The 143,535-nt window shown below is 39.8% G+C and overlaps 8 protein-coding genes across 12 annotated transcripts; 2 read left to right on the top strand and 6 right to left on the bottom strand.

Annotated features, from left to right (window-relative positions):
* The first annotated feature begins 29,516 nt into the window (after positions 1-29,516).
* gzf1 (GDNF-inducible zinc finger protein 1) lies at positions 29,517-37,554 on the top strand. 2 transcript variants are annotated; one of them, XM_059357074.1, is made up of 8 exons: positions 29,517-29,764; positions 30,370-31,373; positions 32,412-32,595; positions 32,770-32,939; positions 33,296-33,390; positions 33,866-34,033; positions 34,163-34,320; positions 35,070-37,554. In XM_059357074.1, the coding sequence occupies exons 2-8, from the start codon at positions 30,385-30,387 to the stop codon at positions 35,832-35,834; spliced, it is 2,529 nt and encodes an 842-aa protein (XP_059213057.1). In that variant the 5' UTR covers positions 29,517-29,764; positions 30,370-30,384; the 3' UTR covers positions 35,835-37,554. The 2 variants fall into 2 exon arrangements, with proteins under 2 accessions (XP_059213057.1, XP_059213058.1); XM_059357075.1 differs by having other exon boundaries at positions 29,755-31,373.
* A 209-nt stretch (positions 37,555-37,763) lies between these two features.
* Positions 37,764-46,293, bottom strand: napbb (N-ethylmaleimide-sensitive factor attachment protein, beta b). 2 transcript variants are annotated; one of them, XM_059357053.1, is made up of 11 exons: positions 46,072-46,293; positions 43,932-44,011; positions 43,581-43,697; positions 42,413-42,459; positions 41,860-41,937; positions 41,717-41,772; positions 40,944-41,028; positions 40,730-40,834; positions 40,579-40,647; positions 40,426-40,476; positions 37,764-39,027 (listed from the first exon to the last, which is right to left on the bottom strand). In XM_059357053.1, exons 1-11 carry the CDS (start codon positions 46,170-46,172, stop codon positions 38,926-38,928), a joined length of 891 nt encoding a protein of 296 aa, XP_059213036.1. In that variant the 5' UTR covers positions 46,173-46,293; the 3' UTR covers positions 37,764-38,925. The 2 variants fall into 2 exon arrangements, with proteins under 2 accessions (XP_059213036.1, XP_059213037.1); XM_059357054.1 differs by lacking the exons at positions 42,413-42,459; positions 46,072-46,293 and having other exon boundaries at positions 43,932-44,006.
* Positions 46,294-49,029: 2,736 nt separating this feature from the next.
* Positions 49,030-66,399, bottom strand: gpcpd1 (glycerophosphocholine phosphodiesterase 1). 3 transcript variants are annotated; one of them, XM_059356226.1, is made up of 20 exons: positions 65,994-66,399; positions 63,469-63,556; positions 62,465-62,555; positions 62,219-62,303; positions 60,866-60,941; positions 59,298-59,339; positions 58,174-58,297; positions 57,650-57,890; positions 57,302-57,464; positions 57,014-57,143; positions 56,808-56,862; positions 56,629-56,721; positions 56,294-56,371; positions 55,756-55,789; positions 55,446-55,504; positions 55,111-55,176; positions 54,855-54,991; positions 54,618-54,753; positions 53,450-53,610; positions 49,030-50,505 (listed from the first exon to the last, which is right to left on the bottom strand). In XM_059356226.1, exons 1-20 carry the CDS (start codon positions 66,123-66,125, stop codon positions 50,310-50,312), a joined length of 2,187 nt encoding a protein of 728 aa, XP_059212209.1. In that variant the 5' UTR covers positions 66,126-66,399; the 3' UTR covers positions 49,030-50,309. The 3 variants fall into 3 exon arrangements, with proteins under 3 accessions (XP_059212209.1, XP_059212211.1, XP_059212210.1); XM_059356228.1 differs by lacking the exon at positions 65,994-66,399 and adding an exon at positions 64,585-64,937; XM_059356227.1 differs by lacking the exon at positions 49,030-50,505 and adding an exon at positions 51,415-53,257.
* Positions 66,400-70,038: 3,639 nt separating this feature from the next.
* LOC131991458 (solute carrier family 23 member 1-like) lies at positions 70,039-75,344 on the bottom strand. The gene is made up of 12 exons (XM_059356914.1): positions 75,297-75,344; positions 74,653-74,799; positions 74,245-74,402; positions 73,610-73,769; positions 73,218-73,399; positions 72,854-72,974; positions 72,604-72,760; positions 72,214-72,467; positions 71,064-71,228; positions 70,867-70,975; positions 70,632-70,727; positions 70,039-70,525 (listed from the first exon to the last, which is right to left on the bottom strand). Exons 1-12 carry the CDS (start codon positions 75,342-75,344, stop codon positions 70,275-70,277), a joined length of 1,848 nt encoding a protein of 615 aa, XP_059212897.1. The 3' UTR covers positions 70,039-70,274.
* Positions 75,345-87,243: 11,899 nt separating this feature from the next.
* chgb (chromogranin B) lies at positions 87,244-92,966 on the top strand. Its single transcript, XM_059355691.1, has 7 exons — positions 87,244-87,867; positions 88,015-88,061; positions 88,164-88,254; positions 88,619-90,320; positions 90,524-90,623; positions 91,571-91,681; positions 92,659-92,966. The coding sequence occupies exons 1-7, from the start codon at positions 87,822-87,824 to the stop codon at positions 92,737-92,739; spliced, it is 2,178 nt and encodes a 725-aa protein (XP_059211674.1). The 5' UTR covers positions 87,244-87,821; the 3' UTR covers positions 92,740-92,966.
* Positions 92,967-93,120: 154 nt separating this feature from the next.
* trmt6 (tRNA methyltransferase 6 non-catalytic subunit) lies at positions 93,121-99,966 on the bottom strand. Its single transcript, XM_059355693.1, has 12 exons — positions 99,663-99,966; positions 99,291-99,421; positions 98,996-99,105; positions 98,363-98,454; positions 98,175-98,258; positions 97,959-98,083; positions 97,642-97,812; positions 96,922-97,061; positions 96,195-96,280; positions 95,389-95,491; positions 94,985-95,071; positions 93,121-93,784 (listed from the first exon to the last, which is right to left on the bottom strand). The coding sequence occupies exons 1-12, from the start codon at positions 99,767-99,769 to the stop codon at positions 93,623-93,625; spliced, it is 1,398 nt and encodes a 465-aa protein (XP_059211676.1). The 5' UTR covers positions 99,770-99,966; the 3' UTR covers positions 93,121-93,622.
* Positions 99,967-101,639: 1,673 nt separating this feature from the next.
* On the bottom strand, positions 101,640-110,655 carry fermt1 (FERM domain containing kindlin 1). Its single transcript, XM_059355692.1, has 15 exons — positions 110,402-110,655; positions 109,682-109,779; positions 108,963-109,098; positions 108,654-108,791; positions 107,360-107,543; positions 107,142-107,244; positions 106,946-107,053; positions 105,668-105,799; positions 105,424-105,473; positions 104,787-104,911; positions 103,641-103,747; positions 103,278-103,502; positions 103,045-103,169; positions 102,299-102,440; positions 101,640-102,205 (listed from the first exon to the last, which is right to left on the bottom strand). Exons 1-15 carry the CDS (start codon positions 110,550-110,552, stop codon positions 102,032-102,034), a joined length of 1,998 nt encoding a protein of 665 aa, XP_059211675.1. The 5' UTR covers positions 110,553-110,655; the 3' UTR covers positions 101,640-102,031.
* A 25,759-nt stretch (positions 110,656-136,414) lies between these two features.
* bmp2b (bone morphogenetic protein 2b) lies at positions 136,415-142,826 on the bottom strand. Its single transcript, XM_059355695.1, has 3 exons — positions 142,442-142,826; positions 141,189-141,556; positions 136,415-138,057 (listed from the first exon to the last, which is right to left on the bottom strand). The coding sequence occupies exons 2-3, from the start codon at positions 141,541-141,543 to the stop codon at positions 137,144-137,146; spliced, it is 1,269 nt and encodes a 422-aa protein (XP_059211678.1). The 5' UTR covers positions 141,544-141,556; positions 142,442-142,826; the 3' UTR covers positions 136,415-137,143.
* Between the last annotated feature and the right edge of the window lie 709 nt (positions 142,827-143,535).

The raw sequence follows: 143,535 nt of genomic DNA, 5'->3' as shown, positions 1-143,535 counted from the left end.
AGAGGATTTTCCTTACTGCGTAATACCTGGAGAAAGTATCCCAAAATCAAGCCTTTGATATGCCTGTGAGAGCCAAATATGGCCAGCCATTACAGCGTGTCACTCACACTGAGAACAGGCATGTCTACCAATCACATGAGACTTTCAGATGCAAATATGAGAATTTCATGCGAGCTGCATCTTTACTTTGTTGCTGATCAGGCTCGATATAATAATGTATAGCACAAAATAATGTTAGAATATCATGAAAATGATAAAATGCAATAAAGTTAGCATTTGACCTGATCTAAAACGTAATTAAACCTAACAATGTAATAACTTTAACACTCATGCAATGAAATGTTTTGACTGATAATTATTGTGATGAAACTCTCACATATTTAGCAACCACTTTTCACACATGCTCACACATATTTTCTTGCTGCCATTGTCTGGGGCTGTCAATCACATTGTCAGCTGACCACATATCCAATAGCTCAGTGACACACCTACTTTGTCAGCCTATCATCTTGTTGCTTTTTAAATAGGATTCTTCCTCTGCTTTAGCAGTTCATGCTGCTGTTATGCGTGCTCCTCATCCTCCCCATCACCACTGAGTCTTTGCATATTCATCAGCTCATCTGATTTGCAGGATCTTCAGCAGCGCCACCACCAGTGTCTGCACTCCACGGGGGAAGTAATCTTGCTGCTGGCCAGAGCAGATTCCCCTTAGTAAAAAAAAATCTCCCTGAGTCTAAGCGCCAAAAACATTCTCTTCTCAAGACCCAATTATCTCATAACATCTGTTAAAATGGTCAAATATCACTTGTTTCAATCACATCATCTGTTTTAATAATCCAGTATTCATTTATAAACATCCCACTGTATCTGTTAAATCACATCATATATCATAATAAAATATTATATATATTTACTATACTCTCTATACTCTCCTGATTGAAATTACATTATCAATATGAATATAACAAGACTGCTCTTAAAGATGGGTCATTTTTTGTATTTCAAAACTAATGATGACAGATAATTAAAAAATGAAAATAATGTGTTTTCAACAGTGTAGGTGTCATGTTAGCCTGTTGAAAACACTAACATTAGACACAATTCAGTATCATGCAAAGATGCATTAAAGTAAAATGCCAATCAATAGGAAATGAACCTGCTCATACCAGTACTGATTGGTCGTCATGCAAATATCATTCATTAGACCAAAGTGGTTTTGACACCATCAGTAGATGACAAAGATGGCTAACGTTAACAAGTGAGACATGAATAAAGTTTTTTCTTTGCCTTGCCTTAGCCAATGAAATTTCTGCATTGAAAAAGAGTTCCAAATTGAATCTGAAATGCAGAAAATTGTTTGGTTAATTACTTAAGTACATTTAAATGTCGACATGTACTCAGTTGCACTCCAGCTGATGACATTTATTCACATTATCGGTGACGGTATCACATAATTAGGTTTTATTACATGTTTGATCAGTTTAAGTTTGAATTTAATTATATTTTCATTATATTATTACATTATTAGGTGCTTCATGATGCTGACCTGAACTGCACCGCAGCGAAAATGAGCTGAATCTAAACTCTGCAGTGCATTACAAGTATGTATTTATAATGCACTAAAGATATGGACTTTATAGAAAGTGTTACTAAACTCAAATTATGTGTTTAAAGCATTACGTTCCGTACATTGTATGAAGTCGCTCTCCTGTAAGTCTGCAGCCATTCCTTGGTCTGGTGGTCTGGATTGCTGTGTCACATGGTTTCCTACCGGCCAGGTCACGCGGTATGGTGGATCTTTACTGGAAGACAGGAAGCCCTGGTCTGTGGTGTCTCACATGCCTCACGTCTCTCTGAGAGATGCTAGTGGGCTCATTTATAATGCATTAATGGACAGGGCCACAGGAAAGCCTGTCTCCTGATGGGGGAGTACCAGAGCACTTCCATTCATCACGGCTGGATACAGACTGACAGCAGACAGACCTATGATGCGGCTGCTTGGTTCAAGCTATAACAACAGTGGTGATCAATAATTTGTAGGCCATTAGGAACAAATACAAATGTAGATACAAAGCAAAACACAAAATGTTTGCCCCCCACACATTCTGTCTGGAACCTTTCAGTAATTTTGGACACACCTAGTCTTCTGATGCAAAGTTTTGCAGTTTTTGCCTCAGCCCGGAGCAGTGCAACCCGCTGTCTTTCCAATGTTATGTCTCTTGTTGTGGCTATGATCAGGACATGATGCAAGGCACTGCGGTGAGTGAGAAACATGTGGCTGGTGGCTCGGCTTTGCCTGGGGAGAGGGACCTCACCTTGATTGTTACTGATGAGGGCTGACTCCACTTCAGGCTCTCAGACACCAAGCTGCGCTCCAGCCCAGAAAAGGCACATGACGAGATTTGCTTGAACTGATGCGGCAGCGAAGATGTCCCATGATTTCAGAGAAAAAAAGTATGTACAGTATGTGCAACCTCCAGCAACCAGTTACTATCACAATGACACAAAGCTTCACGCTAATCTTCAAACTGCGTTAGCCTGACAGCGTTAAGATGAAGTGGTCGCTAACAGACACGCTAATTATCACCTTCTTTGTTATTATTCATCTGTCCCGGTTCCTCACTGGAATTCAAACGCATCATTTTAAGGATGGCTTTAACGCTTGGATGGGAATTGATTCTTTTCTTGGAAGTCATGCCGTATTCATTCCTCTAACACAGACAGGCAGAGGCAGATATGAACTGCTGCTCAGAGGTTAAACTCATTCTTTTCTGTTAATTTAATACCATAGAAGATGGAAATAAGTGCGTGCATGAGCTCATGCAAGTGGGCTTATGTATTTGTATGTGACGAGGGCGTGAGAATGGGTGTGGAGTGTGGTTAGTGGGTGCGAAATTAACATCTTCCGGTTTGTTGTTTGTGTTTTTCCCCCAGCAGTGCACACACTGTGTCTCCTTTTTTCACATGGGCAATTATCATCACAGCCACAGCGTTTCCTGCCATCAGGCCATGGTTCCAATCTGTGGAGGTCATCCTCCGGTTCATTCTGATATGAAAAGTGGTGAAGAAAAAGCAGCAACATTTATTTTTCACTTTCTCTTGGTCAGTCAAACCCTCGGAAACTCAGCCACTCTGAAGGGAAACATTACCATTGCGCCTGAGTCATTAGAAATATAGTTTGTGAGTTGAACTTAATGCATCACCCCTAAGGGTTAATGCTCGGCAACAGCAAATTATCTCGGGAGCACATGATGTGTGCCTTCATTATGACATGATGAGTACTCATTGACACGAACACCAGGAGTCGGCATACATGTATGTACACGTGCATGTGCAAGCACCTACACATTCATGCAGACGTGCTGCTCATAAACACACAGACACACAAACAGTAGGCAGGGCCTGAGGCGTCTTTGTGTGTGTGTGTGTGTGTGTGTGTGTGTGTGTGTGTGTGTGTGTGTGTGTGTGTGTGTGACTCAGCAGGCCTAGTTTAATAAATGGATGTGGGTGTTAGAGAGAGAGACTTGCAGACATTAGACCTTTTGCAGCACAGATAGCGGAGGTTAAATAAGTTCAGAGAGCACAGCCACTGCCGTACTTACATATCGTCACCAGCATGATAAAAATAAGAACCTGCTCATGTTTGACCTTTCCATTCCCAAGTTTTATAATCCACCCTTTCACTGGGGGAGTGTAATTGTATTGAAAATTGTGACTTTTATATAAATTCATTGTTTCAAGGTCAGCTTTGAGGCTCAGCAATTAAACATGAGTGAGCTCATAAATGTATTGCACTGGGGGGAGGAGACACCTCAATAAAAACCTAATTTGTTGTGAATATGAAACTTATTAAATTCCAACTTTTGATCTGCTTTGCATATTTTGTGCTAATTACAGCACGGGAGGAAATGCCTCCTTTGCATATTTGAGGGCATACGAATAAGAGAGCAAGAGAGTGAAACAGGGAGACAAAGAGGGAAGAAAAAAGGAGAGAAGATTACATGCTGTTGGCCTCTATAATGAGATTGTCGTCAAATATTCCAACCAACCTTAATACCTCTCTGCAGTGTTTGAAGATTGTGTTTCCATTTGGGCTGGTCTGGATGGACTGATTAATCACTTTTTAATCAGGATGCCTCAGTGAATAATTCACCCCTCGAACGTCTTTTTGAAGCACTGAGGCGACACAGTTTTAAATTTATTTTGTCTGAGTTTCTCTGCTTCCAATATTTATCACAGGGACAGAAAACTAAATGTTTGATTCCTGTACACTGTTGCAGTGCTGATGTACTGCATTGCAGTAAAGGATGGCCAATAGCCAACAAGTGACAGTATTGTACAAACTGCTCATCCTTTCAAAGAAAAATAGCCACTAAACATTTAATATATTACATCACTACTTGGGCCTCAGCCACTTTGTTTCAATCTAATCGTTTCTTTCCAAACACGAAGCGGCAAAACCCAAAAGTTCACTGATAAACTACCTCTGGTATGCTCTGATTTTCCCCGTCGTCACACACACTTTGGAGTGACAAATGACGTGTTAACCAGGTGGCTCATGTGCATCACTCCAGGATGGTTTGCGTACGCTTTACATAGATTTACATCATTTGACATTGAGAAATGTTCCGCTGGCACAGCATGATGGCAAAGTCATTGGGTGTAAGTCACACAGTGTTGCAGAAGGTACAACATGTGGAGTATGAAGTTTTATTAAAATTGAGCTTTTTTTTTGCATATGTGCTGACTGTAGTGTAGTGGGTGAAGTAAGAGGTGAGAGGTACCAGAATATGTTGACGATATGCATGTTTGTTATGCATGTATATATGTGTTTATTTATGCTTTCAAACACCTAAATTAACATTACTTTTACTTTTTAAGTGAAAAGGATTACTATAATGACAAACCCACAGAGAATTGTCATCCAACTCTACAGTTTCACTCAGTTTTATGGAATTCAGCAATTTTCAGCTAATTGTTTTCTGGCCGCCACCACTGTTGGATTCACAATCACGCTTCTGATTAGCATAGTTTTTGTTTGGCTGCAACAGACAGATGTTTGAGTAAAGATCATCTAAATACCCATTACCCACAACCTGCACAATACCAAACAACAGACAAATAATGTAAGCAACTTAGGGGAGCCAAAAACCTAAGGGCTTAAAGGAGAATGAATTGGACTTACATTCACCAAATAACCAAAAAAAAAAAAGAAAGAAAACAAATGAATGAATGCTAATGTTGCCAGCATGTTTGTGAGCCATATCAACATAAAAGGCGACAATATGCAACATATGTTCACGAATGGTTCATATGAAATATCACAAAATATTATTGTTGTATTTTAATTTGTGAAATGGTTGCACAGCCATTTGCCATTTTAAACATGTGACGGTAGTTGAAAACCTACTAGGTTAGAATCAGGCCCCAAAACCTGTTGACTACGGTTGGAAAAAGGTCAGGGTTTAGGTTAAAATAATGCTGACAAAGTGAAGTAGAATGTGACATAATATTCCAGTGTTGTGCTTCTGCTGCCAAAAAGTCAGCCATTGCCGGTTTGATATTATGTATGAACATCTATTTTGCAGATGTAAGTATTTATAGAACAACTATCTCCATTGTGTAAAGCTGGGAACTTGTGTAACCGTACGTTCAAAGTAGCTCCTGCATGTATTGTATGTTGTTTTATCACAGGACAGATGTTCCAAAACTGCTGGGATCATCCGTGGGTTATTCGCCTACCAAAATTACCTTGACAATATTCCGTTGCCTGGCTGAACGCCTTCCCTTGGTTGCTATGAGAGCTGTTCCCCACCATCGCCTCACCTCAGCTCACACGCCACATCACAGCACTCCTGGAGGAGAAGGGGCTTCTTTTTTCCTCCCCCATTCTCTTATTCTGTCTGCATTTCTCTCGTCTCGGATTATTCATTCAAGAGCTAAAAGTCAAAGTTTATCTCTGTCTTTCTCAGTGTGCCTCTATGGCTCTGTCAATCTACCCCCACCTCCCTCTTTTACTCTCCCCTTTTATCATCTCCCCTTTCTCCCCGCATGAGTTGGGGAGGGGAAAAATTCATGATACTTGTGATGTTTCGTGGAAAATCGGGGAACAGAGTGGCACAGAACAGTCAGTCAGCCTATCAGTGTGCATGAGTCATGCGGCTGCCACACTTAGGCTGAAATACAGAGAGAAAAATGCAATAGAGTCAGTGAGAGAGGACAGAAAAAGAGCATAATTCAAGGAGTAGAATATAATAAGAGACAGCAAGAGAAATAATTTTTCTTGCACCTGGTCATCTTGAGGAAAAGACAAGGAGGACAACATCTGCAACAGCTTACAGATAACTATCTCTGCGTTTGATTTATGAAAGAGTTACGAAATTGAAATTAGAATCCTCAGTATCAACCTCCAGCCATCAGCGAGCTCTCCTTCATCACTGCCATCTTATCAGCTTTGTCTTCCCCAGAGTTGAGTGACTGTGTTTTGCATACGGCCAGCAGGTTTTGCATGTGGGCCACATTATTGTCACCTTGCTGAATTGCATTATAGAAAGTGAGCGGAGGAGACTCCAGAGAGTGGAAAAAAAGCAGTCAGAGAGACAATCTTCTCCAGGCAAGGGGTGAATTCAATCTGTACTCACTGAGGGGGGGGGGGTTCTGTCCTGCCCTCCTGTGAATTAGCCTTCAGACTTCAGCGAGCCTGTGTCTTACAGCACAGTTCAGCGTTTGCAGAATGCTGTGCCCTTTTGTTTCAATTTTTTACACCGCACAGATTAATCATAGCTCAATCTGATTCTCTGCTAATCAAGCCTTAGGGCGGAAGTGCACTATTTCTTGAACTAATTAAGAACAGAACTTGCTGTTCTAGACACATTTTAAAAGATTGTAATGCTCTATGAAACCTTGCTGAGAAAAACTACAATGTGTGTGTGTGAGTGTGTGTGTGTGTGTGTGTGTGTGTGTGTGTGTGGTTTTTCCTCCAAGCCTCTGAAGTCACGTGGGGTGCTGGCCCAGTTTTGGCAAAAATCGAGTCAGCATATCAATTTGTGGATGCAAGCACAGACTTTTATTAGGACATCGTCTCATTTTGAACTGTTAGGTGTCACTTAGGCAATGACAGCTAAATTACCTTAATGCCTTGTGTGCTGAGAGTTAGAAAGGAAAAATTACCAAAAGTATGTATATTTTCTTACATGTCTCCAGCATTAGCTGGCCATGCCGATAGGAAAGCTTTTGTTTGACCAGGAATAGAGGTAAAAGTCTCTGAGATTGCTGCCTTTATCCCAATACAAACAAGGTAAATGCAATTTTGTTTGTGGTGCTCAAAGCATTAAAAATGACATTTGAAAATGTCAGCAGTATTACACATTTCCAGAAACAGTGCTCCTATTTAGAGTGACCTTGGCAACACATATCTGTGATTACGCTTTTTAAACTCAGTGTTCACTTTCGGTGGAAACAAGAAGCGTATGATGAGTGTCCCACCCTGACCTTATCCCAAAACAGACACCGATAACTCAACACAGACCAGCAGAAGTGGTGGAACTCCCAACATTGCTTCACCGCAAATCTTTCAGACCTTCTCTGCTCTGTCTAAGGGTAGAAATCCACCTGGTAGCACATATGCAGCTAATTTGTTTTTAGAAAAGATTGTTTTTGCACTTCTGCTTTTTTATGGATTAAACAAATAAGACAAATGTGTTAATTAGTGAAGTAGAGGTGGAGATCAGATTCAGGCTTGGCTTTAGCTTAGTCAAGGGGTTCCCAAGCTTTTCCATCCCAATGCCCAAATGTAGCATTAGCATCTGACGGGGCCTGTTGCAAATTAAAAAATTAAAAAATAAATAAATAAATAAATAATAATAATAATATATATTTATATTTATATTATAGATATAGATATATAGATATAAATATAAAAAATCAAACTTACTGCTTCTTAATATATTTCCTTATCTTTTTAATGCATAATTAATAATCTGTCCTTCTTCTATTATAAACATTCCTTGTCATTTCTGTCTTAATATTCAACAGTAATATTTACAGTAAACATATTTTAGTTTTTCTCTTTTGTTATGCTTTATTCATTACACTCTGTGTCTGTTATAAAAGACATATATTAAAAAACATATATCAAAGTTTCCGCGACCCCCCTAACAACCCCTGGGGGTCAGAACCCCCAGTTTGAAAAACAGTGGCTTAGTCCACACATACACAGGTATATTAAAAACATAGTTTTTTCTATGCATTTTGGCCAATTTTCCTCAATGCACAGTGTTTTCAAAAATACCCTTGCATGTGTGAGCTTGGCCTTATTATGGACTAGCACTAGCTACTGATGGTATCTTCATATTCAGCAAGTTACGAGGAAGGTATCAATCTTCAAATAGAACAGAAATGAGTAGGTGATATGTTGAGGAATTAAGAAAAAGTCAGATGATTAAAAGCCAGAATATTGTTATGATCATGTATACAGGGATATGAATAACCACAAAGATATTTCAAAAGCTGGACAAATAAAATAAAAACTATCTGAATGGTTGGATGCTGTAAGGGAGAAATAATGCCTTTTTAGTAATTTGGGTTATTAAGGTGCAGAATAACATGTGCTAGAATTCGACTTCCGGATCCCCTTTTTTAGCAGTTGGTTTTATTCTGACTGTGTGTGAAAATATCTGACTTAATATTACTCAGAATGTGAGCCTAAAAGGGCAGCATTGCATATCTACTTACACTATGAATGGTGCTTGGATGGCAGTCTTCCTATATAGCACTGAACTGTATCACACATAATCAATAAGGCTGGCTAAAATCACCGTGATCAGAGCATGAAAGCTGTGACTGGCAGAGAGCAGGGAGCAGCAGACATATGTGACAGCCTGCCAGCTCCGGAGATGCTCTGAGAGAAATGGCAGCATCAGCAGCGGCATACAGAAATGCACTGTAGCCATCTATCCACATGGCTGAAAAGCAGCTTCAAACAGACTGTGAAATCCATCTCGGAGAGGGGGGAGAGGGACGGGGTTTGACTTATAGACAAGGAGAAAGACAGACAGGACGGGAGGGACAGACGGGATGTGAGACTCATAAAGTGAGAGACAGAGAGAGAGACAGTCATCGGTCTCAGCTCGAGTTATTGATGTTCAATTGACTTTGGAACATCTGTGAGCCCATTTGGTCTTGTTAATTATACAGCACTAATTTAACTCACACGCTCAGTGGCAAAGACAAGGGAGGAGGTGCTTGGTGAACTGTGGAGCACTGTGTCCTGACTTCTACTTTATCTCCTGCTCAACCTGCCTGTCGTTGACGCTCTCAGCTACTGTACGTCTCCATGGTAATTATGCTGCTTTTTGCGTGGTTAACTGCTCTAATGCCTGGAAATATATAAATCTACCTACTGAGGTAGAATATGCAGAGGATTTTTGTAGTACAGTGCACGGACTGTGACATGTTTTTTTAATTTAACCCCCAAATACATTAACTATTGGCTCATTTAGCTCCAATATTACCTCAATACTGGTGCTGCAATATGTGAATTTGTATTAAACATGAGTTATTCCATTTAAATGCATCTAATATTACCAAAATATAATTTTAATAGAATACCAAAACTCTAATCTTACATATTTTAATCAAGTTTTACACTACCACAGTAATAAGGACAAGCTCAGCAAGATGAATGCAAGTGTACTGCTCAGAGACAAACACATCACCAAAAATCTCAACTATACAAACAGCCCCGAAACTGTGTGTCGAATTGAATGATGAAATCTGAACCCAAACGATACCGCATCCATAGAGAAAAACGTGTCGGGCATTCTGATTGGTTATATAAGAAGAGTGTACAGGGAGAGCAAGTGCACACACACACACTCATACAGACCCCAGAGGCCTGTGTTTGCCTTTCCTGTAATCTGAGCTTCCGTTCTCTGAAGAATGATGTAACTGAATGCCAGCCCTAAACCAAGTAGGAGAGCCAGCCAGCCAGCCAGCCAGCCAGCCAGACAGACACAGTGAAATGTGCGTGTGTCTGCGTGTGTGTTCATACTCTATATCTCTTTACATCACTTGTATCACTATTTACTACTAATTGCACAAGGTTGTCAGACAGAGGAGTTTCTTTCTGTTTGCGTTTTTGCCTCCACAGATTTTGCTGCAGTAAACATGATCTTTTATTGCATCACGTTGCCCTGCAGATACTTTTACAAGGTCACCAAGATGTGGCAGTGGACCAAGGCACACATAGCTCCTGTAACACTAAATCTTTGACTGGTTTGTGGACTATAAATGCAAGTCTTTTGGAGCCAAGGCCGCGCACTCTCGGCCTCTGAACTGGTCAAAAGGGCATATTACCAGAAATTTGAATGAATGTCAAAGAATGATCTGCAATGACCCCTTTTTCTCTTCTCTTCTCTTCTCTTCTCTTCTCTTCTCTTCTCTTCTCTTCTCTTCTCTTCTCTTCTCTTCTCTTCTCTTCTCTTCTCTTCTCTTCTCTTCTCTTCTCTTCCCTTCCCTTCTCTTCTCTTCTCTTCTCTTCTCCCTAATCCCCTCTCCTTTCCCCACCTCTCCTCACTTCCTGTGCTTTTGTCTGCAGTGAGTATTCCCTGCTAACCAGATATGAGTCACCGTGCAGGGCTCTCCTCGAGCAGGAGGCAATTGCAGCGAGGCCGGCGCCTCCCTAACCCTCTTCCTGCCTTCTGCTTCAGCATCACCAGCAGGAAGGTGAGGATGCCTCACAGAGGCAAATGTGAATTTAAGAAATGCTCCTCCAGACACTTTTCTCTGCATCTGCCTTCCAAATGGCTTTTCCATCTTCCAAACCGTCAGCCATCTCACGTATCAATAATAAATGACCTAAAAGTAATGTTTAAAAGGAACTGAAATAAACAGTCCTCTGTAAACCTTCAGAAAGTCTTGCAGCAACTAAGTGAAACATATGGCCCATGGCTTACACTTTAACAGTATAGCATGTTGCAACATACGCATGTTGTGCAAAAGAAAGGGGCTCATTCTTTTGGCTGGTGGTGAAATAGGTCAGGGGTTTCTTTACTTTGTAACACTGCACTTGATGCTAAGGGGGTTGCCACACAAGTTTTAAGTATGTGTGTCTCTGTATGTGTGTATGTGGATCTCTGCTTGTTTTCCTCTCCATGTGACCCATTTGCTGATCGACCACAGTGTTCCCCGCTCTGCCGGGGTTTCCATGCCAACGCAGCCAGTGGCAAGACAAAAGATGAGGACTCACTTGGTCTTGATCAAAGAGACCACAGCTTCAGTCTGTTGCTCTTGCTATCTAGAGTGTTCAGAAAGTGTTAATGTATACACAGAAATATGCAAAGAGAAAATATTGTACAGCAGTGGTTCCACTCTTTTTCTGTCAGATGTACCACCATAGCCCTGTAGGAAGTAACCCTTCATCAACATCACGCGCCATGTTGAGAATATGCTATCAATGGGTAATGGGTTTTAGGCTATTTAAGATTAATTATATAACAATTGAGATTTTTTTTACACTCTTTTTGAATTCTATTGAATTCTAAATGTCCCAAGGTCACTTTGATCAAATTTGCATTCATACTTCTACCATTGCCTGCAACATATTTGTGTGTTTGTCAAAAGCACTGAGCTAACTATTTTAATATTTATTCAATACATTTGAATAAATAGTAAGCTGTCAAAAAAGTTAACTTTTTTGACAGCTTGCTCATTACTTTTAGCTCATGTTCATTTATTAAGCTGTTTACTCATTGGCCTACTTTTAACTAACTATTTAAATAGCCTGTCTTATACATCAAGCTATCTATTTGAATATTTACTCATTATCACTTTGAACTATTTCTGCTTACAATAGGCCTATATTTCACTAACTATGAATCGTTCATCCATAAGCCTACTTTAGCTAACCATTTCAATGTTTATCACTTTAAGCTAACCATTAAACTGTTTACTCATTATGTTTAGCTAACTAGGCATATTTCAATATGCAATACAATAAGCTAACTATTTTAATTTTACTTTTAGCTATTTTAGCTGTTTAGCTAACTATATCAACCATTCATCCACTTGCCTACTTTTTGCTAACTATTTCAACGTTTATTTATCACTTTTACCTCACTATTTCTGCTCTTTATCCAATAAATCTAGCTAACTATATCAGCCATTCATCATTGAGCCTATTTTTAGCAAACGATTTAATTTCTTACTAACTAGTGCTTAGGCACTGCCAATTGCAACATGTGGTACCAAAGCACTGAGGTAGATGGGCAGCTTATGGTTAATGTAAATTCATTAAAAGCAGCACCACACATCTACAATAGCTTTTCCCCCCTTCTTAATACAAATATTTGGATATAAATTAGTCTATCAAATCAAAGTTAATTGTTTTTCCTTGAGTTAGACAAGTTTAATTACTCAAGCTTTCCATTAACCCCCGGGTAACTGCAGAAATACTAGTATGAGTAGTAGCCTGATTAAGGTTTAACTAAAGTAGCTCCAGTGTAGATTTTGAGGTGTATGAAGTGATTAATTAGAGATCTAACTGGAAAACGTGTCAAAAATGATAATTTTGCTAACTAAAAATAAGTAGCTGAATATTAACACCTGTAAATGTAGAGAACAAAGAATGGGTTCTACACCAGTATTGTGAAGAGACAATCAATATAATGCACCACGTCCAGATCTCATGCAGAATACTAAATGCTGTATTGACAGGAGCAGGATGTAAACATGAGCTGCTAATCAGAATGCCAAAACCAACATCCATAAGCTGTGTTTACATGCTAATTTCTCAGTGCGTAATTAATAGTCATTGTCATTCATAGAGGAAGGGTTTTTATTGATGCACTATTTATTTACACACCTGATTGTTCACACATCCGGTTCTCCATTTTAATATAGATTCATTCTGATGTCAGTTACAAAATCAGTGTGAGTTTCCACTGACATTGTTGCCTGCAGGAAATTAATAGTCTCAGCTACTTTGGTGACACAGCAATATCATTCTTTCTAAATGAAAGCACTTCCCCAAGTTTGTGCATGTCAGCCGAGCAAACAAGCTCATTCACTGCGACGATAAGTAAAGCTGAAGTAATGCATTCACATAAACAGCGACGGGAGAATAACAGTTGAAAAGCAGAGCTGTATTTAACCACTTTCTGAATGAATGAGTAAAGAAATGCCACAGCAGCTGCGTATAGTGATACTGCGGGAGAACTTTCCACTCCATTCATCAGCAGTGAAAGAGGAAGAGGGGAGTGAGTGAGCGAAGGGAAAAGCAGACAAAGATAAAATGAGAATGAGATATAGATTTGATGAATGAGAAGGGCAAGCAAAGGGGAATTAGTAAGAAAAGGAGAAAACATGAGAGAGTGCTGCGAAAACAGAAAAAGGGAGGGCAGGGGGGCTGCAGGAAGAGAACAAAAGAGGAAAAGCATGATGTTTGGAAAGACAGTTGGGAGAGTGAGTCGAGTTCAGACTTTCAAAGAGATGCAGCGCCTGACTAATTTGCCAGCGCTGAGACCTCAACCAACCAAAGCCAATTTGTGGAGCTCAAGGTGACCCTTGGGAGAGCAAATCAGTGTGTGTATGTGTCTGTGTGTGAGAAAGAGAGACCCTGAGAGACAGTGTTCCCTTTTTTTGATAAATCCTCATCAGTGCCACTGTGAACAAACAAGTGGTGCTTTCACCTATCAAAAAGCCACACATAGGCATCCTGTCACGCACACTCACACACCCCTGCATCCTCATCACAGGGGAAGATTAATGATCTTGCTGTTGTCTCTTCTAGATAACAGGCTCATCATCAGCCAAGCATCCCGCCCTGCTGATCAATCATCTTAATGTAAAGAGATAGAGTCGGACTGCTTTAACCACAGCCGCATTCAGCTGACGATCGCTCATTACGACTCCTGTGAGCTCCTCCTGTGAACGCTGTAGTGTGCACAGTATATCTATAACGCAGCTGAAGGCCTTTATTGACCTTAAACGATTCTTAGTGAATGGTGGTTGTGAAATCAAAGCATGAAGCTGTTGCAATTTGTCATGATGCTTTATGTGAGCCTTTTTATATTTCTTTGTGTGTCTTTTTTTTGTAATGTGTTATAAAAACCTCTAAGTTTATTGAGAACTCTTCATCGGAAGAAGCTTCATGAAAGTTGCAAAGTTGGATGATCAAAATGAATGTCTTCACAATGACATTCTGTCAGAAAAATCTAGGCTTTTCCTCACCAGACACAAAATACTTCTGAATAATACAAAAAGATGCAGATTTAGAGCCACCACTCTCTGATATATTTGATTAAGTCCTCTCTGCCGCTGCAGAGTGTTGCACTCTCCTTTCTTGTCAGGTATAGACATATCTGACAAGGAAATAATGAGATCACTTCAATCGCATCCGAGCATAAATGCAGATGCTTGCATCCATGTTGCATTATGCCATTCATATTGTTTCAGGGGGCTGATAAAAGTGTGAGTTTGGGGGCTTGTGGTGTGGAATGAGGAACGCTCTCCTGCGTATTGGATTAATGGAGTCAACAATTCCCTGTGGCGTTTCTCTGATTATGCACATACCGACTCGCCCCACTCTGCAGGAAGATAAACAAAAACAGCTCAAAGCAAGCTGTCTACCCATAGGACACGTATATATGCACACTTGTGCACGCTCACACACACAATTTTAATGATAGCATATGTTTGCATACACCCTCATTAGTACTTGCACATACATATGGATATACACATATTAAATGATTGAAAGTGTATGCATATATACTGTATGCACTGGCAAGAACAGACACACACACGCTTTTTTTATGCAGGGTGAATCACCAACTTGCCAGCCTTCCTCGGGGTCTCCATCCGGATGACTCATCCCTCATCAAAGTGTGGCCCTGTGGGGAAAATCAACACACTCCCATTCACACATCCACTCACATTGCCAATAATATAAACACTATCAAACATAGACGCACATGCCCGTGCATGCACACAAACACAAAGGGCTTCCCTTTTCTGTATGCTTGTCAGGGATTTCTTAACGCACTGTTGGGGAGGGAAGCCCCTTGCAGATAAATGTGACTGTATGTGAGTGTGTGTGTGTGTGTGTGGGTGTGCATTAAGAGAACGATCACATGCTCCATGTGATGAGTCATACACAGGGTGGTTTGCCAGGGAGCGGCTGGCTGGCTGGCTGGCTGGCTGGCTGGCTGGTTGGAAGCAGTTAGGCAGGAAACTCATCAGCTATGCACCGCTGAGCTCGAGACTCCGGTGAGATTCATGGAAGACTCTCTGACTTTTCTTGTTAAGTGATGTTTGATTTGCAGTTGGCTGCAAAATAGCTGCCTTTACATGTTACATGCTGTTCTGTTATGGAGGCAGCCCCACACTTTGCAATCAGTGACTTTAACAGCCAGTTTCACACCTCATTAGTTCATTTAATGCATTGGAAGATGGATGCAGATGGTTTTGGAGTAAGGCAGTCACAGGATGGCAAAATTCTGCTTGCGTGCCAGCACTCCAGCCCTTCTTCATTAGGTCAATGTCATGGAGCCACTTTTATTCTAGGGTCCTATTATATTTTGTTTCACGACTCTATAAACAGTTGCAAAGATATGTTGCCTTGAAGATGGAGTTGATATAATCCCAGAGGAGTTACTGTATGGAAATATAATGATTAACATTAAGCTTTGAACACACACTAACAACAGCAAGCTAAATAAATAAACAGAACAAAGTCAGAATTTTCAAGGTCAGAATGACAGGTGCATGCTGGAAATATACACACGGAGAAGCCAGGTGGTGCTGAAGCCTGACAATTAAAGGTGTTATGCTGAGATATCCGCATGACTAAACACTTTGAATTTTGATTTAATAGAACTGAATGTTCACCTTGATAAAATAAGATGATTTCTCAGAAGAATTGGGTCAGATTTGGAATGAAATCTGTTCTCTCTGTACAGCTAATGCATGAAAAATGTCTTGAAATGGCAGATAGTGGACCAAATAAAAGGCAGCTTGAAAATCACAGCTAACATGTTTATCCTTCAGCATGAAACCATGAAGCAAAGCCAGGGAGGCAAACCAGCAACATATATCTCATAACAGGAACCAGGATTTAATGGAAATGTGGTTTTACTTTTGAATTTTGGATGCTTATGATGCTGCTGCATGGGTGGATTATGAGACAATGGAGACCTCGGCACAGACGTGCAAAAGACCCCACCGTCTCTCCAACATGGGAGCAAGACACACAGACTTTATAGTTGTTTGGCTTCTTTTTTGCTTTGTTTTGTATCTTTAAAGTCATTTACAATGCTACAATGTCATTTAGCAGATGCTTTTATCCAAAGCAAAGTCCATTTAAGAGTTAATACAACACTAGCAAAGATAAAGTCAAGAAACAACACAAGAGTAAGTGGGTTAAGTTTGAGTCCATTGGGATGTTAGTATTTTTCAGTAGTGCTAGCGTTTTTTTTTATTAATAGTAATCAACTGTGTAAATTATGTGTGAAGGTGTTCAGTTACTAAGAGTTCATTTATTTGTCATTTAGTTGTTTTGTGTCTCTTTGTAATAATTTTGGTCTTTCTGTAGTTTTTTTTGTCTGAGGTTGTTTTGCCCCTTTTGTAGCCATTTGGATCTCTTCATTGTTGTTTTTTGGCTCTATGTGATCATTTTGTGTCTCTTGGTAGTTGCTTTGTGTCTCTTTGGGGTCATTGGTTATTTCTTTTATGTTGTTTTCATAGCTTGTGGGTGTTTTTGTGGTCTCTGCAGCAGTTTTGCATCTCTTTGTAGATGGTTTGTGTCTCTTTGCAGTCATTTTGTTTCTCTGTATAGTTGCTTTGTGTCTCTTTTTGGACACAAAAATTTCGCTTCTCATTGGGTGTTCCTTTTTGGTTGTTTTGCCCCTTTTCATAGCCACTGTGAGAGTTTTTGTGGTGTCTTCGCAGCTATTTGGCATCTCTTTGTAGTTGTTTTGTGCCTCTTTGTAGTCTTTATTGTGTTTCTCTGCAGTCATTTTGTTTCTTTGTGGTCATTTTAAGTTTCCTCCTGGTTGGCCCATGTCAAGTAACACTATGCAAGACCAGAGAGGCCCCTGACACTTTAGGCCCCTGGCCCTTTGCCTGTGCTGGTAGTCCATAAAATTATTGTATAAGTCAATTCTACAATGCTATCTTAATTGGCTGCTTCATATAATACAATATTACACCTGGTATTTATAAAGAAGATTAATGCTGCACATACATTAACCATCGCATATAGAGTCTTTGAGAATCGTTAACATTAAAAGATCTATAAGCGACGAGGAGGAAGAACGGGGGAAGATGCTGCAGTAGAGGGATTGTAATGATTAAAGGCTTTCTCTCTGACACAGAATCCACATCAAATGTCTTAAGCATGTTTTTATCCTCCGTCCATAGATCCATATGTGGAATGTAGAATGTAGTTAAGCCATATGTAGTTAATGCCCATTTAAAGAGGGGGGAGAGCGAGGAAGAAAGGCGGGAGTGTGTGTGTGTGTGTGTGTGTGTGTGTGCGTGTGTGTGTGTGTGTGCGTGTGTGTGTGTGTGTGTGTGTGTGTATGTGTGTCCATCCAAGTTAGGAAAAGATTGAAGAGATAAGCGGCCAGATCAAGCTGGCAGGAAAGATAAATTGCTAAGAGACAAGCATGTGTGTGTACATGCGTGTGTGTGTACATGCATGTGTGTGCATCAGGCAGGCACATGAAGAGGTGCCAGAATAGAGGCTTTGATTTAACAGCTGTAGGCAATGGCAGGAGAACGATGAGACACTGGGTCACTCATCACTTTGTTCCACCTGCACCTCAGGGTGTGTGTATGTGATTGTGTGTCCTACTCTGGCCTGAGTAGCTGGGCTCCCTATCTTCAACTCAAATAGAAATCACCCGGTGTACCTGAAACATCTTTGGCAAACACTCGCGTCCTGTCTTTCTCACAAACCCCTCCGCAGATTCTCTCCCCCTTACAAAGTTTGGCACTCTCCTCCACATCAGTCATCTCCTCTCGCCGCCTGGTGCTGAGGATGCTGTTCTGACTTTCTACAAGGCCCCAGATTTTGACATCTGGTGGCCTAGATAAGCAGGAAACACACTGAGCACATCAGCCGATCTGCGAGACTAACGGGCGATTAAAGCACATAATCTACCTGATATATAATGAGGGGGAAACAGCCAGGATCACAAAGGCGGACAAACACAAAGATAACCACTCAGAATTGAGGACTACATGGTGTGGGCCACATCTGTCATGTTATGAAAAAGGCAAAAAGGCAAAACCTTTGTATCCTGGAAGTCCATGTTGTTATGTAGGCTCTCTATTACATATAAAGATTAATTTCTGATTGCATATACTCATGTTGAGTATATGTATGTGTGCATACAGCAGTGTAGTGCTACCAGGCCAGAAAAACTGATCAGTGTCATGTTATCACATTAACAGATGTTGTTATTGTAACAAAATGGTTTTAATAAGAGATTTTCATGTTAGTAAGACATTCAAACGTATCATGTTGTAACAAGAACCCCTTTTTGTTTTAACAATATTCTATTTATCTTGTTAAAAACTTAAATGACTTGATAACTTTATGTAACACACAACATTTTCTATTTTAATGGGATAACTTATAGTTATAACATAAAACATTTCATGTTACAATGTGATACTTTTTTTGTTTTAAAATAAAATGTTCCATGTTATGACGAGATAATTTATTGTTTTAAAATAAAATGTTTCATGCTATAATAATAACTTGTTGTTATAACATAAAAATGTTTATGCTTAAACATGAAAGCATGCTGAAACTTTCACACTGTACGAAGATATAACATCATAAGTTGTTATTATAAAATAAATAATTTCATGTTATAATGTTGTAATGTAAAACTGCTTATTATAGCAATAACCTTTTCACATTATAACATGATACTGACCTGTTTTTCTATTTCTGGCGTTTTAGTAATGACATCCTGTATAAATATATGTGTTCATGTGCAGCAAAGTGTGACTATCTAATGTTTGTGTCTGTGCATGTGGATGGTTTTGTTCCAACCCCTTTTTTGTTCCACTCGCCAAAAAAAAGATGTGTATGAGTCATAGCCTCGTGGTGTAGAATATCAGTGATCTGAGTGTCCCCGATGAAGAGCAAATGTGGAGAGACAGACGAGAACCCCACGGAAACAGTCTGCGACAATGCTGCTTGGTTTCCATGGCAACCCGGCTCTGCTAGGATTGCTGGGAACACAACGTTTTTCTCTAATGAGGCAAAGTGGATCATTTTGTCCATCTACCTGTGTACCTAGTAGTCTTTCTCCTGTCCTCGTGCCTTTTATCACTCGTGCACACAGAGGAAGACAGACAGGGGAGGCGGGGGGAGGGAGAGAGGAGGCGAGGTTATGACTGCAGCTTGTGTATTTACTTTGTGCAATGCTGAGAGGGTAAATTGCTTCTCTGTGCTCTGATGTGAGACCCACTAGACAAATGTGAAAAAGATTGCCCTCTCTAACTTACTGATTTGCACTGCAGTGGCAAAGTCAAGGTGACCCCCAACACTACATTCGCTACTAAACACACACACATACTCACAATGTCACAGTGGCACAGCATCCAACTAATGAAGTGTAATCAAAACTGACATCTGACTTCAATAGTCTCCAACTATAATGATCTTTTTGTTTGTTGTAATAAGAGAAATGATGCCAGACATAATAGCAAAGTGAGCAGAGGACAGGCATACCCAACATTGTTCTCATCTCAGTGTCAGTCTGTGATGCTCTGAGATTATTGGTATCTGTGTTGGTACGTTAGGGACAGTCTGTACTGTGCTGTAGTCACATGCAGTACACTGACGCCTTCTCAAGGGAAGTTATGCACCTTCTTTTATCTCGTGTATCACAAAGAACCTTCGTCTCTGCATCATTCTCTATCATGGTGTTTAAGGGTATCATCAGTTTCCAAACCATCTGCTATCACTGTTTATGCTATTTCTTTGTCAGTGTTTTTTTTGTTATTATCCAAAAAAAAAAAAAAAATCTGAGCACAGAATTGCCTGCTATCACTCTTAAGATGATTGACAAGTCGTTAAACATAGAGAGTAACTCCAGGCAACTAATTAATCTAAGTTAATTAATATTTTCTGGTGCTGTTAAAAGTTTATTTACATCACAGGCGTGCATTTCAGATTATCAAGGCAGAGACTTCACTTGTATATGGGATTTTTTTAAAATTGTGGTTAAAAGATAAATAAGAATTGGGCCTTTAAAGTATAAATATCATCTGTCAGTGGAGCCTTACCGCTTAAATGCAAGCTATAGTATAGTACACTTCGGCAGTTGTATATGGATATCAGTTGACTAGTCTACCACTGTAAAGTCTGAAATAATAACCCTGGACAAGCACTCAGGACACTGCTGTTCGTGTCCCCTGAAAGTCAGTTTTCGTGACATAATTTAACTTGTATGTTAACTTTCATAGATAATTAGGTCATGTTCTATGTCACATTTGTAACCACTCAAACCATCTTTTTTAAAAGGGCATCTGATTGGGTAGAAAATTGCAGCTGCGTGACTAGATGAATCATTTGGGGACATCCTTAATTTGACAGTTAACTCTAATATACCATGAGATTTAAAAACCAAGCTGTTGGAAAATCCAAACAATAAGTCAGTTTTCTTAAAGTTTCATGCTAACTCTCAAATCTCCTGAATGCAATGTCACATAAAGACACGTACACTCACCAGCCACTTTATCAGCTAGCAAGGTGTACCTAATAAAGTGGCGGCTTCTGCTGCTTTAGCCCATTTGCTTCAAGGTTGGATGTGTTATGGGTTCAGAGATGTTCTTCTGCAGACCTTGGTTGTAACGAGCGGTTATTTGAGTTACTGTTGAATCAGTCTGACTGTTCTCCTCTGACCTCTGGCATCAACAAGGCATTCTGTCCAAGAGAACTGCTGCTCATTAGATATTTTCTCTTTTTCTGACCATTCTCTGAAATACTCAGACCTGTCCGTCTGGCACCAACAGCCTTGCCACATTCAAAGTCACTTAAATCCATTTTTTCCCCATTCTGATGTTTAAACTTAAGCATCTTGACCTTGTTTACATGCCTATATGCATTGAGTTGCTGCCCTGTGGTTGGCTGATTAGATATTTAGATTAACAAGCAGCTAAATGGGTTTACTTGTTAAATGTTAAGTGTGATTGATTATTGTTTCAAGTTGCTGTTAAATGACTTTCACACTGTGGTGCAAACCTTAGAAACCTGTGGCTTCTTCAAGAATGGGATACCACTATAACACTATGGTCTGCTTTAGAAAACAGTCAGCAGTAAAGTGAAGAATGTGCAAGTTGTAGTTAATGAGCTAACACATGGAAAAGCACTGGTATGGTCCTTTAAATGTCTGTGCACAATGCTGCTGTCCTGTAGTCCGGCTCCGAGGCCTAATGGTGGGAGATGATCTCACCATCATGCCCACGATGAATGCTGGATCATTCAATTATAGAGCTGCACAATGAATCATTCTCCTCTTCTCTGACAATCTCCTCCACACTCCACTCATCTGACACCGCCAAACCACAGAAGATGGCCCCGTTATCTTCATAATATGGATAAACACTGACAGTTGTCTGGACGGAAGGCCATTTCGATGGCAGCAGATCAAATGAGAGCTCATTATGGAAAGAGTGACACATTAGTGTCTGCAGTGAGGCTTACAGTCAGGGTATAAAGAGACGGCAGTCCTGCAGAGATGCCTGTGCCCCTGCAAAATTCCTCGCCAGCCAGGATGAAATGAAATTAGTGAACTAGAGCTTCAGTCCCGTGACTTCACTCAGCTGACAGAAAGACACACTCTTGGCTAACATTTGTGTGTGTGTGAGAGAGAGAGAGAGACAGGCATTATTCCTATCTCGTCCTCTCACTCCGTGTCTATCTCCCTCACACACTCACATAGATGTCTTGTTCCACAGTAAATGTGTCAGTCATGGGTCTCATTGCTGGAGCAGCTTGTCAGATCCCCCCTACCCCCCCATGCTCTTTCTCCTCTCTCCTCTCCATTTTTGGACATTTTCAAAAGGATGTTGAAGGAGAGCGGGGTTCATATAACAAAAAGAAAATGGTGGCTCTTAAAGCAGAGCTGTGTTCCTTGGGATTATTGTGATTTTCTTGCGAACCACAGACAGTCAAAAGGGAATAGGTCAGCATTCAAGTTCTTACTTCAAGGACACTGCAGCAAATACCTCCCTCGTTTTCTCACCCAGTACGAGATAGAATGTTATTTTCTGAAGCAAGTAATGGTGGGTCTATAATCAAACAAGGCAATGTATACAAAGAATTAAGCTATGATGAGAACAATTTAAAAAAAGAAAACAATCAATCCAACCAACCATCTTACTGTATATCTACAGGCTGGCTTTATTACATGGGTTGATCCAGCTGGCCGCACGATTGGGCTTCATTTCACATAGATATTTTCCTGTCTGTGGTCTCCTTCACTTCTGGGAGACTACCCAAAGAAAATTGACAAATGCAATATGGAGAACACCGACCTTTGTGAGGCGACCCCGAAGTTCATTTAACACTGTATATTTGACGACCGGTTGCATATTTGAAAAACAATCTGTCTTGAGCCGTTGTGTCAACAAGTTGAAACCGAGCAGCAGGGTGCAACGTTTCCCGAGAACTATTTGTGGTTTATTTTACTGGGAGAGTCTTTTCTTCTTTCTTGTTAAAGTGTCAATTCCAAACAGCGCCATGGCAATCCCTGTCAAAACTGCTTTCCCCGTAAGTGATTGACTCAGCTCAAGGCCAGATATGTCAGCAGTGTTTGGCTTGCCAGGAGGCCTGTGAATGGGCAAAGTGTTAATAAAACAATAATTAGGAAAGTCCCAAATAGTTGCAAAAGGCAGTGTATCTCCACAGAAAACAAAACATCTATTCTTTAAAGGCAGCATTTTTCAGCCATGAAAACATTTTTTTCCATTAATTCTCATTTTGCAACATGGTAATCAAATATAGACTTGATTTAATGATATATTCCAATATTGATCCCTCTTACTACAAGTGCTACTATGACAAATGGCTCATGCAGTCACAATCCTATGCTAACGACCAGATTCGGCACATAACATTAGCTAAAGTAACTGTTTAGGTAAGCCACTCATCTAAAGTTAGCAAGTTAGCTAGCACACCATGTGGTCCCTCTGCCTTACTCCCCGCCACAGTCTGGAGACGGACCTTCCATTTCCGAATGTAGCAACTGGAATTCAGCCTGTGCAAACCCCGGCTCAGCCCCAGGATTCAGACAGAGCCCTGGGGCTGGGAACAGACCCCCTGTGCTGGGGTTTCTGCTGGCTGAATTTGAGTTAGCAACAGCAGCTACCTGAAGGACTGTGTCTTTCCTGTCAGCTAATACCAACAATAGAATCTAATTCTTTGGTAAACACTGCAGCATGGAATTACATAACATTAATAACACTGGAAAATGTGATGTGAAAAAAAAAAAAACTTCAACATACATGAACATTTCAGAAAAATGAGAGCTGGTTCATGAAATCACTATGCCCACTATATCACTAGGCCCTGCAAAGAGCACATGTCTGAAAGAGACATATTACACAGATCCAAGGTCAGTTTTTAGCTCTCAGTGTTATGCACATGGAGATCCTAAATAACCTTTTTATGGGTATAAAAGGAATAAATTTGCCTTATGACCAGTTTCAAAGTATATTTTCTAGTATACAAACTTAACTCAACATCTGTATGGCCATGACTGATGCTCACACTTTAGAGACTCAGGATCAAGGCTTTAATTGGGCAAGACTTTGTTTTCCTCCATTAACCCGCGGATATGAAGACATGACTGGTTGAACTGGCGTTCTTTCAGCCAGCCATGGCCCCTGTTATTACACAAGTGCTGGACCTCTGCCATGTTACACAACTCGGAGAATAGGTGAACCCAGAGGAACAGGGTTAACCTGGGTACGGTCTGTGCAGTCCCCTCACTGCGAGTCAACTCACTGTGACTCCATGGAAAGAAGTTCACGATCCGTCTCTTTTATTTACTGTCACTGAACCATTGGAGTTAAGATGGTTGATGTCTTCAGTGATGACAGCTTCAGCTCAGATGATTTTTTTCTTTTTGAATGTTACATTTTCAGATAGATTGTTGACCCCTGGTGGGAGGGAGCGTGTGTGTGTGTGATTGTGTGTGTGTGTGTGTGTGTGCAGTTGCAAGACACACAGACCCGCCTATGCTGATCCCAGCATGTGTTTCCTGTATGGGAATGCTTAGTGCAGTATGCTTACAGTAAGTGTGTGTGTGTGTGTGTGTGTGTGTGTGTGTGTGTGTGTATGAGCACGAGCGAGACAGAAAGGAAGGGAGAGACAGAACGAGGGAGAGAGAGAAGGCATATCCAAAGGGGATCAAACCTAAACCACAGGATATTTCTGACCTTGAGGGCGAGCGGGTAAAGCAGGGAGGGGGGATAGGAAAGAGAGGAGGAAAGGAAAAAGAGAGGAAAGCTGAAAGGAAGGAACAAAGAGATGGAGGGAGAGAAAGAGAGGAGCGGAGTCTTTGGAGGGCAGCTGGAAAGCCTCCAGAATCCTCTGCTCAAACCAACCATAAAATTCCAACTGAAGCCACAAAACCAGTACGAGGACTGACAAGGGTGCCTTCTGCCCACAATGGGTGTATGTGTGTCTGCATTTGTGTGTTTCTGTGGTGTGCACACATTTACTTTGTGTGTGTGTGTGTGTGTGTGTGTGTGTGTGTGCCATATGTGATTAAAGGGTCCGAGCAGGAGAGGCCAGGAGGCAGACGAGTGATGCAATCCACGGAAGCGAAGGAGAGGACACGAGGGCGGCAGGAAGGAAGGGAGGGAAGAGAGGAAGGAGGGATTGTTGCTTCTGGGGATCCAGCTCTCCAGGAATGTGCTGACGGCCATGTCCCACACAGTCTGGGAGAGTATTGCATTCTGGGAAGCTCTGCGGAGGTGAGACCACCTGTTTTTGTGTGCTACAGATTGCAAACGGATGATAAAAATCACACATTATAAAGGGATAGACTTTGTGAGTCACTATTGTTAATTTTCAAAGGCACAACAATCCTTTTCCCCGTGCAAAGTGGTCTCTCTCACTGCAGGCTGGAGGCCCAAATCCACCCTCACGCAGCAGCACTGGAGATCTATTTTGGTGCAAGCTACACAATGTCCACAAGCACCCACACGGGCTCGGTGGGTAAGGTGATTGGTAAGCCTGGACAAATAGTCTATTTATGAGCATCACAAGAGTGGGCGGTTGTCCTTGAGCTGGTTTGTCTGCCGTCTGAAGTGCTAAGTGCTGTATACAGTTACAATAGATAGAACATGCACAAGGACGAGTGAAGGTGGAGAGTGGGTGAGGGAGGGGGGTGAGTGTGAGAGAGCACTGGGAATAGAGATGGTGAGTCAGAGGCCATTTGGAAAGTAATTTCATCTCTGAATGCCGTATATCTTTTCATCAATGAAAGGAAAGTATTTTCCGAACCAGAAGAAAAACATCTCTGTTTGGTGAAATGGAGCCTATTCGAGGGGGAGAGGACAGATAACATTCTCAGGTTATTTTCACACTCTATTTATTTCATGTAGGTGAAGTTGTTTGTTGCAATACACTGCAGTGAAGTGAAGTTTAGAACAAGTCTACAGCCACACTACTCTGTGAGGCTGTACAATACACTGTACAAAAGGAGTGGATGTAGTCATCGCAACACCACCATTTGGTTTGTGCACAACAATTCTGAAGCCTTAATTGATGCATTTTTCTCATCGCCATCTTGGTTTTTTGGAACCAGAAGTAACCACATTTGGACGAGAGATTTGAGCTCGGAGGAGGATGCAAAGTTATTAGCTAACTAGCTAGCTAGCTTGGTTAGTAAGGTGCATCCATAGTTGAAAATAAACAGCTGACTATATAGAAACAAAAACAGTAGTGACCTGTCAATCACAAGATAGCCTTGCCCTAAAGAGTACCCGACTCTATTGTATATTTTACTTAAAATGGGATCATAATTTTAGAAAAATTGATGCTGTATAGTAGATGACTTGAAACTAGTAATTGAGGCTGTAAACTCATTAGGAAAATGTTCACTGTGATAATAAATCAAGTGAGAACTAATTTTCTCATAGGCTTTAGCCATTAGGGAAAAAAATGCATATTCAAAGCACTTCCACGTTGGCTTTAAGTAAGCAAGTATAATGTTTACTATTGTCACCATTATGTTCAGCATGTTAGTGTGCCAACAGTTGCTGATTTGTTTTGAAATTTATGGTAATAAACCAAAGTTTGGATGAACTGGAATTTAAGACAATCAACACTGACAGACAGCCAGTGGCTAAAAAATGTTTCAATCTTTTTTTTTGCCCGCTTATGATTACGTTTGGTTATTTGTGAGGCTGTGTCCTTATGCCAAAATTGTAATTCCTCATCAGTGAGAGAGAAGCAGATTTCCACATTATAAGTCTTCTGTGATTGTTGTGAATCATTGGTTTTTTAATGTCCTGATGTTACATTGGGGTTTGCGGGGTTTCAGTAATATTCTGGACTAGCTGAATGTGGTGTGGCATTCAGCCAGTAAAAAAACAGAGAGGGGGAAAGGGGAAAGACATTAGGTTGATGTGTTAGGAGAGACTAGCAGTGATGAGTCTGGACTGCTGTGTGTATTCTGGCAAAGTAACCTTGGTCTTGACAGGACTACACAAACATGTACAATGTTTGACTCCTGCCCAATCTCTACCTTACATAAACATGGGTGGAGATCCGTGTCCATTTCCAAAAACATGTAAAACCACTCGAAATCTGCATAAAATCAATGACCCTTGAGTCAAACTAGGAACATGCCACTGATTAAAATAAAAGTATTGATGTCTGTGTTGAATGTCTAAGAGCATGAAAAACTAAATTTATGAAAGATGTTTTCTGTTAACCAAGTTCACTGACTGGAGGGGAAGAGAAAGACACCACAGAACACTGAGTTGGACTGGTTGTTGATTGGTTTGGCATTACTTGTGTGGTTCTATGGGCAAGCACAAAGAGAATGCTGCGGTTATTCTTGGACCACCACTGTCTGCACTTCCATGTACTGTAATGTTCTTGTGTTTACCATCACTGGTTCAGTTCATCTGCTGGGATTATGAGTCAGACCCGTTAAGAAGCTGTAGAAAGGTCCTGCAAGGACACTGCCTGACTGACCTACCCTCACTGCATCCAAATTAAAGTGTTTGTACGACTCCAGCACACCAAACCGAGCCCTGGACTCAACCATCACCACCAAACTCCTGAATTCTACTGTTTTCTTTACTCTGTGTGTGTGTTTGTGTGTGTGTGCGTGTGCTCTGTAGCCTCAAATTAAAATCGGCCTTGGCTTCGAGTATTACTTTTTCTCTCACACAGTGCACATTTTGTCATGTTGTTTGTGCGCTGTGGAACGTCAGCACGGATATTTTCGGGTCTGTGGAGGAGTCTACCCATAGCAGAGCAAACACGACCCAGCGCGGCAGAATGTTTTGTTTGCTGAGCCAATCACCTTTCAGCAGGCATTTGCACCTCATCTTCTTCACTGACAACATGATGATGTATCTGCGGGAATTTAATTTGTATACTAGATGGCCTGGTAACGCAGCTGGCTATCAAGCATTCCATGTACTGGCAACATCTGAACTCTTGACTGTGGTTGACATCCACTTTTTCTCTCCACAGCTGAACTGTGCACTTCCGAAAAACACAAAATGCCCCAGAGCCATTTGAAAAGTCAACCAGTATCACTGCTGAAAGTAGATTAAAAGGGCATGTTTCTGAAATGACTGTTTGACCTTTTGTTTATTTCAGTGATGCTGAATATGTTCATCCCCTTGATTACACATGTCAACCAGTGATGACATGTAGAAACCACAAGCCTGTTTCTCTGGCATATCTTCATTCTGACAAGCATCCTGTGACAACATCATAAACCACAACTTGGGTTTAATATTTACCATCATTACTAAGAACCCGATCCTGCTGAACATTTGATATATGCCATATTACACGATACAGCACAAGAAAAATGAAAATGTGACCCAGATGGTCATAACAGTAGTAATTATCATTTTATTAAAGCAAATTCAATGAACAGCCAACTTTTCCATGAATATAGATTCCTTCTTTCCGACAATAAGTTAAAGGAAAAAGGCTTTTGCACTATAACGCTTACAGTGAAAAATGTTTTCCTTCTTCTAATCTCACTCATGTCAAAAGTTGTACTAATGGCAGTACACTGAGAATTAATTTGTATGACTTGTCTCATTAATTTGTGCATAGTAATTCCATTAAACTCTCGGCTCATTTTCATGGTAATACTTTATGCCATAATAATATCTATGCAAATACTTTTGATTCCCATGAGCTTACAGCTACAGATCATCACATCTGCAGATGTTGTGTGTCTTTAATATAAAAGTGTACTAGGAAGAACCAGTTGTATAAAAAGTGTCATCTCTAAAATATGGTATTGTGTGTGGCAGAGAAGTAATATAATAAAAGCCAGGCGAACACAGTGTTCCAGGTCAGAGCTGAAGTCTGCACAGCTCCGGTCCAGAGAGCAGAATGAGTCACCGGAACAGAGCAGATTGCTAGCTTGCAGAATTCATTAAGACAAATGTAAGGTATATGGATTTCCTCTGGAAGAAAAAAAAACCTTGGCAGCTGCAGAACAGCACCCCAGTGAATCCTCAAGTAGCTTTCCATACACCTTTGGAATGACAGCATGCTTTTTGCAACTCTGTAGATGATTTATGCTGGTCTGGATGTAAATGAATTATCTTAAATCCTTCTGAGTGTTGACCTATTTTGTGTTGTATTTGGAACCATTCTCATACAACTACAACAGGCTATAATACTGAACAGCTACTTTTTAGACAGCTACTCCAACACATAATGAGGTCTGCCTAGTGAAACTATTGGCTAGAATTTTAACAGTATGTGTGGCAACTGATAATGCTGAGGAAAATGCAAATGTGTCCGTTAAAGATGCAGGGTAATCTGTTTTTTTAATTCAACACTAGCGGCGATCATGTCACGTCCCTCTGTGCAATGGCGCCCCGGTGCGGCAACGAGGCAGTAATGCACTAATGTACACAGTTCAGCTATCAGTGTTGGAGTTACGGTAACGTCATTACTAGTAAATCATTGTTTAAAATTCAGCTGTATCATGCTAAAGTTGACATACCCCTGTATCCAGTTAAATATTATCTCAAGATAGTGGCTTACGTTTATTTTAGTGGTGACGTCAAAGCAGAGTTCCTAATTACAGCAATAACAGTAACTATAGAAGTGCAACACGTTATTGCTCAACGGCTATTAAACATATATAGTGAAACGGTCAGTGTTGTGGAGGTAACGTTACTTAAGCCAACACATTACAAAATATTATCTCACTAAACTAGTTTGACAGAAATGCTTGTAAATCCTCAAATGTAACGTTTAAACAAATCTCACGGGCACTACATTTGACGTTTATAGTCGATAAAGCTGCTAAAATGATCCAGGAGCAGCAGTTGGAAGTCGGAAATACAAACTTTAAACATGACCATAAATGGAGGGCTGATCCCAAATCAGCCAGCACTGCACCGGATGTCGGTTATTTAAAAGACAAGTCCCGTTTTCGGGTGCGATTTCTACAGGAAATACCTTCCGCCGTAGAGAACATTTGTGAAGGGCTGCCATTTTACCGACCTTACGGTAAGAAAACTTGCTTCGTGTTGTTGTGTAGTTAGCTGGCTGCTACACGTCCACTCATTCACCGTTCACTGTGCTGCACATTGAACCTGTAGTAGCGCAATTCAAACCTGTTTATTTTACAGCTAATGTTAGCAACCCTAGCTTGTTTACCATTGTGTCTGTGGTGCTAATGTTAGCAGTTTCTTACGCTAGCACTGAACATAATGAAGGCAAAAACACAATATATCACAAAGCAAGGCTGGCTGTTGCCATGGCAGTTAACGTTAGCTTTAAATACAGAGGTGTGATATTGTTCACCTTGTGTCAGAGCGGTTAGTTATTTTTACAAATTGACGAAGCATACGGTTTAATATTAGCTGCCCTCTTTTACCTTTGAGCAAGACATGACCTCCCAGCTGATTTTGATCTAGCTAGCATGCAACGTTTACTGCTCTAATAGTAGCCCTAGTAATAATGATGCACAAAGACACAAACTGAGGCTTCTTCAAAACGTTTAATTGGAGCTACACGGTCACAACTCTTGAGAAAACGTGTGTGTTCACAATGTAGCTGAAACACAACTAGTTAGCTTTGCATAATAAGTCCCCTCCACCTTTTTTTCTCAGCAGCACAAATGAAACATGGGGGTCAAAGTGGTCCAGCTAACCTCAAAGTCCCACCATGAAAACATCCTGGCCTCTCTGCATCAGCTGAGGCTGCAGGGACACCTAAGTGATGTCACAGTGCAGGTAGACTACCAAGGAGATGTGCAGGAGTTTCAGGCCCACCAGCTGATGCTTGCAGCATCCAGTGGCTACTTCAAGAAGATCCTCCTCTCTCAAGATGCTGCCCGAGACAAAGTATTACTCTCCAATATGCACGCCAAGGATTTCTCCAAGTTTTTAGAATTTGTGTACACTGGGAAAGTTGAAGTTGTCAGAGACAAGATTGGTGACGTTCAAGCAGCGGCACAATTTTTGGACTGTGACGATCTGTCAGAGGTTTGTGGTGAGGCCATGAGTGCTGGAATCCTGCAGAAACCTACAAGGAAAACATCTGCATCAAAAGATAAAGGTGACTTGCATGGTGCCAAGAAAGAAAAAAGTACCAAAGGGAAGAAGCAGCCTAAAAGCTTATTTCTTAAGCGCCGTCTCTCTTCACAGAGCTCTGAGAAAGAAGTCATTTCTAAGAGATTAAAGGCAAAGAACGCAGTGAAGGATGGCAAAAGACAAGAAAGAAACTTAAAACTTAGATTGGCTGGCCATAAAGTCCTTCAAAAGCATTTACATGCTAAAAGAGAGGCTAACAATGAAAACCAAGTAACCAATGCAGATACAGAGGAGAATAGGGACAGGACTGATGCCGAGGCTCAGCCAGAGAATCAGGCAGAGAAAGGAGATAACTTATCAACTGGAAGGCCAGTTTCTGATGCAGATGATTCGGAATGCGAGGAAAATGTGCAGAGTAGTGATCCTGAAGACTCCTTGTTGTTATCTATGGACGAGGAGGAGGACGAGGATGAGGAGGGACAGTCCAATGAGACCTCACAAAGAACATCTAAGGCCCAGTTTCAGTGTAACAAGTGCCTGCGGACCTTCCACTATGAGAGGAGCTACTTAAAGCACATCAGGTACGACTTATTAGTGCACCTGGGTAGGGCTGGGCGATATAAAAGATATATCGATATATTTTTAAATGTGATATGGAATTAGACCATATCGCATATATCGATATAGTAAAAAAAATGTATTTATTTATATGTAAATGCTGCCCTTTTTAGTTAATTTGTAATGTTCGCTATTTTCTCATATAAATATATTTATTTCAGAAAAAGATTGGCCTATTTTATTTCATAGGCTATTTATATTTAAGATATTTTGTTATTTAAATGTGCACTTTATGGAGCTTGATTTTTTTTTTTTTAAAAGGTACTCCTGTTGTTATACAGTATTTATGTTCACTTAATAAACGGTTTCAATAAAACTACTTGTTACATGTCATATTTGGCTTTGACTTTGACTGCACATTTGCTCTCACTTTGTGATAAAAAAATCAGGATATATATCGTATATTGATATTCAGCCTAAATATATTGGGATATGACTTTTGGTCCATATCGCTCAGCCCTACACCTGGGTTTAATAATTGGAATTATATAGACACAAACTGTTGAGTATTGGCAGTCAGTTACGGTTAAATTTTTTTCCAGCTCCTTTACAACTATGTGTAGTCAAGCCTCCCAAAATACAACACACACAAGCCCCCTCTCTGTGCTGAACATAGTCTTTTTCCTGCATGCTTCTATGACATGTAATGTTCGGCAGCCAATCACAAGCATCCTTAGATCTTGGTACAAGCATGCTGCTTTCTTTTTGGCCCACTGATGTTGACAGATTTGCTTCTTAGGTTTTGAAATTTGGTATTGACTGACTAGGCATTTTTGATACTATACTGTGTGGATTGGTTCCTAAAAAATCAGTTGGGTCCAGTCCCTGTCGTTTTATAACTGTGGTGGATAAGTTATGAAAAATTATTTGGTACAACAGTTGTTTTGTTGACAACAGCACTGAGCTATCCATCCATTTTGTAATCTTCAGCTATGTTATATGATCATCAGTGCTTCTCATTTTGAAATCTAAGGTCCTTTGTCTTCTGCTCTCTTGGCCAGTACGTACCATGGAGTGAAAGCAGATGTCATCTATCGCTGTGAGACCTGTGAGCAAACATTTGCTAACCGCAGCAATCTAAAGATCCATGAAAAGCACGTGCACAGTAATGAGAGGCTTTTTTCTTGTGACTCCTGCGCAAAGACCTTCAAGCGAAAGAAGGATGTCGTCCGCCATCAAAGACAAGTGAGGACTGATTAAATTCCACACAATTCCTGTATCATCAAGTCATAAACAATATTATTTCCATTATAAAATACATGGAATATAATGTATAAATATGCAATAATGATAAATCCCAAAGATTCACGTTCATCTACATGCTTTCCCCTGATTTGATCAATTCTGTCCCCTTCTCAGGTACATGAACGTAACAATATGCGACATGTCTGCCCCGACTGTGGAAAGTCACTCAGCTCCAAAACTGCCCTGTTGTTGCATGAGAGGACACACACTGGTGCAAAGCCATTTGAATGCACTGATTGCGGTGCAAGATTTACTCAGAACTCTGCCCTCAAGATGCACCGCAGGTACAGAGCTCACTGACGATGGCTGGTCAAAGGATGATGAATTAGAGTGGGAGGTTTGTAGATGCTAAAGACAGGCAAAGTTGTTAATGAAAGGTGACAGGTTTTAATCTAAGGTAAGTGAGGAAGGATGTAATTTGAACAAGTAATTCTTGCCTCTGCTTGACAAATACCATTGATTTTTAGCAGCGAAACTCAAAATTAATTCTCAATTTTCAAATCAATTCTTGCTAGAAAAATCTGAAAACCAGAGCGTAACAATGACTCAATAACGATATATGTTTATTTTTTACATAAGTGAATATTTGTATATGTTTAAAATAGATGAGGGCCTAACTTGTCCATTTTACTGTTTGTAGGACTCACACAGGAGAAAAGCCATTTGCATGTGACGAGTGTGAAGCCCGCTTCACTCAGAAGCACATGTTGTCCTATCATAAGCGTTCACACACAGGTAAGACTGCCATCATTTCACAACTTTTTAGATTTTTGCATTGTCATTTTTAACTTGAGGGGAGATTTTGGATCAATTTGGAACATATGTCTGTCAAAAATACTTTATAAAGTGGGACTTATTGTATTTCCTATCATGCTTTTTATCAATCTAAATTGCATTATTGTGAGTTGCAGAGTGTTGGTGATATCGGTCATAGAGATGTCTGCCTTCTCTCCAGTATAGTGCAATTAGATGGCGATCGGCTTGTGGTTGTTAAAGTGCCAAAAAAAAACAGAAATCATGACCCGGTTACTCAAGATAAAGGACTATCTTGATGAATACTTTTATTATTAACTATTATTGAAAGAGAATTGTTATCTAGTTCTATTTAAATTTGGGGTCAACTCTCCTTGAAAGTCTGCACCCAATGAAGGTGAGGCAATCATCACATACCAGACCAAAGGTTAAAATATTTTTGTTTTTCTCCTGTTAGGAGAGAAACCCTTCATGTGTGAGGCGTGTGGGAAAAGTTTTGCATCTAAAGAGTACCTGAGACACCACTCAAACATCCACACTGGGTCCAAGCCTTACAAGTGTGAAGAGTGTGGTCGAGGCTTTGCCCAGAGGAATTCCCTGCATCAGCATTTAAAGATACACACAGGTAATTGCATACATTGACATAATATTGACATATTTGTTGATAATTTGGCATCATCAGTCTACTTTTACAGCTGAAAAAAGTTTCTTTCTCCTCTGTTTAAACAATGTTCGTGTCCTCTCTGTTTGTTAGGTGAGCGTCCGTACAGCTGTAAGGACTGTGACAAGCAGTTCACCCAGCTCAATGCCCTCCAGAGGCACCAGCGTATTCACACAGGAGAGAAGCCCTACATGTGTGGTCTCTGTAGACGTACATTTACAGACAAGTCCACCCTACGCAGGCACACTATGGTGAGCAGTGCTTATCTTAATGTAATGAGAACTATTATGTAATGTCACCTGTGTAGGTACAGTCTTGATTAAACTTGTACTTTGGCTGAATCACATTACAAACAATCAAAAAAGGAAATTGTCAAGGGCATTAGACTTTTGTACAGGGACTACCAGTGCATGTTTATCACTTGATATCAGGGGTCCAGGCTAACTTTTTTCACCAATGACCCAGAAATCACAAAAACAGTATAAACCATCCCAAAATCAATATGTGGTGTCTCTACTTTGTTTTCATCATCTGTAGTTGTAAAATAACATCTACAACAATAAAAAAAACACCATTAAAATGTTGAGGAAATAAATACATTAATTTTCGCTCCAAATTGGTTTAAAATGAAATGAAAATGAATTAGCTGTTAGATCTATTAGCCACATTAGCTGTAAGCGCCATGAGCCAAACATACCACCAGACTGTTGCCCACCATCTGCTTACAGCTAGTTAGCTCACCTCCCACATGGTAACTATAGTAACAGTATTAGAAAACTTGCTTTGCTGTAGTCAGTGCTCAGTTCAGTTTATTTGTGATAGTTACACAGATGCATACAAAAATCCTTTTCCTTCCGAAGTTCGAGACTAACAACGTCCCTTAGTTCCAGGGACGTTGTTAGTCTTGAACTTCGGAAGGAAAAGCTGCCCTTCCTGATATTCTGAAGTACTTTGACTCATCAGACTGCTGTGAAATAACATGAGCTCTTTTAACATTTAGATCCATGACTCAGATGCTCCCTGGAAAACCTACCTTGTGGTGTTGGAGGGAAATGTGGAGGATAAGAAACCAAAAAGTCCCCCTAAGGAAAAGGCAGGAGCAAAGGAGAAAAAGAACACTGGTAAAAAAAGTGCCGGTGCTGCTGCTGCTGGTGGTACAACTGACAGTCATGGTAAAACCAACACTGACTCCTTTATGGTACCATCTGAGCCGGTCACTATCCCATCTGAGTGGACCAGTCACGGGGCCATTGCTGTGGTCAGCCACGGCGCACTCGGTGGGATCACTGTCATCCACACTGACATGCCACCCGGGACCCAGCTCCAGCCCATCGTAACCACCGACAGCACAGGGGCCAGCATCCTTTCCTTTGATGGACAAGCCATCCCTGTCCCCCTCCAGATACCAGTGTCCATGTCTCACACCATCCCCTTGTGCTCTGAAGCTTCCTCCACCTCTCTGTCTATACCCACGCTCTCCGTTCCTGTTTCTGATGCCATGTTGACGACAGTCTCAGAGATGTCAACTGTTTCCACGTCATCCCTCCTGGAAGCTGCGGCCTCACAGACCATTTTGGCTCCAGCTTCTGAGACTAAGGACACTTCTGAGACAGTTATTTTGAGGCCTGATATTCAAACTGTGATTGTTGGTGAGGAGACTTGTGAAAAAGTAAAAACAGATGTTGTCCCATGTGATGGAGAGCAGAGGACAACAAATGACCCCACAGGTGATCCTGAAGGGGCAACAGCTCAAGATGCTGTGTAGAAAATGCATGTGATTTGAATTAATTTCATCTGGGTGTGGGGAATTTAAAATCATATTACCACCCAGTTATTTTCATGTATATACTTTGGCATTAGGAGTGTGTGAATGTGTGTTGGGACCATGTGGTGTTTAATCATGATCAAGCCCAGTGTTTTATTAACAGACTTGGATGTTATGTTCAGTGCTTGTTACGATCTTTCCGAACGTGAAGGTGTTAATAAAAAATCACAAGATTCTGCTGTGCTTTAGTCATGTTTCAGAAATAAACCTAGAAAATGTTATTATTGTATTATGTGATAATTCATAAGGGGAAAATGTGGCACAAAGTAAATTGAATACAAATGAAATTAAGGTGTTTCTTAATTGATGAGATATAAAGTCAAATATTACATCAGGTTCAGTATATTTTACTAATTAAATTGACATCAGACATCTCTTCCCCATACATTATGTATTGCAGGAGTTACAACCTTGATTTCTGGGAACTTTGTCAGAAGTCCTTGGCAGCTGCACAGCAGCACCCCAGTGAATCCTCAAGTAGCTTTCCATACACCTTTGGAATGATAGCATACTCTTTGCGACTCTGCTGATGATTTATGTTTGTCTGAATGTAAATGAAGAATTGAAAACCATTCAAAATTATGTCACTCTCTTTTTGGAACCACAGCAGTGTTTCTAACTGTTTATGTCTAGTGGGTACCTGCATGAAATCCTTATGGCTCACTCTGATAACAAATTATTTATTTTTTCCAAATGTTAAGAAACATAACCCCTGAAGTTGGAATTTCAAACAGGTATCATGTGACAAAGAAAGAAAATTAGTTTAAATCGGTTACAGAAATGTTAATTTTGACACTTGCTAAGAGAGAAAGCTGGTCAAAAATCAATCTCTCAGTAGTTGCATGTGAGCTTGAGAAATCAACACTAAATCTAATGTAGATAATGAGTCGCTGTTGTGTGAGGACATGGCCAGTGATGAGTATGATTGATTACACTGACTGATTTAGCACCTATTTAGCACCCCAACAAGCTCCATCAATTAAATGGTCATGTTTCAGTATCAGGTTACAGTCTGACAGGGTGGCAGCAAGAATGTAATAGATCAATAAAAGAACATGAGTTAAGAATATATTAATTTAAACAATAGCAACAAACATTGTATTAAGTGGTGCTATAGTCATAACTCACAAAATATAATTTTTAAAACAATTGAGTAATTGCAGCTGGCCTATATATGGAAATACACACAGCACCCTGAATAGGACAGTGTAAAAAGAGACATACAATGCTCATTTTCTGGTTGACAGTAAAATCCTGACTAAAACAATTGCGTTCAGTGGCGGTTCTGCACAGGGGCCTCCAGGGGCCACTGCCCCTGTGAAGAAGCCCTTGGCCCCTGTGTCAAATTAATAATAAAATGATCAATTTATAACGATTAAGGACGGAACAATTCTTACCTATTTTTTTGTTCAAACAATACCTCATTGTACACAAAAGGAAACCATAATTGTATAATAGTTTAATTGTACCATAAAAGCTAAATATAAAGATCATTTTCACTGTACTGCACTTTCAAAATTATAAAAAATTGTGCACAAAAATGAGAAATGTCATTGTCGTACAAAAATAATGTTAATGTTGGTAAGTCTCATTGCTTCAATCAATGAAGTTCTTCCAAATATGAGACTTTTTGCTAAAATAAAGGTTTTGAATGCTTAAATATAATTTTTGACGATTGTTAATGTGCCCCTCTGATTAAACACTGGCCCCACCTTGGCCCCCACAGTAACACTGGTCTAGAACCTCCACTGATTGCATTTCATGGAAATTCTGTGTTATGTACCCAAAAGATGATTTAAACTAAGTTGGACATTTATTACTTAGAACATTGCTGTTTTATAGGTAAGGTCAAAGGCAGCACAGCACAGCTGGGATTATATCTTTATTATTGTCCATTCGCACTAGCATACAGATCATATCCAAGGTCCTTTGTCATTCCATCTGGAAGAAGCTGGATACACAGGGCGACTGACCCTTTTGTAAAAACTTTGGTCTGGCTCACACTAGTGAATGTAACACAACACTAATCTATACACAATGACATGCTTAGCGACTGGCCATTTGGAAGGTGCACTGCAGTAGTCAACCTTCAATGATGGGTTCACATCACAACACAGCACGAGATGAATGACTAATGATGCACATTACCCCAAGATTACTGCCCTGGAAATAAGGAGTAACGGTTTCCATGTCAGCGCTTTTCATTCAAAAACACATTTTTACACAGGCAAACTATAAATCACAGCTTACAGATTCAAACATTCAAAGTATTATTACATCAACAAATCCTAAAGTAATCCTGAAGTTATGTAAGTACGAGTGCGTGGTGAAAAAAAAAAATCAGTGGTTGTGAGTAAAAATGTTTAACAGTCTACACTTGGTGCATATCTTTGCCCTTCTTCAAGAAGAGTCTCTCCCCGTTGGTGATAAAAATTTTAATAAAATCACTTTTTGAGTGTCTGTAAGGACTTTAGTTTTAGGAACAATCATGACATTGATTTGACAACTTCCCTTCTATAATAAGAAATAAAAAATGGATGTGATACATTCTTGAAATCCATACACACCATGATATCATATGTAGAACCAACTGAAACATTTAAATAATCAGTTTAAATATATCATAAACTAGATACAAAAAAGCTGCATCTGACTAGGAAACAATAATAGTACAAAACATGCAATGCTTGTTGTCAATACTAACATCAGTTTCAATACATTATACCGCTCTGAAATCTCCCCGGGACAGATTTCAGCAGAAAAAGGTATGCAGCAATCCTCTGGACAGAGGTGAGGGCGAGAGGATTTACATTCTGACTAGATTCAGATATGCTCATAAGGAAAGCAAAGATAGCACTCTGACAGTATAGCAGTGAGCAGTGGAATATTCAAAGTCATCAGCAGACACTCATCTCCAGATGCTATACACAGTGAGCTGAGTGAAAAGTGTGTGTGTTTGTGTGTCTGTGTGTGTGAAAGCATGCGTGATGGATTTGTCCCTCCGTGCTGCACTTCTACCCCTGGGCTCCTTTCATTTCAAATCCCCTTCATCGCCCTGGATGGTCTTTTTGATGCGCAGCAGGAGGGTTGTGTGCCACTGGTCCAGACGTGAGATCGAGTCGAACTCCTTTACCTGCAGGCGGGCGAAGGGACACAGAGATAAGCTTTTTTCCCAAATTAGGATTACATTTGAAAGGTTCTGCTCACTTACTGTAGTTTAAAGGCATAGTTAGATTTTTTTAAAGTGGGGTTGTATGATGTGTTAATCAAGAGTCAGTTTATTACCTACAGCAGATGGTGGTCGGCATGCACCAAGTTAAGGAGTACTGTCACGGAAGCTAAGCAATGTTATGTTGTGGATAGGCACAGAAGTACATTTTATCCACCTAAATAAAGGTCCAATATCAGTTCAAGTGTATACAGTATTTACAGTATTTTTCACTGCTTTACCTTACCGTCAGGCAGTCTTTTGGATGCTGTGACATCCATCTTCAAGGTCACCAGACTCCTTTTTTTTTTTTTTTAAAGATTATTTTTTGGCATTTTTTTGCTTTATTGAAAGTGATAGATTGAAAGGGGGTGATAGAGGGGAAGACATGCGGCAAAGGGAGCTCAGGCCGGATTCGAACCCGGCTCCACCGCAGCAAGGACTCAGCCTTAATAGTAAGCGCTCTACCAGTATGAGCCACCGGGACGCCCCGGTCACCAGACTCCTTTAACTAGAAAACTAATTTTTCGTGACAGAAGACGGAGTTGCTGGTCTCCTGCTGCCTTGACCTTTAGTTTGTTCGCATATTGTGTGACACATGTTCTGCAAGTTTAAATCACTATTTTTGTCAAAGGAGTCTGGTGGCTTTGAAGAGAGTATAGATAACAGCTTCAATATCCTGTTGGAAAATATAGCGTATTAAATTGATATAGATTTCTTTGGGTGGTTAAAATATGTGGTGCTGCTGCCGTCCACTGCAGAACATTTCTTTGCTTCTATGCTGGTTGTTCTGCCCAACCAGGGGCGTGCCAACCACCATCTACTGCACACAGTAAATAATATGGATAAGTACCTCGAACAATCAGACTCCAAATTTTTTTTAACTATCCCTTTAATTTCAGTTCTGTTGAAATTACCCTATATACAGTTTAGTTGAGTTGACACCCAAACTGCATACAGTATGTATAAAATCACACAGCTGTTATAATTATAATAGATTTCTCCAAACCTCTGACATGAAAATCATACTGTACACAACATACTAATGAGAACTCTTCACTCTCTGACTTTAAGTTAACTTTGAAAACACTTAAAGGCGCTCAACTTTATATGGATGCACTCCATCAGTCTGCACCAGTTCCATATCAACACGCAGTCCTGTGAGACTGACTGGATACCTGAGATCCTGAGATCCGGCTTTCAACTTTTTGGAGCACACAAGGGATCCAACACAACTACACGAGCTGAAGCAAAGGGATTCCTGTGCTCACCAAAAGCCTTGTTTTAAAACTTGAGAACTTTCTCAGGGTATACAAGACTTACCGCCTCTGTGAAAGCTTCGCTGTTCTGTTCCTCATGAGCCTCAAGAAGTTTCTGTTCAGACAAAAAAAATGTAGGTTACTCATAGAAACTGAACAGATTAAGGGGGGGGGAAGTAAGCCATGAGATTCCTCAGAGTTCTTAGCATCACCTCACCTTCATTAATTTGCATTCTCGAGAGTCTGAGAAAGCCGGGAACATCTCCTCATATTTTTCAACAGCGATCTGTGGAGACACAGTGTGTTAAACTTCTACCACAAGTCCCCGTCCCACATCCTGACACTGAAACACAGAGGTATAAACTTGCCTTAGCGTTGAGCTCGTCGACAATGAAATGACAGAGGGAGGCTTTGAAGAAATACTCTTTGGCGCTGTATTTCAGCAATGGGTTGTCCATCGTGTTGGCTCCAACCTAGATACATTCACATCATGCAAACAAAGTGTAAGATAATGTCAAGATCATCAAAACAGTATTGATTAACAAAGTGCAAGCATGAAGCCCAAATAAAAGTAGTGCACACCTGCTCGTAGATCTCGATAGACTTCTGGTACTGCTCCAACTGAGCACAGTAAGCCCCGACCTTAAGCAGACACTTGTTGGCAGAACTAAATAACAATAAAAACACAATTAATATAAAGCACACTATAAGAGTGATATCAACTGTTTCATTATTTCAGGAGTGTGCTGTTCATTAGCATATGACACTAGAAATTGTGAATTCAAATGGAAATGTTATAATAAACTGTGCATAGGTCTGTTTTTGACTTGTTGTAGGAGGAACAGCTGTTACTAATGACATTAACAATGGGTCTGTTTTATTTAAGTGTCCCTGTGAGTCAGAACAGTGTGACAATGAGACAGTATGCTCTATAGCAGGGACCCTGAAACACAAGCAGCCACTGTACATTTACAACAGCCTTCAATAACTTTATTTTCACCTGTGTGTTTCCTTCTGACATGTTACAGAACATGTGTTGTGTGAAAAAGACCTACTGTTTACTGAGCAACTCTTGATTCATACTAGTTTCTTAGCGAAAGCATTCTTTAAAATCATGAGGCAGATACATTTAGGATGATGTCATTTTGAAATAAATGCAAAAGCGTGTACACAGGGTTATTTTTGGTAACATTAAATAAACACAAGCTCTGTTAAATGAAGATTTAATAAAGGTCAACATAAACAAATGTATGTACTACACCTACAAAATGTTTTCTCGTGTGACTGATTAACTATCTTGGGGGATAAATACTACAATAAATAATAGATAGTGTAAGAGATATATATTTTAGTACCTGTTGGATTCTTCCCCTTTGTAGTAGTCTGCCGCTTGTTCGTAATGTGCAATGGCCTTTACAACAGAAAAACAACAAATACTGTATTGTGTTCCTCATAACAAATATGCCCTATAGTGTTTGTATTAATAATGTGATATTACCTTTTCGATATCCACCAGTTCAGACTCGTAGATCTCTGCGATGCTGATGTGATGTTTGGCTGCAATGGTGAATCTTCCCTGGAGGAGGAGAGGAGAAATCATTACTAACTGGATCTTTCCACAGATGCCTCTTGAGTCAATGAAAGTGTTGCGTTGCATTATCAGTGCAGAGAGGCGAGGTCAAGCAGTAGCCTGTGGCTTCATGCATAGAAGGTTTTAACTTTGTGATATATTCCTCGCTCAAGGGAATAACAAAAAGGAAATTGGATCAAGGTATCAGTGTTAATAAAAAAAATATGTGTGCAATTAATATGTTGATACAGGACAAAAAAATAAATCTGTAAATTGGAGGCAAGGTAGGAAGAGTCTTTGACATTAAGTGTATGATGATTTTCAGTCATCTAGGTGATATGAACTAACACTATAAGTCAAAGGAGTGCAGACGTCACAACTAAACATTTTCCAGCTATAAAAATATAATGTAAAATAAAAATTATATGGCCAAATTTACTGTGATCAGAACATAGAAGGACACTTTCTATACGCATCTTACCATGTCTGTGTATATATCGATGGCAGCATTTAAACACTTGATTGCCTCTTTTGGCAGCATAAGGGCAAGAGGAGGGAACAGTTAGACATCTTGTTAATTTTGTTAAAATCTAACAGACCATTGCACAGCACGTCATTCTGTATCAGTCTGCATGCTGTTATTTCAGCGGGGTGAAATGAGGTGAATGATACAAAGTTTCTCACATGCTGCATGCAAACATGTGTTACTTGTTACAAAAAAAACACAAGCAAGACCCTTCTCTTTTTCTACAGAACAAATGCATCATCCCGTTGAGACCCATTTGACCTTTGGCTGCATCTATATTTAAATAACATTAAATGAAGCCACAGGAGGTGCAAAGAGCACTATAACTCATTTAATGGTAAATGCCATAAGAAGCACTAGGGCTAGGCAATATGACAGTATATAAAATATTAAAAAAACAGCGACTGAATTGCGTTTCAGCAATATTTACGACATGTGAACAACAAACAAATATGGTGACAAAATTGTTTAATCTTAATATTAAAACATTTTTGGTTTTCATGAGTGATTGTGTAGCTGAAGCACCAGATTATGTTGGAAATCGAGCATTTTTTCAAGGAGCATTTACAAAAAGACTTTTTATGAACACAAAAAAAAAGATTTTAGCCATATTGCCCAGCCCCATCTAGCACATTACGTGCTTAAAGCATCAACAGCAAAGCCGCTAAAGCAGATTGTAAAAAGTGAGATCTGCAGCCTCATTACAAGCTACAGGCTCATTGCTACAGACTCAGTAGTAAACTGCCCTGATTTGTTGTCAAAACTGTGAGATTAAGCCTGGGGACACCAAATGTTTTGGTAAACTAGAAAACTACTCTATCTACAATGACTCGTCTCTGGAGATTTCACAAGTTTTCTGTCAGAGGACATGTTTATGGCCTTACTTCTACACAGCTAGATGCAGGAATACTCTAGCTAGTCAACTTTACTACAAACTGTCTTCATGAAAACACTCAATGATGCATCTTTTAGTCATGGATGTGATAACTGATACCAAAATCTGACGTTACTCGTTACTTCAATAGAAATATGTATTTAGAAAAGGGAAATAAAAATTCAGGCACTAAATGTAAGATATGGTGAAAATTAGGACTGAAACTAATGAGTTACCACATTGCCTCACCATTAGGGTCAGATTTCTTGTAAGCATTTCCGGCATCAATAAAGCTGGTGGCACAGTCATGTTTGTTCTGCAGCTGCATATGGAGACGAGCTGCCTTGCAAAACGCTGCTCCAGCAGCTGAAGACAGAGACAAGAAAAGAAGGACAGAAACTTTCACACACATACTGTGCCTTCAGCTTACACTCTAATTTATGCACATAATTCCACCTTTTTTTATTTTACTTGTGGCACCTTCACAAGTGCTGCGCTTTGCAGTTATAGTGCCAAGAAAATCAGCACATAATCCTACAGCTTCTCAAGTGTGTGAAATTGATAAGGGGGATATCTTTGGTAGGAAACAGCTTATCGCACCACTCCAGTTCTTGGCCATCTTGAACATGTTGGCTGCTCTGCAGTACATCTCACATGCTTCTTCCACTTTGTGAGGTCCTCTAGACAAACAAATGATACAAAAACAAAACAAATGTACACAAATTAATATAGTACAAATTTTCATGCAGGCTCTATGGCATACTGAGGTTAAGCTGGTGAAAAAAATGAACCGATGAACTTTATCACATGCAAAGCTACTGCATTTCTCAGGGAGATTCTATACTCAACTTGGTGGACTGGCTTATATAAATCCCTCTACACAAGCCCTATAGATCTCCCTCCATGACAAGAAGTGGACCCCTGGGAGCTCCCTGGAGTTGTAATAATACTCTGGCCATTCAATCATGGGGGAGGATTACATCACTGCTTGGTCAGCCACAGAATTACCAATATAAAGCCTGCCAAGAGTTATCACGCACGACCAGTAACATCTGGGGGTCACTTAGGACAGAGCTTTGGAAAAAAGACTGAGTCACGCAGGACAATAACAATAAGGTTCTTTGTGTGTATTTTGAGCCTATGAAAACAAAGCTTCCTTACTCTTATATCGGTTAAATGGTAAAATATTCAAATACAAGATGACATACATTTATGATCTCCCCAAGGTCACTAGTAGACAATACATTTGGATAGGAATCAGAGTGTCTTTAACCTTTATAACAGCCATCTATGTTTGAACTCATGTTGTTATTACAGTCAGATATGCAAAACCTTGTAAACTACCAGCCTTTTTAAAAAATGTTTAGCCTTGGTTGAAGCTTATCTGTTGCACTGTATTTGTGCTTAGTGCCGTTGTCTTTACTGTGCAGTCACTGTGGTATAGCATAGAGATAATTATTCTTTTAATATGTGGTATAGTGCCTACTGCCATTGTGAACATTTGCCTCATCCTTTAACCTCTATTAAACCTTGGGTTTATGTGTTTTGGGGATTAAGTATAATGTTAATGGGTGCACTAATAAAAGTAATCATAAATATTGAACATTGCCATAAATACTGTTGTGTTAAAAGCAATAAATGCAGGGTGACTTCCTTGGGGATTATGACGTTAGCTAAGAAGAGAATATGTTTGGGTTTTTCATCCTGAGGAGAGTGTTTTCTCACAAAAACTGATATGTATTGGTGAATTGAATACAGAAACCAAATCCTGGGGTTGAAATGAAATGTCACCATATGAACAAAATGTAAAGATATCAACTGTTCAGACAATGTAACAATATTGACATTTACTGTTTGACAATCTGCATGATAGGGTGAAACTGTGCATTTCTAGAGCAAGTTGCAAAACTGATATTTTAACCTGCCAAATTAGCTTAACCCTCCTGTTATGTTACGGGTAAAATTGACCCATTTCAAAGTTTAAAAATCTAAAAAAAAATAGTTAAAAGTATTTTTTCGGGATGAAACTTCTTCTACGTAAGTGTAATCAACATATAAAATTCACACATTTCACACATTTGCATGTTTATATTACATAGATACTGTTTGGGTCAATCTGACCCTGAACAGTAGAGGTGACTTGTGTTAATTATCAACATCACTCCATAAAAGAAAAAAATTAAAAATGTAAAATAAAATTTTCAAAAACTCAATGTCATGTAAAATCTTTGTATTTTATATGTAGGTCTTCCCAATGTACATAAACTGCACTAAATATTGATTGAGATGGTTAGTAATGGAGTTATGAAATATAAACAATGTTTATTGGGATTTCTTGGTTTCTGACACCTTTGGATAATAAAACATGCCCTGGGTAAAATTGACACAGGAACACTATTGCTGTTCCTGAGAAACGAACATAACAGGAGGGTTAAAGCAGCCTGCTGCGTAGCCTTCAAGCTAGCTAAGCTAGGTCCAACAGAGATTCGTGATCTGCTGACTTGTTTACAATGATACTGACAGCTAACTTAGCTAACTCGCCAACAGGGAGAGTCCCACTGGATGTCATGTGTCTTCCACCTGCTTTAACACCCAACTAAATTAAACTACAACATTGTAAAAATGAACAGATCGATAACTAACTGAATGTAAGTCTACATAGAAATAGGCTGCGTGCCAACTTTGCTGCTGACAGTTAACGCTTGCTAGCTGTTTGTTCTTTGGTGCAGTGCTGTCTTACCCTCCAAACATCCCTCCCAAAAAAGAGCCAGAGGACTTGACTTTTTTGTCAGCGTCGGCCATTAGCTGAATCGCTTCCTTTTCTTTCCCAGAGTTGTCCATTTCTTTGCTTTATTTGAGACAAAGTTACAAGGAGGCAGAAAATACCCGCAGAGGATTCCGCTGTGTACAGTGAGGATTACAGTCGATGGGTTTACTTAGCGTAGGCGTGCACCAGCGAGTGGCTTAGCCAAGCATCGCGGGGTATCGCGGGAGTTGGAGTGCTTTCCGTGACTAACACAGTGAGCTCCAAGGCAACAGAAACTACAACTCCCAGGGAACCTTGACGCTTTTTTTATCTACCGTGTTACGCAATTTCTACTTGCACTTCGCGAAAATATATGTAAGCTTAATTTATTTTCCGTCATTACATTTTGCCCAGTGTTAAATTACATTTGATTGTCACTTCTCCGTAAAGCTAAAATACACTATTTTACCGTTACTAAAGAAGCAACATAGCCAGTGTGTGACGTGTTTCTGTACAGCAGAGGGCGCGAAAACATCACAACTGACTCGACACTTTCTCCAAAGACCAGGCTTTCCCTTCATAAGTGAGTATTTGCAGGGCCGGTTATTCCATAGACATATATACATATATATATATGTATATGTATATATATATATATATATATATATATGTATATATATATATATATATATATATATATATATATATATATATATATATATATATATATATATATATATATATATATATATGTCTATGGGTTATTCCTACAGGCCACCAAGGCGGCTGCCTAGGGCGCCAAATTGGCAGGGGGCGCCAAATTGGCGCATTTGTACATTTTATTTATTTTCAGTCTTTACAATCAACAGATCTGTGTTTTCTCATTTATTTATTCTTATTTTCAATTCAGTTGTTGTTGGTAAAGTTCCAAAGTTTCTAAAAATTAAAATGTTGAGACCATTATATTGCCTGTATGTAGTTCATGTATCAAATATAAATGTACATTTAAATTTAATTTTTATGTTTATTTTTATTGCATTTGTATGTCTACATTTTATTTATTTTCAGTCTTTGCCATTCTTAATTTGATGAAGATCTGTGTTTTCTTATTTATTTATTCATATTTTGCGCAAAATCTCAATATCGCCTAGGGCAGCCAATGGGCTAGAACCGGCCCTGAGTATTTGTTATAATTTTTTAACTCGACAACAAATGTAAACACACTGCACACTGCTAGTAGTTAAAACTCGATAATAATAAGCATTTTAATAAGCCTTTCGTAGCATACATTTGTTCTTGTATTGTCAAAACAGGAAAAACACAGGTGCCACTAATTAGTGCACCATCAGCCAGTATAGGCAGGTAAGTTGGCATACTTTGAAGTACGTGAGTAGAGTATTTTCATTGTCTGCAGCATACTTATTGTGTTTTACGTTTCACTCACATTCTTAAATGCATTTTACAGTTAGTAGTGATGTTTTTGATCAGCTCTATAAATGTACGAATAAAAACATTATAAAATATGATAAATACATCTCAAAACTGCATAATGTGGGTGCAATAAGTTTCTCCTCGACCTGCTACAACATTGAAATATGATTACATGTTACTGCATCAAGAATAATTATCCAACAATGTTACCAAACAGTATAATAGAGGAGCTTATTCTGGAAGACTATTTTTAACATTAATAACTGTCTGTGCCATGTTTGCACAATAAGGCCAACGCCCTGGCAATGGCACACCTAGCCTTAGCTGGATGGATAACAGCCATTATTAATGTTCCTTTACACAAAGGTGCTTTTCATACTGTTGCATGCAATGAAAAAGGTTTGCCTCAGTTAACTTAAACCAGCATTGGTCTCCAAATAAGCACAGACACCCTTAACCTTAACAAAGACAACTCCTTGTTATTCAAAAACCCAAATAATGGTGTAAATGTTCTGTCATTTTGCAGGATCAGTTGCAGCTTCAACAGCTCACTGCACCATCTCCTCTTACATAGATTTACTACAGTATATGTGAAGCACCTGTGTGTCTAGTTATCCTTTCTTGTTAAATACCTTCTTCAAATCAACATCTGCAGGTGTGCCTTTTGTTTTAAGACTGATAAGCGATTAAATCAGTTTCAAGGGTCATGCTGACAAATACTGCCTCAGACAATTGTCATAAGATAAGAAAGAACACACATTATCAGTGGCCCCTACTACTACAGAGTGTGCATACGTAATCTTATTAATCAGTAACTAATGGTTTAGCTGCCGTGCCATCAGGTTCACATGGTCATAGGCTACGTTGGTGTGTTTCTATACCTGTGAGCAAAGCAGGATTTACTGCCATTTATTTGTACATCGCTTTACAGCCTTGTGCAAAATGGGTTTGTGTGAATGTAAACAAAAGTATGTAGCTTGAAATCAAGTCAGGAAAATTACGAAGAATACTTACATTAACTGTTTGTCCCATTTGATAAGTCATTTTTTATGATCAGAGATTTCCAAACCCTTGCCATATCTTATTTTATAAGGATGTAACATTTAATAAGAAACAGCATTTTCATCCAGCTAATCTAATGTCATTACTCAGTTTCTGATTAGGCAGGGAGGTTATCGTCACATAGACAGAATCATTCTAACCAGTTTAGCTTTGCGTGTTAGAGCTGTGATTGTTTGCTCAGTGCCCTGGACGGTTAGCTGTCAACACAAAACAAGGACTTACAGGCCTGCAGTTAGAAAGGAATCTTGGCAACCATTAATAGGAGGAACAATCACTTGGGGAAAACCTGTTTCGACAGACAGAAACAAATGTAAAGAAACAAAATGGATATGATTTCAGATCAAGAATCCAGCTTAAACTTCCTAGATATTCAACACAATCTGTTTTACTTCAGAAGCAAAATAAAATGTATTAAAAAACATTCTATTGGATGTGAAAGAAAAAGTCAAAGACAAAATAAACAAATATAGGTTTTGATTTTATTTACATTACCCATTACACTCTTCTGTCCTGAAGTGGCAGCTCATTTTACAATACATTTATACAGATCATGCAGGACTCAATCATTACACTCTGTAATGTGATACGACAGGTATACAGTATACTATTGATGGATTCATTTTGCTGTGTTCAATGCTGAATTAGGTTAATACATTATACTATTACACCATATTATGCAAAGTTTGAATTTTTTTCAAGCGTAATTGTTGCCACTGCCATGCAAAAATAGTGTGTGCATTGTGTAGGATTTATAGGAACGTAGTATAGGGAGTATTTGTTCATTCTGTACAGACATCTCAACTCAATTCTATTCTAATAGATGAGTGAGGTATTGGCGGTTTAAAAAAAAAGAAACAGACCTGATTTTTTTCCCTCCTAAGGCTGTGGTATGTATATACACTGTCACCAATAAAACATTCTTTTGCTTTTTTCCCAAGGTTAAGTGGATACAAATCAAGTATGTATTTACAATAATAGCTATTAACCTTAAATGTCTATCAGCAGAAGGCGTTCAAAGAAGAAACGAGTGCTTTCAGCAGTCCACTCAATAATGCAGGATTCTTCTAATTGCTGCAGACTATCAAAGAGGTGGGCATTTAGTCATGGCAACCTTCACCTCCCAAAAAAATATCTGCTGACAGCAATCAATATGGAAAACTAATTTCTATTTGAGACAATGAAAACACTTAAGGTCATGGCTACATGCACAGAAAAGCATACTTAGCAGCAGAAACAGAAAAAGAGCATAATCCTGCATCATCATAAACTTTATGACATATTATGCACTTTTGTTACACTTTTATACCTGTACTACAAACATATGCAATTTGAGCACTTAGACTAAGCAATGTAGCATATCTATCTAGCTAAGCTAAAAAAAAAAATCAACTGTGTTGGATAAATTCCCGTGTTGACCTTGTTCCATTATATTGAAGACCACAGTAGACTATCCTGAAAAATAATAATACAAATAAAAACATGGCTGCCTTAATATTTTGGCAAACATACACCTATTTAAATAGAAAGCATAAATAACAAAAACTTTTGTGATGGTGCATGACTATAAACAAAATCTGTAATGGAGTGGCGATGGTTTAACTGGTTCTACTCTTGTGATTTTGTATGAAAGCGGTAAATAAGTGATACATCTTGTAATAATCTTCAATCAACATTTTTTGTTTCATCACCCAGCCTCTTGAGTGTGTATGTGCAGTGAGGTTCGTTGAATAAAGGGATAATTATGAGGAGCTGAGGCCAGAATCAGACTCTGCGCTGCCAGCACGGGCCTTGGAGGAAGCACAGGGAGCCATAGAGCAGGGAATGGAGTAGCAGGAACAGGATGAGCTGTTGAGGGTCTCCTCTGTAATAACCTCCTGCAGGGTGTGTTGCTCCTCTACCTGGAAGATGTTTTGAAGTTCTCCTTCTTCACAGATACTAGAAAGAAAAAGAGGAGACATCCTTTGGTTAGATCAGTTACAGTATTTAGTGCACACTGCTGTCTCATTCGTTTTAATCAGTCATTCATAAACCAAAGAGATACCAAGGTTTTCCTGATCCAAAAACATTTAGCTCATAAAAAATGTAAACTCTAAACTCACACTGATGGGTAGTAGGTTGGTGATAGGCTTGAAATGTACATATCGAAACATTAGTAGAAAAATCCACTATCGACTGTATATACTCCACATCAAAGTATGGCATGTAACATGCATAACATGTAAGAAAAATAACATACTAACTTAAGATAATTTGATTGGCAGCAATCATGTAAGGAACATAATTTTGTAAAACAATAAATCGAGAGATCCGAAATGATAAGGAATTGTCGCCAAGCATTACTGAGTAGTCTAGTGGAGAAAAATCTATTGTTAGTACTAACTTACAAAAAAACCTATAAGTCTATACATTCATTTAACTTTTCCACCCAAACTTTACATGATAAAAGTGAAACCGAAATGGTAGAATACCCATTGGGCAAGATGCATAAACTTAAAGACTACTCCAGTTGTGTTCAAGTAACTAGCAAATGATGGCAAAATGTTACCATACAGCTCCACACTCATTTTTTCATGCACCCATGTTAATGGAAACAGCCCGATCAACTGCATCTTGGCTAGGGGGATGATTGCACTGGTTGCCAGCAATTTCATGCTATCGGGTCAAATCTTGTATATAGCCAACATGCTCATCAGTCATGTATTGAAAATGTAGGTATCATTCCATCCCAATATGGATATATTATACTTTTTTCTAGTAAGCTTAAACCTGTTTTCCATGGAGGTACAGCAGTTAAGAGAGGCCTCTCAATCGGCTGTCATTTTACATGTGACATTTGCTACACCTCTGCCATGGCAGAGATCTGCAAATGCGTGAAGTGACCTGCAAACATGTGTGGAGATTTGTCTGTGTAGCTTTTCCCACACTGTACCTCAGTATCTATACAGAGTCTGCATATCAACCAGTGCTTTTGGATTGGTTCAAGGCCCGCAAGTATTAACCACAAGAGTGGAAGGTCTCAGATCTCAGATTCTCACCTCTCTCAACTGCTCAGATTGAGAGTACCATCTGTCTGGGAGGGTTAACTCAAAGGAAAAAAGTCTGCTAAATACAAATACCATATTTTAAAAGGAACACACTCATAGAAAGAATGTGACAGGATGTAGCTCATAATACAGCAATACAAGATTGCAAAGATTCTCAAGAAAGATGATGTTGTGATCTGATGATCTGTGCAACTGATATCATGAGACAGACCACTGGATGCGTCACCAAAGGAGAGCAGAGCAACAACTAATTTTCAATCCTACAAAGAGTCTCCAGTGCAATCACCCCTTTTGTAAAGAAACCAAACTGCAGTTCTAGAACAGTGTTCTCTTGAATCAGCATGATTTAAGTCCATCCATTCCATTCACTTTCATGACGATGGAGTGGGTATGCATGGTTGTTATGATGGTTTGGTGCTACAAGACTTGCATACATTGGCTTTAACAAAAATTATATTAAAACTAGCAGTAAAAATGCAAATATTGAAATATTTCTGGTTCATGCAGAAGCCAATCTCATATAACACGACTTCATGCATTCAACACGCCACTCTCTCTTGTTGCCTCTGCTGCTTTAAAAATTAAATAGAATATCATGAAGTATCATGTCAAGCACGAGATAAGGGGGGCTTCAAAGGCATCTTGAAAACAATACACAGGCATTAAAAAAAGGAAGTGACCTTCATCAGCTGTCACCTAGGGACAGACAGAAGCCCCCAAAAATGATAAACATGGCAGTTGACCAATCAAACAACCGTGTTTAGTACAATCCAAACAGATAAAACAAGATCATTGCTATTGAAATGTCAAGTGCTGTAATATTAAGAGGTGGGACATGTGACAAGTCAACCGTCTTGCATCATTGTCATTGAACAATATTTAATTCGTGCGGAGTAAGAGAAGGGAACCAAAATAGCCAGGCGTGTAGAGTGAGTAATGAACAAAACACAGCCAGGAACCAGAGAGACATTACGGGAATCTGGAGAACTTGAGTCAAAATATGGCACCAAGCATTCACAAATTCTGGAAGAAAGAGGCACAGTTATGACAACAACCTGGGGATGTCAAATAAAGTGACATCTGGAAACTCCTGGGACTGTACAGTTGTAAAACCGGGTCAAAGCCTATGGACTTCTTTCTGTAGGGGTCTGTACATGTTTGGGCCAAACAGCAACCACAAATATAGAGCAAATGTCACTGTATAGTGAAACACAGAACTGAAACGGCTGAACAAACAGTCCCTGCTGACCATGCAGCTTTGGTGAGGCCAGAGGAAACTCTCAACGTGCTAGCAGCCCAGGCTTTATGTAACAGTACTGGCCCATGTGATGTACCAGTGTACCACTATCATAGAAAAAAAGATTGTCAATGAATAATAAAACCATTTTCATGAACTGCTACAGCAGATGCCAAGTGATTAGCATGTCTGCCAGTGTTTGATGACATAACCTTGAACCCTGAAGAGCTGTGCTGATAAGAAAGACCTTGTAATCGTACAGTGACATAACAAGGAGCACTGTTGTGAATGCAGTAATCAAATTTATGAAAGTGAAAGCGTGCTTAATGGCTGGCTTAACAGGCTTAACAGAGAATCTACAGTTGCATTGTGGGTCAGGGTGATGGGTAACAAGCAGAGTTTGTAGCTGGAAACACAAACATGAAAATGTTTATCAGAACAGAAATGGCAGAATGGGGTAATAACAGAATGTTTAAATGTAAGAAAGTGTTTTACAAACACATGTTCAAACATTGCTGCTTTATGGAACTGGTCTACAACAGATTGTCTTAAAGGAGCCACCTGTCATCCATAGATGAGCATGTTGCGTTGTACCTACCTATCATAGATGAGCCCATCAATTCCCTGCTCTCTCTGCTTCTTTCTGATGTCATGCTCGTTGTTGTCATCTCCCCAGCTGAACACCACCAGGCCTTTAGACTGGGCATCCCCAATGTAGGAGAGGTTCTTTAGCAGCTCCTCAGTGTGTGCACTGATCCCCTAAAGGAGCAGGCAATGAAGTCCAGTGAGAAAAAGTGGTTTTGAATTAAAATTTCTTACTTGTTCATGTAGGTTTAAACACTGGTGAAGTTTGCATGTGCTTATAATATAAAAAAGTAAGCTAATTCAACCCTTATGTGTCTTTAACAATAGCTGTTGACATTGCCATATCATGCTGCATAGGCCGTTTAGAGTCAACTTGTACAACTGGTAAAGCTGTTTAGGATGTCTTGACGACAGCTGGCAGAATTATTTGGTGTGTGGTATGTTGTGTTCTGACATGACAGTGGTAGACTATATTTGTACTTCGCTCAAGGGCACTGCAGCAATATTTGTTATGGGAGCATGCAAAAAATTCTAATATAAGAAATTTTTTTTTATTTATCCACTTTAAAATCTAGAATTGGAGTACATAAAAGCTGTATTTTGGTAACAAAGTCCAATTTTAGGCACTTGTTGCACTACACATTTTTCCTTTAGCTGGTAAGGGTGAACAACTCATGTCATACATTGCATGTAAGCTCACCTTCTCGTCTTTCTATCTGTCTTGCACTCTATCACGCACACGGACAACATTTGCATGGTGCTTCTGTCTCAGTCCTGTCAATTGTGCTACTACTATCATGCATACAGTTGGCGGATTGCAGGTCAGATCGTGTTCGGGCATATTTTTGTGAACTGACTGAGTGATCACACTGTTTGGGAACAGGGCTGCTCTTCTGCTGTTCAATCTGTGTTCAATCATAACGAAAGTGCTTATACTTTACTTGTTTTATTTCAAAAGGTATTTCACACCATGCAAGGATGTCTAGGCGTTCGTGGATAATACAATGGTGTTTATGTACATGTTACAGGAATAGTTATTGACATTAACTATTCAGCCTTAACTATTCATTTTTGTTCAGCCATATACTAGGTTTTGACCTAGTCTTTTAGTAGTGATACAAAAGTCTAGAATAATCTGAGGATACATTATGATAAATATTTGACTTCCTGCAGCAACTCACCAGAATATTCTCACTCTGGGCAAAACTTATGGCGATTTGAGTGGTCTGGCAGCGGATGTCCATCAGTTCAGGATACTTCAGTGAAATTCCCTGAGTCAGGAAGAGGATGGGGTACTTGTTCTGTTTTTGACGCACCCTTAGGGAAACAAATGAAAACATCTCAGCCACAGTTGGAGAGCTGGCTAAATGAATTGTTCTTAAAAAGTTAAAAAGAATCATGTGTCTAACTGTGCTTACATGGTGCAGATGTCTGGGTCAAAGCAGGAGAAGACAATGCGTCTTTTTCCACCTTTTTCTAGAACACAGGACAGGATAATGTCGAGGAAGGTATTCATGTTGAAGTAGGATGACAGGTTGCCGTCCCATGACCCGTCCTGTTAATAAAAGGCATTAAGCATGTTTATCTATGATAATTTCTTTTTTTATTCCACATTGAATTCTACAATTAATTAAGTAAATAGTGCTATTCCTCATATAAATGAAATGTACCGACCTTCATCTGGCAGATCCATTTGAGCTCGATGTTGAAGCCCACATGCTCTGGAATAGCATGGAAGATCTGTAGAAGTCATATGAAATAAGATGTTCATTTTACTGTGACATGACAAAAGAAAGTGAGAGGTAGCCTATAGGTAGAGGTAATAACTGAATATTAATTTAACCAAATTATTTTTAAGTTATTTGACAGGTAGAAAGTACTATCAAACGGGGGTAGGGAAGGGAATTCCTAGTTTTTACTGCCTTTTCTTATCTACATGTTTGTGAAGGTACAACGCATACTTATTTGATAAGCCAATTTATTATCATGATCATCATAAAATCACTTACCTGAGAGAGTGAGGGGAATGGCTGATGCTCATCGATTTCCTCTTCATCATCCATCAAATCTGAACAACAAACCAAACAGATGAGCGTTAATGCACACTGCACAAATGACCTGCATGCATTAAGCTTCACTGTGATGTAAACTTAGAAATGTGCTGCAATCTTTGCTCAGAGCTAAATTCATATCAGTCTTTTTATCTTAACTTTGTAGGCGACTATACTGTATGCAACAAAACAAATGAAAGCATGTTGATTTTCAATCACTATATTTTTTTCCTAGCAGACAGTGGGAAAAAAAACATTAAGTGCATACCATGGTTGTCTTTCAGTGCAGTGACATGGGCCAGCTGTAAAACAAAACATAGCATACATTATATCTTAACATCATAACCAACAAGCCATTACATTACAAAACATTTGTTTCCATTTCAGCTTTAGTAATGAATTGGTTGCAGGGATACAAGTGTTTTTTGTACCGTTATAACATTCTTAACACATATTTGCATTCTACACATCTGTAATTTGTGTATTTCCCTAATACTATAATGCTTTGCCCTCTAAGAAGGCACTAATCCCAGAAAAGCTCCATTGACTGGTTCTAAGCAGTTTCCCATGTGTGACTGTGTAACCATTAATCATTTCTAGAAATACATTTGTTTTATGTTAATTGTTATAATTTGTAAGATGCAAATGTCGAGTAACTGACATATTGACTTCTCACAACAAGAAACAATAAAATAAGTAAAAATAAAATAAATATTTCAATAAAAAAATGTGTCCTCTTTGATCAAAAGGATAATCTCAACCTGGGTCTTTTTTGCATATTTGTTTCCATCATTCCAGGTTTATACCTTCAGTAGCTGAAGCTGATCAAATGTCAAGTCTTTGACTGGCACCTCGATAAGCTCCAGAGATGTCTTGTCATTTTTCTGTAAAGAGGATGTATGAATGACATTCATTTGTAGTAGTAGTGGTAGTAACACACTTTTGTATATGCTTAACATTATTCTCAATGTATGATAATCAAGTAGAAGGAGTCTGTAAGGAGTTAATAGAACCTTACATCTGTCAACTGTTTTGCTGTCAGGTAATGGAAACTAAGAAAACCAACAAAGAAGTGTAACAAGTGTTTAAATTTTAACACTTTCATAGGTCATTCATCCAGTCCAAAAGGCCCAAATTTTACCTTCTTAGTAGATATGCAGCACGTCAGATCATGGTATACAATGGGAACAGAATCCTTGGAGAGGTGTACATCAAACTCTACAAAGGCTGCACCCTACAAGTACACAATTAACACATTTATGGCAGAAGTCGTGTTAAAGGTACAGTTCTACTCATGCTTTAATCATCTGCATAACTCACATGCGTGGCAGCACTTTTGAATGAGGCTACTGTGTTCTCCCTCACTCTGTGGTGCCTGAAAAACACAAATTAAAAAACCCTTTGTTGCAGAATAGACAGACATATTCAACCCTATAAACACACACTGATTTGATATTAACTTTTCTTTTATCTGTGTTTCATGGAAGGCCCATTCTGTTCAAGTCAAACATTGACTGATGACTCACTTGGCTGCATGTGTGCTGCCAGCTCCCCTGTGGCCCACATCCAGAGTACTTCTCTTCTTCCAGTACTTGGTGAAGGAGGAGCTCATGTCACACTGGAACCCCTGGATGGGCCGGATCACCAGGTAGTCCACTACAACAGGGTAACAAAGAATTTAAACAGGTTTTTCCACAACTCACTGTGAGACGGACACGCTCAGAAAGTAGAACAGGTTAAGCGCTTCCTCCTGTCCTTTTGCATAGACATAGAATTGTGGGCCCAAGGGGGAATTCATTTGTTTAGAATCTTACCTCTGACTTTTCCAATGGTCGGTCTGGAATTTCGAGCTATTATTGGAAGTGTGACTATTCCGTTGTCCTTTCCACTCTCCGAGAAAGTGGAAGAGAGAAGGCAAGCTGTGCCTACAAATCCTGGGAGAGCATCCCCTTGGACTACATGCTCACCTAGATCCTCCTGTAAAGACATATATGAAAGCTGTACAGTTCTGCTCTAATGAAGACAGATAAATCAAAACATAACACCCAATATGTTCTTAATTTTTTCACTTGTATTTGTTTGTTGTAAAGAACATTACTTTTATTGCCTATCGAGAAATAGGTTTACTGGTTTATTAGAGGCAGTATTCCAATGAGTATTACCTCAAAGAACTCAAAAATGAGCTCTAGGTTGTATGGGTCCATGGTGTGGATAATGTACTCAGTCCACTGAGAGGGCTCCAGTGCATACCCACATTCAGGCTGTGAGTGGCGCGATTTATAGCCGTTGGCACTGATCATACTGGTCTCTAGAGTTGGGGTCATCTTGTGCCAAGATGGACTGGATTCATCTTCCTCCTCATCTTCCTCCTCCTCCTCGACGCCCTCCAAAGTCAGCTTGATTCTTTATAAGTAGATTCAATAAACAATTAAGCAAATACACAGAGATACACACACTTAAAGTCAAATACATAAAAAATAATGTATTAAAATATAAATGAAAGGTTAAATCAGAATATGTATATGTGCAATTTATTACTCTTAGCTTCTCTCATTATACTTCTGTATGCAGGGTTTCTGTTACACTTAGGTCACATGTAGGGTGGCACTGTAATGATCCGTCTCATGTCACTTTCAAGTAGAACTTTCTCCGGCGGTGTTAAATTCGACCTTGGTGTCCTCCCTACCTGAAGCGAGACTTCTTGAATTTCTTCTTAGTGATAGACACTGGAGACGTTTTAGAAAAGTGCAGACGCAGGCGGATCTCTGTCTGGCATGTGAGCCACCCAGAGTCAACACAATTCACTCCATCTGAAAAAAAAGGGAGGACACAGACAGGAAGCATGTGATGACAATGTATATCCACTTTGTCTCCCATGACTGCTGACCAGAGAACTGGTGGTGGCAAAACAATAGCAGGGAGTTGACAACTGTTGGTTGTTATAAAGAATGACCTAAAAACCTTTGCTGTACAAAACAGAGGAAGTTACTACAATGTGGTCTAGAGAGCTTTGAACTTCCCAGAGGGATAATGCACATTAAGCAATTTAGTCTTACAGTATTTCCACATCATTGTGATTTTACATTCTGGAATGTCCGCATAAAGTAATTAAGATTAAGAGTGCCTTATGATGTGTTTGCAAAAAAACGCAAAGCATCATTTTACACACGTTGTGATTACAAACAATAATGCAAATAGACGCAAAATTCATGCCAGACAAAGCTTATTATGAAAAATTGCAAATAAATCTAATACTGTGAAGTGAAAGCCTGTCAAAATAGCCCTAATTGATCGAATGCATTCAGAAATCAAGCATTTTTAAAATTGTTTACTTGTTCCCCTGCTGACAGACCTGACAAAGCATTAATTCAGACTTTACTTTGATCTGTTTTGCAATTAAATTATAGCAAAATCAGCAGTCTTACAGACACAGTTTCTGGAAAAGACCGGTGAAATGCAAATCCGAGATGTAATGAGATGTGATGCTCCTATTGATGTTATAAACCTATCTAACCTAATTGGGACTTTCACAATAGATACAAAAGAACGATGGTGGTTATACTTTCAGTGCTGATTGCCATTGTTGGTGACGTAAAAATTTTGCACGAGAATCTGGAATGAACCGTTTGATCCCACAGTCAAATTTGCATTAGTATGTTTGTCCCAACACCAGAAATTTAGTAGTCATGCTAATACAAGTAAAATTCTATGATTTCCAATATCAAATAACAAAAAATAACAACAAAGGAAGTAACAAACACAGCATTAGTTTTTGTGTTTACAGAAAGTGGTTCATAGATTTTAACTTACTGTACATTCCAAATTGTCCATCATCGGTATTCTGGTATGATGCTGCAATTAAAGAAAAGCGCTTTAGAAACAGGATAGAAAAATCTCAACAATGCAAAAGAATGAGGTCAAATCAAACCAGAGCATTTCCTGTGTACAAAGAGTTCATATCTCAGTTTGAACTCCTTAAACAAGATGCCACATTCAAGCTTAGTTGCTTTGAATTTGATTTGCCTTAACTTAATAGGTGGAGTTAGCGATTCTGGACAAAGATTCTTGGGTGTTGGTTCATTCAACATCCAAACAAATGCCCCCCTCCTGTCAGTGCTCATTTTGTACAGTTCCTCTCACTTCCTCTACCTTTCTGTTGTGTTGCGTGGCTTAGTCCCAGCCACCTTGTTTATTCATTATTACAGAGCCAGGGCTGTGTATAAACAGAGGATATCTTTACAGCACACACACAGAGAAGGCAGCTAGCCTACCATGAGGAGATACTCATTGAGTTTGCATTTTTTTAAATTGAATTAGAATCGCTAACACCACCTTTAAAGAGTTACCTGAGCAATAACACATTTGTTTCCAAAATATCCTTAATTACAACTCTGAGCATGAGCATGTCATTGAAGTTAACTTAGCAGCATGTTTATAAAAAACAAACACCTGAATATAATTGGATTTAATATAAAAGGAAAGCTCATATTTGTGACTTTTTATTATTCTAGGGGGAAAAGTGTTTTATGCTTAGTTCACACTACACAACTTTAGCCCTGATTTTTTTTTATCAGAATAAATGGTAAAAAAAAAAAAAAACTATGGATTTTTTTTTTTTGTGCCAAGGTAATATCAGCAAGCATGACAAGCATGTCACATTTGAGACCAATGAGATTCTGCTTGGTGAAAGATCTTGTTGCGTGTAACCCTGTGCTGCTGGTCAATAGTGTAGTATGAAAACCAGAACCACTCCTGATTACAAAACAGCAAGTTGTGGACTGTGAACAGTACAGCAATCTGATGATTTTGAAAGTTGTGCAGTGTGAACCTTGCTTTAGCAGGATTTGCCAACAGAAAAAAATAATAAAAACTAAGATCGGGTGACAGGCTGGGGTCAAAAAGGACATCAGGGTGAAAGCATGGTTGCAACTATTCTTCCCATCAAGCTCATTTTGAATGAGCTTTGCCTGTGTCAGGCCAACACAATGGCGATTTAACTAGAGAGGTATACAATATCAGGTCATGACATCTACTGCATTGCAGTGTTTCCTCTGTGGCTATAGATTATTCTAGCAAGTGTTGCGCCTGATCTTTGTGAAACAATACACACACTGCCAAATAGGCAAGAAGCACCAGAGGCTGCCAGTAAATTACAGTCAGTGTTTGAGGAGGAAACGCTGCATTCAAGTCAGATTTGACTATCCCTGAAAGAGTAATCTTCTTCGTCAGTGTGATTAAAATTGTCCGTACATTAGTGTTGATGGGTAACTGTTACATGTAGTGTTGGATAGGGAATGGGAGGTCCAGGGGGGTTTGAGTATGACACAATACCCAACCCAATGACATTGTGCGTCCCTTTTTTTGTTGTTGTTATATACCTGTGGGGCTCATCGTGCGGGGCTGTTGATGGGTCTCCCACTTATTGACTATCACTTGGCAGGGACCACCTGCACTCTGCAATTCCAATGTTTGGTACAGTGTTAGGGTTTTCAGATCAGATACATTGAACTACTTTTCAGTCTGGTCTCAAAGCCGTCGTTGAACTAGTGTGAGAAAGGAATTAGAGCTTTAATAGTCACCAATCCCCAGCTGGGGCAGTCAGCCACCATTGGTTGAAATCTGAAAAGTGGATTTATTAGTGAGGGATTAAAAAAACATTTCTTTAGTTACACATTAAGCTGCTCGTATCTGTTATAAAGCCATCATTAACAATTTTTGACAATACTGAAGTTGAAGACAATGTAACACTGGCGAAAATGTTCCCATTACTGCTTAACTTTCTCTACAGGCAAGGCAGCAACTTATTTTTTTTTTAAATTTCCAAGCATGACTCAGGCTCCATGAATAAATCACCACACTGGTAATTGTTAATTTCTTTAACTTTGCCTTAAGTGTTGAAAGCCAATGTGAAGTTTCAGCTCACAGGGATTTTGAACCTTTGGAATCAACAAAGTGAGGCGTCTCACAAACAACATAGTCCAAACACAAAAGGAAATCAAGTATGAGCAGGTTTGCGCTCTCACGCAGTGTGAACCCTGCCCTTGACACAGATCAATGATAAAACACCCATACTAGGAGAAGAAGGAGAAAACTAGAAACTAAAACTGAATACAAAAAACTTTTGCAGAGGCTCAAAGGCTCACGTGCCTGGATTATAAAGAGAAAGCAAGCCGTTTGCTGAGGATTAACTATTCCAGAACATGGCATTAACATAAATATATTGAAATAGGTAGGGATGTCCAATATGGAGAACAACTAATTAGACCCCTGACCATGGCAGGCAGCATACACATGTTGAAGTATCCTTGGGCAAGATAAATGAATTCCTGATGGTGACAGACGGCACCGTGTTGGGTAGCCTTAGCTACCAGTGTATAAATGTTTGTGTAAATGGGTGAATGAGTGCTATCTGTATTGTAAAGCACTCTGGGTGGTCGCAAAGACTAGAAAATCGCTAGTCACTAGTGTAGTCCATTTACCATAACAATACTGATATTTTGCCCAGCCCTAGGAAGTGATACACAAATGAGTGATCCTAGTGGCAAAAATAGTGCTTTACAACAAATTATTTCAAAGTCTGTGGACCTGAAATCATCACAAATGATCCAAAAAAGATGTTAGCTTAGAATTTATTAATATTTATCTCTAGCTAATGCTACTTTGACAACAACAAGCAGATCAATCTGTAATTTTAAGGCTTTTCCACTGTAAAGACAGGAGACTCTGCTCACCTTTGACTCCAGAAATAAGCCTTTGAGATAGCGGTACTTGAACACAACCCCTTTAGGCACAGTGATGGTTGTAGTCCACGTATTTCTGTCAAGAAGGGAACATACGCATTCATACTTTAGACAGACAAAAGGCGTAAAAAATCAAACCATATTTTTTCATCTAACCTGGCAGTGAAAGCCACATACTATCATATTTTAAAAACATGTTTTTATTGAGTGAGACATTACACATAAAGGTAAACCTACCCATCATTCCCATCAGGATGTAAGGTCACAGCTTTCTGGTGGTTCCAGCATCCCAGGGCTTCACAGTTACCGACAACAGCAATCACCTCCCCTAGAAATGTTCAAAAAGGCTTGTCATCTGTTGTAACTTCAGCAACACACGTACAGTAGTGTTCAATATAATAGCAGTCCAATGTGACTAACCAGATTAATCCAGGTTTTTAGTATATTTTTTATTGCTATATGGCAAACAATGTACCAGTAGGTGCAGTAGATTTTCAGAAAACCAACAAGACCCAGCATTCATGATATGCAGCTCTTAAGGCTGTGCAATTGGGCAATTAGTTGAAAGGGGTGTATGACTGTATGACTTACTGTTACTACAATATTTTGATGTTAACAGTCTTTTTAAATGTTACATCTTTTGTCAAATTAAGTGTGTAAAATGTGCAAACTTGGAAATATTTTCACAATGCCCGGCATCAAATTTTAATTATTTTGACTGATATTGTAATTACGATATGATTCACGATATTGGGAATGGTAATTTTTGCATCATAATTCTAATTTTATTGGAAAATGTATGTAAATGATCATGGTGTTATATTTTTGGTGAGAGCTGTACCAAATAAATATTACATTTTAAGTCTGCTGAATACAACCTGTAGCCCGGGACATCTCTGCAGCACATAATTAAATCAGAATCGTATTCAGACACATAGTTTGCCATCAACAAATATTGCTCCTACAGCGGTTTGTATATTACACTAGTCCATATTGCAGTTTCGATAAAATTTTGATTAATTGTGCAGCCCTATTAGGAACTTATCTAAATAGTGTTAAAACTGTGTGTGTAAATATACAATAGCGTTGGCTCATCTATGAAATTAAGCAAACACTAACACTGTTTTATTAAAAACGTTTCACTACGTGGCAACTTTTATAATGTAGGTTAAAGGTCAGTAGTAACCCGTGTCTACCGCCTTATCTTCAGTTATTTGGACAGCCAATTTTAAGAACCATACCTGGGGTTGTTTCTCCCCTCACAGCCAAAGTCACCTGAGCGGTCTCCATAGTCGACGTAAACAAAGGAAGACAGGCGGCAGAAACAAGCTGAAAGACATAAGCAGATTGAAAGTTAACAGTGCTGTTTTCATCAACTCACATTCAATTACAGTGCTGTACCAAGTGTCACTTCCGATTGTTTTGATCATAACTTATGAGTACAAGTATACTAACTCATATTTTTTTACATGTCATTCAGCTGACGCTTTTGTCCAAAGCGACTTAAAATAAGTGCATTCAACCTGATGGTACTAGACATAGACCACAGGAATCAAGTAAGTACATAGCTTTAAGAGCCAACTGTCATTGCGACAGGAGTGCTGTATGTTAAAGAAGAAAAGGAGAAGAAGAGAAAAAAGGAAGCGCATTTAAAAATAAAATAATATATATATATATATATATATATATATATTTTATTGTAAAAAATTTAGCGCATTTAAAAATAAAATAAAATATATATATATATATATATATATTATTTTATTTTTAAAATTTTTTTTTATTTAAAAAATTTTTAAAAATAAAATAAAATATATATATATATATATATATATATATAATTTTATTTTTAAATGAAAAAACAATCAAGATATGACATGTAATGTAGTCACCTAACATATATATGTTAGGTTGATTTGAAGAAAAGAAGAAGAAGAGAAAAAAGGAAGCGCATTTAAAAATAAAATAAAATATATATATATATATATTTTTTTTATTTAATTTAAATAAAATATTAAAATAAATTAAATATTAAAATAAATAAAATAAAATAAAAAATAAAAAATATAATATATATAATATATTTTATTTTATTTTTTAAATGCGCTTCCTTTTTTCTCTTCTTCTTCTTTTCTTCAAATCAACCTAACATATATATGTTAGGTGACTACATTACATTACATGTCATATCTAGATTGTTCAACATACAGTAGCTACGGTTACCAACCATTTCTACAGTCTGTGTTACCAACCGGCGTGTTGCAGGTCCTCTAAGCTAGCAAACGTCCCGTAAACATCCACACGGGCACAAAACATAAAACAGCTGAAGTGGAGAAATCTAAAGTCATAACTGCTACCTTGTTGATTTTGGCGACTTTAAACCGGCCCTTGGCAGCCTCGGGGATGGACGGTTCTCAGTCAGAAAGGTTACCGATCCCGCTAAGAGGAGTCTGTCCGTCGAAGCGAAAGCATAACGAGATCCGGGAAGCCGGTTTACCGTTATCTTAACCCTAACATCGGCAACTAAAACATATCCCGAATACAAAAATAACGCCGGACGTAAAGCAATAATGAAAGCGATTTAGCTATAACATTATCAAGAGTATCCAGCGTTAAATTTCCTGGCCGTGACCGAGGAGCTTAAACAATGGTTGGCCATCATTTGGTTTAGCAAACAACACATCAAGCATCAGGGAAGCTACAGCGAAAAATCAGACTTCCGGTATATACCTTCACAATAAAACATGTTCTGTCCAACATGATGAAGTGGAAGTTAATCGTTCAAGGAAGAATTTTGAGTAAACGAAGAAAAGTGACTTATGTTATTAATTGCTCGTATTATTAATTACATGTTTAAATGTGTTGGTGCACATCACAGTCTCAACCTCTATCTGTAACAGATACACTGCTTACTGCTATAATATTTTCTTTACAATATATCCAGTAAAACATTGGTATTTACAACCAACTTTAAAAATGTATACATTGTAGGAAAAAGGTACAATTGGTTTTAATACATAAATGCCTTATGAAACTTATAATAATCAACATAATAAACAGTATATATACCTTTCTGAATACTTCAACGTGTAGTCTCAAATTTTTGGTCTACCTTTACTTAGTTGTAGCACTTTTATTTTGAAAGTATCACTTTCATGTGTTTGTGTCTTCCGCTGGCTACTTGACGAAGCTGGCTCATACCGCCCTGTTCTGGATCTGCAGCCTGTGTTGACGCTACATTTACAGTGGACGGTGGCATGTGCTGCATTAACGTGCCCTCGGAAACATCGCAATTATAAGCGGAGCGCACATGCTCGACTCCCTATAGTGGTAAACAAACAGGAGAGTAGTACCATTTTGAGTGGAACAGATGCCAGTAAAAACGACGCTTTTTCAAACGTTTGGCAAATTTGTTAGTCGTAAACTATAATTTAAATTATTTTGCTCCACAAATCTATCAATGCTACAGCGCAAGCCTAAACTAATTCTGTGTGCATTTCTATGGTAGCATAAAATACAATTTTCTTGTTACTAGATCTATTTTTCCATTTAATAGGCCTATATAATAACAAAATAATAACGAAACAACTAGCGGACTTCTAATCTAAACTAGGGCGTAGGAATTTCCGCTGTGCTTACAACGCGGCATCAGCTGGCTTTTGTAGCGTGTATTTTTGCTGCAAACAGTACAAACTCAGCGGAGGAAACTGTACGTTAAAGAAAATAACTTTGCATGGAAACAAAGTAACAAAAAGTGTCAACATACCATCAACAGAAATCCATTAACGTGCACATTTCCGGTGAGAATATGACTTGTTTTGAAGAAGTTCAAGAAAAATCGGTCCTTTAAGTAGGAGGGACTGATCTTGAATGCTACGTCAAGAACACCACTGTTCATCAAAACATCTCGCTCACATGGCAGAGATGACTGCCAATACAAAAACACACAGTCCTGGCTTAGGAAAGCCCTTTCCACGAAAGCGTCCAGTTGCACAATTGAAATGTAAATACTTGATTACGTTATTCGGCTGTTCAACACCGGTGGGCCAAGAGTAAATAATTGTTTTCACTATTTGGCTGATTGGGACGAACAGATGTCGTTTGACGCAATATTTAGCTCACATGTCACAAGCTGACGAGCTTCGCAGAGTTGCAATCAATACCTTCACACACACACACACACACACACACACACACACACACACACACACACACACTACAATAACACTTAAATCAACCTAATTGAAGGCTTCAGGTTTCAGAGACGATGAAGAGGTAACACTTCTATAGTACCACCGTCTCTGGATATGGCTGTTATCTGTTCAGTATTATGTCAGGTTACACTGGTCAGATTACAACTACGTCAACCACAGGCACATTACGCATATTATCAATACTCCAGAGCATGTTTGAACAAAGTCATTATGATGGGAATTAGGAATGTTTTAGTTGAAAGGTAAGGCTTCGGAGACTATTGCTGATGATGAGATGTGACTGATTGTGAGCCTTCTTTGCATATGATCTATGGTTGAGACTGAAAACTAAAGTTTAGCCTGTAGCCCCCTCCAGTGTTCAAATGAACACAATACACTCTGGCAAGGCCAGATGGAAAAATCCTTGCAATATGAGCAAAAGTAAATCACAATTTCCAGTCACGACTTAGGCTTCCAGTGTAGTTCCTCATCTCCGACATGCAACAGGCCTATTACAAGAATCTGACATGGAAACTAAGTAGTGTAAAGTCTTTTGATGGACGAGGGATTACTGAATCCCTCTTGTTTTGGATAAAGAAGACATTGCAGTACTAATGAGTACAATGAGAATGATGAGAGTTTTCATTTTGGGATGAGCTCTTCCATAAAGGCTAGACTTTCTATCTGGCTTTGTTAATGAACACCAATGGGACCCCACTTTGATGAGGCAGGGGCAAGTCTCAGGGAGGGAGTCAATAATCCATCTGACCTGGGAAAATGCTGGAAATCTCTGCCCTGGATGTTTCAAGCATGGAAAGTTTGCAGAGCAAACTTGCTGCCAGAGTGCTTATATGGGCTGTAACAGTGGATCAATGCTGAAAAAAAGATAACAAGAAAGGGAGGGAGAGAGAGGCATACGAGGATTTGATGAAAGAGTAAAGGAAACAGAGAGAAATCATGATGAGTGAAGAGAGACTGCAGCATTATGAATATTTTAGGGTATTTCTCAGCACACAGCAGTGCTCTCATTACAGAGTCGCAACCTGCTAAGCTCATTCATTTAGGCCTACATGAGTGTTTTTTGTACACAAGTTCTCATTGTTAATTATTGAGTGACAATCCTTGCCGGTTGGAGCAAAATTACCAGAATTAAAATTGATGATACATTGGGTGGCAAAGCAAAACAAAAATTTAGAAATCATAATTGGACTAAATAATTGCCAGTGCTACGAGTCAAATACAAAATGCCATAAATTCTTTTTATCTTGTATATTTAATAAATCACTCAGCTTTGACATAATCAGTAGCAATTGGTATAAACAAGATGAAACAAGAAACCGTCCCAAACACAGAAAAAAGAAAAGAGAAGATACAACATTTTTACTTGGTCATTATTGATGATTAGTATGACATAGTATAACATAGTATGATATAAATTAATATAAAATAAGAACAATTAAACACTGGAGACTTCGGTCAATTAGTTAGTCCTAGATACAATTCTAAAATAAATTAAAAGTTGAATTAAAAGAAATAAGATGTCCATACATAAAGAATATTAAGCCCAAATGATGTACAAACATATAAAATAAATTAAATATTTGAAAATTGAAGGATGATAAAGTATTATACATAAAGTGAGTGTGACTGTATAGGTCTTCTTTTTGAGGTGGCTACATTGTACATAGTAAACAGTTCTGCAAGATAAACTTAAAAATAATAGACATTTTGGAGATTTATTTTCTACACAGCATGTAGATGTTGAAATATGGTTTCAGATTCAGAAGTTATCATATATTTACTTAACCTGCCTTCATGGTAATATGGCCACTGCTCCAGTCAAACAATAATATCAAGGTTGGTTTGAGTGTTTGTATTAATGTGAAATCAGTGTCTGAGTATTCTCTGTCAGGAGGGTTTTATGAGTCAGACTTACCTCTTCCTGGAAAGCAGTAATCACAATATTCCGCTTGTATCAAGCTTAATCGTGAGAGCCAGTTTTACCTCCGTGTGCTGATGCATCCAGAATTTCCGAGCACTGAAGTATCAGATATACCTGCCACTGAGCTCACAAATGAACAGACTTGATTCTTATGGCTTACTAAAAGAGCCAGAGGACTTAACCTGATTTATATATTAAAATAACTTAATATTGTTATTGCCACAAATTGGCTGTGTGAGCACATAACACAAAGTTTACAGCATATTGCAAGAACTCAAACACTTCACTTGAAAGTGTTTACACATTGATCGTAGTGGTGTAATTGCAATTAGTTCTACATTTTATTTTTTTCTTCTGTCAAAAATAGCTGTTAATATTGAAATTTCAGCCCATGTGGCAAGGAAGTAATATGACGCCACAACTGTGCATACAGTTTTCACATAAAAATCAGTCAACTAAATGAAAATGGGTACGCTGAATGTGATGTGATGAAAACTATTTATTTAGGCGTGCATTTATTGGATATTTTTTATTTATGATGTTTGTGTTTGAATCAGCCTGAGTGTATCAGTCTCGCACATTTGCCTGCAGTGTGATCCCCATCTACCGGTCATGACTACACAATCTCTCTCTGTCTCTGTCTGTCTGTCTCTCTCTCTCTGTCTCTCTCTTTCTCGCTCGCATTTTTCCTTTTTGTCTCTCGCCTCATTCTCCAAACTCCATTTGAAGTTATATTTATGTTCAAAAGATTAAGTTGTCGCTTGAAAGCTTTTAAGAGTTAACAATAGATCTCATAAAGTGCCTAAAAGCGGAGGACTGATGGGATAATGTGGATTTAAAAAAAAAAAAAAAAGAGAAAATAAGGGCAATTCCTCATGGCTGATGTCTCACAGACAGAAAAATATATGGTGCTGGTAAATTTGAAGCCTTCCCTGATGAGCAGAGGATTGCTGAGTTATCATTATGATTTTCCATTGAAATGCAGATTGCTGGCACAGTGTTACATAAATCCTATTGTGTATCACTGCGCAAAATCACTCTCCAGAACACCAGCTCACAAAATGTAATTTTCTGCAATGTGTTCTTTGTGATGAACAAAAAAGACATCCAAAGGAAAGGTGAAATGTTTCAAAGTACAAATCACAAATTACCCGTGCTATTGTACCGTGCTGAAATGACATTAGTGTGTGCAGCCAACCATTGGCCGGTGGTCCAAAATGGGCCTCTGGGAAAACTGATGGCTCCACAGATCAAAGCATTACACCATATCCCACCTGCCTGTCAGAGCTGGTAAGGCAGAGGAAATGAATACACAGAGTAAAAGATGAAGGCATGGAGGAAAGAGAGGAAGATTGAGATCTCTGTTTGCTTTCGCAGAATGAAACACAATAACAGCTAGGGGCTTTGCTGCTGTGGGTTTTTATGCAGCTGCCTCGATCAGTGTGGAGATAGGGCTGTGTGATAATACATTTATCCACAGGCTAAATTTAATTTCCTTTGAAAAAGAATGCATTATTCTAGTTTTTTGTCTCTGTGTGTGACCGGTTGTGAGTTATTGGAAGAATAAGAGTGATGGAGCAACATAGTAACACTTTGATCGTTTCGTAGTTATTTTTTAATTGGTGTTGACAGAATGAGAGAGCTCCAGTTCACACAGATATTTTTATTTCTCTCTGCGTAGTCAGACTTAAATAGTGGAAAAATTATATATACATCATAAAATAAACCCACTGTCAGCAGCTTTGGTACATATTGGTCAGTATACTTATTGTTATCACATTATCAACCTGTGATTGGTAGTATAAAGATCCCAAAACAATAATTCTGTGATCTTTGCTTAGAAACAGCAAAGTGACCTTAAAAGAGAAACAAACACATTATTACACCATTTGTAGTTCAGCATACTGGAAAGCTATAAAGCAGCTTCATCAACACCCAGTTGCTCACTCCCCCGGCCCTGTGGCTTATTGTTGTCTTCAGACCTGTCCTCAGATCTGTTACCCTTCCATGGACAGAAGGGGACGTAACGAATCCAGGATTGGGATGAGAGGCAGGAGGTTATGCCAAAGGGGAGGTCATACACCTCTTCTGTTCCCAAAGTGTAGCTAGAGTCCTCAAGGTGTACTTTGTCCCTGGTTGAGAGGCCACGCTCACGTTTGGTCCCTAAAACAGTAGGATTAGAACGATATTAGAACATACCTTTCCTTATAATAACACACATATAGTTTGCATTACCGTGCATTGAATGCTATCTGATTGAATGACTTACCAGGAATTGTGTTATCTAGGAAGAAACCAAGAAACCCTCCAACGAACATATGTGTCGTCAACAATATGTGTAACACTTGGTCTACCTCTTTAACACCTGAGTTACACAACGAGTGCAGGAGAGAGAGAAAATATTAATGCTATGCAGTCAAAATACTTTCATCACTTAGTGTACTAACCAAGTTTTTTAAAAGAAATGAATAAAAAAATGAATTAAATGTGCTTGTAGATTGTACCTGTTTTTAAGAAATCCGGATTTTTCATTAGCCAGTTCGGAATGACGAGTGCACAAAACATGGAAAAACCAAAAATAAATATGTTCCTGGAGGAATTCATGTCTGTGGACTGTAAAATGTAGACTTGTCAGCAAAATCCTTAATAGTAGCAAAGCATCTGGAAAAAAAACTTGTCTGAATGTGAAATCATATATTACCTGAAGGTTAGAAATTCCTGCTGCAGTTATGACTCCAAACATGATTAGGAACATTCCTCCCAACACAGGGGTGGGGATGGTTGTGAAAATGGCCCCAATTTTACCCACCATCCCGATCAACATCATGAAAAATCCACTCAGAAGAATCACTGTACGGCTACCAACCTGGTGTCAAACAAACAAGTTGTATGAAATAGAATATTTAATATTATTTTTTTAATATATTAATTATGAAATCATACAGTATAATTAAGAACTGTCAATGAATAGTCTAAACTCAGTTATATACTTGAATTGTATAGAAAAAAAGGCATTTGAATATGAATGTGAAATAAAAACAATTTACTGTTTCAAATCAAAAATAAGGCAACAATTAGCTTGTTAGTGCATCCATGCTACATTGGTTACAGAAAATGAGGCAAGCAAAGTTGTCACTCTTGGTGGATTGTGTGTAGATGGGGATTTCCGTTGTTCAATTTTACTTATTTAGCAGCTGGATAATTAGGTAGCTAGGGAAGAAGAGGTCCACAGTCTTTCGATTAAGATTTACAGTATATTACATTATTGTATAATTATGTAGATATTTTAAATAAGATGTTTATGTTCAAGGAGCCATGCCTCTTGCTGCATTGGTTTGCCCTCTTATGGATATAATAGGCAAAAATTACGGTAACGCTTTATATTAAGGTCCTTGTAATAACCATTAATTAACAAGTAATAAGGCCCTTGTAAGTCCTTACAAGATGCTTATTAACATTATTGTGTGTTTATAAGCTTATATAAGTGTTAATAATGGCATTACAAACACCCATGACCCACCCATTATGTCTTTGCCATGCCTTTATTAATCTTATTTTGTTTGCTTATTGATATTAAAATATACTTTATTGCTCATCTATTATAAGTTAACTATAAGTTAACTATGCTTTTTGCAACTACCGGATCTAAAGCGAGAACAATGCCTTATTACTTGTTAATTAATGGTTATTAAGGACCTTATTATAAAGCATTACCAAAATTACTATTCGAATAGTTCGAACCAATAGGAATTTTAAAGGAATATTCAGCTGTCATTTTTTTGGCTCATTTTGACAGCTATGGTATAAATGAAGGTTAAACTGTAGGATTGGACATCAATATCATATGTTACCTTAGTGATACCAAGGGCAGCCACATTCTCACTAAATGAGGTAGTGCCGTTGCCTGTGCCAAGGGCTCCTGCCAACAAACAGCCGAGCCCTTCAATACCAATGCCCCGGCTGATGGCATGCTTGGGGGGAGGAGGGGCCCCTGACAGCCTGGCACATGCATGGTAGTCGCCCACAGACTCTGCCATGGAGCATATTATTCCAGCCATCATTCCAAAAACACCTGCCAGGCTCACAGCTGGCATGCCCCACTGACCTGAATGAGAAGTCAAAATGTTGATTATTAAATAGTCTATAAAAAATACTATAATGTTGTGAATATTTGAGTCTACACCCACTATACCCCTTGTCTTCCCTTATCTCCCTGGCAGATACTATTCTTTTGACCTTACCAGGATAAGGAAATGTAAACCAGGGAGCTTCATTCAGCACATTTCCCTTCACATCAGTGCGGGCGAGGTGGCCATATTGGGCTGGATCAGATGGTAGGACATCATAGATGGTTAGGAGGTAGCAGACTAACCATGAGATCACCATGCCCAGCAGAATCTAATCAATATCTATTATTAGTATCAGTGTCAGTATTTCTGGGTAACCCTAAAATATAACAAAACATTGTTTTAACAATTACAATCAACATACAGGCATTATCTGGAAGATGTAAAACTTAGAGGTGTGCAGTTTCTTAGCTTTACTATATGCAGGAACAGGGATCGGTATGCGGCGGAGGTACTGGGAGAACAGGATGATCAGCACCGTGGTCCTATGTGCATGAGAAGAACTGTCATTAGCATAATGGTGCAAAGTTAGAGCCTGACATCAAACTTTTGTCTCATCTCAATTTCAAGAGTTCCAAGGCCTGTAGCTATAAGTTACAGCTTTAGACATATTTTTTGGCCAGGCAAAATGTACTTCTTAAGCTGCTACAGCTGGTTCACACAGTGAAAACCCTTTACCTTTTAACTGGGCAAAGAGCTACTCATTGTTTTAGCAAGCAATTACATACATAGCAGAGATGCCCCAGTGGCTGCCAACCTTCTCTCCAGCTGAATCGTACAGTGACAGGCCTATAAGAGAAACTGTGGGGGCAATGGTTAAGGGACCAATGAAGCGCATGAGCAAGCCGATGAGGCCAGTAAAACCGACCAGGATCTGGAGGAGAGAGGCCACCATGATTGAGCCCTGCAGCTGTGGACAGGAACACAATAATATAGATCATTAGCATCGACATCACCACTCTCTCCTGGGCCGAGAGTAACACAGACTATAACACCGGCTACTTCCTGGAGCGGAAACTACAAGAGTTCACTGAATTCATCATCAGCCCTATAGAAATGCTGGTTTAAGTCTCTGTTGTCTTTTAACAATTCGGTGGATGCGGTGTTTGGGCTGGCTCACTGTTCTCATGCGGGTCTGCCACACTTCTATGAAGAGAGGTGAGGAGGTGTTGACCAGACTGGCGTTCTGGGTCCAAGCTGGGCACTTCCACTCTGGCATGGACAACATGGCCATGGCAGGGGTAACCAAAGAAAATGTACCTCCCTGCAGGATGGGAAGCCTACAGGTGTGACATAGACAGAAACAGTTTTCTAGAGATAGCCACCATGCTGGGAAAAGAGGAGGTGTTTTGCCAAAGGGTGGGGAAAAACATGAGAGATTGCTTTGTCAAAGATTAAAAGATTTTTGGAAAAAGTGTTGACCTGGGGGAAACAAAGCAGTCCTGTTTATTTGGGTGGAGCGGGAATGGCTCCTCCAGTTTGTTAGATAAAGAGAGGCGGATAATAATTTTGACTTGGAGGTGCAACCAGTAACTTGAACTATGACATAATAATGAAGTAAAACCTAATATGAGCTAATCTCTATAGACAGATAATACATATGAATGGAGATGCTAAATCAATATAAATTAAACTTTTAAACTTTTATGGTCTCAGTGAAGGTCTAACTTATGTAACAAAGATAATCTCAACTATCTTGTCCAATCTTTTTGCAGGGTGGTGAGTAGTGGCGTGAAGTAGCACCATCATTCTGACCTGACACCGAAGGTGACCTGCAGCATGGTGATCAGGCCAGAGGCAAAGAAAATGGTGTTAATGAGGCGACTCTGGGTCAGGCTGTCGTGCTGCAGACACAGCCCCTCCGAGAGGATGAGGGGGATGGAGACGATCGCACCAAATGCTGTCAGGTAATGCTGCACAGGACAGGAACAGTAATGAAATGAAAGAATGCTCGTCAAAACAGCATACAATCTGCATTTAGAGTAATTGACAGCTTCTATAGTTCTGCATGCTACAATGATGGTGGTAATGCATTATCTAGTGAAATAAATACAAGTTTTATCATGTTATTGACCCAATTACAGTGTGATTCACAACAACAAAAAAGTTCATAAGACATTCTCAGAGATCTTTTTACAACTTTGAAATCCCTGTCACACCCACCTGAATGGCCAGAAAAATACAAAGGTACCAGGGTGGAACATCAGTCACACGATAGGTTGGTTTATTGTTGTCTTCCTCTGCCACAGAGTTGCTCCCACATGTCTTTCCCTCCTTTTCTCTATGTTGATCATTGACTTGTTCTTCAATCTGCAGCAACAAATAGAAAACATGCAGATGATAATAAAATCACTTCTTCTCAGGTGATTTTTTAAATCCAGACCTAAACATCTGCAGTTAATGTAGATAAATCATTTAAGTGATATTTTAAGTATACTGAAACAGATTTCAGGTAGATGGACATCATAGATGACAGACTTATGGTTTGCAAATGTTTAAAGTTATAAATCAAATACATTTTAAAATAAATATTTTTTCTAGAATAAATGAGTATGATTCTAATCAAAGCTTACTATTATTTTATGCTTTGTTGGCCCCATGTGAGGGCTGTGTGAGCTTTGAGGAAATTTCAGCAAAAGTTAAACAACTCTTAGTAATCTTGCAACCTAAATTACTATTATTATTATTATTCCCACTTGTCTAAGACCTTGGCCACTGTTTAGCAGAAGTAATCAGAACGCAATCCCAACTATTTAACAAGATGTCCAAATATGGTATATTTTACATCAATAAGTTGTTGTACTTACATCAAATGCAAGATTGTCAACTCCACTGCTTTGCTTCCGTTGAGCCATCGCAACTCCAGTATAAAAATATGATTATAACAATAACTTGTCTAAAAAACAAAAAGACAACCACAGACAAACAACCAGGCAGACTAAATGCTGAAGAATCAAAGGAATAGGACAGAACAAAGTTCAGCTTACTATCCCTTAACTTACACAATATACGTTAATTATTACTATCTAACTAAATAAACTTTTACTGCCACTTATAAGAGAATCACAGGCTTAAAAGTGATAAGAGCTGTGTCTGCCCTACAATGGTTGGCGACATGTCCTGGGTGATCGGCTCCAACCCCCGCGACTTGAGTTTGGATAAGCAGTTAAGAATAATAGATGATAGATAGATCTTGCCATGTTTAGCAGCACCGACTGATACTGAAGATACTGTAGTAATAAATAACAAAACTACATGAAAACCTAGTATAAGGCCCCTTATATAATGGACCCAGTCATTATGCCAATAGACCTGTCAGCGGCCAATGGTGAAGTTCCACCTCAACCACCATCACTCACTTTGACCCATGTTGTAACTTTGTCACTCAGTGACTCAGGGTGGGTGGAAAGTTTTCCTTACAGAGTTGGAACAGTAATGCCTTTTCTTTTAGAAGACCATGCTGCTTACTTTTTTAATTAAATCTATTCATGTTGAGAAGCTAAACAAAAGGAAATGCATAACCAAGAGCTCAGAGAGAGCCCTGGCAGTTTCAGCTCGACAGTTTGTTTGATCACAGTTTGCATTAAGCGCTTACCTCAAACTGTCACAATCAGTTGACAGGACAAAATTGGGAAGATGGTGAGATAAAGAGATTTAGGCCTTCAAAGAGAGGATGTTTCCCTCACTTGGAGGGGGAAGAGAATGTGGAGAATTGATATGATCACTGTGTGGCGCTGATTAATGTGTCAAGGCAGATGCAGCAATGCAGCTTAGTAAATGATTGTGTGGAAACACACCTTCCAGTTTTATCACAAAAGGGAGGCTATCAATTATAGGACAGCGACAGGTTCAAGTGTAGTACTTCCCTCTTGTCACTTGTCTCTGGGTACCAGAGAGGGGTTTGATGTCAGGTCATAGTCTCCCAGACTCACTCGCTCCCCTAAGGCTCATGTCCCCCATTCTCACTGAGTTAAATTAATGACACAAGCAGAAACTGTTTCACAGGATTAAACCAGGTCAAACTGACATGTCACTTATCTGCCACGAAGTAAGGGGGAGGTAATTGAAACAAGGCTTTGAGGGGAAACAACAACAACAGAGGCGAGCAATCTGAGGCAAGGCTGTAGCCATGGACAACACTGGGGGGATGTTATAGAGTGTAGAAGCAGAGCAGAAGTGAGGATAGAAAGTACGAAGAAAAGAAAAGGCCCACTAAGGATGGATGGGAGGGGTGGTGTATGGTGCAAGACACATGACCTATGTGTCCCATGTGCAACCAGAAGTCAATGCTGCTATTTAAAGTAACTTAACTTACATACATAGCCTGTGCAGAGCTTTGCCACTTTTATGTCATGTTGAACCACACCAACATAACAACCTCACTGGTAGTTACGTCCATTTATCTTTTAACTACGTACTTATTTACCTGAAGCAATTAGCCCAGTTTTCCCCCCAAAACATAATCAAACTGCAATATGGCAGTTGGGTTATGTAGGTATGAGGACCCTTTGATCTCCTGCTTCCTGTGTGGGCGCTGATTTACCACCACTTGGACAAACCACATGCAAAACTGCAGTGCACAATAATACTGCAGCAGGCAGTAGTAATGGCAATTTGTGAGGTTTATTTATGATTATGATTACATTTGCTCATGACTATTTCAGATGGCGGTGCATGGTCGCTGTGGCATGGCACATTTTTGTTTTCATTTTTTAGGAATATATTTAGGGGGACATTCTGGTTATAATTGATTACCTCACCCTCCACCCCTGTCCGTAATATATATTATAATTATGGTCTTGCTTTGAGATATTCCTTGCTTTTATAATATGGCAAATTTGTACCGGTTTATGTTTGCAGTTGGGTGCATAGTGAGTCGTAAATATTCTAAGAGACACTCTTTGCACACAAGACTTTAATGTCATTGGTTACAATGGAGCACATCATTAACTCTCTGTGACATTTTCACAGATAATGCTGCTTTATCATTGTATGACTTATAATCAGACAGGTTAATTCTTCATGTTCTGAGTTTAGAGAAGCAATTCAACCAATTCATTGGGTGATAGTGTATTCTGGTCTCAGTTCTTACCCAGCTCTCTGCTCATTAAAACAAAGAAGTGGACTCCCTAATGAATTATTTTGCGAGTATTTAATGAGGGAATATGTTAGGTAACTGCTACTTCTAATGCAAAACAAAACAAAAACTGACACAAGTGACACAGTGCATATAAAACATATTGAGTCAAACTGTGAAGAAAAATCTGCAGATCATTTTGCACATAAGTATAGACTGTGACATTCTGACAGAGAAAGGTAGGATGCAGAGATGTGAACACAGGGGTCTGAAAGCAGCAAAGAACATTCAGTCAGCAGACGTCACAGCACATAAAGTATGCGTTCATCCAGAAACAAGCCATTGTGTCTCAATGGAGCCTGAGGGAACAAGTAGTAAAAGACAACAAATCTTCTCAGAAGCTCTTTGTGCATTTTTAATGCAACATATTTCCTTACTTGCTGAAAGCAAAGTACAACAACATACTATATAAATTACATCCACTAAAGAGTTAGCTCAAACAAAATGCTGGTCTTGCACAGTTAAAATAGCTTCCAAAAACAGATTTCAAAAGGGTGTATCCATGTTCATGTTTATGATGCTCAGCAGGGAGATTACAGCGTTTTTATCTTATCAAAGACTTCATGGTATTTGAATGCAATGCTATCACTTCTGATAGACTGCAGGAATTATAGCGAGCAGTGAGGCATTCGTGCCTCCCGTCAGACAAACCTGTAGAGACTGACTCTGCCTGACTCAGCCTGAGGAGGATCTGCAAGTTGTACATCAAACATGAACATGTTTTCTTGCCCAAACTCCTCCAGCTGAGTAAAATCAGATTAATAGGTGAATGGCTAATATGTGTCTCAAGAAAAGAGCACAGCAAACAAGTGCCAGCACCAATCCATTCAAATGTGAAGCAAAACAAAACTCAACTTTGTTTCCAAACTGCCCTGGGTCTTCTTACCAGTGTGAGTGTCCTTGCAGAGGCTCAGTGCTATTGATTTAAACTTCCTCCCTAGATTTTCAATAGAAAGAGCAACATGCCTGATTCAAATTAATTTTTTTCTGTGTTTTTGTATCTCCCTTTGTATCCAAATAAAAAACAATTTGTGTGAAAAACAGCATGTCAAAAACACACAGGTCTCTGAATAGATTTGTGTTTTTTTTGTTAAAGTTCACAAATGTAAATTCAGTAGCATTTAAACAGGATAACAGGTTGAGGCAGCGTCACTTATGTGCATTGAATATTTAGCGATAAATTTGCGTAACAACACAACAAGCATGTTCGCGCCCTTGTTGGAGAAGCAGGACAAATGTGACAGGTGTCCACTTTGAGTTGATCCAGTTTCTGTGGCCACAGTCGGAGCAAATGAGGTCCTTAGAAAGTGATGAAAGGGATTTTTAGCAGGGAGGCTTGAAAAACACATTAAATTAAAGAAATCCAAAGTGTTTGAATGTGAGCTACTGTTGGCATAATAAGATTTGCTATTTAAATCCTGGACAAAGGTTACCTTCTAAACTAGAAGGTGACATTGAATGACACTGAGAAGTTGTCCCTGAGGCTCAGTCTAAGGTCAGTCTAGTGACAACGTCTTAATTTTCAAACCTGAGGAAGAATTTAAACAAAGTAATCCAGTTTACCTCTCTGTGCTGTCTTAATCCTGACTCCATACCACTTGATGTTATCACCCCTGTGAACAATGTTTAACATCAGTGTCAATCTAACCAGCTGAGCCAAAGGTCACAGCAGGGAAGATACATTAAGGCAGCATCAATCATCTTTAATATCATGTCAAAAATGGGAGACATTTATTATTAAGACAGCACAGCACTCTGTATTTTTAATGCAAGGGAGCATAATGCTATAAATCCTTTGCAACCAATGCATATCAATTTCATGCATATATTTAAAAGTGATATGTATTTTACATACTGTAAAACTAGTATATTTCCCTGCATTTAAAAAATCACATCTCTTACAGTATTGTGAGATTTTTTTTACAACCTCACCAGCCAACCTAATTAGATAAAGTTGTTCCTGCAGGTATTTTTTTAAGTGGTGTTCAAGTACTAAATCCATAATTGCAGTCCTAATTATGTAATGCAAGATATTCCCCAGTGTTTAAACAGAGGGCCAAACAAACCCAGACCACTGAAACGATTATCAGTAAATTGCACGCTGTCTATTACACTATGTCTTTGAGGCCCTTCCTCTGCGGCAATTAGTGGGGGAAAAAATCAATGACATGAAAAGCTTGTGTTAATATGAGATTTTAGTGAGCTCCTTTAAAACAGTGCCTGAGTAGACACAGACCTCTCGTTGCAGCCAGAAAGTAGTCATAACAATGTCAGCGTTCCTACGAGTGCTTGAAGTCCTTGAAAATGCTGAAATTTAAATGTTGTATTTTCAAGGTTTAAAAAGTGCTTGGATTTTGGATAAAGTGCTTGTAAATGCTTGAAATGCTTACTGTATTTCTCTTGCCATCTGACTATATCCATGTATAGACTATAGATAATCACATGTTCAATGTAAAAAATAATGAGTAGCCTATCTGAAATGAAGACCGTTCCTCCTAAAAGTATAATACCATCGTTGTTGGTATGGTTAAGTGAAATCTCCCCCTTTTAGTATGTAAGTACTCATCCAAAACGTGCAATTTACAACCGGTGTAAGATACTGGAAAAGCTTGAAAATTGACCGTGAAAGTCCTTGAAAAATGCTTGAATTTGACGAACCCTGAATGTGCATTTTGATTTAGTGTAAAGATAACAGGAATCCATTAAAGTTAGATTTAAAACTTTTGCCATTTTTTTTAACATATAAAGAAAAAAGAGACGAAGAACATGAGGAACTTGAGTCTTTTCCCTAGTGTAAGTCATATTGTCATAGTGCTTCTCAAACAGCTGCAGAAAATGATTTACGAAAAGCTTACAAACACACAGTGAGGGAAAGGAGAAAGACATGATAGCTCTGACTTGCATTTTTAAAAAGGTGTCTTGTAACAAAAAGGTGTTATGTCCCTTGTTTTGTGATCCATGGAGATTTTTATCTTCCATCAATATGCAAAACAATATAGTTTTTTAGAATCCAATTGTTAGCCTCATGTGTTAATAACTTATTTGATAGCCCCTTGTCTTTACTGCTGTGCATTGTGCTCAGTTGACAGAGTAGTATAAGAGTAATATCAAAATCAATACCCAACAGTAGAAAACATATGCAACACTACTCCATTAAATTTCACATTTCACAGCAGAGGTTCCATACAAAAGGCCCAAGAAGCCCTTTGAAAAAATTGGTGCAAAATAACTATTGCTGGACTGCTACAGCGTACTGATGCAAAATGTGACATATAGCACAGAGGGTTATTTGCATAACTTAAAATAACAATGCTGACTTTTGGTTTCACAGGGCAGAAGAACAACAGCCTTCTAGGTCAAAGTCCTGCAGTCTGTCCTTCTTTATAGTCCATAACCTCACTCCAAGCTTGGCTTCCATCATAATAATATGGCCAAAAGAAGTTGTCACCTAACAATAAATGTTAAGGTCGGTTGTAATAATCCGCTGAACAAATAATTATGTATGGGCTCAGTTTTGGAGGGAGGACAATCTCGAAAGGTTTGCAGGGAGCCTCAGTTGTAACGGCCAATCTTTAGTTATGTTTAGGGAGATGACATATGAATGATCAACAGCCGCAGGAATAATCTGGAAAAGAGCAGCTTTGTGTCTGATAATAATACATATGAAAATGCTATGCTAGTTTACTACCTACTTAAAAAGCAATTAAAACCATGTATCTTTCTTCTAGATTAAGTGAAAGTGCCTTTAAAAAAACAAAACATTGTTACATTGTAGAAATTTAAAGCCATGAAAACTTTTCTCAATTGGCTGTGGTTGGTTATATCGCATCAGAGTTTTCTGTTTTTTCCTTATTTCCCTCGCCCTTTTGAGCGGGACTCACTGAGGCTATTTGCTTTTATTGCGCTTGAGCATTTGAGTGTTGAACTCATAACCCCCTACTTTTTTGCTATTTGTCATGAAGATATATAAATATACTTATTATCTAAACCTAGTAATCAGGCGCTTTCATAGAGGACAGTATTTCAGAAAAATGGAGATTCATGCTGTCTCACTGCACAGCTAACAAGCTTCTATACAATAAGAAGAAAATGTGTATGTTTTGAACATATCATATACAGTCAAGGAGAAGAATCTATTGTTTAGGTTTAATCTCACTAGTCTGAGTGCACAGTAAATCACCTTTTACTCAATAAAAGGATTGAGGCAATACATCTAAATATATTATACTTTTTAAACAACACACATCCGACTTGTATTTACATAAACCTGCAGTTTATCCTCATGTTACCATACCAGAAGGTCTCCAGTGTAGCTTCCAGGCTTTCAGCTATTATACAACATGTTTTATACAATAACTTGAGTACAAACAAAGCCATTCAAACCCCAGTGAAAACTAAGATAGTGTAAGGCAAGCATTTTCTAGAAAGAAAATAGATAAATATAAACTTAAATATTAATGAATAGTTCCACCTCTCATTCACAGTTTTGACTACGTGGCACCTGGTGAGTTACTGCCACCACAAAACCTTCATGTTACATGTAAATTTCATTGATACAAAACCAGCCTAAATTAGACACAATATAAACAACTGAATAAAGTAAAGCTTAATAAGACCTGAATTAGAGATTACATTTGAAAAAACTAAAAGCAAAAAAGATAGAACTATACCAACTGTTGTGCATAGCAATTAATGAGTCATTCACCCTTTACGAGGCAACTATTTTCCATTAGTATCTTTGGAAACGGACCATAACCATATTATTAGAAAGTTAAGTTAACCTAAACAATGCACAAATGTTTTTTTACATGGGGCACACAAACTTTTCCATACTGTGTGTTAAACTGTGGCGGTATTCTGAAGGCAGAGATATTTCCCAACTGTGCTCACTGTGCTGAGCAGTGCTTGTCATCCATAACTCTGTGACTTTCATTAGCATATTTCAGTGAACAGCTAACTGCATTAAAAAGGAGCTGGTCCTGCAGTACTGTATGTGCTGCTGGTGTTGAGAGAAGGAGGAGAAATGGCCGCCCAATATGATTTTGTAATCACAGAAAGACTGACCCTTGACTGCTTAAAGGTTTGCACAAGACGCACCAAAAAACAACCCTCCATCCTCTTTTACTGTTAACATGTCATGTATTTACACTGCACTGTGGCCATACCCCTAAGTAACTAAAAAGTACCACTCAGAGTCACAGAAGCAGCTAATGCAACTGGCTTAATGGCCATTATTCTTCTGGGAACAATAACATTTTAGAGTTGTCACAATATTCATGAAGACTAGCCAGCTCTGCCCCATTCATAATTTATTCACATTTACTCTCCTCAGTTGGACTCATCATAGTTTTCTCCCCAAAGAACTCATTAAGATTTTCACCTTTACTCATATTACTGAATTGAACCAATTCCACCAAAACACAGCCCGCATTAATTAAAAAAAAAAAGATACTCATGGGTGATGGCAGAAGGGCTCAAGCCTGCAGTTCTTTCAATAATTTCCACACACATAACACATGGACACCACAAACTTGAGAGGGTCTTAAGATTCAAGTGGACTTTCAGTTTCATTTTCCACGGTTCACTTCAGGTTGTCTCCAGCCTATTTAATAATGAAGTTGGATCCAACAGAAAGAAGAGATAGAAGCTAAATGATTTGGGAATGAGATCTGATAATTAAGTATTACACATTATAATTAGCCCTCACCTTCTTGTCTGGTAATGAGGATCATTCAAATGTTGTATTCCACAATAAATCAGAGCTGAATCCTCTTTATGGGCCATTTCAATCTTGTGCAGGCCTTTTGGGTCCTATTGGGTGCTGTATTGAGAGAGCACCCTGCTGCTACAATGGTGATGCAAATAGCATTGCAGTTTGGCATAGCCTATAGAGTACAAGCCATTCATCATCCTGTTTCATGAATGCATAAACAACCATGGTAGCTTTATAATAACACCTGCATGGATCATTTAGAAACACTTTCCTATCCTTGCTGCCTATTCTCTCTTGTCCAGCACTACTTCACCTTCAGCCCACAGTGTTTTCCATCAACCCATGGATGGACACAGTTAGATAACCTGCTGGGCAAAGTGGGCAACCATCACAGGGCCTCAGAATCAACAGTTTTATGCTAATTTAACTGAAAATATTTGTGTATATTCAACATCATCAAGGTGCATGTTGCTTGCTTTGTTTGTGTAGTTGTGTAGTTAGTTAGCATGGTAACATGCTGATTTTTAGCAGCCTATGAGCCAAGCAGGTATTTTCACCATCTGAGTTAGTCAGTTAGTTGGTTAGTTGGTTACTTAGTTAGTTAGTTAGTTAGTTAGTTCGTTAGTTTGTTCGTTAGTTACATGCCGTATGCTGTTACATGTTAGTTAGACTAATATGCTGATGTTTAGCAGCCGATCAATATAGTTAGTTAGTTACTAACATGCAGTATGCTGTTACATGTTAGTTAGTTAGACTAATATGCTGATGTTTAGCAGCCGATCAATTTAGCTAGTTAGTTCGTTAGTTATGCTACCATGCTGATGTTTATTTTCACCATTTTAGTTAGTTAGTTAGTATACTAGCATGCTGATGTCTAGCAGCCTATCAAGTTTGTTAGTTAGTTAGTTAGTTAGTGAGTTAGTTATGCTACCATGCTGATGTTTAGCAGCCTATGAGGTATTTTCACCATTTCACCATTAGTTAGTTAATTGCCACGCTAACATGGGGAGGGCCCATTCCCCGGAGCCTTTGCAGGGGCTGAGCAATTTCTTTGGGCTGGGTAAGTGTTCTACTGTTAATTAGCATAAAGTACAGCATCTTGACCAGATTATGGCACTAGATAAAAACTCAGGATATCACCAACGTTGTTACAGTTCATTCTGAGGGGGACAAATGTTTATACCAAATTAATGCAAATTGAGTTGTCTAGACTCAAGGTTTTAATTAAGACCTCAAATGATAACATCATAGCAGTGGAAGAAAGTCAAGGGATCATTAAAGTCAACAGTATTAATTATCTCGGGAATGTAAATGTCTGTACTAAAGTTTCATAATCCATCAAATGTTTGTTGAGATATTTTACTGTGAACTAAAAAGGAAGGTAGACAGACTTTGCCATCCAATAGAGCTGGGCTGCTAGAGTTGCTGAAAAGTTATGAGACATTTACCCCGGGGTTCTCTAGCAGAGTAAAATCTGATCATAAATGACATAACTTCATCAATAGATAGTAAAATAAAGGAAATTATTATTTAGTTTTTATGTCTGCTTTTATTACTGTATTACTTCTTACTAAAAACAACAGTAAACACAAGGTGCACCTAATATGCTCCCTTTTAGCTCAACAAAGCAGCATAAAGCATATTTTCTTAGTGGAAAAAACCATGTTTGATCAGCAGAGTCAGAAAAAAAACAACAGAAGAAGCTGCTTGGAAGTTTTTGTTCTTTAAAAAATGTTTGTGTGTGCAAATGTGATTTCAATGACAGATTTATTTAGTGAGTTTTTTAAGCCACTAACTTTTTGATAAGGGTGCTGTCAGAGTGTTATGTTAGATAATTATCAAGATGATATCATAGTTCAAGTTTTTAATGGGTGGATGTTTGCTTATTAATGAGAACTTTGCTTTGGATCTTACACAGATAGTTTTAAACGACACAAAATAAAGCTGCCCCCTTTTTAACAAAATGTCACACAATAATGACTCATTAATCAAAAGTAAGTGCATTTGACCACAGATGACCGGACACACACTGCCCCATTGTTCTTGGAATATCATCAAAGTCCCTCAGTAGTTTTGAGCAAAACATAGAGCTTGTCCCCACCAAAGATCAAAGCCTGGCCGAGGCTTTCATGAATTGCATTGTGCTCAACCACTCATCTTTTGTTCTTGCATGTAAATAGTCGTGATGAAAGGGGTGGTGTTGTCGCAGACAGAGACCAATCTGAGTCGTGCTCACAGAGTGTCTGAACGCATCGAGCATTCCCTCTAAAAATCCCCCTTTCACTGACTATAAGCTCCTATATCTTCATGGCTCACTAAAATATTAATCAGGCCTGGAGCAATAGCAGTAAGGCCACAAAAACACATACACAGCGCCACATGTGAGTGCACACGCATCCTCGGACACACACACATTGTTCAGAGCACGGGGTTGTATAATTTAGCGCTTCAGTGCTTTTGATATCTGGTGGCTGGATGGCTCACTGTGGAGCACTGAGCCCCAGTCACAGACATGACTTCCTCCCCAGGGACACGAGAGGAAACTGCAGAGCATTGGTGCTGCTCAGAACACAAAACGTGAAATTGAAAATCTATCATTCACAAAAGGCTGGGTTCACTGGCTGCTCTGGATTAGCGCGTTTTGCTTGGATGTACAATACGCTGGTTTATGCTTTGACCAGTAATTATTTCAGTTTCCACAGTGGAGCATGTCTGCAGTAAGAAAGATAGATGTCAGTAACCAGTCATGTAGGCACGAAAGGCATAGGCGAGAGAGCAGATTTATAGAGCACAATATTCTCATTTTGCTTGCAGCTCTTTTACTTTCTGGGCTTATGGTTTCCAAGACATGATTGAATTTGAATGTACTCTGCCATACATAAAGGTCAGTGCTCGTTGTGTAAACACCCCACGTAAACATTTTTATCATCGTGCATTTTTAAGCATCTACAGAGGCCGTTATACATTATATAGATCATTTTTAATGTACATGATAGCCCATTCTCAAACATCTCAAACAGGTCACTTATGACTTATGTTTTTCTTGTGTCTGAACAAAAACAATATATGCACCCAGGGAGAACAAATTGCTGTACAAGGAAGCACGAAGAAAAACATGCAAAGTGCCAAAAAGAAGAAGCCAGCAGTTGTCAGTTTGAATGTTCTGAGCCGTGCTGAGCTGAGCATACTAAGTTTGAGTTGTTGCTGCACATGTCAGCTCATCCTAATCCAGGGTTTGTTATAAAGACGGCGGCAGTTGCAGTTCAGATACAGTATTATATTGCCTAGTTTCATTGGAAGTTGGTAATCAACAGAAAAAGTTTGAAATTAACCTTTAAAAAAATACAAATCTTTGCACTTATGCAGGTGTTTTCTTTTTATGCCAGATCCATAATGCTTCTGATCACAGCTGCAAGTAGTACTAACCGATCAATAAAACTAAGTTGGACAAAGACAGTATAAAGATGTACACACTAACTCTAACACACTACTTGAGTGTTAACCATAACAACTATTGATGTGTCTCATTTTTCCTCTACTGGTGCTGAAGCTCATAGCTTCCCATGGAAACAGGGTGGGATGTGCTGAAGGCTGAATGAATTATTGAGAAGTCTGTTGGTCTAAATCCTGACTCAGGGTCGGGTAGATCCATGCCTACTTTACTTTAAAAAAAATATAAATATATGGTATATTAGCCTACATTGTATTATTCAAGCAAATATAAAATGTAGGGAAACATTGCAGTTGAGAATGAGAATTGTTACATAACAGCAAGAGACTGGTGTAAGCCTCTTTTAAAACAAAGAACATTTTAGAGTGAATTAACCACAGGGCATAATATCATGAATATGTCTGCAATCTAATGCAATCCCATTCAGCAGACCTGCAATAAACAGAACTTGATTTAACAGTCAAATATAGTGTTGTTCAGTAGAAGATGAACAACACCAGCAGCATAAACATACTGTAGGCTGAGCTGAATCAACTTCTCTCTGACATAAAAAATAACACTCTTCTTTACAAAGTATTGTTGCAGGGCTTTAGAATTGGGTTGCAGAAGAGTGCACGAATCTTCGTGATACTTTGTCCACCCCCTTGTACCTGCTTGTCCTGAGGCATCTCACGGCATTAAACACAAACACGCCGCATGAACCTAATTCTCTCCTAAATCTGTTTACATTATCACCTGAATGAACTGTGACACTAATTACTAATTCACTTTCTGCAAAATGTCGGCATTGTGCGTGCATCAAATTTCCTTCAGATCACTCTTCTTTGCAGGTCTAATGAGTCATGACATTAACAGAGCCTAAAGCCCTCCTCCCACGCTCCTCCAGCCCACTCCTCTCTTTATAAGAGGCGCTCCGCTGCTCAAGTCTTCAGAGCAGCAGGCGCACAGTCAGCGCAGCTCTCTCCTGCTGCTTCGGAGGCACTGGAGTAGCTTTTCTCACATTTTCTTGGATTTACCTTCATCTCGCCAAGATGAGACTTATTTTCGTTGTTGTTGCGGTTGCGGCTTTGCTGACAGGTAGGTGATTGTTTCCTTTTTGTAGAGTGCTTTAAGTTAGTGAGCACAGTTCAGGACCATGGACAGAGACACTGACTGCTCTTTCACTTACATGCAACCCTTGTGTAGTTTGACTAATTTTGGCATACATTATTTTTTCAAATGCAGAAAATCTAGCGCTTCCAGTGGGAAAAGAAGGACAGAGAGAAGATGTGGTATGCTTTTCTAATAACATTTAATTATTAACTTCAAAACAGCAGCTTTACACAAATGAAAACAGCAAAAAGCTACATATTCAGTTTATGTGTTAATTGCAGGTAACACGCTGTTTGGTTGAAGTCCTGTCCAAAGCTCTCTCCAAACCGGACTCCCAGCTGGATCAGGAATGCAAAGACATTATCCAAGCAGGTTTGTAGCAGAAGCAGATTTTTCACTGTGCATGGAGATAGAATACTGGCATATTTAAAGTGTTAACGACATTGTTTATGCAGCACTCTTTTAACCAAGGAGCTGGTAGATTCAAACATTTAAAAAACTTGGTGACGAAAATAGAGCTATTAAGGTTATTAATGGCTTTCATGCCACTTCTCTACAGACAGGACAAGAGAGCGATATTTTTGAAAAACCCTCCTATTGTAAAATCTATCCTTTAATACATGTGAATGATCAAAGCATCAAAAACAGGATTGGATTTGACATAAAGACTGAAGTCTTTGAGTTATATTAACTGGACATTTACCTCTCTTTTGATCTTTCCTTTGTCCTGTCATAGGGGTTAAACATGCCCCGCTGGACAAGAAGAGTGAAGAAGGGATAGTAACTCATGGCGAAGTGGCCAAAGGTCATCCCCAAGAGCCTGAGGAAAAGGGAGCAGACGTGAAAGACATCGAGGCTCTCCTGAAATCCGTGGAGGAAAAAAGAGAAACCCCTGAAGACGAGCGCAGCCAAGAATCCTGGAGTCTGGGTGATGAGAAGGAGAAGAGACACGGGAATGAAGAGGAAGAAGAGCGGGAGAAGAGAAGCAACTGGAGGCCTGGAAGATACCACCAGAGAAAACAGAAACGTGGCGAAGAAGAAGACAACGAGCGCAGTCAGGAGAGCTGGGGGCTTGAGGAAAAGAGATCAGAAGATGAAGGAGATGAAGAAAGAGAGAAGAGGAAGTGGAGAGCTGGACGAATCCACCAAAAGAAACAAAAGCGAGATGAGGAACCCTTAGGAGATGAGAGGGAGGAGCCAGAAGAAGAACGTAGCCAAGAGTCCTGGGATGTAGACAAAAGACATGGTGATGAGGATGAGGAAGAGAGATCTAAGCGCATTTGGAAGCCCACACATCGCTACCACCACAAGCTAAGGCTTCACAGACGTGGTGATGAGCCATTGGAGGAGGAGGAAGATGGCGAACGCAGCCAGGAATCTTGGGCTCTTGACAAGAGGGACTGGAGGGCTGGCAGGTACCACCAGAGGAGACACAAACGTGACGAAGAGCTCTCAGAAGAAGCACGGGAAGAGCCTGAAGAAGAACGAAGCCAGGAATCATGGGGACTTGACAAAAGGGATTGGAGGGCTGGAAGGTTCCACCAGAGGAGACAAAAACGTGATGACGAGCTCTCAGAAGAAGCACGGGAAGAGCCTGAAGAAGAACGAAGCCAGGAATCATGGGGACTTGACAAAAGGGATTGGAGGGCTGGAAGGTTCCACCAGAGGAGACAAAAACGTGATGACGAGCTCTCAGAAGAAGCACGGGAAGAGCCTGAAGAAGAACGAAGCCAGGAATCATGGGGACTTGACAAAAGGGATTGGAGGGCTGGAAGGTTCCACCAGAGGAGACACAAACGTGACGAAGAGCTCTCAGAAGAAGCACGGGAAGAAGCCAGGGAAGAACCTGAAGAAGAACGCAGCCAAGAGTACTGGGACTTTGATACTGGAAGAGATAAGAGAGAATGGAGGGCTGGGAGACACCACCAGAGGAGACACAAACGTGGTGATGAACCATCAGAGGAGGAGGAAGATGGCAGTCGCAGCCAGGAATCATGGGGACTTGACAAAAGGAACTGGAGGGCTGGCAGGTACCACCAGAGGAGAAACAAACGTGATGAAGAACTCTCAGAAGAAGCCAGGGAAGAACCTGAAGAAGAACGCAGCCAAGAGTACTGGGACTTCGATACTGGAAGAGATAAAAGAGAATGGAGGACCGGGAGGCACCACCAGAGGAGACACAAACGTGATGAAGAGCTCTCAGAGGAGGAGAGAGAAGAGCCCGAAGAGGAACGCAGCCAGGAATCCTGGGGCTTAGACAAAAGACATGGAAGAGAAGAGGAAGAAATAGAAAAGCGCATATGGAAACCGACACATCGCTACCACCATAAAAAGAAATTTCACAAGCGTGGCGGAGGCTCATCAGAAGAAGAGGAAGAACAGAGGGGTGATTCAGAGGAATATGAAGAAGCGCCAAAGGACGGAGATGAAGCAATGAGGTACTTCTATCTTTTGTCATATCTAACAAATTTTAATTTTGCAAGCTTTTTATGCTGCACCCCAGAGCACAATACACTGCAGAATTCAGCAACACCAGTCCCCAATCAACTGGCATTAAAACAACATTTTGCACAAAAAAAACCTTTAGTATGTGCTAAAAACTGTTGATAGAACATTATCTAAATGTTGCTGTGTTTTTTAGGTATTTGGCTGAGAAACGCAATCCCTGGATTTTCAGAGGTTACTACCATCCTGCCTGGTATAAAAGGGATTCAGATGAGCACACTGCAACCTCAAACAAGGTAGGCATTATGAGATAGATTCATTTTTGCATGCATAAATTAAACAGAAATATTGTTTCAAATTGCCTTCGATGAGAGTAAACCTAAACATGCAGATTGGGGAAATTTGATCTCTCTCATTTTTACAAATGTGTCCATGGTTCATTTTACACATTTTCTTAGCCTGTTAAACCTATAAAGAGACGGTTTGGGTTTTTGAAGTGTGGTTGTATGTGGCAAATATCCATAGTGTATTACATACAATAGATCACATTTGGCATGCCCCAAGTTTGGAGTAGCAGTCAGGAATAACAACACAGAAGAACAGCGTACTTCTGTGGATGGGGGCAGCAGCGGAATGTATTTTTAGCTAACTAAAAACATCTATATAATTTTCAGTTTATGCTATATTTTAAAATATCTTCACCTCTCCACCTCTACTGGATTCTACTGTTTCCTACCGGAAACTTAAGTCATTATCTATGCTCTCTTCAAAGCCACCAGACACCTTGCAGGACACAGGAGTTACTGGTCTACTGCTGACATTTTCGGTTAGTTTGTGTTATTGTGTGACTTTGATGTTTTAAGGGGTTAGTTTGGATTCAATAAAGTCACACAATAATGCAAATAAATTAACCGATTTAGGCAGCTGTAGACCAGCAACTCCTGTGATCTGTAATGTAAAATTACTGTTTTTGTCAAAGGAGAGTGGTGGCTTTGAAGACAGCATCGATGGATATAACAGCTTTTGATCCTGTTTGAGAGGGCTGTCTGATGGCAAAGTAAAGCGGCACTCATGTGTATTCAGTATTAATTAGTATTGACCCAACACCCATCTATTTTCTAAATAATAGATTCATGTTTCTTAATCCATTTTTATTTCATTATTAATTACCAGTTTGATGTTTTCTGATTTGCAGATCATTTTTTGCCTGCACAATTCATAATCCTGTCTTTAATGTGTTCAGATGGATGAGCTGGCCAAATTGCTGAGCTATAAGATCAACCAGCTGGCCAACCACTCGAATCAAGAGGAGCCAAAGAGGAGCATGCACCAGAGAGCACTTAGCCCGCAGGAGGTAAAAACTGCTTTGCTAAATATATATAAAAAGGAAAAAGACCTGTATGACTCATATGAGGATGTATTTACTGCCATTTTCACTTTGTTTAACCTCTAACTAGACCAATAATCTTAGGTGGAAATACATTATGCTATCATACTATAATTGACTGTGTTAAAGTTAATGTCCAAAAATCTTCCCTAAAAGATCATTGAGATTAGATACATTTATGTTTTGGAATGATCAAGGCGTTTCCATGAAAGAAATCTTACCCTTTATAGCCGACCCAGTAAAGCCATGATGCACATCAAGCGCCTCCACCACATTATTTCACAGGGGAAAAAATGCAGTCATGCTCATTATGGAAATCTCTCGTCTACATGGAGATGTCAGGGTTTAGCCTTCAGAACCACAGAGCGTCAGTGAATATGCATCTGTGCAAATGCACATCAAGAACTGTCCCTCCTGAGCATGTCCCAAATACATGAAGGAAAAATTTAACCAGTGTATTCATGGGCAGTGACTCATTCCTCAACTCTGGAATATTGAGAATGGATTTTATTTCCTTGCACAAATCAGTTTTTTCATGGCATCTCTCTTCAACCGTTGTTCCCTTTTTCCACACCAGCTTTTTATGACTGCTGCAGTAATCACACTAAAAACTCATGATTATGGCCTCCCAGAGAAATCAAAGTCATAATATGCCCATTAAAAAGTGAGCACCAGCCTGTAGAGACCTCCCTATCTTGTCACATACTTTGAAGCTGAAAAACAAATCAGGGAGATGTAGTAATTTTAGTTCTACAGTACTGTTTAACCTAAATTACCAATTCATGCAGATTTTTCAGCCGGCATGGGTAAACAAGCCCAATTTATGATAACTTAATCCTGATTTCTATTCCATAAATGGTACAAACAGATTGTTTGGATGTCATAACATAATCTAATGTTATGTAATTGCTGAACATTTTGCTGTACATTTTCATGTTTTTCAGGAGAAAGAGCTGGAAAACCTTGCAGCGATGGATGCAGAGTTGCAGAAAATTGCTGCCAAGTTGCATGACAACAGTGCATAAACCAGGATGGACAGATTTTCAAGACACTGTCAGTGAATAGAAGCTGCCGTCTTACTGTATGTCAGCCAATTAAGTGTGCTTACAGTCTTGAAAAAATCTGACATAAAAAACCCTGGAGCCTTGCCAAAAACATTTTACCAACTTGTATATCATTGTATTTGTGATATTTTGATGTTATCAAATTAATCAGCATGGGAATGGTTTTGATGTTTATATATATATATATATATATCAAAAGAAAATATGAGATTATAATATATATGAGACAAATTATTCAAATCATTGTGTTCTGAAGAGTTTGTTCAGTCTGCACTCAATAAAAAGTTATTCTGGGACCAAACAAATATCTCTAATTATTTCTTGAAGAAAAACAAACAAGTGTTCATATATCAGGAGACTTAGTCTTTTTAATTCTGTGCAGATACAGGTGTAACCCACAGTGAAGCTGCATTAGCAACTGTTTGTATAACAAATGGCACTTTCTGCAGGGATAACATAATAAAAAAGTTATAACCTACAAGCTAGAGAGTATTTACTGGGGGGAAAAAAAAACAGTTTTTACACCTAGTCTCGAGGCACAAGACGCAAATTTGTCACTCTCAACACAAAACATTATTTCAGCAGTTCCTTACGTAAAACATACACCGAGCTCATACTGCCTAAAATGGCTTATAGTTGACTTCTCAGCATTACGCCTACATCTGCACTGATCTGAATACACAAGACGGGAGAAAATAATCTGATGAATGCAAACCAGACACTCAGTCTCGCTTATTCCAGATGTGTCAAATCAGTTCAGCAGAATAAGAAGTCAATGCTGGAGGAAAATCCCTACAGGTCATTGGTAATGTGCCCTTAAACGATTTGATGCTTCTGTATTTGTTTATCCTTCGGTGTCCGTCAGTTTCGGTCTCTTTGGTGCTGGTTCCCCAGCTCGCTGGGAGCCTGCGGGTTTGGAGCGGTCCCCGGCAACTGTTGTTCCTGAGAGGAGGTAGCCCCCGCCCCCGCTCATCAGCAGCACAGGATGTGTCCTGTTAGGCAACACCTAGGGACACAACAGTCAAGAGGCATTAATTTTACAGGATGGGCTGGGGGAAATAACACTTTGGTCTTGAGGGGGAAGATCTGTATGCAAACACATTGTTTTCATCCAGTTACTACAAAGTACATCATTCTAAAAGAAAAAAAAGAAAAGTGGGCAGTGAGACCAAATGGTGGAGAGTCTCTGTAATAATGCATCAGGAGGAGCACTAAAAATATATATTTTTGCAAAGAACTGCTGCTGCCAATTTCTTTCTTCCTCTAGCAGTAAAATAATGACTTGCTTTGGGCTTAAACAGTTAGGCGACGGACAGAAAGCCAAATTCAAAACATTACTGTGAGAATTTGCTGCTTTTACAGCATTTCCCATAAATTTAAGTTATTTGTAGAATATTGGGGCTGCAATTTTTACTATTTAAAATGGATAAAATCTTATTCCATAGCTGCGGGTAGCATATTGTTTTGCTTAGCCCTTACTTGTGCTCTGTTTCTCTTTAGGAGACCACAGGTGAGACAAGAATTAGATAGCTACGCATTGTATGGGGACTTCATTGGGTGGAGTGCATGGCAGTTTTGGAAACGGACCATCAGCAACTCAATTTCAGCCAGAGCAACAGTCAGAGTGGTCTGGTTCAGGCCCCTACCACTACAGCAGCTAACTGAAGGTCCATGACACTCATATATTAGCTCCTTATTAGTGTGTATGGTAAAATAAAGAGTTAGGCCCAATATTCCAATGTTCTCCAACTCCTCATGAAAATATCTAAATGCTTTACTTTGTTCAACAGCTATTTGCTAGCTGTGTCTTGCTGATGCTGAGGAGGAACTGTATCTGTGTGTGTCTTTGGGGATTTTTCACAACATCTACCTAATACATCTGAAAACACTGTGGACGAGGGCGGTTAGACAGTTGAAATGTGGATCAAGAAAACTAAACAAATAAGCTGAACTTGATAAAACTGTTCTACTCCTCAAAGAATTGTCACTAGCACTTATTGATGCACTAATAGCTCTTATTGCACTATACCTTGATTGTTTGTTTTTACTCTTCCTGTAAGTCGCTTTGGATAAAAGCTTCTGCTAAATGACTAAATGTAAGCGAGCTGAGGTATTCTGCACAAAATGAAAATATTGATTAGAGCAGCTTTAACAATGTAAAATCAAAGAACACACATGATCCAGGGCTGAAAAGTTAAAATTCTACCTGATAATGTCTGAGCCAGGTGTCTGTGAGTCTGAGGTTCACGGTGCCGCCATGTTCCTTGAGTTTTGTGTAGCACTCGATAAGAGGCTACAGAGATGGAGTGGGAAGAGATGAAAAGGGAACATTAAGAGGAGGACTGCAGAGTCAATGAGTCGACAAAAACACAGATCTTTTTAGCAACATAAGCACAACAGAGGTGATAAGGGCGGCAACATAACCCTTGCCAGTGACAGGAATGTCCTCTGCAGTAATGTTTTAAGGACATCTAGGGAACTCTAAACAATAAAAACCTTCATGCAGTGGCAGCTAATGAGAGATCTTTCAGAGATAACAAATTATTCTCATTCAATGAGGGACATCAACCGTGTTGTCCAAGTAAATACCTCTAGTCATGATGATCTTACCTCTTTGTATTGGGAGTAGACTACAAAAGGCCTGGAGGGGGAGAGGAATTTGAGCAGGCCCATTAGGACTGGACACGGGTGAAATCGACTGGCTATCACCAACCTGCACGTGAGAAACAAACAGATGATGCAGCAAAGCTGTCCGGTATGATATACACTGTAAATCGCACACTTTGTTATTGGATCTGTATGTGGGCAATATTGTAAATTAGCTCATCGGAGCTGTATGGAAGTAAGGACAGAAGGATGGGGGATTTAGTACCTATTGTAGACATTCATTTAATATTTTATGTTGCTGGATGAGAGTCAGTAAAGAGTTGATTTAGGTCAGCCTGGGAAATTGCGCTTTGAGGAATAGTTTATGGTATAGCTGCTACGATGTAGAGAAGACTCAGGAAAGTCAATAGGCTAACCAGATCAATACTTCTGGCTCGGTTGTCACCCTCACAACACTTCATCCATCAATCATAAAAACCTATAAAGCCAGGTCTTTGTTTTATATGACTGTAAACTGCAAAGCAATCACTATGTTCACCTTGTAAGGACACCACGTGCTAATGATTATGTGTGAGCTCAGAGAAAGGCAAATGGTTTATCTTGACTTTTATGGACATACTTAACAATACTTTAATCATTCATCAGTTTTAATGCCTGTAGATCTATTTTAATTACTGTTGTTTAGTACATGGCGCCATCCGGAACTGATAAAGCAGAGGCAGAGGAAAGAGAGAGAGAATGATGCTGAAAAGGGCAGTGTGGTGCAGAGAAAGAAAAATGTGAAAGCAGAAGCTAAATATGACACCAACCCGTCAGCATTCCTGCCTTCCAGCTGGGCAGCAGCAGCTGCCAGCTTCTTCCTTTTCTCCTCCTGCTTCACCTTTTTTTCCTGAGCCTAAAAAAAAAAAAAAGAACAGCAAAAAAACCATGAGGTCAGGGCATTGTCTCTGCTTCAGATCAAATTCTGACATTCCTTTGTTGAACATACAGACTTTTCCAGGGTTCCTACACCTTCCCCAGGTCAAGTTCAAGCACTTGTTCAAGATGTATTTCGAAGCTTTCCTAGCACCTTAAAGCCAGGACACATTACATATTTATATATGGTACGAACTGTATATTCAGTGACAGAAGGACAACACATTACTATACCACAAAGTTTCAAATGGTAGGGCTGTCCCCTCTTGATTGATTAGTCAACTAATTGATCCTGTTGGACTTAGTCGACTAAGCTTTCTTTATTACGAGCACATCTCTGGTGAATACAATATTTAAAGTGGCACGTTTGTAGGATGGAAAAATCCAGGTTTACTGATTTGTCGACTAATTGATTAGTGTTAATCAACTAAACTGTCCAATTTGTAGATTGATTTACCATAACCTAAATTTTAAGCTACTTTAAGCACTGTATTAAAAATCCAAGCCCTTTTTAAATCTTGACCTAAAACCTCCTGTTGCTTACAAATAAAAAAAAAGTAAAACTGAAATTAAGAATGTCAGAAGAAAGTCTGAGGTGGGGTTAGTAAATAGTGGGCATACTTTGGCTTCTTTGCGTTTCTCCCTCTCTTCCTTCTCCTGGTCATGGCTTCCATCTGCACCACTGTTGGTCTCCATGCTCTGTTCCTCTGGACTGCCCTGCTGTTCTGCCACCTCTGCAGCAATGTTGGACTGATTTGAGTCTGTAATATTGAGTGAGATCATCTATATCAGAAGAATGTCAAAGAATCATAGTCTATGTATAGTTTATAAAGAACATAATGATAAAATGACCATCAGATACAGTACAGGCCAAAAGTTTGGACACACCTTCTCATTCAATGCGTTTTTCTTTATTTTCATGACTATTTACATTGTAGATTCTCACTGAATGCATCAAAACTATGAATGAACACATATGGAATTATGTACTTAACAAAAAAAGTGTGAAATAACCGAAAACATGTCTTTTATTTTAGATTCCTCAAAGTAACCACCCTTTGCTTACCAGTATATAAGGCATGTTTTCAGTTATTTCACACTTTTTTGTTAAGTACATAATTCCACATGTGTTCATTAATAGTTTTGATGAATTTACAATGTTAATAGTCATGAAAATAAAGGAAACACATTGAATGAGAAGGCGTGTCCAAACTTTTGGCCTGTACTGTATATTTATTTACTACAGCACTTTAGCTGTAGCTTGGAGCTACTCTGTCTCATCCGAAAGAAACAAGGCTATGAACATCTTGGAAAGATTCTTTTTAAAAAGGCAAGCTCTACCAGCACTGGGATCCTTGGCCGTGGTGTCCAGAGTGCCTGCCAGCAGAGCATTGACATGGCAGATGGGAAACTCATGCAGCATATCGTGAAAATGTGCAGGGAAGCCAAAGCTCTCCACACCCGCCCGAACAGGTCCACCTCCTGGGAACATTTGGACCACTGATCCATAGCCTGGATGAGGAGGAATGAGAGAGTTATTATACAAAGGCAGAGAAAATGCTTTGTTCACAGAGAAAATACATTCTCTGTACAGGAAAAGCTCAAATGATTTGATCAAACAGATGAACACCATAGAAAAGTTCCCAGGACTGACGTACCCCCCATTCTTTCCATGACGGATCCCAGCACGAGGCCAGCGCAAGTCTCAAACACCAAAACTTTACTGCCTGCGTGGATGTTTGCCAGAGTCAACATCTGGGCGAGTGTGTCATACCGCAGGTGGCTGCATTACAGGGAAACAGACAGACATTTATCTCTCTCCGCTGTATAAAAGACAACTTTAACACATGCTGTTAATCCATGTGCTGACTCACCAGATCTTCCCCGGTTCCCGGCCATGGTACATCATTGCCAGGATGCGGCAGGAAGGTTTTAGAATCGTCACAGTATTTTCATACCTGGAAAAACACAGGAATGGGAACAACTGATAACACTAATTACAACCCACTGCATTATTTTACTTCTGAAACAAATTGTGGGTGCATCATCGGAATTAACTCACTTCTTCTTTTTCTTCTTGATGTATTTATCCTGGGCATATTCAGTCTTATCTCTGAATGTTGAGCTGTTATCTATAAGCTGCTGAATGATTTCCTGTGGAGCACATACATAAATTGTCTCCAGTCTCACTTTGGTTATACTTTAACATTTTATGTGATAATTTGAAAAGATTTCCATGAAAACACAAAAAACATCAATGCTTTACCCCATATCTCAATACCCATCTTGACTATTCTGCCTGTGGTACTCAGCCTTAAGCCAGCTAATTCCTACTTAATACTTAAATCAGGACTACATTGTGCATTTGTTGGGGACTACTTTCATCTGCAGATTAAAACACGTTTTGTGCAAAAAAGGTAATATTAATTGCACCAGGACCATGGATGTGGATCAATTTCAACTATGATGCTCATGTTCATTTTAATCAATACTCATGAGTGTTTCTTATAGTTTCTATTTTGACAACAGTTGATTTTATGGCACAGACAAATACGCTTTATCAGGCTTTCACAACACAGAAAACACTGTTGTAATGGGGAAAAAAATCAATTACTGCCCACATTATTCTTCAACAAACAGTTGAACAGTACTTCTACATTTGTAGACGTGTGTAATTCCAAGATTGTTTTTGTACCTGACCCTTCAGACCTTGCTCTTTCAGTGTTTCAATGTCATCTCTGGTCAGCTTCTGGGATTTTCCATCATCTACAATGTTTCTGTTGTCTATTCCTGCCTCCTTTGCATCTGCAACGAACACATAAAAAAATGACTGTGTGTGAAGTGAAACAGCATGTTATATTCCTCTCCATGTTTAGTGCATACAGTCTGGAAATAACAGACATCCATCATGAATTAAAGTGCCCTGGGGGGAATAAAAAGTGTCAGCTGTGTAACTCGTGAATGAGACCGTTTCACTGCAGGTTACACACCTGAGGAGCTCTCTGTGTTCTTGGGCATCCGTGGCTGCAGGGTTCCTCCAGCCACGATCTCAAATGTGCTGCTGTACAACTGTCCCACAGCATTATCCAGGAAGAACCACTGCTTCTCAAAAATCACCTTCCTGTAAGTAGAAAATACAGGAACGTATAATAAAAGTACTAAAACAATGGCACAGCATATTTACAGCACTCTGTGGGGCTTCCCGCAAACAAATGATGCAATGTTTATGTATCACTAGTAAGGTGTCAGTTATGTTTTAGTTAGCCCCAGTTTGTGTCCCTCATTAAATTACATTAAATGACAAGGGCTTATGTTAAGCTAGTTGTAAATTTATATATATTTGTACATAGTTTCTGACTTACTTCTTTGTTTGAATTTGCACAGCTTTGTAGATATCTCCCCGTTTCAACACAACATAGTCACCCTCTTTAATTCTGTACAGAGAGTCTTCGTCTCCGTTGTCCGCCATAATAAACCAGGTTAACCAGCTCACCAGTCAGCTGCAACTAACTGTCACCTTCGGAGAATTATACAGAGCCGCTGTTGACAAGGCACAGTTATAAAAGGCACTAAACCACCCTGAAGTAAAAGCAAAATACGGCGAATCACTATTTCCACGTGTTAGCTCTCATTTCCCTAGCTTCACAGGACGACTAAACGATTGCAGATTGTAGCGATCCCCTTGCTTGCAACATAGTCTTCTGTGATTGGTTAGATATGCGTCGCTGAGCTTGATAGCCAATAGGAGCGAAGTGCGTTGACTTGGTTGAAATATAGATCTCAGAATAATCGACGAACGTCAAATTATGCGAGAGAGGGGGCGCTAGGAAAGGGAAAGTTTAGACATCCAGTAGGAAAAAAGTTTTAGGGTTTATATTGAGACGAAAACAATTAGTCTTTAATGAATTAATTTAATAATGCATTTTATTTATAGGCGCCTTCCAGGAGGACTCTCAAGGTCGCCTTACAATAAACAATTAAAAATAAAACAATAATGATAAAAACAGCAATGGCAGTAATAATAAAAAACAATAAAACAATTACAAATAAGACCAGTAATAAAAACAACAATGACAGTAATAATGAACAACATTAAAACAGTACAGACACAATTGGCAACATTAATAAAATTATGAATATATTAGGGGTAGGCCAGTCTAAACAGGTGCGTTTTGAGATATGACTTGAAGGTTGACAGTGTTGTTAGAGACAACATGTACTGAGGGAGATTGTTCCAGAGTCGAGGGGCAGAGCAGCTAAAAGATCTTAGTCCCGTTGTGGCTAAATGGGCGGAAGGGGTGAAGAGGAGTGAAGCAGAGGAGGTCCTGAGTGTACGGCAAGGTGTGGAGGTTTGAAGGAGCTCAGTGAGGTATGAGGGTGCAAGGTTGTGGAGGGTTAGCAATGTGTAGATGTGGCAGCAGTGTTAAAAGAAAATGCCCACAGTGAAGGTGTGGACTGTGGATACATACTTTCCCATGTCATATTATGTTACAATTTCATAATCAAAAGCGACATGCATATGAGTCACATAGTTTCATCATAGTGTTCATGGCACTGTAATTTGCATATTCATATATTATACCCACTAAATTGGGGCGTCCTGGTGGCTCACACTGGTAGAGCGCGTACCATTAAGGCTGAGTCCTTCCTGCGGCGGACCCGGGTTCGAACCCGGCCTGAGGTCCCTTTGCCGCATGTCCTCCCCTCTGTCTCCTCCTTTCTATCTATCACTTTCAATAACAGCAAAAATGCTCAAAAAAAAAAAAAAAAGATTATACTAAATACAATATATTGTTAGCATTGGCAGATGTGTGACTACGTCATCACCCAGCCCGAGTGGTTACATTTTATTTCCCACCATGGGGCCGCAATCTGGTGTTTTATAACAGCTTTTTAAACGATGTGCCAACTCCACCTGCCCACCACAAGTGTACAGCAGTGTAGCAGTGAGGCGGTTGAAAGAGCAAAAGAGAGCATCCTACACTGCAAAAGAGATAACACGATTAAATGTTTTTGAAATAAATGATGCAAGCTGGGAGACATCTTGAGATACTTGCAAGTCTCAAGTCATTTTCAAGTTATATTAAACTTGGAAGTCATATAGCTGAGTGAATCATCAATCCAAGACACAGATACAGAGTAAATTATGAAGCTTCTTTTTTTTTTAGTCTCCATGACAATAGTTCACAGTGTGGGTTTGGCTGTATTTGCTCTCCAACCTATTACAAAATTAAGGTGGACAACTCCTCGCCACATGAATTTGAGCAGGAAAAACAGATAATATGCCTACACCAGCAAATTATATATAAAAAAAGAGAAACAAGTTGTGAAATACAAAAACACCCTTTAATGAGCTTTACAAAATGTTTTTCTGTTTTAAAAGAGGACATCTCTTCACCTAAAAAAAGCTTAATTCCTACAAAATATCAATGTCTTGAAGAAGTCTTGAAGAATAATCTTGACTACATATTTACATAAACGGCATTATTTTTCTAGTGCAGGGTACATTGCTATTACTGTTCACAGCAGGATATATAATGACAAAAAATGATACTATTGTTGTTCTGTGAGTGAAAATGCGAAAATTACAGTGTACAGTATTACATTTTCTTTGGCAGTGGTTTGCTCAGTGTTTATTGTTACCATGGCTACAGTAGATGAATGCTGTACATTCACATTGTAACAAATAAACAACAGTGTTAGTATAAGAAGCACAAGCTTATATCTTTCCTCATTCTTGGCCTCCAGTTAGTTTATGGAACAGTTCTTCGTCTAGTGTCTCGTTCTGGTCTTTAGATCTTGTGGAGAGGAAGATGTACCCGCCAATGAACTCATGAACCACCTTGCTGTCACAGCTCGAACAGGTGAAGGCTATTGACACATTCTGGTCGAACTGTACGGTCACCTGGAATAACAAACAAAGGATTCATGTCTCTGAAGTAATCCTGTCCATAGGAAATACCCCAAAAGACTAACACACATCACAATGATCCCTCACCTGTTTTATCTCCCAGTTAACGTTCCACTGCTTCATGTTGGCAAACCTCCATGTGGTGACAGGCAGACCAGAGGACATGTCAATACGAATCATACGGTTGTATGAGATCCCCAAAATTTCCTCCTTCTTACAGCCTTTGAATCTGAAACACAAATAAAAACAAAATGATCACTCATAAATTACATTTAGATTAAAAAAATATGTCACCCTTTTATCTGTATTATAATCAGTGGTGGAAGACGTATTCAGATCTTTTACTTTAGTAAAAGTAGCAATAGCATGCTGTAGAAATACTCTGTCACAAGTAAAAGTGAAAATTCTACTGAAGAGTACTGGCAAGTATTGGTAACAAAGAGTATTAAAAGTAAAGTATTCAATAAGGAGCTGAATGGCTCCTGTCAGCATAAAATGACTGTGTTGCATATAATATATTTTTTAAATGTTCCAGATGTATTAAGCAGTATGTTTATTCGTTGTTGTAGATTGCAGATATTTGTGATTTGAAATAGTTCATATACAAATTGGTAGGTTTTGAAGTTTCCTGTGTCCAATCTTATTGTGAATAGTAGCTACGAACTATCAGATAAATGTAGTGGACTAAAACAATATTAGCCTGTGGAATGTATAGTGGAATAAAGTATAAAGTTGCACAAAGTACCTCAAAACTGTACTTGAGTAGAGTACTTTTGAAAATCTACTTTGTAACTTTCCATCATTGACTAGAACTAAATAAATATGCGTTATACCTGACAATGTAGTAGTTGATACCAAACTCTGGGAGCGACTGCCAGGCCTGGATGAAGCGCATCTTAGCCTCCACGAGGGACAGCCGTGCTATGTTCTGATGGGCCTCCAGGATACGTGCAGTCAGCTTAAAACAGCAACAAAACCACAGGCAGATTGAGTAAAAATATTCAGTGATGTCATGCTGATGGCTGTTGGCATAGTCAAGTATATTGCATAAAGCCCTTAAACAGACCTGTTTAGTCTTGTGCTTCTTGGTGTAGCGTGGGGAAAAGAAACATTCGGCATTCATCTCCATAGCGTCAAGGTCAGGGGCTGCCTGACCAGGAGGGGGCGCCAGGCTCTTCATCTGCAGGAAGGACTGGATGTTCTTCACTTCTGACTTGTAGGAGCTGTAGGCCATTGTCTTGCCCTTGGACGCCAGGATACATGCAGCTTTCCACTTTGCATACTGTGTTTCCTGCAGCAGTTACAGGACAGTTAAAAATATGAGCTCATGCTTATGAATGCATGCTCTATAGGGATTTTAAAGAGAGGAAGATATGCTGGTTATTACTGGAAATGCTAATAAGCAGGGGGAAGAAATGGTGGGCCTTACATTGTCACACCGGATGTACACCTCATTCATCCCGTCAGCAACTGGGAGCAGGAGCTTGATGCCAAACTTTTTGTCTGTCACGTTGACATCAGGGACTACCTCACAACCTGTCAAATGAAAAAAAAGAGAAAATGGAAAATTTATAGTGGCATGAAAAAGTGTGAATCCTTTGAAATTACCTAGTTTTCTGCATTAATTTGTCATAAAATGTAATCTGATCTGCATCCCAAGTATCCCGAATAAAAACACAATGTGCTTAACCTTATACAACACAAACAATTATAATATTTCATGTCTTTATTCCTTACATTCATTAAACATCCTTCATTGTGATGGTAGAAAAAGTAAGTGAACCCTTTGGCTAATAAGTCCATCAAGAGCTAACTGGAGTCATGAGAGCAAACCTGGAGTCCAATCAATGAAACAAGATTAGAGTGAGGTGTTGAGCTACTTTGACAAACACTCAAACTTTTTGAGTTCGCTATTCACAATAAGCATCTGCTGATGTGACCATGCCTCGCAAAAAAGTGACCACTGAAGACCTACGATCAAGAATTGTTGACTTGCACAAGACTAGAAGGGGATACACAGTCTGTAAGACTTTTCTTGCCACTGTAACTGCAGAAGAAGAACAGCAATATAAAACAGATCTGCTATTATCAGGGAATAAAACTGCAGCTTCTGCAACTTAAAGGTGGAGTCAGCGATTCAGGAGAGAGTGTTAATGTGAACTAAAGATCCAAACAAATACACCCCTCCCACCACTGCTCTTTTTTTTTTTTTTTACCATCCTTCTTGCTCCCACTTCTCTTTATACATCTGTGGCCTTTCCAGTCCTGTGCACGAGCACAAACACGGCTGTTGCTGTTAGGCTGGAATACTTTTGTATCTGTCTGAACCATTTTGTTTGTTTCCTACTAACAATATCTGTCCAAAGATTGACACATAAATCCCTGGCAAAGTCTCAAAACCATTTATGTGGTAGTTCTCAGTAGAGTAGGTGTCTCAAGGACCACATTTTACCACGATGATGCACATAAACACAGACTCATAAGGTGAAAACAACACCTGAACAGTACCACACGCTCCTGTGGCCAGTAACAACACAGAACACATTAAGTAGTGTTTTCATTCTTCTTCACTGACCTCGAAGGTGAAACTGCTCGATGGGTTCTCCAAAGGAGGCCTCCTTGTTCTTGTAGTAGGAGATGGTGGTGTCTTTGAATACAAACCAGTACTCTTTGTACGGCCGCAGTGTTAGTCTTTTAGGCCTGATTTTAGACCGAAGGAAAGAACAACAAATCATTGTTTTTGGTCAAGTTATGACCTTGATACGTCTGAATACTTCTGAGTAATTTTATTACTATTTTATTCTATTTTATTTTATTGTTTTTAGTATTTTATTGTTTTCATTGTTTTTATTTATACCTATTTGTGTATGATTTATTCTATTGTAATAACTGTACAGCACTTTGGTCAACTGAGGTTGTTTTTTAAATGTGCTCTATAAATAAACTTTGACTTGACTTGACTTGACTTGAATAAAAGACTGTAAGCGAAACAGCATGAATGTTTCAGGAGGTCATGAGATACACTTTAAAAATACATATATTTTACCCCTCTCCCATAAATCACCTAAAGGCTGCAAGTCACTAAATTATGTTGATTAAAGGGCACTAGAATGAAGAGGGCTTAAAGGAAAGTAAAAAATCAATTTCACATCGAAGATACTTCAGTTATTGATAATGGTGTCTTAATGTCAAAGGAACAAAGGTGGGCTTACCTAAACAGCCGGAGGGAATCAGCCAGCTCTGGAATGTCTGTAATGTCTTCCTGGGGGCGGGACAAACAAGTGTGAATTATCCTGTGTCTCCTCCTGACATCACCATGTTAAGACATGCAATCATCGGGAGGCCTACCTATCACTCCTGCTTAAAAACAGGTGTTCTACTGTAACAGACCTGAAAACCTTCAAATTATGGTTAACATTCACTCCAGTGTAGTACTGTCTAAAAAAATATGTTTACCAGAATTCGGTCTGTGTGCCTGCCTTCAAGCGTCACCTCCAGGTTGGACAGGGCAGCTTCTACTTCATCTATTTCTGGTTCGTTGGAGCGGTCCACTGGTTCACTCGACAGGGTCAGTTTACAAATGTGATACTGGAAATGAAACAAACTGAAAGTTTTTTACAAGTAACAAGTACACAATGACTTAAGAGGTTATGCAAGGCAGGCATGAGTCAGAGGGAGGTTTGAACACAGCCAGCCATTGCACCAATGTGTAGGTGAGTGTAACGTTGATCTCTCTTTGAATCACTGTGATTTCTGAATCACTGTCCCTGCCGTTGCAAAATAACAGCTGAACGGACCAGAGATGGCCTCAGAGAATGTCACAACTAAAACTTTGCCATAATTAATGGTAATCATTCTTTCCTTAGAGCAGCAATTCTCTGATGGGGAGCTTTAAATCTGACTTTTTCTGCCATTCGATCTCTCCTCCTTTACCTCTCTATCTCTCCCTCCCATCCTCCCGCTTCAGTGGGATTTTCTTCATGTACTGACACGTCCTTGCATGGATTTAGACACCAAATCTGCTTTCCAGGATGGATAATATTCAGAGCTCCAAGACACCTATAAACTGTATTTAAAGCTAATTTAGGCCACATAATTATGCCATTCAAAGAACTGTGTTTAAACAAGCCAGTTTAAATCCGGAGTGCCATAACTTAGTTTAGTTCTAAAATTAACACCTACATGCAAGTGTTAAAGATGTTGCCTCATCTCATCTCCTCTGTTTAGTAGCTTTGAATTCAGGATGCGTGCGATTAGTTGACTAGTCAATTAAGCGTTTGGGTCAGTTTAACTTATTATTAAAAGTATTATTATTATTTTATTAATGTGAACATAATAATTACGGACCGACATAATTTGCACTGTAGTGTCATGTCCTCCTGGTCAAATGTTGCTTTTATAGAAAATAAGCATCAGTTACCTACTTATGTTAACAACGCCAGATTAAAAAAAACAAAAGTACTGAGGTGTAAAATGAGACAAAGCCAGCACACTTTGGGAGTATTTTGATTTGCTAGAAAATAAAAATATGTATGTATGTAAGCTAAAACAGAATAAACTGGCATATAACCACTTGACTGGAGCAATCTGTTTCCATTTTATAGTGTTTTCTTCATTTTAGACTCAACGGCTAGCCTAAGGTAGCCTTGGTTTATTATGCTGAAGAACTGACTGCATATTATCATACATACAGAGCCTTACGTCACATTCATAACTGTGCTGGCATGTTGTCACCTGTAATGAAGCAAACATCAGCATTTCCTCCTCAGTGCAGTCTATCTCCTCCAGCAGGATGGACCAGCGAGCTTGTTCATACAGTTGGGTTATTCTGACAGCATCATACTAAAAACACATGAACAGAGACTCAAACTTAATTCAAAAACTTCAAGTCAAAAATGATTTTCCAAGGGATACATTTTGGGTCTCTTACTTTAGGATTGAGGTCAAAGAAGACATTGTACTTGAAGCGGAGCAACAGCTTGTCTTCATCTTGAATGTCTTGCTCCATGAGAGAACGAGACGAGTCCAACCACCTGTCGGTCATAGCAACAACCAATTATTAGGTTTGTGGTTAGAAATATCATCAAAATTATATAGCACTCCTAGTTTCAAATCAAAAAGAGAAAGAAAATCTGGATTTTCATCTACCCTGCATTGTTGACTGCTTTGTCCACTAGTGAAAGCGGCTGGTACAGCTTTGCCAGCTCAGCAGGCGGCAAGTTTGGCTGAGATTCGGCAAGAGGGTTTTCTCCAAACCAAAGGCTGGTGGCAGAAACCGGCATCCCGTTCTCTGGGTCGTAGGTGGCTGTCATAGTCTTACTGTACATGGGGCCTTTTATAAGGAGAATGGTAGATAAATGATTAAAATGAGACTAGAAGGGAGGGGGGCTGTTGGGAGGTTTAGTGAGTTGACTGCACTTCACTTAACAGCCACTCCTGTCATTAATAACAAGGATCTTTTTGAAAATACCAAAAGTACCTTTAGAGGCACTGGAAAGGGAGCTGCATTCCAAGTTGGGATTAAATCACCATCAGATTGTATAGGAAATCGATAAAATGTTTAAAAAGTAAAAGAACATTTTAAAAGAAGAATCATCAATTCGAATAAAACTTCATAAAACAAAATTAAGCATGATGAAACTCGGAAGGTTCCAACTGGGTCGACTTTAAAGGCGGAAGAGATCAAGGGTGTTCATTAGAGTGATCTTTAGCTAGGTGTGGAATCCAAACTGGATACTCGGTGAGTGAGTCTGTGCTGGGGAAACCCCGACCAACGCTGCAGCATACTGAACAATTCTTTCAGATCTCACTGATGAAAACTGTGGCCTGTCAGATCTCTGCAGCACTATGCAGAGAGATTTCTTCTTTCTTGTCTTCCGGCAGAAGTAACACATAGCAATTAAGAGGCTTTCCCTTGTGGGACTGAACATTAATCTGTGTCCAATAACATTCAGAAGACATTAATCTCCTACAAAAATTAAAAATGGCTTGGTTATTTGTTACACCTGTATTTGTCTGCAGTGAAATAGATCTATTAAACTTTAACGTCAAATGTATCAAATAAATTATCAAATAAGTTCATCAAAGTCTCTTCTTTGAGCTTAATATAAATTAAACTGGACTTTTTTAGACATTTTTATCTTGTAATCATGTGTTAGCAGGCACTCCCAACATAAAGCATTAATATTTCACGCAACAAGTTTATATTATTGTGGAAGCCATAATGATATTACAGTCTTACCCTATGATAAAATAACAGAAGACATACTTAATGTAGCCAGAAACATTCAGTAAACATTTCCATTCCTTTTCATTATATGAGTATTAACCCAAATATTTTCGGAGACATTGCAGATTGCTTTTGAAACAAGGTTAGGTGCTTCTGTGCTGCGATACTTTTGTTTATAGCCTTGTTAAGAAATATCACCGTGTTTCAAAGTACCTGTGCCTCCTGGTCCCCCGCTAAGTAAATCAATATCCCAGATGTCAGCCTGTGCTGAGTTCTTGTCTTTCTTTTTCTTCTTCTTGGAGGGATCGTCTGGAGGCTTCAGCAAAGACAGTTCTTCTGATCTTCTGATGTCTGAGATGAAGCAAACACAAGATGTGAGGGAACAGGAAGAAAATGGAGAGGAAGGTGAGTATTCATTTTAGAACAAACAAGGTTTCTACCTAGACACACTAGATCTTAACAAAAGCACAGAAGACACTAGACACAAGGCCCACTTAAATCAGAAAGGACAGAGAAACTCACTGAGTATTCGACAGATCTCCGACACCGCCTTGAAGACCACACTGGAGAAGCTGACGGTCATTTTGATGGTTTTCATATTTGGGAGCTGAATCAACAGGGGTTTGTGCTGAGGTGTGTAGCGCAGGTCTGCATCAGCCTGTGTAGAAAAATGTGTTTTTTAAAAATCTGAACCACACTTGAAAAATCCATAATTATCTCTCCTTATTGTGCTGGTCTGGAGCTATCCGCAACCTTAGCTGGGCTTAGAGGAACTTCCCCTGTCTGTGGAATGTATGTAAACAAAGGGTATATGTGCATAGTACAGTATGTAGATAGTAGGTAGCTGTTAGATAGTAAGTAGATAGTAAGCCTATTTGTGTGTGTGAAATGCATAATTAACACATTTTCGTGATCTTTGTCAGCCTGAATTTGGCCATTACTGCTTTGATAAAAGTATAATGGGTTTGCATTACAGAGCAAGTAAATGATCCAGACTACATAAAAACAAGTGATGGTTCTCCTTGCCTGAAGGAGTTGCACACACACACACACACACACACACACACAGAATTTAGTTTTTATGGAGTCGACTGTATCATTATACTGTGCCATGGGCTCAATAGAATTTAATGAATTTCGAATGTTTTTGGAATTAAAAGATATATAAGCTATAATACAAACTATCAAAGATCAGCACAGTTATAAAAATGTATTAAATTGCTTTGGCATCTACATATTACCTGAATCCCGTACTTGTCCAAGGTCCAGTGGGTTTTGAGCAGCCAACATTTCCTCTGTTCCCACCACAGTGCATGGTCTGACCAGTCCTGAGGTGCCTCTGTAGACACACATATTATGTATGTAACATATTACTACCAAGTCATATCTAAAGTTTAAATGGTAGCTCACACTCAAAGCTATTGCACACATTTACATGCCAAGTTTAAAGGGTCTTGAGGCGGCGCTCTGACTTTGTAACTACTGTACAACCACTACATGTGCTACCAACACAAACACTTCCTGTACCCACAGGTGTGTGGGTGGCTAAGCATGATTAAAGTGTGGTTTTATGAGTCTACCTGACATCATGTTTGGTGTTGGACTTAAATCCGTCTGCTGATGACAGGCTACTTAGTCATTTATTATGTCTCACGCTCTGTAAACCACCTTACATGCCTTCATACTACGTTAGCTCCTCCACATTAATAAGGAACTGTAAAGAGATATCAGATCCGATTGTGGCTGAACTTTGGCCCCTAGGGCAACACAGGCCATTGTATTGTGGAAAAACAATGGCACTGCTGTGGAAAAAAATGCAGCGCAAACAAGGGAGTGGCTTGACTAACAGACCTGTCATGGCAGCAGGGGGAGGTGGGAACACTGTGCTTAAGACTAAGTCAAATGGATGTGTTCTTATCAGATTAACAAACCAAAATTGAGTGTGACAGATTTTTACTTACTGATCTTCTCCACCAGCTTAAGCATGAGGCCTCCGATGTGCAAGTCTCCCTTCACCCTCAGCTTAAATTTCATGGACTCATCTCCATCTTTTTGATCTATCTGCACGGACAGCTCCCATGATGTTTCTCCATACTCTGCGGCTGTGATCATGGCCCTGTTCCAAAAAGACAGAGGTGAGACAGTGCATGGATTATAGACAGGACAGGGCCACCAAAAGAAATATTTGATGGAAAGACCTACCGCTATCTCTGATTAAACACATGGTGGGGGAATTCCACTATAATATGTCGATTATTTACTTCTTTCTTTTGTTTGGAAGATTAGGAAACATCTAGGATGAAAACATGAGTCAGCGGATTAAGTGTTTCTCAACATCCTGTGGGAACATCCAAATTATCTTAGCCAGCCGTTAACAAACACAGATCTCTCAGTGTTAGTGTTCTCAGTGGCCGGCGATGGAACAGATTTTCATCCCACTTCTTCTGCAGAATCTCTGCAATGATACCGCAGCCCCTGAAGTATTCCTCTCAGCCGATACATTTATAAATAAGATATCAGGGAACACGCAGACTGGCAGATGTACTGTCTGCTGCCAGCAGGAAAAATAGACCTGACCGCAGAATACACATAAACACAGCAAACATAATACAGCTGAATGGCTCTGCACAGAAAGGCATAACTATGGTGGATGGATTGTTGGATTTTAATTTGAGAAAGAGTGAATGGATAAAAGGCATCAGGCAGGTAAGAAAGGGGAGAAAAGCGGAGGAGGAAAAGGGAGGGTACAACTTAGGAATGTGTGACGAGCAGGGACACGAATCTGGTGCAGGAGAGACCATGCAAAACAACAATCCCCACACACTGCACCAATCCCCCTTTATTTCACATCTGAAAATGCGGTGAACAAGGAGATGCCAACTCACACAAACGCACACGCACACACACACACACACTGGTCTAGACTATCATAGAAATACCTGTTTCATTTGTCCTGGGCAGCTCAGTGGAAATGTATACTGTGTGAAACTGTGTTGCCGGGAGGCTAGGTTTAATGAACACACTCTTCTTTCTTTGTGCTGCTCCCTCCCTGTGCAGCTGTAGGCTACAGTTAAAAGTTTGAGCTTGCAGTCTGCTGAGGAAAAGGCTTGTTGAGATGTGTTGGAGCGTGATCAATTGACTCCCACAATATAACACTAGCTGCAAAAAAGACCAAAACGTGATGGAAGGAGCAATGGAGCAATTTGGGCCTCATTAAAAAGGAAACAATAGAAAAACTAATGTATTTTCATACAAAGAAATTGATTATTTAAAGAGCCCTCATACTCCTTAAGAGTTGGCCAATGTGAAAAGTGTTCAATCCACTATTTTGCCAATGTATAGATGTTCAGTTTCCAACCAAAACTGTATTGAAGGGCTAGACTAAATATTGGAACAAGAGGAATGCAGTGCTGGGACTAGACATCCACACAAGTAACAACGACTAAACAGTAGGAGACATCATCCTGATAAAAGCACTATGCCTATCTTCTTATTCTAAAATAATATATACTAAGGGGTAAAAGGGTCTGATGGTCTGAAATGAAATAAAAAATGAATGTGATAACAGCACACATTGTGGCAGTATCCGATATCAAGTTTTAGTAGTATCAATATAGTAATGTCAGCCCAGCCTTAGTATAGCAATATTAGAACAATAAAATCCTACAAATTAACCATTAACTTCCTTCTGTGTAACTGAGGCCTACCACAGATACATAACAAGTCTACACTGGACTTGTTATGATCATATCATAAGGTGTGATTTTCCCTCGTCAGGGGCACGAGAAGCCTGCTTATTCAATCCCAGCTGGATAATTAGCCTTTATACTCACAACACCAATACTCCATAAACACTCTTACCTTGATTAAAAGTTTTCTGCCGGTGAGCTATCCCTAGATATTTCTTGTGAAGTGGACTGGACTTGGACTGAGGCTCCTTCGGGAGTAAAACACGCCCAGTTGATACAGGTAGAGAGGAGGTGGAGAGGTGGAGAGGAGGTGGAGAGGAGGTGGGACCGTTAGAGGAAGTGGCCAAGTGCTTCAAAGCTAAGGTGGGTTTGTTCACAAGGCGTTCACAGTCTCTAACTAATGTTTGGGATGTCATTGAATAAACCAACTTCCACAGGGCTAAAAAGTTGAATCATAGCTATATGAATGTGTGACTTAACGCTAGTATGCTAATTCTAATTAACAGCAAACGCTATTTTAAAGTTACATGGCAGAGTTAACGTTAGCCTCATGAGTAAGCTAACTGTAATCCAGAATTAGCTACTTTAACTTCAATATGTCGAACTGCTTGCCGCCAGCTTGTGTCACTACTTTGTTACAGTGTGGTAACTTAATGACATCATAGCAAACATAGTAAGCCAGTGTAACTTGAAAAACTTTGCCTTTTGACAGCCAAAATCTAATCTGTTCATTCTTGAGTTGGAAATTAGTGCTTAATTTGATGAAATCCCCTTAAGGTATTCCTGGGTTATACCAATTACATAATTGGCATAATTTAATTTAACTTAACCCTTTTTTATTTATTTTTTCTTAGGTTATCAAGTTTACTGATATACTGTGTGTTTTATGTGGTAATTATGTTTGATGTATGTTTTTGTGTATTGTTTTAGTTTTGATGTGTTAAGGTTCTTGTTTATTATTGTGGTTTTATTTATTTATTTGGGTTGGTTTTGTGATTTTGTTGTTGTTGTGTTTTTTGTTTTGTTCTTGTTTTTCCTCTGTTTGTTCATTGGTGATTTGTGTTGTGTTTTGTCTAAATTAATAAAAACAAAAACAAAAAAAAAAACATAGTAAGCCAGTGTAACTTGAAAAACTTTGCCTTTTGACAGCCAAAATCTAATCAGTTCATTCTTGAGTTGGAAATTAGTGCTTAATTTGATGAAATCCCCTTAAGGTATTCCTGGGTTATACCAATTACATAATTGGCCATGGCTGTTGCCAGTATGAAGGCTTATACACCCTGAAAGGATTGCAATTTAATACTTTCAAATGAGGTCTACTTGGAGTGTTAATGTCATATCAGGGCTGTTGCACCAGTTTAGGTGGATTTCAAGAGATAATCCAACAACATGATGAATAATAGTTTACCTCACATGAATCAGCCCACCTTCTTCAATGCCCACACCCTGCCCAATGAGTAAATCAAGATGAATCACCTCAGTTGGTCTTTTTTTTCACATAATGATGTTGCCAGCCTATGAATCTGCAATAGCACTGTAAAACTGATTGCTCGCATTTTTCTCATTTGTACAGATGGCATTCTACTGTCAACCAGTCAGCCAGGCTGACTTACAGCCAGTTTTGTAGATTTTAATATGTAGGTGTGTTTCTTTAACAGTTTGTGCGTGATGTGGACATTTCTTCTGTTGCAGCCAGTTGGTCATGAGTGGAGCCCATGTGTGAAGCCTGCCACCCCCTGGTTTCTATTGGTAAGATCATACAGCATCTTTTGTCCGGGCTGGAGCAAAATGCATACTATGACAGGACAACAGACTCATGTTTTCAGATGGAAAATGATAAATACATAATACAATTATTTAAAAGCCACTCTCCAAATGGTGAAAGAAAGTAATCAATTCCTGCAGACTAAGTTTATATCAAGGTGATTTAAAAGAACAGTTTCTGAATACAGGCTATGCGTATGTTTCCATAGTTTGATTGTTTTGATGCTTTCACATTATTTATATAGAACTTTATTATATATATATAAAGATCTATAAACCATAGACAGGTATCCAATGCCCTAAAGACATTAAGTGATTTCTTTCGCATTAGAGTTTTCCCAAACATTATAAGGTGTAGGCACACAAGCTGTTTTAGATACCACCTAAGCTTAATGATTGTAAAATCAATATAGAGCCATGCAATCTAACAACATAAAAAAAGTCTTTGAGACATTTTGCCAGATCTAATAGTTGCAGTTGGTAGTAGACTTCTTTAGCAACTTTGTCTATAAATTTTGTCTTTTTGGATTTTCCTTATTTATTGTCTGCAGTTAACTTTTTGTACAAAGATATTGTTTCACCTCCACCAAAAACATGCACACCCACAAACCTAGGTAGAACTCTGCATGTTTTCCTTTTCCTGTACACCTCTCCGCAAGGTGTGCGTTAACACTCAATGCAGTCTCCAAATTAAGATTCCAGACGTTTGTAGTCATTAAATGTCCATATTATGGCTGCCTCTTCTGAGTAAAGCAGTTGAAATCTCTGTTATTATAATCTTAGTGGGAAAGGATGTTTTTAGTTTATTTTAGTTATTAGTCATTTTTTATGGTCATTCAATGGTCATCAATGAGCTATTATTTATTAGTCATACTGTGTTCGGAAAATGATCATCATCATCTAGCATCAGTAAAATTCACAAATATTAAAGGCTGCAGTCTTTCTGTATTTGAGAGATCATAGATAACTGCATTCACTGGCATTATAAATCATTCAAAATCTTTTTTCTGTTAAATTAGCCAACTCTTAAGTAAAGGACATCCTAGAACTGCTACTTAAATTTTCTGTTGCTGCCACACAGTGGCGCCATTAGACCACTTCAGAGTTGGAGGAGAGCGAGATCTTAAGTTTGTGAACCAGTTTTGAAAGAAAGGCATTTCATGTCTTTTGGCATAGAAAAGTGCCACTGTTTGCTCAAAATCTGTAGTTATTTAGATTTGCTTTTTATGGCACTGAACCATTAAGGTGCTGTAATGGACAAATTTATGTCTGTACTGAAATTAAAAACACTTTATTTTCCCTTCAACTGGAAGAAAGTAGGAGCTGCCAATTGCCACTGAAGTTATCACAATATGAAAATTGCCTAAAAAAGAACAAAAAATACACATTTGAATACAAATGCAAGGCAGTATTTTTGAGTCACTCTCAGTTAGTGTCATCTTACTGGCTGCCCTAGCTGTCTAGCTTGTGATTATGAATCAAAGCCAGAAAAAGTACCACAAAGCATCTCAGGGGACGTCTGGAGTGGTGTCTCATTTTTTTAATGGATGATATCAGACTAATTGATTAACAGGGGAACGTGTCTCTTTATTTGTCCCATCCAGGGAGGACAGATGCCAGAGCCAGCTGCTGAAGAACAGCCCTAGATTTGGTAAGGGCACTTCAGCAGGGTGAGTGCATGCCAACACAAGGGCCTAAACCTCTGTGCTCCAGTTGAAGGACAGTTTCTTTGACCACTTGACCATTTTGACCACACCCTACAGATTAAGTGTAGCAAACATGCCTGTGAGTCTGTCTAAGCTGTCTGTTCCAGCTCAGTCTTTAGTGCTGGCACACAAAGTCGTCTTGAGTCCTTGTGTAAGAGAGGAAATGTAAATTCCATGACAAAAACAAACAAATAAACTCTGAACCTCATAAACTGTGTCATTGGTGGGCAGACACATGGAAAATAACATCATTTGGACCTGTCAGGCCTGGACGGAGTACAGACAAAGTAACACCACGTTCATGTCATCATGACACCTGTGGTCCTAATGGCAACATAGGACACAGGCAGTCCAAGCTAAAGGAAAGGACAAATATCGACTTTACTACAGTGCCTGGGAGAATGATAAAATGTAGACTTTAGAGTGATGGTGAGAGAGAGAGGGAGAGAGAGGGAAAAATTTTGGACTGTGGTTTTAGACACAATAAATTACATCTACTGCCTGAAGCTGGTCTGAACCTACTTGGAAGCGGGTGGGAAACAACATCTGTAGAAGCCTTCGCCGGCTTTCTGTATTTATGGAAAGAGAAACCTCCTGGTGACCTGGGAACACGCTTACCCAATTAGCAGCCTCGCCGACGGATCAAATGGAAGTGAAAACATTCACTGCCGTGACGGAGACGCATCACAATGCCCCATTCATGCTGCCGAGCCCCATGCTTTTGGGGTGAGGTGGGGTGGGGGGGGTCGGTCTTCTAGGGATGTAGTTGGAAGGTGGGATAGGGAGTAATGAATGCAACAAGAAACTAACTTACCTCACTGCCTTCTTTGACGTGTCGATGGAGGCCTCATTCATGACTTAATACGGCTTCGGAGGTAAACACAGTTCAAAGGTGTTGTTTTCATAAGGTTACCGACCACTGTGCACCTCGGCGTTCCACATCCCATACATCCCCTTGGACTCTCCCACCTCTACAACCCGACAAAACCTCGGGTCTTATCCTGTGGGACCAGGACCGAGGGGGTCAGGAGGCCTGGGAAACGGCACTGGAAGAGAGGCTCTTGACAGCACAGGGCTCTGGGGGACACAGGCTATGCTCCCTTATGGCCTAAAAAGTGTTGAAGCTCAAAGAAACCATCGCTGGACCAGAATTCTACCAACTCTTAAATACATTGATTTGTAAAGGGGGAAACCAATCAGCACGTTATCTAGTTCAAGCAAATTGGCCACAGAGCACTAAGTGCACTCTACCTGGTAGCGTGGGGGGTTCAAAGCGTTTATTACTGAGACCAACAGATTTCTTTTTTTATTGCAATTAGAGTCACATATTATCATTCTGCTACGAACACCAGCAGTGTGACGAGGCGCTGAGAGTCCATTCAGCACAGAGCTCTGCAGGTTTGTTTTTTTCTGGTCGCCAAGAATTAAAAATTGTAGACTTCAGATAAAACGTAGCTGATCATCACTGTCCGTCTTTGCTGAGCTGTCCAATCACAGTGAAGGAGGAGCTGGACAAATACCACAAAGACCAAAGTTCACATGCAGTCTTGAACAACAACACCCATAAAGGAGAAATTAAAGAGGCCAAGGAATTCAGAGCATAACGATTGCCTGCACACGGCTCTCAACATGATGCTGGCTAATCCTAACTGTGAAAGAGTGGTTGAATGTTAGGTTTCCATGACAACTCTATGGGTCGGTAGGGCGTTATGAGCCATAACTGCCAGTGATTGGGACACAGGGACTCGTATGCACTAACATGCACAAGCAGCCGGACTGGATACCACAATGATTAATTGTTGTTTGTTATCAACAAAAAACAGAGACGCTTGGATTAAAACACAGATGGAGGTAGCAAGACTTCGTTCTCTGGTCAGGTCTAAATGTCGTCTACAGACCCCTAAATACTGCTGGCCACATAGACCATCGGTCCGTCAGTCCTCTCTCTACGTGCTTCAGCGTTACCCTTATTCAGAGTAAAGGCCAGAGCATTTTGTTAAACAGTCCCCCTACAAAACGCTCTAGCCACCCAGATGGATGTCTCCATCAGAACCCCTGGTGTCTTAGCTGGGAAAAAACAGCGATAGTCCAACCAATGAGATTTGGTTGGACAAGAGCATATCGACCAACCAACCAGAAGGTGTCAGCCGTACACTCTTCAAGATAGATAGATAGATGGATAGATGGATAGATGGATAGATAGATAGATAGATAGATAGATAGATTACTTTATTCATCCCCGAAGGGAAATTCGGTTGTCACAGCAGTCCAGTATTCAAGTACAATAAAATACAATAGAATAAAATAAAATACTGATGTAGCATAAATAAAAACAACAATAGAAAAAAACACAGAATTGAACAGGGACAAGGACAAGGACACTTAATAAGTTAAAAAGAATAACATCAGTTGGTAGGATGGTTGGCAGATGATGGTTATAATTAAACTGGTGATATGATATGATGGCAACAATGCTATAGTGACTAGACGGTATATAATAATAATAATAATAGTACAGTATATAATATATATAATATAATAAATAATAATAATCAAGGCTGTCAAAATGATGGCTTTGACCTATTTCTTACTCTCTTTTTTTTTTAAGGGAATTGATTTATTCTTAAGTCAGCGACCACCATAGCTAACATGAAAGCCCATGCCAGTTCCTGTTTAAATTAAAAAATAAAATGCAAGAAAGGACAACCTGCACCTGGCAGGTTATTTGTTTTACAAATGTCAGTGTGATGTGAAATTCTGTCATGATGAGGGTCAAACAACACAGGTGTGATGGTCAAGAGAGGATCTATGACTTAGAGCAGAGTGATTGACTCAGTACAGACTATGTGTTGACAAAAGTGCCTGTATTTGCCTAAATATTACCGACCTCTCCTCAGATGGACTGTGTAATCCCTGCGGTGCAGTGAAGGCTCGGTATAAAGGCTCTTTTATTTCTAAAATGAATTGTTTATTTATATGGGTGGAGTGATAGGTGCTTCAGTAAATGGTGTCTTACATCCATGTTTGTGGATGTTTCCATTGGAGCTTAAAAAAATGTTACCAAGCCAGGGCCAATGCAGTAAAAATTCTAAATACAAAAAAAGTCTCACAAAGTGAAAAAGAAGTTAAAACATGCAGATCATGCATTTTCAATTATATACGAACTTTCCACACCACACAGTCAAGAGTGATTTTTCTGTTCACCTCTCCTTGCATGGAAACATCTGATAGAAATAAAACTTTTCATGGTGTCAGGTCAGATAGCCATAAATACAGGTTGTCAGCGCTGTGTGACCCTCACATCTAGAGGAGAGGCTGTTCTGAACCGTGGTTTGGAACAGGATATCACATGTTTAAATATTGCACTTCTTTCTGAAAAGTGGCTACTGTAAAACAACTTCCATTACAGAGTATCGCTTTACCTGTCACCGGCAGTATTTCATCCCTTTGCTTCCCAGAAACATAAAAGATATAGATGAGCATAGCCATATGGATAGATGGTAATCATTCACCTCAGGCAGATACATTGCTAGTCCATAACGGAAAGAAGGAAAGATAAATAGATCGCCATTTCCTGATATTAACCTTGATAAGTTCACTGTAGCTTTTGTTAGAAGATTTTATCATGAAACGCTGTCGCTCAAATCTTAACTGTCTCTATCACTCTTTGTCAGTTTTAGCAGGTGTGCATGAAAATGTGAAGCAGCTGACAGTTTTGTGACTGTGTGAATAACAAATGTGTTAAATAAAGCCATATGCAATGCTGTGATTTTTATTAGGTTTGTCAGAACACACAGATACATTGTGGGAGCACTGCCCGTATTCTGCTAAAGATAAAATAAAACTTTTTCTTGCAGGTCTGGTATTCAGAGGATGTTGGGTGATGTGGCCACATGTGAGCGGAAGCCTTTCGATGCCATCCAGCCACGTCCTGTGCTACAGAGCGACAACTCTTGACACTGGCCTTGAAGTTGCTGTGACTGATCTCACAGGTACAGAGTAAGAGGAAGTGGGGCGTTGTGTTCCTTTCCTCCCTACATCAATTTGCCAACTGGTTGTGAATGGGTGCCATTTTGAAACATGCAAATGTGGGTAGCCTCTGCCTGTATCAGCTGATGCAGGTCAGTGTTGTTTTTGGCTGGGCCTTAAAGGCCTGAGGGGAGAAAGACGTACAGAGAGTTAGAAAAGGTCGCATAAACTCTAGCGGGATTACTTTACCAACACTTTCCATGGCTGAGATCCTGTGAATGGATCCATTGTGGGCTGGGTTTGTGCTCGCGGAAAGCAAACCCTGTCAGGATCCAGTTCATTAGCACCTAGTTTACTGTTTGAAGTTAGTTATTTATCCGGTGTCTAAAGGGGAACCCCGTTCAGACCTATGGAAGCGTGTGTGTGTGTCTGTGTGCGTGCACACGGATGTATCAAGCGCGGGCATGTTATGTGTACTTGTACAAACGTACAGTACTCATAAGATCTACAGGGGGTTTCCAGAGCAAATTGCTCAAGAGCAAATAAAACTTTCCATGGCGCAATAAAATGTATGGAGAACGAACAGGAGGGACATTGGTGCAGCTCTGAAGGTGGGAAACAACCTTGAGAATTTGTTGAAAAAATATATACATAAAGGTTTGATATATATATGTTCTGACAGCCACTGACCTTGACTCTGTAAATAAAAAATAGTATCACGAGCATAGGAAGTTAGAAAGAACATTTTTATTACATTGTTATATTTTTGAGGAGGCACGCTTCCCAAAAAATAAACAATGAGAATATATTGTCATCATTTTAGCTATTCAATATGAAATGGAATAGGTGTTTGTAAACAGTGCTTGAAACGCTGTTTACTTGTGGAATAACACTGCAGCAGCAACAGTCCGTCCTCTTCTGAGTTATTCTACTGTATTTCAAACTATCAAGTGAGTGTGCCTGTGTTTTCTCTTTTCTTTTGTGATGTGTTTGTTCTTTGGAAGGCGTCCCTGTGCCTCTGGTCAGACAAAAGTGCCGCGTTGAGCAAAACCTCCACTCCACTTTTATGGTCTGTGTGGGCCGTCCTATTTGTACATGCTTAGAGCAAATTAGACCAGCAGCTGCGCATGGCCGTCCCATTCCATGTTGGCTTTTCATGATAAAAATATGCTTCGGTAAACCTCGCAGCTTGGATCCAGAAATACACGGCCCGTTTCTTCTGGCGCTGACACCTCTCCATATTTACAATCAGCACTTCCCTTTTCCGGCATAAAAAGAGAAAGACAGAAGGAGACAGAATAGAGGGATGGAAGTAAATGAGAGGGGTGGAGAGAGAAAGAGAGAGGGGGGTGCAGAAAGAAAGAGAGGGACCACCTATGCAGATGTTTTCCACATGTAGAAGGAAAACAAGCTGCAGCAAGATGAGTATGAGGAGAGGGAAGAGAGAAGGCTGCACCTGTTGTGGGGTGATGATCTGGCCACGGGTGACATCAGTCCTCGTAACGTGCTGCTTGAGTCATTAACCAACTACAAGCCAGTGAAGGCTCTTTGTACGCATTTCAGATTTATGTGCCAGTTCACTTTGATGTAGTTTGTAAATTTAAAATAAAAAAGAAAATAGTAAAACCTAAATATACAAGCATTACATTTACATTCATCATGATAATGATTGAAATATGCTGCCAATATCTGAATTAATATCTGAATTAATAATGATAATACGAATAACAAACTTTATTACAAAACAATTTTCATACAAGAGACCTAGCTCAAACTTTTATATAAAGCTTTATAATTAAAAATAAAAATGCAATGTATTGAAACGGGGAAAATAGACAAGAATATTTGAGACAGTAAATGATCAAAAATATGAGAATTTAAAAAAAATGGAGCTCATTTAGAATAATACAACTGAGAAATTACTTAAATTGAATCAGAATGACATTAATTAAAAGCCAAATGAAACAAGCAGAGACTTAAAAAACAACAAAAAAAACTTTCTTCCCTTCATCTTAAACTAAATGGAAACCTGCTATGTTATCACCTGTGTGTACCTGGACGTGACATATTCTGAAATGACATTTAAATCAATACCGCACACCTGCCTCATTTCCATTGATCAGTCAAGTCTCCCTTTATGTCTCGGGACAGTTGGGAAAAGTGGTACGTAAATATAATTTCTGACAGTGTGACAGGAATAAGGAATAGTCCCCGCTCGGAATTGAGTTCTTAGGCTAATCATCCATGATTACAGCCTTGAAAGCCAAAACACACTCCATGTGAAAGAGGTTGTTTTCATCTGCATGCTGCAGCAGCACGGCTGGCTGACAGAGTTACCTATTCTCCCGAGGGCTCTCACTCTCCTTCTGCCTCTATTGGACTGGCCCGCAGCAGGTCTCGTAGCCCCCGGGGACTGTCCTGGGAGACCTGGACAACATTGGCAGCAGGCGGCTTAGCGGTGTCATTTCGCCGTGGTAAGCTATGGACAAAAGCATCTCTTGTTGTCGCAAGCTGTATGTGGTGCTGCTTTCCCAGCCCTGTGGAAAGGAAAGGACAGCCAATGACCAATGCCAAACAAACCTGCTCCAGCTCACCTGTGCAGTGAATGTGGAACCGAGTGACCCAGATCTGGATGGAAACCATTGCAAATATTTCCCAGCAAGGTCTGTGGAAGAAGCATTTAGCAGGGCCTCTCAGCAGGGAATTTAACTAACTGTAAATGACTCTGACTCCCTCCAGTTTGTGTCATCTGTTCCTAAGAAGTAGTAAACAGTCGGTTTACCATCAAACCATCCAGCACATAGCTCAGTGCAGCGCAAGGTGTGGATTGAAGTGTCATAAAACTTCAATGCCTGGACGATTGTGTGTTCACCTCGTCACTCAGTAAAGAATTTATTGCACAACTGAGCACGTAATGAGAAAGACATTGTGATTTGAATCAGAGTTGTTGTTGACGAGCAGTGAATCTGTTTATTGCCTTGTCTGTGTAGCGCTGCTGGCAGGGCAAACCTCATATTGCCCAAACTCCAGCTCAGTTTAGAAGCGTAAGCCATGCTGCAAATATTTGGCTTGGCCACAGAAATTGAATTATATTGGCACAGAAATCCTAGAAATAAAAAACAGCAACCTTGGGAACAATTATGCAAAGTGAAACGCGGTTAAACCAAGTGCTACTGGTTTTCCTTTCCATCCAAAAGGAGGGAAAAAAAGGAAAAATTTGCTTTGGCAAAGTTTATCTCCCTTAATAAATATGCTGAAGCATTTATCCTTTTCATGGAAGTTGTAGCTATAGCTCATTTTTGTGGTGTTGTATAGTTTCTTGAAAGTGAACACATCTTCGAGGGAGTTCATGCATGTGAACCCAAATCTGTGGTAACTTGATGGGCCATTTCTACCACAGATAAAACCCCATAACAAATAACATCTAATAAATGTTATGTCTGTTTCCTCAGAACAGGTTGTGCTCTGACAACACAATAATATATAATTTCAGATAAACCGTAATTATGTCTTCCTTTGCAATATGTAAAATAGTGGATGATTTATGCATCTGTTCAAGTACTCAAATTTATTGTAGAGCAATAAAAAAAGCCAGCAGTATGATATTGAATTGGTAGATAACACAGATCACGGTGCTATATATTCACTGACGTAACTATGTTGTGTTTACATTGACAGTGCACCTGCAAACAAATCTCTTCCTCTCTATTTTGACAACCTCTGGACAGGATGCAAAGACAGAGTTGGCTAAATAAACTGCAAAAGCCAGAAGGATACACAACCATACAAATCAAAAGTGACTATAATGTTATCTTGATATTGCATGAGAAAAATACTATGAATGCCGTGTTAAATATATACAATTTAATATACATAAATGTACCATGTGATAAATTAAAAATGTGTTTGGATGAAGGAGTATAAATACATTATTGAGTGACAGATGCATTAAGTGAAGAAAGGAGTATTTTTTTAAATGTTGTAGTGATGTAACAATTTCAATAAAATTCCTAAAATGCAGTAACTATAAAATCTCTGAAGCCTAAAAGATAAATTCTACCTATTACACCATATATGAATGTTTTTGCAATATTAATCAGTGCTTGTTACTCGACTTTTCTTCAGAATTTTCCAATAATACTGTTGTCTGTAAACAACTGTTTGAGCCTACCAACATTGCTGATAATGCTGTCAAACTAGAGACCACTGCTTTTTCTCAAGTTTGATCGAACTTCAGATGTCACAAAAGGAAAACGGTTAATGTCTATACCTGCTGGCATTGACAATGTCAACTAAAAACCCCAAGGACCGCTAAGGCATTGAGTGCTTAATTTGGATAACATTATGAATCCTGAAACTCCACTCCCCATTAACCATAGCGAAATAGAGTTATTGGTTTTTATAATGGCCTCATCAGTGAAGCATTGACTGGGTCTTCTCTCATTAGCCATTGAAGCCCCACCTGCAGAAAACAGGAAACACAAACTCCATTGCTCTCATTGACACAAACACTAACATGTCTAGCCAGCTAGCTAGCTAACCGTCATGCAAACCTTTAAGCCAGCTTTGTTTGCTCACAGCTGAGGCTCAAAAGAAAGGCAGGACCGGTGCAGAAAAGGGCCAGCTTTGACAATTTTCACACAAAGGGAGCACTGTTAGCTAACAGTGAGCGGCCTGTTTCTGGGAGGTTTGCACTGTTCCTGGGGCCCATTTCATGGAACAGTTAGCAAGGCCAAAGGCAACCCGTGGACTGGAGTGATAGTTAAGGCCTTCGGGGCCAAACCTGGGTCTGGCCCTCTGGCTCTCCCCTCTGTCCCCCACCCAGTTCAGAGGCTTACACAAAGGCGTGCGGGGACGCTGGGTGCTGCAGGTGTCCTCTCATAAAGACCCACATCACATGGGCTGGTGGACTGACTGACTGACTGAGCTGGCATGTCTGGGTTATTTTTTTCCTTCTCACAGGTGTTGGAAAAATCAAGACAATAATGAAATGCCATATGCTCAGTATAAGACCAGTTGAATTATTAGTCGACTTTTGTATTTTCATATTTTACTGTATGTAAATAAGCAGTTAATACTTTGTCAGTTAGTTTAATGCTGTTGTTGTTTTATGGTACCATTACATGTCAGTGATCTGTGTGTGGATTTAACAAGAATGCGGTCTGCTACAGTGGTCTTGAGTGTCAAGGAGGTGTGGTTGACTTATTCAGGTTAAAGCAAAACAGTCCAGGCAATTATTAATGGAGAGATTAACATAAAAAAATAACCCGGGCCTCAGCTTAAGCTGCTGTTACTATCCATCACTCTGAACTGGGCTGAGGCCAGATCATTAATTTCCCTCTACCTCCCATCCACAGTGTCAGTGTTGGAGACTTCCTCCAGCTGCAACTGCAATTGCAACAGCTATCAAAATGAACAGTCTCTGCCTTCGTTTGATTTAGCCCTAATGGGATGGAGAGCCCAGAAATACGGCTTGCGTGGTGAGAAGGGGAAAGAGGAAGAAAGCATGCAAGACGAGAGAGAGAGAGAGAGATTAATATCCAGGCTTCTCTCCTCATGACCACAGAGTGGGCATAAAGAGCCCGGCGCCTCATTGATGTCAACCCTAGCTGTGCCTGTCCTGTAGTTTTCAGTTTGGTTTGGACAGAACAGGCGGCCTGGCCTACAGGGGTTGGGAGGACAGGGCCCAGGGTTTCCCACATCACTCAAGGGCCTCTGATAGGCGGTCACACAGGCCGGTAATGACAGGGGGAGAGATTTAGTATTAAAGTCTCCTCTGCTGCCTCCACTGCTCCTGTCTGACGTCAGGCTGTTAAATACGGGGATGAGAGCATGGCATGGCCTATGGGGAAGGGAGTTAGACCTGTCTTAAGTATACAGCTTTGTGTGAGAGAAGCCTGGCTGGGTTCCCTTGGAGTGTTGCTAAGGACACAAGCTGTACACAGCATGGGGGTAAATTTGGGATCACAGTCAATCATTAAAGGGATTTGCATCTGCCATAAATATGAATTCATTCAAGGTAAATGGTGATAAGACTGAGGGAGGAGGGACTTCCATATACTAACATAGTGACTCATTCTAAGTGGTTTGTAATTCACTGGGTGGACTCTGGGTTAGAAATACAATATTGCGGGCCAAGACTACCAGTAAAATTATTCTTCGTAGTCTTAAGTTGTTTGGAGTTCTGGCTGCCATCTTTTCCAATTTTAACCACTATCCCACATACAATACAGAGGGGTTTTCCCCTGGTTATTTGCAGAACGTTATAACATTTGAGTTCATGACTAATGAACTTGGAAAGCCAACTAGATGGCTTGAGACTGGTTTATAAATGTCATATACTCTCAAGTAAAAGACCTCATTGTCTTTGCCAGTTCGCAACTCAACCGTACAACCAATACCCAAAGCAGCTCAGCAACATTAAAGCAGCCGATGGCTGCACCTGCATCCACAGATCATCACACCATTGTGGCATTTAAAGAAAAGGCCTCAGTCAAACACGCCCCCTGACCTTCCCCAGCTAACATAAACTAATTAGGCTGGCTCTGAAAGGAATGGCCCGCCATTGGATTAATCAGCCTCCACAGATCTGGACCATGCAATTCTGCTCTGGCCAGCTCTCCCCACTAGAACCTCATTATCTCACGTTTTCAAAGGAGCGCCATGGCAAAATTGCAGAAGGGGCTGAAGGGATGGAGAAATGGAGGAGGTGGTGGTACAGGAAGGGGCTTCCCCAGTTCCTCTCTTCTCACATCGGACTCAGAAAGGAAATGTCAAGCGTGAAGCTCAGAGAGTGGTCAGTACCGCTCAGTCCAGCAGGCAGCACAGAGGGGGCCTTTGTCCACCATCACTTAGCGCCAATTACAGCCCGTCAAAATAGTTTTTCTGCTGTGGGGCGACGTGTTAATGGGCCCAGAGTTGGGTGTGAGGAGCGACCTTGTCCACACACACCAACCAGGGGTCAGGGGTTAATAAGGCCCCTCTGATGTGGCGGATGAGATTTCGGCAACCTTTAGCTGGCGAGGGAATGCCAGGACAAAGCCTGTAGAATGTGATACAATTAGGTGGACAGCTAGCCATCCTGAAAGCTCCATGGAAGTGGGATGGCTGCATTAGCTAGGAGCAGATGGGCAGCCGGACGCTAGCCAAACAGGTGCCACAGAAGGTCAACACCCCTCCCAAATGCGCAAGAGGACCCAGGTGAGGACACAAACACCAGCCAAACTTAGGGCTTTTATTTGGAGTGAGCAGCAATTAAAAATCCTGTTGAACAAATGACTCTTCTGGACACAAAGAAGGTCCCTTTGTACTTGTGAAAAGGTCAGAGACCATCCAGTCTTTTGTAGCATTTCCCATCCCAATCCTGAACCCATGGAGCTGAAGCATGGCTTCAACAGAAGACTGGGCCAGCAAGCCTGTCGACCGCCCTTAGCCAAACTTGGAAGCTGTCTGCTCTCCCATATGAGAAAGTGAACTTGGCACGTTTGCTGTCTGACCTATACTGTATTTCCTGAGTTTAAGTAATCAGTGATTATCTGATGTAAGATGAAAAAGTCCTGGCAAAATTAAATGTTCATAACATTGAATTGTGCTACGTGTGCCTGGTCTGAGCATGTGAGCACTAAGCCAGGCCTCCGTTTACACCATAAGTGTGGGAACAGAACCAATGCCAAACTACCCATGGGCCCTTAGAAGGCCCACAACTCTCTGCAAGGGAGAGCTGGAGATTTTTGAAAAAATACCCTACACCACACTGAGCAAATCCAACCACATGCAAGCCTGTGGGAACTAGCGGATGACATCTATCCGCATATAAATACTCTCAAAATACTTTCTGGACTTACTGGTGTACAGATCGTTCCCCCCACCCAATCCTCTTGGAAATAGTAGTGGTGATCTGGCCCCCAGCTTCATCTACTTAATGTTGAAATAAAGGAGGTGATTGAACTCAGCTTCCAAATTGGATTTGTTTAATCTGCATCAAGTTTGAACATCCTGTGTAAACACAAGCGTGTGCAGATGCCGGAAACAGTACGGCTGGAAGCGTAAATGCCGTGGTTGGTTTTGGCAGAGAATCAGAAGAGTAGAAGGGGGAATGAGGCCTGAACAGATGCTTCAGGACTTCCATTGTGACGAGAGGGTCAAAGGCTACTTCTTCAATGTACAAATGACTACACTGAAATGGTATAGCTTGATTATTGGTGACACAGTGAAAAACATTAAAGGAATTTCAATAATTTTGATATCTTACAGATTAAAACACTCCACAAGGATTATTATTATCAATACATAAAAGTATATCTGAATTTTTATGAAGTCTTGTTAGACTCACAATTTCTGGGAACAGAATCTGCAACCGTTCCTCATGACCTTTTCACCAAATTCTTCTTTGGCAAATGATGTGGAGGCAAAATTGAATAAACACAAACATCATTAAGAGTTCATGTGTTCCAGTTAAACAACCCTTTGGTTAGACTCTCATTTCCTTAATGGCTTTGCAGCCATATTTCACCCCGGTTTTAAGTCACAAATCATTGGCAACAACCAATGTGGTTTCTTATGCCTTGTTTTCCTCAGAGATAAGTGAGAATATGACTTTGCCTTGATAGGATTTATTTGCCTTACAGCAAAGGCTGCACCCCTTCAAGCCCAACTCATTAGGGAGTGTGTTTTGGGGAAGGGGGGAGGAGAAGTGAAGGTCACTAGAGGTTAATTCCAATCGCAGTGCCTCCTTGAAGCAGCATGACAGCATGTCTCCTCTGCTCACAGATTGGATGAGTTCTTGGTGATCAGACTGGCCTGATTACAACGTGTGGAAGATTGAGTCTCTTGCTCACACACATTTTCCTCCTTCTCCTGCAGATATGATTGTGTTGTGTTCATTATTTAGGGGATTTACATTGTGTGTCAACATTTGTTTAAGATATTCAGGATAGTATGAGTGTAACTGCTAAAGGATTTGTGGGATTATGCCTGCCACAACAAAGGCAATTCCAATAAACCGGATTCTAAACCTAATTTGGATGTTTTGACAGTTTCACTGTTTTATGTGATTTATTATGTCCGATGTCTGGGCCAGTTGATATGTGTTTGTGCTGCCCTTGTTCTGGCTGTTGTCTTTTATTGTTTTCATCAGCACAAGCTGCCGCTTTATGACTTATCAAAGTACTACACCTTGATCTTGAAGGAAACAAAGAGAGCAAAGGGGAAGAATGAAAGAAAATCAGAAGAGATGAGAGAGACAAAGGATTGACCACAGAGTGGTGAAGACATAACAGCAAAGAAAGACAGAAAGTATGTGAAAAAGAGAGAAAGAATGTGAGACAGAATGAAAAATAAGAATGAAAGGAGAAAAAAAGAAAACAAAGGCAGGCGAGAAAGAGTGAGATGTGGGCCATTCATAAGCAGACTTCTCCAAGGGATCTTGGGCCAGCACACCTGCTACTATTCACTTCAGAGGAAATAGACACTCTGTGGAAGAGAGGCTCTTGGCCTCGGGACAAAACCGCTGCAGCGCCAAATTAGAAACAGGAAGGACTGTGGGTAAGGCTCAGATTAAAAACGCACTCCCCACATGGACTCAATATACTGCAGCCCTGATCCCACTCTGGAAACCCAAAACCCAACAGCACTATTTTATGTCCCAGTCAACAGAACGCCCGCTGTTTGCACAGTGACAGTACAGAGATTCAGTCCAATGTCAACCCCTGAATGTTGGTAAACTGTGGCCCTCTAAATGCTGCCCATTCTAATGAGGAAAAGACATTTCTAAGTATACTTTATCAATTTCCGTAGTCACAACTGTGGATACTTAATAATAGTGTATCACAACTACATTTTCACCAAGACTGGTCCAAAACAGGCGACAACATACTCTATATGGGTCCGTTCATGAGGAAATGATGTGGATGTCAGAGAAAACCAGAGTGGGACTGGACCTTCCTTTTCTCTCACATTGGCCTCTTTCTGGTCTATACCATTTATCAGCACCAGATCCAGATGAATGTGACATACATGCACACACCAAAAGGGGCAACACAGTGCTGAGTTTCCCACAGACGACCATTAGAGCAGCTAATGTTGTCAACAGGCAGCGAGCAAGAACTAATGATCCATAACACACTCTATAAAGGAGTGAAACTAGCAAGCGGTCTGTGAATGTACCAGAAAAGGAAATGAATATTGATATATTCCTGCTGCCTTCCTCTTGCGACCCTTGACCTTAAATGGGTTTCTCCTCTGCTGATGGGAGCTGTAAGGCATTTCCTGCCCCTTCACGTACATACACATTCAATCTGAGGGAGAAAAAAAGCATAAAAAAGTTTGGTTTAGTAAAAAAAAAAAAAAAAAAAAAAACATCACCTCTAACGGCCGAGGATGAGGGAAAAAAGTATGCACTCATTCTCATACAATATTTCCATTTACTCATGGGCCTGTCCAAGTAGTGTGTTCCCCTCAATCTATCATTTTCACTGCGGTCACCGATGGTAGAAAGGCCTACTGTAATTATTCCTACAGATATTGAGGACATCTAGAGGTTGTTTCTCCTCACTGGAAAACAGAACTACTCCTTTCTCATAAAGGTCAAGTTTTCATTATGTGAAGCTCAGTAAGGAATCACAAAAGGATTCTGACAAGTAATTGAATGCCCAGACACAAGGAGGCAACAAATTGACATATTTGTATCATGGAGAAAAAGGAAGCGAAGGAGAAAAAAATCACAGTAATCCAGCTTTGGGACTGGATCCATGTTCCATTTACCACTGTCCTCTTCCTCCCGTCTGTTTGATGTGCCTTTCTACTCTGCAGAGCCTTTCCCTCACGGAAGAGGTCATCACTAAAGCTATGAAGGGCCGCATTCACCGCAGGTCCGCTGACTGATGTTTGAGCCAGGCACGCTGATGGATGTACACACATAAACACGCGCGCATGCATGTGCGCATTATGCCAGACGGGGAGTGTGCTCAGTAGTGCGACTCCAAGAGGAAAACCTGCCATGACATCACCCAGGGGAGTGCAGGTGCAGGGCCGGGACAGGAAGTGAGTCACAGGAAGCTTGGTGAGGCAGACTTTGCCATGCCACTGACAGGCTGTGGGAGAGCGGGGTGAAGGAGTGTGAGTTACACCTCGTAGCTGAGCTGGCTGGGGCCCTCAGGTTGTGGACCTGCTCTTTACATAAACAGGCTTCTCTCATCTCCCTCTGCAATCAGGTTGATGAAGCTTCCTTATTAAACAACAGTAGGACATGGAAAACTATTACCTTATACCACCGTACTAAAGCAATGCATGACATTTATCAGCTCCCTTTTAATTTTGTATACTTTATACAATTCCTACACAACCTTTTATTTGGAAAACCAATATGAATACAATGCAGCACATAATTGAGGCACAGATAATTTATGTATTCAGGTTGGACAGTCAAAACAGGTGTTTAAAAGCATTTCATCTAAATGTTTTTCAACCTTCATTGCAGCACAGAGATTTGTGACAGATGTACTGTATGGATGGATGGATGGATGAATGGATGGATGAGTGGATGGATGGTGCGTGTGTCCTTGACATTGTCAGTCCAGTGGTTTATACAAAGCTTATTACGCTAATGAGAAAAGTGTGGGGAATGGATTTGTCCCATACCACCCAGGGAAAGAGAGCCTGTTTCCCCTGGTGCACTGCATCTGGAAGCAGCCTCCTGGTAATCTGCTATAAGTACAAAAGGTTCAGCACCAGCTTGTTCTCATAGACCACCAAGTGAGACCCTGAACTCCATAACAGGTCTCCTTTCATAGCTAGGGATCAACTGATGCTTGGTGGACTTGGTTCCAGGCCTGGAGCTCCTCAAGGTGCCGCATCAACACTTTGCAACTCGTGACAGTGATATTAGCGTTACCATTCTGTAATCCTAAACTGCAGAGACGTGAACTGTATTGTGGTCATACAGAAGTCAACCCTTCCTTATCTTAATTATCTCCATTGCAACCGGCAGACAGGGGGAGGCGTTGTGGTATAAACCAGGCAGCGTTGCAGATGGGTTGTTGCCATATTCGGACTAAGGACAAATAACGAGGTCATATAAACTTACTGAATAATAATTTAATTTAGCTTACAACAATATTCATATTGGGACTGCATAAACATTGTATTTTGGACATAAAAGTTTGGACACACCTTCTCATTCAATGCGTTTCCTTTATTTTCATGACTATTGACATTGTAAATTAATCAAAACTATTAATGAACACATGTGGAATTATGTACTTAACAAAAAAGTGTGAAATAACTGAAAACATGTCTTATATTCTAGTAAGCAAAGGGTGGCTACTTTGAGGAATCTAAAATACAAGACATGTTTTCAGTTATTTCACACTTTTTTTGTTCAGTACATAATTCCATATGTGTTCATTCATAGTTTTGATGCCTTCAGTGAGAATCTACAATGTAAATAGTCATGAAAATAAAGAAAAACGCATTGAATGAGAAGGTGTGTGTCCAAACTTTTGGCCTGTACTGTACCTTTATATATATGTGTGTGTATGTGTAAGTGTGTTTTATATATGTATATATTTGTGGGCGAGTATATGTTTATACACATATATAAACAGTCGCCCATGTAGTTGGAATGGCATATTTTTTTCACCTCTTTCCATGAAGTGATTTTGACAATGTGATTTATATCTTATTAAAACTTTATTAATCAATCTCTTCCAAACATATCACAATGAAAATGAAACCACAATTAACAGAGTATTGTGTCTGAAAACTAAATTATTCCAATTTTATGGGCAACCATGTATATGTATATACAGATACTGATATTTTTGACGTGTCTATGACAGAGGAAGAATGTGTTATGTTTTATAATGTAGCTATATTATAATTGTATAATATATTATAATTATAATCGGCAGAACAGATGAGTTTTGAGCTCTTTCTTTTCTTTGCCAGCTCTGTATCAGCAACAGTGCTGATTTGAAGCTCTATGCGTGGTAATACATAAGATTTACAGTTCTTGAGATTGACATTTATTTAACAGGCATGCTGGGGGATGTCATGTAGCTCCCTTTGATTGATCTCTTCACTTCCTGCTACAAAGATGGAGGCCGCTCCCGTAACCACACAACCCCTTTCAAGCTCGGGGTGCAGGAGACGCCCTTCGGCAAGGTTCCAGGATCAGTCGGGTTCACCCTTCCCCCCAAACCTAACTGTAACCATCAGAGGAGTAAACACGACACTGACCTTAGATCAGTGTCTAGAGGCAAATCCATCCTCGAGCCTGTTTTAGAAGCCCATATGTGGTCCATATGGAACTCCTTCCTGTATCCTCTGTGGAAAGTGCAAGGTACACATCCTGAAGCCCATTCCTATTTAATCACAGTTAGCAACAGAATGAAAAGGAAAATTAATTATCTTTGAGTTAAGATTAATAACTCCAAATCCCACAGTATTTTCCCTCTCCCTATGTCATGTTATTTACTGTAACCAAAACAGTGAGGGAGAGCAGGATAGGGAGAGTTTTGCAAACTGTGTCCAGGTATCATGAGAAATGTGTGAGTTATTTAAAGTCTTTCGAAGAGAGATTGTTGTTTCTCCTGCTGCTGCCCCCCATCGTCCATCGATAAAAAGTGTCTGGCTTAAGGTCTTGTCCATCCGCTAAGGTTTCATTGGCTTGTTCTCGAGAGTATCATAATGGCAGACAGGCTTTTAACTCTGTACTGTAGCTTAACTGCAAGACTATTCTGCTTTGAGCATAAGGCTATATAATGGTCTCTTCCATTGAGTCCCAGCCAGAGGTAATGATTTCAGCATGTCACTCTGGGCCAACTGCACTGTGATTGCATGGATGATTAGCTCTTACAGTAATGGTAGTAGCAGAACATATTTCAGGAGCAAGTTAGCAGTAGTTTTTAGTCATTTTGCCCTCATATGCTACATGCCTTCTTTTGTAGTGTGAACATACGTAGATTCAACAGTTAAAACTAGTGCATTTGTAGCATGTGTGCTCACAGATATGCTTTAAGTCATATGTGCTTCAACGTGCAGACAAATGCACATGGAAGAATGAAAGACTAAGATTGTATATATGTTAAAGCACAATCATCCGTGCAGTCATTCTGGAAAAGTGATTTCCATATTTGCTCTGCTCCTGAATCTGTGGACGCCCGTCTGTTTGATGTGTTCAGAGCTGCAGCGCAGATGCCACAGTCTCAGCTATGCTGGACGTCATCTCGCTGGCTGTTCTCAGAATACAGAAAAAAAACACCATGTGCACCACCTCTAAAATTAGTGTGTGCAGCACATGAAGGAGAAAAGATCCAAAGTTAGAAAAGACTCTAAAGTGGCCACTGTCTCTCTTCACTTCTCTACATTTTCGTGTCTCAGCTTGGCACAGAGCCAGTCGAGATCTCCCATAGTGACTGAGCCCTCTGTCTCATCAAAGATACACTGCACGCCACATACTTTCCAATTCTGGGCCAGCCAGAAATCTGGAAATCTGATTTTATAACCCTTATGATTTGGGTTGTTTGGAACTGCAGATAGTTTTGGTGTGGTTTGCTGCGCACCAAGCAAAACGAATGAGCCTTGCCACGCTAGTAGGTCCCAGCTTCCAGTGTTATGCTCATCAGTTCTGTGGCTGCTCTGTTGTGTGTTTGTGCGTAAACAAAGACAGCGAAGGACACCTTTAACAGATTTACCAGATGTTCATGGAGAAGGAAGGGGAAAATCTGTTTTCAGAGAGTGACTTTGCAGAGGTCTGTGTAGCAGGTGAAGAGGACCTTGCCAAGAACACATATCTCACAGTTTTGCTTTTGTAACTAGATCATAGAATACACAGACTAAATTTTGAGCTCATCATCAATTCTTTCGCGCCTTAAAATAGATGATTTTAGAAACCATGTTGTGCATAAGCTGGATAAAAAGAATGGATGCTGAAAACACGTTCTCGGTCCCAACCAGTGGCTGACCACACTCGAAGTCACTAGTCCGTGATGAGCCTGGAAGTCAGTCAGTAATGGCGGAGATAATAGGTCCTTATTACTTTGACCCTTGACTCCTGCTCTTAGTGAGAAGTTTAAGAGTGGTCCCTGAGGAGCAGCCTGATTCTAGCGTGGCTCTAAAATGAGAAGCCCCAGAAGTTGGAGGAACAGTGGCCAACTCACAGTACAACTGGAACCCAATTCAGCTTGGATGGGGTGCAGGAGGGGAGTTTCAGGAGTGCTACCCATGTGTCACCCACCCTGGGAGCAGTATTTCCACCCAACCCAATGAAAGGTTTATGGACTTGAACTAAAGGCAACCACTAAAACTAATGCTTTTTTTAACACAAAAATTTCCAGAAACTTTTTGGGGTTATGGTTTTTAGTGTTCATTTTTTATCAAATGTTCATTAAGTGTGCCAGCGAAGTGACTTCCTCCTGAAGTCCATTAAAATGGTGCTGCTACTGGCAGAGGTATGTGCAGCCCATGTGCAGGGTTGTGGTATGGTGGGGTCCACAGAGAAGAAATGGACACCAGATGGGACCGAGGGGGGTGGAGATGCAAGGTAGAATAAAATAACACATGCAGAAGATTGGAGCTGAAATGTGGTAGGAGGAGGAGGAGGTGCAAGTGCGTGTGTGTGTGTGTGTTAGGAGGGTATAAAATAATTGGATAGTTGCATCATCTAGTAGAAGGGTGCAATACACCCTTGGCGGATAAGAATGGGTAAACAGATATGATCTGAGGCACATGAAAAAAATGTGACATTTCAATGTTTTTACTGACCGTGAATAAAGTTTCACGGCTCTTTCTAAATGTTTTGATTTACATTTCCTATATAAGTAACAAGCGTATCTTTGTTCAATGCACATTTGTTTTTTGAAGAGAAAAAGCCCACCAGGAAACCCTTGAATAGATGATTGAAAAAACAACCACGTTGGTTTTCCATGCAAGCGTATGCATGTGTCTGAGATTGAAAACCAACATTCCATGGTCCCAATGTGCGCTCACATAAAAAACATTCTATTTAGAGCATTTTGAGCTGCCTTGTGATCCCTCCAAACCCTTTCTAATGCAAACACAGCAGAAAAAGCAGTCAGTCAAACTCCACAAAACTCTCCCTCTCTCTTTCTCTTCTCCCTCTCATTATCTGATCTGCTATTGTGGCTACACTATAAACTTTCATCTGTGTCTTTCTAGAGCACTTTTAGTCCATTCAGTATGGTCTAGATACTACGCTGTTTCCATGAAAAACATTGCAGTATGAAGATATTGACTCAGGTGGTCATGCTTCAAACTGTCCTGCTGCAACATATGATATGTTTTGTTTTTGCCAGCCAGTCATCCCCACTGTCTAAGTGAATAAAACATGACTCCTAAGCTCTTTTTGGTGTCAGTGTTTGGCATTGTTTGTGTTGCAGTTCATTATCTGCTGCTGCTAAGTACTTTTGTGAAACATTCCTATATTCTTTTTTTTTTTTTTTTTTACTTTAGTGCCGAAACACATCAGAGCTTTATGACTCAGAGACGACAAAGAAAGGCAGCCAAACTCTGAAGAGGGGGTGAATCTGTCTGAGCATGTGCAGTATGTGGACAGGTGCAGGTGTGTGTTTGTTTGTCTATATTAATTAAAGTGCCAGTAGGCTCTTTTCTTGCTGAGAGAATGTTGGTGTGCCACAGTTTGCAAGTCTCAAATCTCACTATAAATAAACGTTGTGCCCTGTCAGACCTTCCTCAGAAGCCTTGCAGATTCACATTTTCCCCCCTCGGTTAATATTCAGAAAAAAACATAGAAGCTAGCTTCTAGCTGAACCTTCCCAGGGATCTTTGCAGTGACATGTATTGCATGAAAACATGCTCTGGTGTTTTTCTAATCCTCCCATGGGAGTCTATCACATTTGTGGGCTTGTAACTTGTCACTCCCGTCCTGTGACCCTACACCCCACTGCAGTTCATTACACCAGCGGCACCCTGACCCCGCTCTGTCACTTTCCTCTCTACGCTTCTATTGTTGTTGGTTTCCAATTACATTTACCAAAAGAGTTCAATGCTTGGTTTGCAATCAGTGTAGTGTGAGCGTGTTGTCATGTGTTATATTTGTGCAGCTAATTTCTGTCAGAATTTGAAACTCTGTTATTCATTTCAGCCGCACATGTTGGCCCCTGACATAGATACATCAACAATGGTAAACTGGTTCACTGCAGCTGATCTTGGAAAATTGGAGTGACCACGTTTTTTTTCACGATAAATACACAGTATTTATTTACAAATAAAGTGGTTATAATAGAAATAAATACAAAATAAAAATCTGAGCATTATACTTCATGTGGTATTGCACCCATTTCGAAATGTACATCAGAAATACATTTTCAAAACCAGTAAAGGAATATTCCTCTGATTAAAATATTTATTTTTCCCAACTTTACGTAGACATAAATATATTCATATATAGTTTTTTTCTTCTTCCACAATAGCTCTGTTTTGTCTTTCATATAAATAAACGTCTTCATTGGGAAACCGGGTGTCCATAATAACCTCTGATGTCTCTTTCAGTCTTTCTTGCCCACTTTCTCGTTCTATCCATACCACTGTCCATGTTTCACCGGCAGCCACATCCCTCCACCACCATATCCTGGTAGTTTTTCAGGATGACCTTCTCGTATTCATCCAAGTAGAGCAGGGAGATGGGGCTGAGGTCAGTGGGCACGCAACAGGCTCTGGGGATGTTTGAGTTGACTGAGTTGACCAGCGTCTGCACAATGGCATGATTGGTAGAATTGAGGTGGTCTGCTAGGGGGAACGGACATTCCCCATGGCAATAAAAGGCGTGGTAGCCAGGGGGCGCCACTATCCACTCATTCCAACCCACATCACTGAAGTCTACATACAGGGCATGCCTCTTGCAGCTGGCTTTGTGTTGGTGCTTCCTGCGCTGTTTGCGGATTGGCGCCTGACGTTTTTCCCGTGTGTGGAGAACTGAGTCCCCACGGCCGTCATGGCCATACGTCACCAGCAGAGGCCGAGCCTGAGGCCACGAGTCCTGGTCCTGGTGCAGGGACCGGCTCACTCTGACGTGCCTACTACGTCTATGGGCATGCTCCCCATCAATCTCCCACTCCTCCGGGTGATGCACCTCCACCATGAAGCCATGGTTGTGACCTTTCCCAGAGGTCCACTGAGATACAGCAGGGCTGACGTCAAAGCTCTCCCAGCGGCTCAAAGAGTCCTGCACTAGCCGAGTGTCCAGCAGACGTGCCAGAGGTTCCCCACCTTGAGTGGCAGGAGCTCCGAATATCTCATAAATGTTGATACGATGGAAGCCACCAGCAGGAGCGCTATCACTGGTGCTGCTGTTTCTGGAACTGTTGTTGGAGGGTGCAGCTTCCATGACCTGATCCCTGTAGACACGTAGCTCTGCAGAGGTGATGAGCTCCTCAACAGGGATAGAAGTGAGGTTGAAATAGAACTGCTGGGTCGTTTTGCCTTTCAGCCTGGCCAGGGCCTCCATAGACTCTACAAGAAAGAGACAAACATAGTGTAAGAGGATATGGGTGTGAAATGCATGCCAAGGATGAAACAAAGAGTTGATGCATGGTACAAGAATGGGCAACAACATCTATGATTAAAGCCCAGCCTGCGTTATGGATCCTCTGTTAGCAGGGGAACAGTGTTTTCTTACACGATTTCCCTTGCTGTCTCTCTCCCACATACACTCGCACACAACTTGCAGCCTTCTTTCTGTGCAGCCAGCCAAGCTGCCACGTGGTTATGTTGAGTGGGTGTGGGCCATTGTCACACAGGCATAACACACGCATCAACACTTTGCATGTATGACTCAATATTCTCACAGTGATTCAATACGCTCATTAGTGTCATGCTCATAAATTTACCTGGCTAGATGACAGCAGATACGATCTAACATGCTTGTCAGCCTGACTTTAAATAGCAAATTTGCCCTATGAGAATTGGCTGCTACCCTAAATTCCCACTAGATGCAAATGAAAAAAAGTGGTAGCATATATTTAAGAATGATCAAAGATAAGAATGAACAATAGTGCAATGTGGAAATCAAAATAAAACTGGTTACATACATTCTAACATAACTGTTATAGAACTGGCCAGCTCTGAAATACACTGGCAAAATTTGCATTGTGAAACCTAATAATTCCATTAACAAGAGAAGACAAAGGAGGCTATTATTATACCTGTAGTTCACAAATGGAAAGCTACGTGTTCATATTATGTATGTTGTATTGTGAACTTTATAGCTAACATTTCAAGTCTGGAAACGCTCTCCTCTCTGAAAGTGCATTTAAGACATCTATTAGAAATGTCCTGAAGCATAATATGAAGGTGATATATACTTTAGCTGATCGGTATTCCCCTCTATATTGCATCGTAAATGACAGAAATCTTAGTAAAAGCTGCAATTTTCTTTGAGGCGGCTCCACTTTGAACTTGTACTTTATGAAGTTCATAGATGATGTATAGACACACTTTTTTAATCTGTTTGGTGTGGTAAAATAAACACAAACTTTGAACTCTGTGCTGTTTCAAAGGAGGCATTTAGGAAATTCCACCATCTCATCCTAAACCTCCCTCCAGAGGCACAAAGACCTCAATTAGGCCTATCACTCCTCATTTGATGTGGGAAAGCCCCCTGTCTCTCGTTCCCTCTCCTCTGTCCCCAATCCCTCTCTTTCTTTCCTTCCTCAGCTCCCAAATCCCCGTCTCCCTCTGTTCTCTTAGCCCCCAAATCCTCTTTTCTTTCCTTCTCTGTCACTCTTTCTCTGTTTCTCTTCTGCAGCGGCGTTCTCACTCTCTCCCTTCTGAGGAACGGGCTGTGTGAACAAGTCGAGGCTTGTCAAAAACGTGTGAACCACAGATATGAGTGTATCAACATTCCTAATTTCTTTTTGCGCTGCATGCCAAAACAAAAGATAAAGGCTAATGTTGGGTCATTCATCACGGACCTGTCTCAGAGCAGCCACTTCCTGTGTAATAGTGGAAATGTTCTATTTGGCATGGAAAATGGTTATTTTTGAAAACTGATAGGAGTGAAACTAATTATCCAAGTGAAATTAATATCAGCGGGCAGATTTGATGAATGATTGGAGCTGTTTGCTTTGATGTGCTGTGCTTACATCTGTAGATACATGCTTATTATATAGAGCAGCCATCAATTGCACTTCTCTTGACATGGGAAGACTAACAACCCCGCAGCTCTGTTAGCATAGGATGAAAGAGCCAGGGGAGCATATGTAAACACAGTCTGAACACATTGGTAATGGCCGGTGGTGTCAAGGTGTGTGCTGGCCTGGTGCAGAGGTTTCCAGTAGTGGGCAGGGAGCAGTCACTCAGCCTGGCTGCCCGGGCCAGGCTTGTTTGTAGTGTGTCAGTGTAGCCACTGGGTGTCATTGCACTAGGCCTCTGGAGAGCACCCAAGCAACCACTCAACCACCCCTCTGACTCACCCCTGATGGAAACTTCCCCACTCAAACACTTAGGACTCTGTATAAGGACTCTGTGTAGAGCCCCTATGGACTCAGTAACTTGTATGTTGTAAAAAAACTGGAACATGGACCGTAGGAAATTGGATGGTAGATACAGAGTTGCTATATGTTTGACAGTAAATGTTATTTTTTATCATACATAAATCATTTTAATATTATGACCAGGTGCAACCCTCTGCTGCTCAGCAAGTAAATGTAATAAATAAAGCATTAGGTATGTTTAAATTTCACCTGTTGAATTATTTTAGACTACTTAAAATAACCCACTTCATTAGGAACATTATGTAAACTCATGACTGGTGGACGAATGTACTTTATCTTCTCTGAGGGAGACTTATTCATATGAGCAGCATATGTTCACTTGGAGGTAAAATTAAATTGAACTGAAACACTGAATTCAACAATCAGCGCGTATCCAGCATATAAACTAAGTGAGCAATTATGGTGTTATTGGAACGTGCGTAATGGCGCAGAGCGCGGAGAGAGGGGTGATTTGGAAAGAATAAGGCGCGCAACCCCTCCTCCCTCCTCCCTCTTTTTCTTTCTTTTTTTTATTTTTTTTTTCTTACCAAAGACTAATTTCAGTCCTGTTAGAAATGACTCAGAATTCAGTCTGACACGATGACTTTGTCATAATGCGTGTTAGTATAATGTCATGTCTTGTGTTATTGAAGTAACAGGGTGATGACTATCACCTGCGCAGAGGCACACCGCCCTTTATCCTGCTCCTGTGGTGCGTGTCTGGAAAAACTGTTTTCAGAGCCCACGCAAACACCATCAATTATTAAGAAACAAATTACCCCAGGGATACCACCGCCCCTTGATGTTTTTGAAGCCAGTGACAGCTGCGCCAGAGGGATGTTTGCTTAAAGGTTGCATCACTACATATATGAGAGTTAATTTAATTGTGCATGAGATGCTTGTTTGTAAACCGCGTCAGTGAGTTTCAAGCAAACTTATTAAATGGTTACAAATAACTTTGACGCGTGTCACCTGTAAATGACTAACGCTCCATAAAACAGTGAAGACTCTGAAGTTCAGTCTTGACGCACTGAGTCATGTTTAAATATAGGTTCGGGCTGTCTGAGGAGCTCTCCGGCTGACAGGTAAAGGTATGTCACTAATACATACCTTCATGGTGAAAGCTTCTAATCGTGTTGGCCTTGCTGGCGGCTCTCTCTGCGTGCTTCCCCATGCTCTTGGGTCGTTTAGTGCTGTGGTCTCCGTTCGCTGAGTGCATGCGGTAAAGGTCCACCATGTACTGCGGCACCACGGCTTGCTTGCTCGGGGTGGGCCTGCGCCTCAGTCCAAACATATTGAGAAGCCGAAGCTCAAACTCGTTGAGGAAGCTCTCCGACTGCTCGGGGGTCTGCTTCCCGGATTCGCTGTATTTCCTCCGGCCGACCTCGGGGATAAGTCCCGTAGCACCTTCCAGCAACACCTGAGCGAGCAGCAGTACCATGAGACAGCGGACCACGGCGACCATGATCAGTCAGTCCCTGTGGAGAAAGTTGGTTTATGTCAATACACTGGCGCTGAGGTATTGACAGCAGGCGCTTCACTGCAGCATTCTCCAAACTGTGTGTGATCCCCCCATACAGTAGGAATGATTGAAGGAGAGCAGGTTAAAAAGGGAAGACACCTCTTCACTTTGAAGTAGAACAAAAAAGGGAGCTGTGAATAACAACCCCGCCGGCAATATAGCGCGTCTGACTGAAACACAAGATTGATCTTAACATGAACAGAAACATGAAAATATCAAGTTATGAAAGAGTCGAACAAAAAAAAAAAAAAACAAGGGGAAAAGACACGGTGGAAGACAAATCAAAGAAAGCTGCGGGAGAGACTGCTGACTAGAGTCTTCAATTAGAAGAGATAAGTTTATGAAAAGAAATGCAAGTGTGCGTGGCCCGAAAGATCACAAGACGCATGAAAGAATGTTGGAGAAAGAGTTAGAATAGAGAGCAGCAGGAGAGGCAGTCAGACGGTGCTACAAGCGTCTATTTGCAGAGGCTTTGACGGTCATGTATAATCATAAGGGATAGAGTTACTTCAAGAGGCTCGCAGGTGTTAGATCTGACGTGCGTACCAGAGCCAGATGTAGCCCGGGACAGGACATCAAAAACATCAAAAACTAAATATCATCTGAGTCGCGCAACCTCCAAAGAAACAACTTTTTAACTGTATTTCACTACGTTTTCCCCGAGGTTCAAAATAGGAACGCTTCAACTTTACGCACACACCCTATAAGCCTGTGGTGGTAGAACTGTCGATTTCCAGCTGTAAAGTAAACGTTTCCACATGAAGCAAGTTCATCTATACTTTATGCCTTTATATAAAAATAGGTTTTAATAGTTGATCAAAGTGCATCAGTTTCATATTACCTGACAAGGAAGCGCTGTGTCCGGTCGTCGTTCCACCTTGGGGCTCCGATAAATTCCACATTAATTCGTGTTTAATCCACGCTGCTTCTCCTTGAGGGACCAAAGACAGCCCATGCCCTTCGCCGATCGCCTCTCGCACATATTCTCACCAGCTGCAAATTCGGGTTAGGTCTTGGTCAGCACGGAAAGAAGAAAAAAAACTATGTTAAGTCTATGAGGAAGCGGGTTCGCGTAGGCAGGACCGATCTAAGTATAAAGCATCTTGGTTGAACATCTTTAAAAGAGACTAAAGTTGAGCGGAGCTGGCTTTAGGGGAGATAAGCGCACTCAAGTGTCGCTCCTCGGACCTTGTTGCTTCGAGTTGGGGAGCGCGTCGCCTCTCCTCTGTGCGCCACAGCGTAGTGGTTGAATTGATTGGTGCCTTCTCTTCCCCCTGCGACTCTTTTTGTCGTACAGTGATGTCACCAAGGGGCTGTCAATCATTTGTCTACTATAAAGCACCTCCTGCGGACCTCTACCCCGGAGGCTCCAAACTTTTTCATGTCTAACGATGTCAAATAAACACACATTAGAGCCACGGACCCCCTTTTGATAAGATTTGGTCACAGGGACCCCCACAGGAAGATTTTGTTTTATAATGGTCGGGGTCCCTAGTGTGGAAACTATTGTAATAATCCTTTTATACAGTCTCAACTTTGATGTCTTGCTATTTTATTATAGTGAGGTTAATCTACAAAGTGCTTGCCTCCCCTTGATGATCCTTGTGTCACCTCAGAATGTTTGAGAACAGCATATATATTAGAAAATATTTATCTTTATAACAGACCACTCATTTTTTTCTCGCATCTTTACATTTCCTGGAAATTCACACCATAAAAATAGTCACAAAGTCAACAGTTAAAACCATACTGTTGCTTTTAGTTGTTTGTTTTTCAGGGTGATTTTCCATACGCTTAGCAATCGCCTATTTGCTTAATGTTTTTAAATAACATCAAAATGACTTGTTGCAATCCCTCGGTGGTGTAATTTTCCCGTGAATTTGACCACACAGTGAAAAAAAACATGCTGCTGCTTCATAAATAGATAATTCATCA

This window comes from Centropristis striata, chromosome 18 (assembly GCF_030273125.1).
Source record: "Centropristis striata isolate RG_2023a ecotype Rhode Island chromosome 18, C.striata_1.0, whole genome shotgun sequence".
NCBI classification, from domain to species: Eukaryota; Metazoa; Chordata; class Actinopteri; order Perciformes; family Serranidae; genus Centropristis; species Centropristis striata.
This window is presented reverse-complemented; position numbering and strand designations above follow the sequence as displayed.

Coding starts and splice junctions, on each gene's coding strand:
- trmt6 (XM_059355693.1), bottom strand. CDS start 99,769: ATGGCGGACAACGGAGACGAAGACTCTCTGTACAGAATTAAAGAGGGT. Junction 98,259..98,362: donor ATCAAGAAGAAAAAGAAGAA/GTGAGTTAATTC, acceptor GTGTTTTTCCAG/GTATGAAAATACTGTGACGA. Junction 95,492..96,194: donor GAAGGCAGGAATGCTGACGG/GTTGGTGTCATA, acceptor TCTCACGTGCAG/GTTGGTGATAGCCAGTCGAT.
- LOC131991458 (XM_059356914.1), bottom strand. CDS start 75,344: ATGGCTCAACGGAAGCAAAGCAGTGGAGTTGACAATCTTGCATTTGAT. Junction 73,400..73,609: donor GGCAGACCCGCATGAGAACA/GTGAGCCAGCCC, acceptor TCCTGTCCACAG/CTGCAGGGCTCAATCATGGT. Junction 72,468..72,603: donor GTTTACATTTCCTTATCCTG/GTAAGGTCAAAA, acceptor CTTCTCATTCAG/GTCAGTGGGGCATGCCAGCT.
- chgb (XM_059355691.1), top strand. CDS start 87,822: ATGAGACTTATTTTCGTTGTTGTTGCGGTTGCGGCTTTGCTGACAG. Junction 88,062..88,163: donor AAGGACAGAGAGAAGATGTG/GTATGCTTTTCT, acceptor TGTTAATTGCAG/GTAACACGCTGTTTGGTTGA. Junction 91,682..92,658: donor GAGCACTTAGCCCGCAGGAG/GTAAAAACTGCT, acceptor CATGTTTTTCAG/GAGAAAGAGCTGGAAAACCT.
- gzf1 (XM_059357074.1), top strand. CDS start 30,385: ATGGGGGTCAAAGTGGTCCAGCTAACCTCAAAGTCCCACCATGAAAAC. Junction 32,596..32,769: donor TCGTCCGCCATCAAAGACAA/GTGAGGACTGAT, acceptor TCCCCTTCTCAG/GTACATGAACGTAACAATAT. Junction 34,321..35,069: donor CCCTACGCAGGCACACTATG/GTGAGCAGTGCT, acceptor TTTAACATTTAG/ATCCATGACTCAGATGCTCC.
- napbb (XM_059357053.1), bottom strand. CDS start 46,172: ATGGACAACTCTGGGAAAGAAAAGGAAGCGATTCAGCTAATGGCCGAC. Junction 43,698..43,931: donor GATGGCCAAGAACTGGAGTG/GTGCGATAAGCT, acceptor CTCTGTCTTCAG/CTGCTGGAGCAGCGTTTTGC. Junction 39,028..40,425: donor GCGAAGCTTTCACAGAGGCG/GTAAGTCTTGTA, acceptor GCCCGCCTGCAG/GTAAAGGAGTTCGACTCGAT.
- bmp2b (XM_059355695.1), bottom strand. CDS start 141,543: ATGGTCGCCGTGGTCCGCTGTCTCATGGTACTGCTGCTCGCTCAGGTG. Junction 138,058..141,188: donor TAGAAGCTTTCACCATGAAG/GTATGTATTAGT, acceptor TCTTTCTTGTAG/AGTCTATGGAGGCCCTGGCC.
- fermt1 (XM_059355692.1), bottom strand. CDS start 110,552: ATGATCACAGCCGCAGAGTATGGAGAAACATCATGGGAGCTGTCCGTG. Junction 107,245..107,359: donor AAAGCAGTCAACAATGCAGG/GTAGATGAAAAT, acceptor TATGACCGACAG/GTGGTTGGACTCGTCTCGTT. Junction 102,441..103,044: donor ATCAACTACTACATTGTCAG/GTATAACGCATA, acceptor TTTGTGTTTCAG/ATTCAAAGGCTGTAAGAAGG.
- gpcpd1 (XM_059356226.1), bottom strand. CDS start 66,125: ATGAACAGTGGTGTTCTTGACGTAGCATTCAAGATCAGTCCCTCCTAC. Junction 59,340..60,865: donor CCGCACGATGAGCCCCACAG/GTATATAACAAC, acceptor CTTTAATTGCAG/CATCATACCAGAATACCGAT. Junction 50,506..53,449: donor GATGGGCTCATCTATGATAG/GTAGGTACAACG, acceptor TTTTCTTTCTAG/TATCTGTGAAGAAGGAGAAC.